Genomic DNA, 144,179 nt, shown 5'->3' on the forward strand with positions numbered 1-144,179 from the left:
AGCAAATATGCAAAGAACAACGGGCCTGCTTTTCTCAACACTGTGCACTAAGACTGTTGCAGTATAACGTGTTTATTTGTAAAAGCAGCAAACTGAGTCACAGAATAAAGAAGGATTTCATTTTTCTACTTCCTTGTAAGTCAATACCAAAGTCAGAAATGTTATATAAGATTTTCTAATCCTGCACCACACTCAAACAACTATCTTGAGATTGCACTACTTTTACAAACCAAGCACATCAATGCCTGAGAATCATTCGTTGTGTGTACAGGAGAGGCCAAATAACTGTACTTTTGCAACTAATATTGATTCTTCAGCATTCTGTCATGTTAGACATATCATTTCACTTGAACAAAGCACTTTTTTTTTCAGTATTGCAGAGGAAAAAAATAGCTATAGGACAGATTTTCCTGCCTCCTAATATATTATTTAATTAAATGAAAATTTTAGTTTTAAATTTACCAGTAACCATGTTCCTCTTGCTTCTGTCATTCTCCCTGGTAATATCTGTGCATTTAGGATTTAAAGTGGGAGAGAAATGAGGACCACATATCAAGATAAAAATGGAGCTTTTCTTTTCCAGAGTGAAGGAAGGCAGGAATTGATATGTAATGGATTTTGTAATTATCCTTTTTCTTCTAAGGATGAAAAGCTCAACTCCCCTATCCATGGGACAGTTGACCAGCTGACCAACACTGTTTACTGTTTCTAAGACAAAATAAAACTACTACAGAACCTTATTCACTTTTCTTAAAGTATTCATTTACTGGGAGCTTTATATATTCCATGCCAGGAAGTTAAGCAATGCAGAGGAGTTAACACAACTTTCTTGGGCCTCCAAAAGACTGTTTCCTATCACGAAGCTTCAAGATCATAGTCCTAGAAAGGTCCCAAAAAAGTGTCACCTGCTAATTTGTTCAATACAGAAATGGTGAAACAGACTTGGAGATAGCAATCAGAACTTCCTGTGCAGTGCCCTGAAGCAAGAGGAGAACGGCTGCTCTAAATTGCGGTGATACTATGTTCTTTCAAACACTCGATATGAATCGACTACACATGGATATATGAAAGCCAGAAACATCTGTCAATGTTGTTTCATATAATAAACTACTATATTTTTATGTGTGATCTTTGGTCAGTAATTCTAGTTCCCATCCTTATTTAGTTTGGCCACACTCACTGGAATCCTATGACAGAATTAAACCTAGACTTCCTGTACAGATGAAAATCTATATAATCTTTATCCTAGTTTATAAAGACTTTAGAAAATAGGATTATGCAATTTCTGTTCCAGAAAGTTCTTTCCCTATTTTTTTCTTTTCAGTGGTTCTCATTTCTTTAAAAGTTTTCTTTTTCATTTGTTTGTTTTTGTTTGCTTTTTAAAAAATATACATGAGGACCTTGTCTAAGTAGTTTCTTCACCAACTTTCCAGGCTGCAATAATTGTTATTGTCTTATATTTTACACAAAGATCTTATATCCCAAACTTATACAACCCCAAAGCCTTCTTTTCACTTATTCATGGAATAAATTAGTTGAGTGTCTTTCTCGGGCAAGGCCCACACTTGGGTTATATGCAGTGGACTTATATCCAGGGCTGTGCAGGACAACCCTCTGCTTGTTTCAGGGTGGCTGTCCTCCGTTGGGTTTGCTTAATCCTCACATTGTTAGCAAAGTAGAGAAAGAAAGAATGGGGGATGGGCTAGCTCTGTCTCTTTCTCTTTCTCTCTCTTTCTTTCCTTCCTTCTTTCCTCCCTCCCGCCCCCCTTCTTTCTTTCTTTCTTTTCTTTCTTCCTTTCTTTCTTTTTCTTCTTTCTCTTTCTTTCTTCAGGGAAACTCTTCCTAGAAATCCTCCAGAGCTTTCTCTTGTTTTCTCATTGAGCAGGATTTCATTCCAAGACCACTGCAAAAAACATCACTAATAAAAGATTACAATATTTGCCTTAGACTAACCCTACTCGGATGGAGTAGGTGTTGGAAAATCAACCACAATAGCTACAACAGGCATGCAAACAAATCATAAAGTGCAAGATAAGAAGTGATGAACCATAAAAAAGATATAACTAAAGTGCTTTGGGTGTTAAATCTGGAGAAATTATTTCCAGCTAGGGATAAAGAAAGAATTGACTTTTGAATTAAAGACTGGATTTCGGCACAAAAGGATGGGAAAGAACACTTTAATTTGCCAGTCAAGAAATGGTAATGGGAAAGAATGGAGCATGTGCAAGTGACATTTGGAGGAGATAAAAGGTATATGAAGGTGCATCAGTTAGCTTTTGCTGTGACAACAAATAACTACTACATCTCAGAGGCTTATAACCACAGCCATTGATGTCTTGCTCACAAGTCTGCTGGTTGTCTGCAGCTCTGGGTGACCCTGCTCCAGATGTCTTCTTCTTCTTGGAACCAGGCTGAAGGAAAGGCCCCTATCTGGTATATACTTTTCACATGGCAGAGAGTAGAAACCAAACTATGGTGGAGTTTCTAGGGGCCCAGTGGTCTGAGGTATTCCCTCTGAGATGAAGCCATATTTATGGCATCTTGAACCTCCTACCATTAAGAAGGAGGCACAACAGCTAGTGAGAGTCTTTGAGCTCTGGAGGCAGCAGATGTCATAGGTGTCCTGTTCTCATCTATGTTCCAAGATATCTTTGACCCAGATAGTTTCGCCATGGGTCAGGAACAAAAGAAGGACCTGCAACACATATCCAGGCTAGTATATAAGCTGCTATATGACTTGAGCACTTTGGTCGACCAGATCAGATGGTGGATGAAATGTCTGAGATGCTATAAAGAATCTCCAAAAGCCTCAATGGGAGAATCACTATGCAGACCTTTAGTATTTCCATGCATAGCTATGCCCTCTTCTGCCATTAACTCTTCTTGTGAGAAACAGCTGCTGGCTTGCTATTGGTAGTGAATGGATGTGTGACCATGGGAACCAAACTACCACTGCACAGACCACAACTCCTCCACAAAATAAGGTCCTTTCCTTCTCCCTTCCAAATCTTGCATATGGCTTACATTGGCAAACTCTAACCTTGGGCAAGATAGAGTAAAGGATTTGGGGAAATGCAATCCCTGACTTCTTTACAATGCACAGGAGGCTCTGGGAGGGGTAATAGTTATCAAAGGCAATCAGCACAGAAGAGGAGAGGAAAATGATATTGGAAAGACAGATTGAGACTTCATCATGGGAGGCCTTGAATGCTAAGAAAAAAGGCAATAGGAAGACTTTTAAGTTTGTATGTGGAAGAATGGCATGATCAGGGATTTACTTTGAAGCTCTTTCATACCCTCTATAGGTAGGAAGGTGACAGGTGGACCCCAAAGAGTCATAACACCCTTAACTATATTCCTTTGTGCCTTACACTGAAACATATTATATTCTAACACCTAAGTTCTTTAAACCTTTATATATTATCCTTACAAGGAAAATTTTATTATCTCTACTTTTAAGATAAGAAAACTGAGACTTGGAGAGATTAACGAACTGGCTTAACTTCTAGCTATCCAGGTGTAGGAGCAGGCATCAAAGTGGGTGTTGTGGATTCCAGCATTCGCATCTAAACTCTTTCTACTGTGTTAGATTGTCTCTCCTTGTGCACTAAGACCTAGAGATGGAGCCCTGCAGCTAGAGAAAGCCCAAGGGCAGGTAACTTGGATGGGACGAAACCTCCTTTTTGCATTCATCCTTTCATTTATTCCTCCATTGAATAAATAACTTACTTAACACATTGACTGCCATGTGAGTTGTATTTAACTCAGGTTAGTTTTGACCCTGGGGGGCCTCGTGAAGCAAAACCCTGCTGTTGGTTCTTGAAGACCTTACTCACTGATGGTCTTATTGTTACAATTAATATTGACAAATTAATTCTAAAAACGTGGACTGCATTGCATATAACTCATACACAGAAAACAATAAAAAATAACAAATTAGAAAGGATTGTGTCGTTTTAATAAAACATGATGGCCCCAGGGAAAAAAATTTTTTTTCTAGCATGGCAGTCAGTGTGTTAATACCAAGAAATGTTCTAGACCCTGGAAGGGATACTGTTATTATAAAATTAGGTAAAGGGCTAGAAGTTACACAATTCAGAGGAGATTCATACGGCACTATTTTAGCATAAACCATGGATAATTAAGTGTCATAGCTAACTTCGGTCCAGGTGAATTAAACCCTGGAAATTATAGTTGCTGATTTGTCTTCTAGCCCCCTAGAGTCTAAAGTCCAAGAGGGTAGAACTATGTCTCCTTCTTCCAAAGATACTGTTTTGTATCCCCCAGTGTCCTGCACATGGTAATTACCCAATAAAGATTTGACGAGTAAATGTTGGAGGGACTGGCTGAATGAAGGATAAGAACCATAGACAATCCACGTTGATGGTGGTGGTGAGAATCTGGTAGGCTTTCCCTTGTTGATGGGGTTGGTCCTTTAAACCTGGAGCACTCTCTCTCCCTCACACTCTCCAGCTCCAGCGATAAGAGCCTAATACCTCTCTTCCTGCCACAAGTCTCACTTCCTGCTAATCCCTCGCCACAGGGTAAAGTGTCTAAAAGAGAGACCTCATTCACCATGTTATCCTCCCAAGGACAAACCTCCAAAGGTCCCTATTTGACTCCAAGGCTTAGCCTAACATCTAAGGCCCCTTTGAGAATTTGCCATCAGCCCGTCTTTCTGGCTTTCTGTCCATCACTTACCACCAGCTCCCCAACCCAACACCCGAGACCCTGTCCTGCATCCATACGGGACCATTTGCAACTCCTCAAACCACTGGGCCCTCCTCCATTTCTTCACCTGAACTCCAAATTATCCTTCAACATACAGCTCAAAAGATGTCTTGACCATCACATCCCATTCGGAGTTAGTCGTGCCTTTTCCTGAGATCAGTAGTGCTTTATTTATAATTCTACTGTCGCTTTTCCCATCCCTCATTCTGATCATGTATTTCCAGGTCTCTCTCTCCACAGACTTAGAGCTCATCCTTGCATGGGGGTTTCTAGAGGGGTGCTAGCAGGTCAGAGGTGCTCAGCTAATGGTGGTGGGATGAATGAGCCTACAGAGTGAGTGACAGAGAGGCTTCTGCTCGGCTTTGAGAGGCTTTGATGCAGGCTTCTTTGTCTGGGTGCTCACGCTGGTTACAGACAGGCCCACGACCCACTGTCTGCACTAAAAACAAAGGGGAGAATTTCCATGAGTGCTCAGTGTAGAGGTCGAGTCTTTTCAGTCATAAAACCTCCCAGCAACGTGGGGTGGTGTGACCATGACCAGGCGAGACCTCGGTAGATCACCCTATGGAAGAGACTGAGAGATTTAAATCCAAGACGCCTGCCCTTGGATCAGCCTGAACCTGGCTCTGTTATTCTGACTAATTTGCCCTGTGGCATGGGCTAATTTGTGAAAAGAGAAAATATGCATTTGACCGTTCTGTGAAACTGGGGCTGGCACCGGGACTCACTCCGTGCCATGACATCAAGGCATGCACTCGAAAGGGGGCAGACACCATTTTTTAGAAAATGTCCAATAATGTTGAGGATATGACCAGACCTGCTCCCTTTCAGCTAAGAAAAAATTCCCTCTCCTTTGTGGCAAGTATAAGGGTGACAGCCAACTTTCATCTTCCCTGACAAGATAGCTCAGACATTTTCCTCGGGGAAAAGCGATTGATCATTTGGTTCTGCTCAAGAATAACGTGAAGTGTATGAAAGCACACACAGAGCTCCGTTCTTTATAGCTGCCTCCTTTGAAAACATGTGAGAACACACAGGATGTTCTTCATTAGACAAGGAGCCCGCTTGGGGTTTTTATTTCTGAAGCTCTTGAGTACTAAGGGTTACGACAAGAGGCCATCTCTGCTCCGCAATGTAGAGCGAGAGGGCCCTCCTCAGCCCCACAAAATGTGCCTAACCTAACTACTCTTTCTGGTCAACGTTGGTCTCTTTCCTCTTTGAACTCTTCAAAGCTCTTTCTGCCTGAAACTTACTGCAGAACATTTATCATATATATTATATTGGGACATTTGCTGTCCTCTTACGTTTCATGTCGTTTCAGGTAGATTTAAAACTTCTCAAGAACAGGGGACCTGCCATATGCTTTCTTAGGAACCCCTACAGGGCCCAGCACAAAGCTGAGCACATAAATGGTGCCCAGTAAATAATTTGGTGGATATGGTCCTAAGCTCAAGGAGTAAAAATGATGTGTGAGAGATTAATTGCATCATGCCGACTTCTTTTGGGGCAACTTTGTAAGAAGCCATCGTCAGTTTATAACGGAGCCTTATTTCTTTTTGTGACCTAGATAATAAGCAAGGCTCCAAGACCAAGGACACATACAGTTTTCTGGTAACCTGAAGCTGATTCCTTACCTTGTGCTACCAGAGTATGGTCTTTAGCAATAGGATTGAACCATCATCACACTCTGGAACCTAATGAAGGTACATCTACATGAGAAATTCTGTGTTCCATTCTGTTGTACCTTAAAAATGGTAACTGAGCGATACTGGAAGGTGGCTTATGGAGTAAAGTTGATTGGATGAGTTATTTTAGGAAAACCTATCGACATTAAAATTCTGTATTGAGACTACAGGAAGGCTAAGAGATAAAAAGTTTATAAAATCATGAAGATTAAAATAGAGTGACCCCAGAATTACCAACCAAGCACTATAATTCTCCCACTTAAAGACACTTGGCAAACAATAGGCTTGGAGAAGCCCTTATTTAATGATCACATGATTAAAGATATAAATAGTTCTTAGAAGTATTGAAATCAATTAATGGAGCAGGGAGTCACAATATATTATTAAGGAAATCAGGAACACTTGGAGTTCTTGTGCTGAAAGGCAAATTACCATACTTTCTTGCAAAAATCTTACTTGATGTCCTTCTCAGACACATAATACTGGGGGGATAAGGGTATTGGGCTTCCCTATTATTATATGTCTTCACTTCTTATTCCTAGTCTGAAATTATTTTTTCTTTCTCTGAATTCCTACAGAATTTTATCTGTATCAACAATATATTGTATATTTGTATATTGTATACTTGCTGTATACAGTACCTGTATGTTTGCTGCATTCTATTACAAATACATATCACTTATCCTACTAGATTTAGAGGTCTTTTATGACAAAAATAATGATAAGTATGATGATGATAAAAGGAGCTAACATTTAATATGCTCCTACTATGCACCATGCTCTCTGGGCTTTATTGACTCAGACTCATTTGATCACATTGCATTGATCTTGCATGTCTTTTAGGTCCACTAACACTTGGAATAAAATTGTCTGTGAAATCAACAAATGGTAAGCAAGTTCTAGGGTTTGTGGTCCCTTTGAGTAACCTGGAAACATGGGCAGGTCTGACTGAGATACAGATGCCTCAGTGGTTTTTCTCTCTCTTTATAATTTTTCAGAAGCCTGTTTTACCAGGCAGGGAGGATCACATCTTCTGATGGCATATTTCCCTTCCAGTCCCGAGTATAGTGGTATCAACCTAGTAGGTCCACAGAAAATTCCCCTTGACTTATACGTGCCACAGCGTTAATTGTGACAAGTGGCTCAGCTTAAGCAGTGATAGCTTGGGGACATCACTGAGGGTTATCTACAGTGAACGTGCTACCATTTCAGATATAGAAGGCAATCAACACATGGAATCCCACGAAGACAATGAGATGTAGAATACATACATAATTCACATGTTCCAAAGAAGCTCTGTAATGAGTTTGAGAGGTCCTTGTGTATTTCTAACTAATTTGTGTACATCTGTTGGAGGTGGGTGGTTTCTAAAATGCCTGGGTTTTGAAATCTCTGAACACCTAGTTCAGGGTGTAAAAAAGAAAATAGTAAAAAAGAAACTGTGAGTGTTATTCCAAAGCTCTAAAGGGCTTAAAAATAAATCCCAAACATCCTCAAGAAACTCCCACTCTTAGGGAAATTATTAACTTGTGAGTAATGTGAAGATATTCTCAGTACATTCCTAGTTCCATATCCCATCATCTTCATTGTTTACTCTTAGAGGGAGCCCTTCTCATATTTCTTGTAGACTCCCAAATGCATAGAATGGCCCAACAAAAATAACTGATCTTCATACTCCTTTTTCTGTAGCACCCTCAGACCCTCCTAGCCCCAGTCTGGCATTTTCCTAGGGGTGGCCTCCGCTGAGGGAACTTGCCCTGGGCCAGTGGAGGTTGGCAGGAGAGAGATGCAGGGGAGGTGAGGGCAGAAAACCATGGCAACTGGTCTTTGAACTCCCTCATTACCCTGAACGATTCTAAAATGGCCTAGCTTTGTAGCAGTCTGTGGAATTCCCTTTAAAGAGAAAGTTGGACCTTGCAGCGTTTTCTCCTTTTCCGATTAGGAGGGGACTCTTAGATCCTGGCTCTCAGAGTTTGCCTAAGTTTCTTTTCAGTGGTGGGCGGTAAGTCAAGATGGCTGAATTCCCGAGCTTTCTGGATCTATGTGAAAGTTCTCAGCCTCTACCCAAGCCTTTTTCTCTGCCAAGTGGTGCGATAAAACTTGTGAGAACAGGTTTTCCTTGTGAGGTAGCTGATGCATCTGCATCCATTTCTGGCAGAAAACCAAAGTAAAAAAGGATTTAGAGAATCGTTACAGATATTATAGGGGGCTTGGTATGAATTTGGTTTAGAAGTTTAATGATTATTCAAGGAAATGTGTTTTTTGTTTGACCTTTACCCAAGCAATTTCCCACGGCACTCACACTGACTCTACCCCAGCATAACCAGCCAAGACCCAGGCAAGCCACTTTCATGTGGATGAATTGTAAGACTTTCACCAATTCAACATGATCAGCATGGGGCCTCGGAGATCTTTTTTCAGCAGTGAAACTCCACAGCAATAGGGTCTTATATTTCAAAGGTTTTTCATATGAGTTATCACTTATAATCTTAGGAGAGAATTGCTCCATCTGTCTCATAAATTCATATATTCTAATATCTCAGTGAAAGCCACTTTTTCTATTTTCCATCTTTTCTCTTTAAGAAGAAGTAGGAGCAAAATAGAAAGATGTATCCTTAGCTTTCCTGCAGCAATGAGGAGGGAACACAGCCAGCTCTACAGGGGTCTGGGGTCTCAACCTGCCCTGGTGGCAGGCACCACAATCAGTTTTAACCTTTGCTTCCGCCTCCACGCAGGCCCAAGGAAGCAGCCCGGGAGACGGTCAGCCCTTGCGAAGCTGGGGCTCCCCGCCTTCCTCTTCTCAGTTCTGCTGGGAAAAGCCCACAGGACACCAACCGCCCAGTGCACGCTTGGTGGAGAATCCAAGCAAGCCCTCTTCTATCCACCCGCCCCCGACTCCAAAGCTTTGAGATTACCAACCAATGGAGAGCTATAAAGTGCTTTTCTGGTTATCTCATTAAACTCTTAAAACAATACTTTGACATAGATATTTTTACTCCCCATTTTATAGATGAAAAATCAGAATTTTAGTGAGAACAAAGTCCAGCAGAACTTGGATTGAACCCGTCTCTTTGGACTCACCTGCAGCAGAGTAAATTCATCACATCCTTGCTATTCAAAGCCTGTCCGGTGGACCACCAGCGTTACCTGCAAGTTTGTTAGAAATGCAGAATCTTGGGCATTCCTCAGACTGAGTCTGCATTTTTAACCAGACCCCAGTGATTTGTGTGCACTTTAACATGTCAGAAGTACTTCTCTACACTGTAACTATCTCTGGCCAAGGGGAAGTTCAGTTGAGGCTCCAAACGCAGAGTGACCTAATGAGATGGATGTGTCCCTGGTACAGGACCAAGGCACGCTCCTTCCAACTTTGTATTATTCATCTGAAGTTAATCTCTAGATTTAACACCTCCCAACTCTTCCAAGTTGAATAAAACATAATCTCAATCTCTATGGCAGACAGACATCTGCCCAGCACATCTTGGTGCGATGAGGAGCATTGTTTTTATGTGAATCTTTTTGAAGGTCCCTAAAGAAAACAGGCTCATCACTTCTGTTAAGTCTGGAGTCTTAGCTGATGTGTCTTTTGAGAAAGCCCATTTAGCTTGAATACTGGAGATATTCATAGATAAGCAATATTGATTTTTTTGTCTGAACAAAAGCTGCTTTTGATTTCCAAGATAATTTATAGTTGTAAGGGCTAAGGAAGGGCTGGAGAGGAGAAGGCTGCAAAGTCCCCAAGGGAACCAGAGAGGGAAGCTGCCTGTGACTTCATTACCTTGCCCTCTGAGCTTCCTCTGCAAGTGAGGGCTGCACAGGTACTCAAGGCCTGTCTTTAAGATGTCATTATTTAAATAAAAATATATCTGGATTCTTCTCACCTTCCAGCCTTCCCAATTTCCCATAGCAGTTGTCAGGGAACCAAATGGCATGATTTCAGAGATTGGGGAAGTCCAGTTATCCAAGGTTCACCCACCATCTGCCCTCTGGTGCGAGGAATTCCTTTAAGAACATGTTTCTGCTCAAGAAATATTCATTGATATTCTAGAAACCTCACGTGATTGATTAAAAGCCACAAGCCCTACTGCACATAGGTGATGCCTTTAGAAAAGATTCTCGTCCTCAAGCTTAACTTATTTAGTTGGGACACTGGAACTCAGAAATCCAGACTCTCCACGACAAAATGACTCCCAGAGGAGCCTGTTTCTACCTCCCATTGTGATGTGAGTCCCCAAATTTAAGTGAAATGCGGCCTAGGGCACAGATATGATTATTCTCCTCTGTGCAGGCGGCCACCTCTGGGACTCACCGGCATGGTTCAGGCTGCTCAGAAAACTCTCTACTAATAGAAGACAAGTGCATGATAATTTTTAGTGCCATTTTTGTCACACTGTAGATGTTTAATTTGATCAATCTTATACAAGTTTGAGCCCAATGTATATTATTTCACCTCTTTCTGTTCTTGAACAAATATAGTACCTCAAACAACTGTCTGTCTACAGTCTAGTCCAACTTGACCTCTTTAAGAATCCAAATCCAATGTGACCTATTCCACTGTTTATAGCTCAGTTGGATTCCCCATTATAATCTCTGGGTATTCCATGGGCACCTTCTAGTCCAAATCTCTGTTGATTTGAAGATGAACTCTCTTCAAATGTCTACAATGTGCTCGCTACTCTTGGGCGGGTTGGGACCACCAAAAGTGACCATCAAATTCAAGTAGAAAGCTTGTGTGAAAGACTCCAATTAAAGAATCAAATCTCAAGATTGTCGCAAGTCACCTAAGCCCTAGCTAGGAATCTGAAGACATTTAACATTTCCCTATTTTGAAAGAACACTCAGTATAAGATACTTACATATGTAAGTAAATACTTATTTTATTTTAAAATATGAATACAATTTGTATTACACTATTGGACAAATCACATTATTGCCCCTTACTCCAATAAAATCTGCACGTTTTGTTAGAGAGTGCCCAACTCTTCTTTTGCAGGAGTTCATTATAGTAAGCGTTCTACTTGCATTGAGTGGTCAAGCTTGGTGGTCCCAACTTGCCTGGGCGTAGCAAGCACATCATAAACATTCAGCAATTATTTGTTGAATAGATAATTACATGATTGGAAAAGACGTGACAGACAAATTTCATTGGATTTCTCAAGTCCCTCCTTCTGCCCCTGACTCCCACCCTATCATTCGAGCTGTCTTCAAGGACCCAAGAGACTATCAGCTGCTCCAGATTTGAGGAGTTTCAGACCAAAAGCTTAGTAACTATTTCCTGAATCAAAACCACACAGGCTGAGTTCATGCAGTCTACTACTTTAGAACTGTTGCTTTCCAAAGCGAAACACTCAGCAGTGGTAAGTAAGAAAGAGGCCTTGAGTGGAAAATATTTGTAAAGGGAACGAAAGCAAATGGTGTGGTGTTTGCCAACGACATCGCGGAGAACCAGTGTGTATTAGAGGGAAGACAAAGAAGCCTGATGTTATGATATGCCTTCCTTTCAAGTACACACAGACACACACCAAAATAAGGCAAGCCCCTTTTAGGAGGAAAATTTCAGGCAGAAATAATGACTCTATACTTACTGCCGCTGTATCTGTGGCCCCGCAGGGGAAAAGGAGGGACGAGGTAGAGCGCCTCGGGGGAAACCCACGGGCAGTGAGCAATTTACAAAGGGCTCAGTTTGGTCTACCTGGAGAGAGAAGTGTATATTTAAAATATCACATTTAATTAACACTCAAAGAGGGGAATGTAATGGCTCACCCCAGTGATTCCAGGCAGCTTTTGTATGAGACAGATGAAGAGGAAAAAACCTGATTAGGCACTGGCCTTAAGTACAGTTGCCTTGGGTTTCCTTTTTCCTCTTTACCATGTAATAACACAGCTTAAAATTAGTTCTGACAGCTAATCAGAATGAGTGGCTTTTTCTTTTCCTGGAGTGGTTAGCGAGTGCTGTGCATTGTGCCAACACACCATACTGCTGGATGGATCGGGAAGGAAAGGATTGATTAGTTATTCCGTCGCAGGCAGCTCTGTCCTTCCCTGCAGTTGCGTCGGAGGGATCCTGAGGTACCAGGGTCTGCCTCGTGTCTGAGGGCAGCCTGGGAGTGTTCTAATCAGCCCGGCTGATGAGGGGCTCCTCCTCCTCCCTACTAGCCCTTCCCCCCCCCCACCCCAGCCCTCTCCGATGCCTCCCACTCAGAGTTACTTCTGCTTCTGACGACACCTTGGAAATCTGTACTGTAAAAATGAAGTGTTGAACTAAATTTAGGCTGTTGAAGGATAAAGCAGGAAGTAGCTAAAGACAGAAATACACAATGAAATCAAGCTCTCTCTCTCTCTAAGAGAAGAACATGGGACCCAGGAGCCTGTCTCAGAAGAGGACACGTAATTTATGTGTCACAGGCAGATGTGAAGCGAGGTCGACCAGGTGAGCGGGCAGGTGCTTCCTCTGCCAGGGGTGTCCTTGACTTGGTTTAAGGGAGTTTGTTCGCCTCACCGAGAGTTTTGCTTTTGGGCATACTTTTGGAGTTTGGTTTGGAATGCAAGAAAATGATCATTGCTGCAAGGGATGTGATGGAAGGGAAGGGAAGGGAGGTGAAGAGCTATAAGATTTCCCAGATGAAAGCTGTGTAAAGGACTACGATGACTGCCCCATCCAATAAATATAATAGCAACAGCAAAAGTGACCACGGGGGTGGTGTCTGGGCCAGACCCAGCCCATAGGATTCCGAAACCTGCCCTAGAGCTGGGTCATGTTCAAAATCCCAAGTATCCCCGAGGCTACAGCTCCCAAGGTGTCCCCGTTTGAGAGAAGGAGCCAGGGGAAAGGGTTCTGAGCTTAACTGGGAACCATGGCAAGCTGAGGCCTGAAATGCAGGCTCAGCCCCCTAAGCTGAGAGGAGCAGTGTCCAGGCCAACGAGGTGGGGGGCCTGGCCATGCCCCAGTAGGCTCTTGGCTGAGCTCCTGGAAGTTCTCCCTTTTAAGTTGTCCTCTGAGGGAGGAGTGGGCACTCATATTCTCCAGGCCAGTTTTCTTTAGACTCACAGAGGGAAGTGAGCCCAGGAAACAAGAGTGAGACTTCTTTAGTACAAATGCCCTGGCATTTCAGAACTGTGTTTTGCTGTGTCCATGCGAGAAGGTCAAAGAAAAAAGGAAAAGTAAGCCTTTAAAATTGCTTTAAAAAATGCACAGGCTGTATTTTGGCTAGATAGATACTTGTCCTATCTTTTTAAAAAAATTATGGTAAAATACGCATAACATAAACTGTATTTTAATCATTTCAAAGTGTGCAGTTCAGAGGCATCAAGTGCACCCATAATATCATCCAAACATCACTACCATCTAGTTCCAGAATGTTTTCATTATCCCAAAAGGAAACTTGTACCCATCAGCAATCACTCCCATTCCCACCTTCCCTGAGCCCCGGCAACCACTGATCTGTTTTCTGTCTCTATGGATTTGCTCATCCTGGATATTTCATTTAAACGGAATTTACAATATGAGAACTTTTGTGTCTGGCTTCTTTCACTTAGCATGTTTCAGTACTTCATTCCTGTTTACGGCTAAATAATATTTCATTCTATGTAGATATCTCATTTAGTTTATCCAGTCATCAGTCAGTAGACATTTGGGTTGTTTCTACCGTTTGGAGATTGTGAATAGTGCTGATGTGAACATTTGTGTACAAGTTTTTGTTTGAATACCTGTTTTCAATTCCTTTGAGTAGAATAGCTAGGAGGAGAGTTGCTGGGTTGTATGATAATTCTATGTTTAGCTTATTAATGAACTGCCAAACCGTTTCGCATAGACGTCCTACCGTTTTACATTCTCATCAGCAATACACGAGGGTTCCAATTTCTCCGTATCTTTGACAATTCTTGCTATTTTTAGTATTATTACTGTTATTGCCATCCTAGTGAGTATGAAGTGGTGTCTCATGGTGGGCTTGAGTTGTGTTTTCCTAATGACTAAGATTTCCTAAGATGCAAAGCATCTTTTCATGTGCTTGTTGGCCATTTAAGGGAAATAACTTTTCAAATCCTTTGCTTATTTTTAAATTGCATAGTTTTTGGTTTTCTTGTCATTGAGTTATAAGAGTTCTTTACATATTCTGGATACTAGACCCTTACCAGATGTAAGATTGGCAGATATTCTCTCTCGTTCTGTGGGTTGTCTATTCACTGTCTTGATTGTCCTGTTTTTAATGAGAAGATACTAAACAAAGTACTTAGATGGTACTGGGAAACGGATACCAAGTAGGATGGAAACAGCCATTAAAATTTTGAGCTAAGAGAAGTCTCCTTGCTGTCATCTGTTTTCCCTCCTGGCCTCCAATAGGCAGCCCGCATCCCAAAGCCTCCTTGAAATACCCACAGCAACAGTAAGTTGTGTAAAGACTCTACATGCCAGACATGGTGTCTTTGCCTTACGTGCATTTTCTCCTGTCCTTGTAGCTACTCTGCAACATAAGTGTTATTATTACCATTTTACAGATGAGGAAACTGAGGTGCAGATATGTTAATAAATGGCCAAAGGCCTCACTGCTCACCAACAGCAGAATCAGGATCCAAACCCAGGGTCTGTCTGACTTGAAAGCCAGACCTCTTCCTACTCACTCACTGGTTTGTTAATTTTGCTCTGGGAAACTTAGGGGCCTTCGTGGGTTCCTCTGGGGCCTTCCCAGCTGTAGAGGGGAGGATTAGTAGAGGTTTTGGGTCTCTGGGGCCAACGTAGACTCCAATCAAGGCAGCTCTACTTTGATCTCTTTTATAATTTGGGGCTCTAGTGCAGGATTTTGTTTGGAGAAAAAAAGAAGCTTCCAGTGCCTTAAAAAATGTTTGAAAACCACTGCTAAATTGTGCTGCTTCACGGAAGAAAATCCCAAAGCTCTTGTAGCCTCTTGTAAAATAGAGGTTTCATTAAAGGAAAACCAGTTCTAAGCTTCATAGACAGAAACCTGGCATTGTATTTGCACAGCCCTGCACCCACACATGTGCCCGTGCACACGCACTGACACACCCTCCCTCCACCCCCCAATCCCTGCACATTCCTACTCCGGGCAGACGATGCCAGCTCTGGAGGGAGTTGCCTCTGAACGCCCACTCACCATAGAAAAAATCCAAGTGGCTGTTGCCAGCAACCGTGCCCACGCTTCCCGGCAGTGCTGGCTGCGGCCATTCATCCCCAGGTATGTTGCCGCCCGCCCACCTTTCTCACCTTTGACAGCTTGCTCGGCAGCCACTCTCAACCCAAAATGAGTTCCCGCCAACCGGGGAGGGAGACCTTAGCTCCTCATCGTCCCCAGTCATGGTGACGATATTCAGGATGAGATCCATTCTCAGGAAACCCCACAAGGTGAGGTGTCTGAGGCTCGTCTGTGTGGGAGGATGAACGGTGGCCGGGAGAGTGAGGGGTTTTGAAGCCGGCGGGCAGGGAGTGGATTTGTGTAGCTTCTCAGAACTTGGTTTTCTGAACATTTTATTCCGTGTGCCAATAAATTGTCACCAGATGTCTGCTCAAATGCAGTTCCAGTGTGAAATCATGTGAACAGGTTTCATATCATTGACTGCTTTGGTCAGAGCTGAGAAGGGGTGCTGGGGAGTCTCCCTGCCCACAGATTGCCTTTTTATCTTCCACTCGTAGTTTTCTCCAACTTAAACATATACAGGGCTTCTTGTTCCCTTTTGCTCTCAAAAGTTACCCAATTGACTGTGGGGATTTATTAACAAACTCCTAGGTGGATGTTGCTTCCTGGCCCCTTCGGCACCAGCCATGATGGATGAGGCTTCCAGACCTGCAGAAAGAACTTGCGGAGCAGGCAGGTGTCAGCGGGTTGTGTTTCCCAAAGCACTGAAAGGTGCTGCCCACCTCTAAACCCTTCCTCTAATCTAGCCTAAACTTTCAGCCATTGAAGTCACAAGAATGTTAGCCACCCAATATGGGGCTGTTGCTACCGAAGGCCTTTGGTAAAATACACATAGCATCACGGGCTCAGCTGCTGAGGGGCTCCTCTCTGGAAGACCTAGACCACAAGAATCCATGAAGCACGGACGAGAGCAAGCCCAGCTTTGAGCTGCCACTTGCTGCTTTGAGGGCCACGCCCATGCCGGCCACGCCCAGCTCACCTATCCAGATCAGTGGCCGTCCCTGGTCACCTGCCATCGGCACACACGATGAGTCAGCCACGGGATGTTGGGTGGCTTGAAGATGAGAAAATGCCCTTTTCCTCCATCTTTTTTTTCCTTTGGAAGGCTGCGAGTCCAATAGTGATTTTTTATTCTCTTCTTGACAGTCAGGAAAAGTTTTTCCTATCCCCCTGAGAAAGAACAAAACTAGGAGGAATTCAGATCAGCCTCTCTTGTGTGGTTTCCCAGCATCTCAGATATTTATCCATGCGGTGGTGCCTGGTCTTCTGACGGCATGTGACCCAGCTGGGACAGGTGGTGGGGCCAGGGGGGAGGAGGACACCCTCCCCCACACTCCCAGCTGTGTGGGAACCCACTAGTTGCTCCATTAGGCCAATCTCTAAAGCCTGGCATCTGTCTGCTACAGCCATCCCAGTTCTTCAGCCTCTCCTCCAACCAGGGATGAGACCAGATGATAGGCACCTGGCAAACACTGAAGACCAGCCCAAGGCACAAAAGAGAGGGGCAATGAGTTTTCGTGGGGGCTGCATGGTAGCCCCAGAAGGCAGGAGGTAGCAGGGGAGGTGGGAGAGGGGTCAATGGCAGCAGTACAAGGCACCAAAAGTGAACCATCTATATCGTGAGTTTTAGGGGTGCTCTTGCTGCCGGGTCCTCCCATTGAACTCAGCTAACAAATCTCAGGGATCTTGAATCAGAAATGCCATGGATTTGATTTAGAATGGTCTCCAGAATACTATTCCCTGGGAACTAGTAAGATTTCAGTGAGCAAAATTTAGTCAATTAACTCTTGAGGATATGACTTACATCAGTGGTCCCCAACATTTTTGGCACCAAGGACTGGTTTCAGAGAAGACAATTTTGCCACGAACTAGGAGGGGGTGGGGTGGGGGTAAGTTTTCAGGTTGATTCAAGCGCATTACATTTATTGTGTGGTCAAACCTCTCTGCTAATGATAATCTGTATTTGCAGCCGCTCCCTAGCACTAGCATCACCGCCTCAGCTCCACCTCAGATCATCAGGCATTAGATTCTCCTAAGGAGCACGCAACCTAGATCCCTCACAGGCATAGTTTACAGTAGGGTTCGCGCTCCTATGAGAATCTAATGCCCCCGCTGATCTGACAGGAGGCAGGACTTATGCAGTGATGCCAGCAATGAGGAGTGGTTGTAAATACAGATGAAGCTTCACTGGCTCAACTGCTGCTCACCTCCTGCTGTGTGGCCTGGTTCCTAACAGGCCACTGACAGGTACCGTCCTTGGTAGGGGTTGGGGACTGCAGACTTACATGAAATCAAAGAATAAGAAACCCTCCTTTCTCACATCATGCTAGCTTCCCTAAAACCCTGCTGCAGCTCTGAACTTTCATAACACAGGCTGAAGGCAGCATTTCAAAGTGATCACGGTGCACAATTATGTGCAATGTGTCAGACATACAAAATATGGTTAGCGCAAACATGCTCGCTAAATTAACTCTGGTTTGCCAAATTAATTCCTATAAGCAAAGAGAAATAAATTCAATTTTCTGACCAATTATCTTTATTGATTTTTTCAAACCCATGCTTCAAAACAAAGAAATAAAAATGGTGAAAGTTTAAAAACTGCAATATGACTTTATGAAGAACTGTATTTGAAATATTGCTTTATTTCTAGTTCAGCACTAACTATCATTCTCTTTCTTAATGAGTGTATCTAGGGTCCTAGCTTTGGAACAGTACCCTGTGTTCTCACACTGGAATGCAGACAGGTCTATGTATGTTTAGTATCTGGGAAGGAGGCTCATGTATTGGGGGTCTATTTGCTGGGGCTTAAGAGCTTTCTAGGAAATAAATTATCCAACCACTCCCACCACCAAAGTTAAATAACTCATCGATGGCAAGTAGCAAAATGTATATTTGGATGCCACATGATGCTTGTATTCTGTTGGTATCCAGTTATAAGTTTATCTTGGGATCAAGATTCATACCTGACCTAAGTCTCATTGTGAACCATGACCCAAGATGTCCAATTTAAACAACTCTTTTTTGAGTGGACAGAAGTGGCACATCTCTTAATGAGACATGAATTGAGAGATGATTCTTTGGAGAGGTATAAGATTTAAAAGGCATAATTTCTAAAGTGTCATTTAGTTTATTAAAAATAGATATATTCAAAACAAGCTTCCTCTTTGAAAGAGAGAAAAGGCAAACCAGTTCTAAGTATTTATCTTCACAGACAGAAACCTACTGTTGCTTTTGCACACACCCACACCCACATCCCCTCCCCGCACTGCCCTATTTCCATAAGTTCTCTGACAAAGGTCATGCATCTAAGCAGGGGGCACCGTGTAGTCAAGTCTGGATCATTTCACCCAGTGCCAAGATCGCTTTGCTGATCACCGATTCCCACGTCTCCAAAACTTCTGGGGCTTTGAGCACAGCCTGACCTTGGATTACCCATATGGGGTGGAGCTGGGGTGGGGGGTCTTATTACAAATACTGATTCTTGACCCCTCCCCAGACCTATTAAAAACAAAATCTCTTGGAGAAGGATCAGGAATCTTGTTTTTTTAACAAGATCCCCACGTAGTTCTTACGCACAAGAAAGTTTGGTAACCACTTCCAGAAGATTGCAAATAAATTGGCTCACAAAGGATCCAGACCCAAGGCCTTGACTTCAATCCCATGTTTATCTCAGCAACTGTGGCTCTAGGCTCTACCACCATCCTCCAACAGCCCAATGACAGGAAAAAGAGACACACAAAAAATGATTAAGTGGGAAGCAACAAAATGTGAGCGGTAAAAAGCTAAACAATAAATGCTAGAGTGCCAATAATGGAATGATTTTTAACTCTCCTCGGTGACTCAGAGATACCCAAGACACCATTACTTATATAGCCCTTGTGATTCAGGTGACCAGTATTATTGACATACACAGGTATCTTCATTTGGACACTGACTTAAGTCACATGAGCCAGAGAGGTGAGAACAGCAGAGCAAAGCTAAATACAATGTAACACTGGGATTCCTTTTCAAATAAATATGCTGTATTGATGCATAGATTGACAGAAATTACCAATAAATATGCATATATTGGGGACACAGCTCAAAATCTTTTTTACTGATAAGGATGCAGAATCAAATGTTTGGTGACCACTGCTCTACTCTGTTCCTTTAGGACCTTAATAGTTGTGATCAATTTGAAAAATTAAAAAAAACCACTACAATACAGTGCTAATCGATGTCATATATGACCACTCTTAGAAGATGCCTATGTTTCACTATAGAGGACAATGCTTATCCAGAAGGAATCCATCTCCGGTAGCGAGTTTCAGGCTCTCTGGTTGGCAGGTAAATGAAATGTGGGGTTTGAGGAGCCTTTTCTAGGAGAAGTATATCCGATAAGCAACCTCTAATGGTTCTTAACTACACTCTTGGCTGGGATCAGGAATTCAAGTCAGTTAGTATTTTTCAGTGAAGTCACTAATAGCCTGTCACTATCCAGTGGGATTCAAAACAGTCAAGTCACTTACTGGTGGGTTCTGCTGATATTTTAAGGAGAGTGTCTTGTGTTTTTCATATTTATATTTTTATTGAGGTTTTATATAGGCTACTTCAGTTATAAGGATCAGCCCTTTAATTTAAAATCAATCCATTAATTTAACAAGTATTTATTTGTGTTTTACTTGGGAAGAAAACCTCAGTTCCTTAACCGTCTCTGCATTTCTCTCCCTTTTAATCTACACTGTAGCTGCACATGTCTAATTCTCTCTTGCCAAACATATTTTAAAAAGGGAGGGATCTACTTTAGGTTGATCAACTGTCTTGGTTTGCCCAGGACAGTTTCAGTTTTAGCACTGAAAGTCCCCCATTCCAAGGAACCCTCAGTCCTGGGCAAACCAGGATGGTTGGGCACCTAGAGGGGCACTGCCCAATACAGTAACCAGTAGCCACATGGGACTATTTAAATCTCAAAAAATTAAAATAGGATAGAATTTAAAATCTAGTTCCTCATTTGTGCTGGCCACATTTCAAGGGCTCAGTGACTACATGTGGCTGGTGACTACCTTATTGTACAGTGCAGAGACAGAAATTTCCATCACTGCAGAAAGTTCTGTTGGATAGTGCTGAGCTAGAGGGTATTTCCTGCAACAGCCTAGAACTAACATCCTTTAAAACTGTGCCCTTAGTCAAGTGTTGAGCAACCTCATGTGATGGGGCTGCCACCTCACAGTGAACACACAGAGCATGCTGGGTCAGCAAGCCACAGTGGAAACTTTTGTTTTTCAGAGTTTGCATATCCTGATGCACCAGGCTTCTGAGACTATGCCCTCGAACTTCTTAGATCCCAGGAATTTATAAACAGTTGTTGGCATTTAGTGGAAATGGGGACGTGGCATAAGGGACATTTAACATGACAGCAAGAAAAGATGATTTGTCCCCTTTTAAATTGTGTCCATAAGGCATGAGGGTCACACTAATTTTGTTCCCATTTATAGATTTCCCTTGATGTGCAGCGTGGCAGAGAGGTAGCTGGATCTAATGGACTTACAGCTGAAGGAGCCCAGGCATGAGGAAAAGCACTTTGGAGTGAGCGACTTCTAAGTCCACTGCAGCTCTACCCCAGGGGTCAGTTGGAGGGAGCTACAAAGTGACCGAGAGTCACTGAGAGGACAGCACTTTCCCAACATCTCTCCTCCCCCAGGGCAAAGCAAATCAGAAACAGAAACAGAGAGAAACCGTCTGTCTGTTTGAAGATTCATTGCTGAAAGATCTAATTGTGAGCATAGGGATTTATGTATTTCATAAAATGTTATTCAACACCTACTTCCGTCCTTGCTCTTGAGTCATTCACAGTCTGGGGGGGAGTCTAACAATGTTTACCGATGTTAAAAGTACAATGTAGCAAATGCTGATTTATGAAGACAGTAATGGTGATAATGACACCTAATATTTATTGGGAGCTTTCCAGGTGGCAAGCTCAATTCTAAATGTGCTTTACATGAAGAAGTATAAGATCATACTTTAGGAATATAGATGCTAGAAAGATCCCCCAGTGAAAATACATGAATAACATTCTATTTTTCAAGATTTCTAAGACATTTAGTATATAAACAAAGCAAAACCCTCTTATAAGTTATTTGGAGAAATAGCATATGGAGCAATTAAGATAATGGGTTTTTTTTTTAATAAACTGTTTATTTTGGAAAATTTTTGGATTTATGGAACAGTTGCAAAGATAGTACAAAAAGTCCCCATCCGATGATGGGTTTTTGAGACAGATAGCAAGGGTTCCAAGTCCCAGGTCTGCCATTTACTCACTGTGTGTCCTTGGACCAGTTATTTAACCACTCATGTCCTCAGCTGTGACTTCCTCAATTGTACAATGGCACGATAATACTTGCTTTAGAGGGATGTAGGAAAGAAAAAATGAGAGAATGCATATAAAGTGCTTGATACATGCTTAAGTCATTGACACGTTTAATAAACATTAGTGCTTATTTCTATTTATACAGATGATATATTAGTTTTTAAAAAATAATGAAAATAATACCTTAAAATAATTTTAAGTGGTTGATGTCTACTAATTAGAGTTTTAGCTCTTCAAAAGATAAATTCCATTTCCTTCTTTATCCTGCTCCTTTTCTCAAGCTGTTGAAGGAGCTCTAGCTGTAACCTTCACCCAGGCCAAATGGATCAATCATCTTCTTTTCTCACATTGTCAACAAATGTCTTCTCACCTAAAGAAACAGAGGGAATGGAGGGAAGATGAAGTAGGTAGACCCATTATCTTAGTTAACTTGGGCTGCTACTAACAAAGATATCACAGACTGGGTGTCTTAAACAACAGAAACTTACTTCTCACTGTCCTGCAGGCTGGGATGTCCAAGATCAAGGTGCCAGGGATTCGGTTACTGGTGAGTGTTCTGCTCCTGGCCGTGGCAGAGAGAGAGGAAGCAGGCTTTCTAGTGATTCTTCTTCTAAGAGCACTAATCCCATCATGAGAGCTCCACTCTCCTGACCTAATCACCTCCCAAAGGCCCCGTCCCCAAAGACCATACTGGGGAGGAGGGCTTCAACATACGAATTTGGGTGGCACAGGTGGGGACACAAACGTTCAGGCCATAGCACCCAGCCAGGGTTGGGAACCTGAAACGTTCTGCTCCGGTCTGTTCGGGGGGAGGGGGGCCCTCACTGAGGGTTTCACATAGCCCCTCTCAGGAGCTCTGGGAACGAGTGCAGGGACCCTCTATTCTGTGGGGATGGAGAATGATCCGCAGCTCAGTCTCTTATTGTCTCCCTGCTGAGCTGGGGGCAGAGGTAAAGGGTGGAGAAATTGGGGGGCCAAGCAACTCCTGCAGCACCCCCTTTTCTGCCCTTTCCATGATCTCTGAGGTAATGGGAGCCATTTCTGTCCTCAAACAGAAGGAATCCCCAAGATTTGCAGGGCTCTGTGTGGTTCGTGTGGACCATGCACATTTTCCTCCATCATTGGGTAACAATCACTCCTACTGTCTGATTTCTTGAGAAGAAAATACTTCTACCTAGACAATATTTGGGCTATTCATTCAAAACCAGTTTTCTGAGGCTTGAAAATTTGATACACAATTGAGTACATTAAAATTTTCCATATTTCTCTCTGTTGCCCAGAGGATGCTTCTAATTATCATTTAGCCTCCTCCTTGATTAAGACAAGACACCAAGTCAACACTATTTTTCTTCTCTCCCTCCTCCCTTGCCTACATGAACCTACCCCCCAGTACACTCTCGTGTGTATACACACACACACACATTCCCTCCCTCTCTCTCTCTCTCTCTCAAAGAAAGAGGCGATGATAGTTCACAAACCTTGGACTTTAGGTCAATTTCAGTTGCTCTTTTCAATTCCTAAGAAACTTAACAGTTTCCCGGTGGGAAATTCTGAGTCATTACAATCTTAATGGAAAGCCCCAGGTCAAGAATAAAGACTTTTCCTTAGTTTAAAAGCTAATGTTTGCCTTAAGACAACTGTGAAATATGCTTGGAAATTGTTCCCACCAAATGTTTTTTTGGAAAGAATTCCAGCTGCTAGCAGTGGAGAGAGCCTAGTGCTAGATTTAGCACCTCCGCCATGCTGTTCACTGAAGACACATTGCAGAAGTTGCTCCTGCGAACACATTTTCTAGCAATGGGGTACTTGTTGTGGGCCACAGGGGCACTCTGGCCAGGTGGTGGCTGTGAGGACAGACACTCACCAAGTGTTTCCTATCACAAAACCTAATGCCTACTGAGCACTGAAGACCTTATAGTCTCTATCCTTAGTATGCCCCATGCATTGTCTCCTTCAATCCGCATAGCAATGCTATGGGTATTATTACCATGCCCATTTCACAGTTGAGGAAACTGAGACCCAGAGAGTTTCATTAACTTGCCCACCATCACATAGATGGGAAGAAGTGAAGCCAGGATTAGAAGTAGGGAACTCTGACTTAGGAGCTCACTCTTGGCCACCGTGTGAAAATATTTTGCCTCGATTCACTTTGGAGTTCACACATCTTCAGAAGCCAACATCTCACTGCAGGTGAGCAGCCTCACCAAATAACAGGAAGCAACAGGACAGCCCCTCAAGTCGTCTAGCAGCTTGCACACATTTCCTCAGTGTCCTCTGACGCTTTGCATCCTAACAATGATGTCTCTGGTGGTAGACAGTAGAACCTCAAACAATAGCAGGGCCTGGGCTGAGGGTTCAACTTTCCCATTTGGCTACTTAGTCCAGTGGCTTCTAGACTCAGCACATTCTGTCTTAGCTCTCGAGTGAGTGCTCTCGCTTTGAAAGTTACAAGCAGATTGATAGAAACAGAGATGCTCATGTTAACTCCACTAAAAAGCCAAAGACAACATTAAAAACTGTTTTGTGTTACAACAATAGTGGGAAGGGTGTTGTTAAGCAAAGGAGCCCTGAATACTGTTGCTAGATGTGGCGGAGTAATTAATGCTTTCCAGAACAGAAAAAAGTCAGCTCCCCAGCACTTCAAGCAAGTTCGTTGGCAAGAGGCCTCATGGCTGGAGGGCAGCCTTGAAGACAAATGGTTATACTTCATCTACTCCTATGCTGGCCCTTTCCAAATCATTTTGACATGACTCCCCCTGGATCCGAGAAGTTGAACAGAGAAGGGGAAAAGGCAGAACATTGTGGAAAGAAGTTTTGACAGTTTTCAAGACAAAGTATACAAGGGGTGGTTACTGGCATCTAGGGTCAGGAGACAGTTGCTCTAACCCGCTGATAATCAGCTGTACTTCTGCCCCCGGAGCTCACATCAATACAACATTCTCATCCTCAGCAGGCCACGGCTCAAAGAAATCTACCTTGGTTGAAAGTGAGAGAGCGAGACTGATTTTATTTTATGTTGGCATATGATTTATTTTGGTCACCAACAAAACAAATTAGAATCACTCTGAGTAGCCCAAAACACCGTGAACATTCTAGAGGAGATAGGTGAAAAGTGCTTAGTGACCACACACCTCACCCAACCAGATAATGCGAGGCAATCCCAGACGAATTATTAATACACAATAATTCAGATGTGTCTGGCAGGCAGAAAATGCCATGGAGGCCAACAGGTGTGACCTTCATTTCAGCCATTTTATAAACAAGTGTTCTGTGAGGTTTCATTTAATTTTCATACAGTTTGAGGACGGCTTTCAATCACAGAGCAGTAAATGCTTAACCAAAACAACTCCTTTAAACTAATGAGTGTGAGCAATCTGGCAGTTTTTTTTTCTTTTTTTCTTTTCTTTTTTTTTTTTTTTTTTTTGAGATAAGGGGATTTTTAAAAGCACATCAACCTTTTCCTTGCTTTTATGAAATACTGCCCTATGTTTCCAGGCAGAAAACCAAAAACTTTCAAAAGGTCATGTGTTGTCATTTCAGCAATGTAGAAATAAGAAAATCAACTAATAAGCAAAAAAGAATGTATCTGATAATGATCTTTGACAGCATGTCTTAAAGCAAAACATAAGTATGTACATATATATGCAATACAAAAAGGATTGCATGATAGTTGTAAGGCCATAATAAAGGCCAGTTGTTTCTCAAGGGCTAGATTAATCTTGGAGCTGGGCTATACAGGAAATCAAATCCCGTTCCACTACAGGAGCCATTATCGGCATCGTCCCTGAGTGCAGGGGTGGGCAGATGTAGAAAGAAGCAAATAAAGCCTTTTCCTCTTCCCAGGGAAAGGAGTTGGTGCATAAAAACACTGGATGAGATCCTAAAGTACTTCCATAAGGCTTTGGGGAAATATCCCTCCCTCTCTCCCGACAGGATTATTCCCTGTCCCACAGTGGGGACACTGAATTTCTCTGTTTTCTAGAGAGCAATGGTCCTCAACTGGGAGAGTTTTCTCCCCTAGCAGACTTTGGTAATGTCCAGAGACATTTTAGTCGTCACCCTGGGAGTCTCAGCATCACCAGATAAACAAAGCAGATCAAAATAGCATCACAAAGGCTCAGAAAATTAAATTGTCGTAAGAATCATAGCCTACAAGAGTCAGGCCAGGATTCATGTGCCAAACCTAAGCAGGGTGATTGACTGCTAAAATAAAAGATTTAAATAGGACTCAGAGTCTCCTAAGATAATAGCCAAAATGTAAAATGTCCAGGCAAAAAAAAAAAAAAAAAGAAAAAGACAAAAACCTGCCAGATTGCTCATTGCAGAGTTGCCCTCACATTTATTTGGTTAAAAGGAGTTATTTTGGATACAGCTGAAAAGTAACAGTTATACCAAGAGTCAGGAAAATCACAACTTTAATGAAAAAAAGACAATCAACTGACACTGACACAGAGATTAATCGAGTACTGAACTTATTCTGACAGATTTTAAGGCAGTTATAAAAATGCTCTAATGAGCAATTACAAATTTTCTTGAAACAAATGAAAATTTAAAAATATCAGCAAAGAAATGGATGTTATAAAAAAGAACCAATGGAAATTATAGAACTGAAAGATACAGTCACAAAGATAAAAACTCACTGTATGAACTCAATAGTAGAGTGGTGACAACAGAAAACAGAACCAAAGAACTTCAAGACAGAGCAGTAGAATTTATGCAATCTGAAAAACAGAGAGAAAATAGACTGAAAAAAAAAATGAACAAATCCTCAGGGATCTGGGAGACAATAACAAAAGACCAAAATTTTATATCACTAGAGTCCCAGAAGGGGGACAGAAAGGGTGGTGATGAACAAATATTTGAACAAATAATGGCTGAAAACTCCCCAAATTTGGTGAAAGTTGTAAACCTACATATTTAAGAAATTGAACAATCTCCAAATATGATAAGTCCAAAGAAATCCATGCCTTGGCACATCATAGTTAAATCCCTGAAAACTAAAGATGAAAAATAAAGAGTTTTGAAAGCATCCAGAGAATAATGACATTGACCATAGAGGAACACATTTCTCATCTAAAACCATGGAGGCCAGAGGAAGTGGCACAACATTTGTTAAGTGTTAAAAGAAGAACTGTCAACAGTGAATTCTGTCTTATAAAACTATGCTTCAGGAATAAAAGGGAAATAAAGACATTCTCAGACAAAGGAAAACATAATAGATTTATTAATAGCAGACCTACCTAAAGAAAGTAGGTAAAGAAATCAATTCAAATTGAATGACAATTAAAAAAGAGGTCTGATAACTTCATCAGACCTCACATAATTGATACACAAACTATTTAATAATTCCTGCAAGGGAAATTAACAAGAAACTTGAAGATTGAGAAAGATGAAAGAACAATGTAAAGGGCAGAAATATGATAAATACAACAGAATAACTTTTCTCATGAGTTTTATGAATCATAGTTGATAATTAGAACAAAAATAATAACACCATCTGAGAGTCAAGACTATGATATTTAAAAGTGAGAATGGTAAGTTGATTCAAATGGAAGTAAGAAGTCCATATTTCATCTGAAGTGATATTAATAAAATATCAATGCCACTAGACTATAAAAAGTCACATGTGTATATTGTCATTACCCAGGGCAAGCACTAAGAAAACTACATAAAAAGATACATTCAAAACTGCTATAAATAAATCAAGATAGAATCCTAAAAAGTGTTCAAGTAACACAGAGAAAGTCAAGAAATAAGGAGCAGAAGCACAGAAAACAGAGGAAACAAAGAGAAAACAAATGATTAAATGGAAGACTTGAGCTCTAAGATTTTAACAACTACCTTAAATGTAAATGGCCTAAATATACCAATTATAAGGCAGATATTGGCACAGTAGATAAAAAACAAAACAAAACAAAATGACTCAACTATATGCTGTATACAAGAAATTCATTTTCATTTCAATGAGATAGATTGACAGTAAAAGGAATTTTAAAAATATTGTATATAGGGGTTAATTACTTTTTTAAAAAGAAGGCTATATTAATAGCAGATAAAGTAGACTTTGAGCAAACAAACTTACTAGAGACAAAGTAGAACATTATATAATATAAGGATCAATCCTCCAGGAAGACATAGCAATCCCAAAAGTGTATATACCAAACACCAGAGCCTCAAAATACATAAAGCAAAAACCTATATAGCTGAAAGGAGAAATAGACTAATCTATAATTACGATAAGTGACTTTAGCATCCCTCTTTCAACAAATGATAGAACCGTTAGATAGAAAATTAGCAAAACAAAGTGCTGTCCATGCATATGAGTATACATGACATATATATTTCTATATAGACTGCTAAGACAGAATAACCAGAGTTTAACCGCTGTTCTCGTGATAAATTTCCCAGGAAAGCAGGAATTCACGAGAGTTTCAGAAGCTTGAAGCTGATTGGCTAGTATTGAATATGTTTCTTAATTTTGATGATTATTTCAGGATATAAAAATCCATATAAAACACCTGAGTTCTCATCTGAGAAAACTTATGCATTTCTGATTACCAGGGTGTGTGCAAACCATGCAAAATCTGTCAAAGTCTAAAAACAGCATTTCTACGCAGACAGTTTCTCTTTAATAACTTCATCAGGCCTCACATAACTGACATACAAACTAATTGATGCAGGGGAAATTCATCTGAAAATTCTAAAACTTGGGTACAAAAATGTGCAATTCAAGAAACAGTGAAAACGCGCTGGAACGTTAAGAGACCTGTTCTGGTCACTGCTCTCTCCGTAATAGCTGTGTGACTCTGGGCAAGTCCCTTAACTTCTCTGAGCCTTAATTTTTCAATCTGAAAGATGAAGAGGTTGAACTAACTGACCTCAAAGGGTTCTTTCCTGCTCTGAATTTTAAAAACAACAGGAGTCGATTTCATGCTCGTAAACAGGAAGAGTTCTTTGGCCTCCCAACTGAAAATGCACCATCAAAACTACCAACAAACAGCTCTGCTCCTCCGAGTCTGAGAAGATCACCACAGAACGACTCTACTGAGAAAGCAAGCTGGAGATCAAAGAGGAAGGCAGGTCTGAATCAGCTTTCCCATGCAACCGGCACAGTGGTGGGCCAGGAAAGTTGTCATAAACTGGAAAAAAAAAGCCAACAACAACAGCAACAATAAAATGGTTCCAGTGCCTTTCAGAGTGGGCTTGGTTTGGTGACTGGAAACCCACACAGGCCCTTACCAGACTTCAGATGGGGCCTTTCCAGAAAGTTCTAGTTTTTGAAAAGCAGGCAGTCACAGTGGCCTCTGAGTAAAACAATTGCTCTTGGCTGTGGTAAAAATAACCCGATGGTTGAAACCCTTTTCTTTAGCTCAGTTCTCAGCCACATGTACAGCAAATGGCAAGTGGACAAGGGCTTCTAGGGGTGCCAAGTTCCCTGGAAGGAAGATCCTCGTCTCCCCGGCACTGTGGCTTCAACTGGGCGTCAAATACACGTTTAATTATTTCCAGAACTATTCCCCTTTGACTGGAGAGAGGTCCTTATTGGTCCTTTATCCCCAGGCAGTGAGGGCGACAATCGGTTCAGAAGCAACAGGGGTTACGGGGAAATACAAACTGCACTGGGTAATAAGTATGGAATAATCAGGAGACTCAAGGGTAAGGAAACCCTAAATAAATATTAAAAATACCAGAATTGGCCAATGCAAACTGCAAGTCTTTAGTAGCACGTGCAATTTACCTGCTATTGCGAATGTTGCCGAGGGGACAGAGGTGTGCCAGACACGCCTGGAGGAGCTCACGGTCTGATCCGCTGCGTCACTTAGGGCTCCCGCAGGAAAAGGCGGACCCTCAGCCGGGAGTTTAACGATGGGACCGTCCACCCCCGGACAGGCAAAGGTAGGGGCGCCTGGAAGAACCGTGGGAGTGTAGATCAGCTTTAAAGAGAATGAGCCATCGCAAAGGGCCCTGTGCAGGTTAAAAAGCTTCACTCTATTGGGATCTCATGGTTAGTTGTTTAGCAACGGCAGCTAGCGGGGCTCTCTCTTGTGGCAAAATGAAACCGCGCTCCCTCAGACTTGTGCACAATAGCCTCAACGACTTCGTGCCCTGGTATCCTTGATTCCATTCCACCACTGTGCTTCCTGCAGCCCTCACTGTGGAGTGTCCACACCCCGCACTGCGGCTGGCCCCACGGTATGTGTCGGCACGTGTGTGGATCCGTGGCACTGGGGCATCCAGCCAGCCTCTGGGAGGCTTCAGCTGCTCCTTTCGTTCAGTGGATGTCCTGGCTGTGGGGAGTGAGATAGAAACTACTCCAGCCCCATTTCACACTGGAGGGAATTAACGCCCCCGTGAGGCTGAGGTTTGCAGACTCCCTGCTCTTCCTACCTCACCCCTCCATGGCTGGCCTAGGGGTTACATCTCTACCAGGCAGAACTGTTACTTATGCCGGTGGCCGTGACTACTTCACTCAGTGAGATCACTTTAATCCTTATCTTCTGCATGGTGTCTGGAGCTCCCCATGATTTAGTCGACGCGTTCATGGTTAGCTCAATCTTCCGTATATTTAGAATGACAGAATAATGTGCTGGATAATTTAGGCTCCATTAGTATTTTATGCATACCTCTATTATAGCACTTATCACATCGTGCTGTAATTTCTTGTTTACATATCTGTCTCCGCCACTTGGCTGTGAGCTCCTCCAGGGCTTCGGCTGTCTTGCTCATCTCAGTGTTCTACCTCCTCCCCGGAACCTCGCTGCTGAACACTTCGAACACAGTAGGTTTTTAATGAATGAGCCAGCTTTATAGTAAGGCTCAGTAGCCAGTTATGTCTGGTTTTCACATATTCACTTATTCAACAGATACTCTTATTATTAATTTTTTAATTGCCAAATAAAAATTGTACACGTTTATGGTGTACAAGTTTACGGTGTACAACGTGACATTTTGAAATCTGCGTACATTATGGGATGGCTAACCCTTGCCTAACTTAAGCTGATCAACATATGCCTTACCTCACATACTTATCATTTTTTTAAATGACAACAAATCCATGCAATACATTGAAATTACTTATAGTTACCATGTTGTACAATAAATCTCTTAAACTTATTCTTCCTGTCTGACTGAAATTTTGTATCCTTTGCTCAACTTGCCCCAACTCCCACTGCCCACCCTCCAGCCCTTGGTAACCACCATTCTACTCTCTGCTTCCACGAGTTCAGCTTTCCCAGATTTCCCACATTAGTGAGATCATGCAATATCCGTCTCGGTGCCTGGCTTATTTCACTTAACATAATGTCCTCCACGTTCATCCATGTTGTTGCAAATGACAGAATTTCCTTCTTTTTAAAGACTGAATAGTATTCCAGTGTGTATATGTGTATCATATTTTCTTTATCCATTCATCCATCGATGAACACTTAGGGTGTTTCCACATCTTGGCTATTGTGAATAATTCTGTGATGAACATGGGAGAGCAGATATCTCTTCAACATATTTACTTCCTTTCCTTTGGCTATATATCCAGTAGTGGGATTGCTGCATCATATGGTAATTCTATTTTTAATTTTTTGAGGAAACTTCATACCGTTTTCTATAATGGTTGTGCTAATTTAATTACCACCAATAGTATACCAGGGCCTGCTGCAGGACTTCAGCTGTGACGCACAGAAGGACACCAGATTGAAACCACTCAAGACATTCATGGTACCCTGGTCAGCGCTAGCCATGAGGAAGACTTTTACATGCACATACCACTTCCTTGTGTTGAACTGGTATATTTTCCTCAATTTTTACATCTCACAACACAGAACAAGGAGAGTTCCAGAATCTTTGCAAAAGGGGGACCGTGGAAGTATTTGACTCTCCTTAATCTGGTTAAGTCCATATGGCCATACCAGGTGCCAATCTATTTCTCTATAATATCATATCATATAATATCATATCATATCACATATCATCTTTGGATTTTGTTAAATACAAAATTCCATTATTTGTCTTCCTTCTTCACTGTTTGTGAGTTTTGGCTTTTTCTTAACAATTTGTTCTGAGAAACCCAATTTGGAAGTTATCTGTACTTACATTTTTGTGCTGGCTCATTGTTAAATGCTCTTTTGAAAAGAACCTCATCTTGGAACACTTCTCAGATGAGCCCAAATGAGGCAATGAGCTAATGGTTTCACCATGGGATTGACTACAAATGCAGGAGGGATTTTGAACTTTGCTTGGGGAAGTCTGGGAAGAGAAGGCAGAGTGGCGTATGTTGTGTAGGAAGTGTAATTTCCAATGAAGGAATAATGCCATTTTATAGCACACACAGACTAACAGATTTATCTAAGAAAAGCAAACACATTTTGCCATGTTCAGCCCCCACTTCAATTTTTTATAGGCTTCTGTCTCCATCTTAAAGGACAAATCACCCAACTGAATGGCAAATACACATTTTCAGCTATTTAAAAGCCAATCTTATGACTTAATCCCTTTTGTCTTTCTAACCTGGCTGACCACATTCTGCAGTATAAATGAATGGGAGGAGAACAGATCTAAAAAAAACTATTTGGGGAATATGTAAAAAATATTTTCCAAGTTAAAAGCTAAAAATGGAGAATCATTTGGGGATGTGAATTAAGGTTTGAGGTTTTTGACTAAAATATAGGCTGCCATATAAACAACTGATTTCAGGAATGACAATGTAGTCCAATCTTTTGGAACCATAATCCTCATATGGCAAGCAGAGAATGAGCATGGTCAGAAAAAGTGACACTCTGCGATACTTAGGGGGTAGAAATTGAGAGTTCAGAGCAAAGAGGCCTAGAGGTGCTGCTTCCTCCTCACCAGCCAGGAGCTGGCTTCTTGCTTTTGGCCTGAAAAATTTGACCCCTGCACATAGCTCTAGTGTGTTTGAAAATTTCAAGGTCACTGTTTCAATCATGGAATTTTATAAGGAAAAAGAAAACAAACAGAAAGTAAAACAAAAAATGCTTTTGTAGAACGAAGAGTACCACAGCAAAAACAGCAACAACAACAATAAAAACACTACCACCACCACCTTCAGTTTGTATCTATTGGCTTTATATTAAAAACAGACAACTAAAAGAGAGGGGTGTCTGTAGCCAGGATTGACATTCTAATCAAATCCAATTCCAGGATGGATGTCCTTCCTTACAGTAAGTTTGGCTAAAAATAGATTTATCACCACTTCCATAAACCAGCTCCCTGACTCCCTATATACATGTAAATACACACACACACACACACACACACACACACACTAAGAACCCTCATTTTCCAAGAGTGGGGAAAGATTCTTACCTTGTCAACGATACTATAATTTCCTAGTTTTAATCCCATTTTTGCTTCCCTGAATGATTGGCCACAAAATTCTATTAGCTTTGCCTTTTTCTAGGTTTATTCCTTCTTCCCCAATCTTACTGTCCCATCCACTCCAGGCTCTTACTAATTTGTACCTGGATGACCATGTCATCTCTTTTTTTTTTAAATTTCAAAATATTATAGGGATATGAAAATTTTTAGTTACATGTATCAATTTTGTTATGCTTGAGTCAGGGTTAAAAGTGTGCCCATCACCCAGGTAGTGTTCATTGTACCTGTTAGGTAGGTTTTTGCCCATCCCATCTTCCCCCTCCCCCCTGCTTGGTTTCCACCAAGTTTTACTTCCCTCTATGCACATGTGCTCATCGGTTAGTTCCAGTTTAGTAGCCAGTGTGTGTGTGGTTTGTTTTTTTCATTATTTAGGTACTTCACTTAGGATAATAGTCTCCAGTACCATCCAAATTGTTGCAAAAGGAATTAATTCATCCTTCTTAATGGGTGAGTAGTATTCCATAGTATACATATACATTTGGTTAATACATTCATGAGTGGATGGGCACTTGGGTTGATTCCACATCTTTGCATTGTACAACTGTTGATTGTGCTGCAATAAACATTTGAGTGCAGCTGTCTTTTTGATAAAATGACTTCTTTTCCTTTGGATAAATCACCAGTAGCGGGATTGCTGAATCAATTGGTATATCTACTTTTAGTTCGTTGAGGAATCTCCATACTGTTTTCCATAGAGGGTGTACTAATTTTCAGTCCCACCAACAGTGTATAAGTATTCCTTTCTCTCTGCATCCATGCCAGCATCTACTGTTTTTGGATTTTTTAACAAAAGCCATTCTAACTGGGGTAGGGTGATATCCCATTGTGGTTTTAATTTGTATGTTCCTGACAATTAGTGATGTTGAGCATTTTTTCTTATTTTTTTTTAGACATTTATCTATCTTCTTTTGAAAAGCTTCTCTTCATGTCTTTTCCCCACTTTTTAATGGGGTTGTTTGTTCTTTTCCTTGCTGGCTTTCTTCAGTTGTCTGTAGATTCTGATTATTAGCCCTTTATTAGATGTATAGCTTGTGAATATTTTCTCCCATTCTGTAGATTGTCTGTTTGCTCTGTTGATTATTTCCTTAGCTGTGTAGAAGATTTTTTAATTTAATCAGGTCCCATTTATTTATTTTTGTTGTTGCTGTAATTGTCATAAGGGTCTTCTTCATAAATTCTTTGCCTAGGCTGATACCTAGAAGAGTTTTTCCAACATGTTTTCCTAGAATTCTTACAGTTTCATGCCTTGCATTTAAGTCTTTTATCCATATTGAATTAATTTTTGTGAGTGGTGAGAGATACGAATCCTGTTTCATTCTTCTGCATGTGGCTACCAATTTTCCCAGCACCATTTATTGAATAGGGCTTATTTTCCCCAGTGTATATTTTTGTCTGTTTTGTCAAAGATTTGTTGGTTGTATGTGGATGGTTTTGTATCTGGGTTCTCTGTTCTGTTCCATTGGTCTATGTGTCTATATTTGTACCAATACCATGCTGCTTTGGTTACTATAGCCTTGTATAATAGTATGATTTGAATTCAGGTAATGTGATGCCTCCAGATTTGTTCTTTTTTCTTAAGATTGCTTTGGCTATTCAGGCTCTTTTCTGGTTCCAAATGAAGCATAGCATTATTTTTCTAGGTCTGTGAAATATGATGTTGGTCTTTTGATGGGGATTGCGTTCAATCCGTAAATCATTTTGGGTAGTATGGACATTTTAACAATGCTGATTTTACCAATCCATGAGCATGATATGTTTTTCCATTTGTTTGCATCATCTGCGATTTCTTTGCTCAGTGTTTCATAATTCCCCTTTTGTAGAGGCCTTTTACCTCCTTGGTTAAATATATTCCTAGGTATTTTATTTTCTTTGTAGCTATTATGAAAGGTATTAAGTCTTTGATTTGATTCTCAGCTTGACTGTTATTGGTGTATAGGAATGCTACTGATTTGTGTACATCAATTTTGTAACCTGAGACTTTGCTGAATTTTATTTATCATTTTCCAGAAGTCTTTTGTTGGATTCTTTGGGGTTTTCTAGATATAAGATCATATCATCAGCAAAAAGCGACAGTTTGACTTTTCTGATTTGGATGCCTTTGATTTCCTTCTCTTGTCTGATTGTTCTGGCTAGGACTTCCAGTACTATGTTGAATAGAAGTGTTGACAGTGGGCACCCTTGTCTTGTTTCAGTTCTTAGTGGGAATGCTTTCGACTTTTCCTCATTGGTTTCGATGTTGGCTGTGGGTTTGTCATATGTGGCTTTTATAATCTTGAGATATGTTCCTTCTATGCATGCCTAGTTTGTTGAGCTTTTTTATCATGAAAGGGTGCTGGATTTTGTCAAATGCTTTTTCTGCATCTATACTGATGATCACATGGTCTTTGTTTTTGCTTCTTTTTATGTGGTGAATCACATTTATTGATTTATATATGTTGAAACATCCTTGCATCTCTGGGATGAAGCCCACTTAGTTACGGTGGATTATTTTTTTGATGTGCTGTTGAATTTGATTTGCTAGTATTTTACTGAGGATTTTTGCTTCTATATTCATAATGGATATTGGCCTGTATTTTTCTTTTTTTGTTGTGTCCTTTTCTGGGTTTGGGATCAAGATGATACTTGCTTTGTAGAATGAGTTGGGGAGGATTCCCTCCTTCTCAATGTTATGGAATAATTTCTGCAGTATGGGTACCAGCTCTTCTTTGTAGGTCTGGTAAAATTTAGCTGTGAATCCATCTGATCTGGGGCATTTTTTGCTGGAAGATTTTTTTATTACTGTTTCAATCTCGTTGTTCATCACCGGTCTGTTCAGGAGTTGTATTTTTTCAGATTGAGTCCTGGGAGGTTGTGTGTTTCCAGGAATTTGTCAGTTCCTCTATGATTTTGGGTTTATGTGTGTAGAAATTTTCATAGTATTCACTGATGATATTCTGCATTTCTGTGGTATCAGTTGTAATATTTCCTTTTTCATTTCTGATTGAGCTTATTTAATTCCTTTCTATTTCTGGTTAATCTATCAAGACGTCTATCAATTTTGTTTATCTTTTCAAAGAACCAATTTTTTTCATTGATCCTTTGTATTTTTGTTTATTTATTTTCCATTTCATTTAGTTCTGCCCTGACCTTAGTTATTTCTTTTCTTCTGCTGGCTTTGGGTTTGGTTTGCTCTTCCTTTTCTAGTTCCTTGAGACATGTCATTAGATTGTTAATTTGTGATCTGTCTGCCTTTTTCATGTAGACATTTAAGGCTATGAATTTCCCCCCTAGGACTGCTTTTGCCAAAGCCATAGATTTTGGTAGTTTTTGTGTCCTTTGTCATTCAGTTCAAGGAATCTTTTTATTTGCATCTTAATTTCATTAGTGACTCAATCATTGTTTAGGAGTGGGTTGTTTAATTTCCATGACTTTGTATAGAATTGAGTGTTTCTCTTGGAATTTATTTCTACTTTTATTCCACTATGGTCTGAGAAGATACATGGTATGATTTCTATTTTTTTGAATTCTTTGAGACATGTTTTGTGGCCTAAGATGATCAATCATGGAGAATGTTCCATGTGCTGATAAGAAGAATGTATATTCAGTAGTTTTTGGGTCAAATGTTCTATAAATGTCTCTTAGGCCCACTTTTTTTCTACAGTCCCATTTAAGTCCAGTCTTTCTTTGTTTATTTTCTGCTTGGATGATCTGTCCAGTTCTGTCAGTGGGGTGTTGATGTCCCCAACAATTATGATGCTGCTGCTTATCTCTTTGCATACATCTAGTGGGGTTTGCTTTATGAATCTGGGCACTCTTGTGTTAGGTACATAAATATTTAGGATTGTTATGTCCTGTTATTGAATTGTTCCCTTTACCATTATCTAATAACCATCTTTGTCTTTCTTCACTATTTTTGATTTAAAGTCAATTTTATCTGATACGTGAAGGGCTATTCCTCCTTTCTTTTGGTTCCCATTTGTATGGAATGTTTTTTTTCCATCCCTTCACCTTGAATCCGTATGAGTCCTTGTGGGTTAGATGTGTTTCCTGGAGACATCAAATATTTGGGTTGTATTTTTTCACCCATTCAACCAGGCTGTGTCTCTTGAGTGTGGCATTCAGGCCATCCTTGTTGATTGATAGAATTGATATGTCCCAAGCTGTTCTGTTCATCCTGTTGAGTTGTACCTTATTGCTTTGTTTTACCTCTTGTACTATTGTTTCATATGAACTCTGAGCTTTAGCTTTTGGGTGGTTTCACTCTGTTGGGTATCTATTGTGCTGATGCATGTATCATGCAGTTCTGAGTATTTTCTACAGGGCAGGTCTGGTCTTGATAAATTCCTCAGTGTTTGCTTGTCTGAAAAAGTCTTCATTTCTCTCACATATATGAAACTTAGTTTTCCAGGATACAAAATTCTAGGCTGGCAGTTGTTCTGTTTAAGCATATTGAAGATGGGGCCCCAATCCCTTCTGCCTTTTCTGTTGAAAAGTCTGCAATTAGCCTGATGGGTTTTCCTTTGTAAGTTAATTGATATTTTCATCTCATGGCTTGCAGGAGGTCCTCCTTTGTGTTTACTTTGGCAAGTCTCATAACTATATGTCTTGATGATTGCCTCTTTGCAATGACTCTCCCAAGTGTTCCTTGAGCTTCTTGTACATGGATGTTTAAATCTCTAGCAAGACCAGGGAATTTTTCCTCAATTATTCCCTCAAATAGGTTTTCTAGCCCTCATGTGTTTTCTTCTTCACCCTCCCTCAGTGATGCCTATGATTCTTATATTTGGCCATTTTACATTATCCCATATATCTTGTAGGCTTTGTGAATTTCTCTTAGTTCTTTATTTTTCACTGAGTTAATTTGAAAGTGTTGTCTTCAAGCTCTGAGATTCTTTCTTCTGCCTAGTCTAGTCTATTTTTAAAACTTTCCACTGTGTTTTGTGTTTTCTTAAATGAATCTTTCATTTCCAGAAGTTCTATTTTCTTTTATGTATTGATCTCTTTAGTGAATTTTTCATTCATTTCCTGAATTGTTTTTCTGGTTTCTTTGAGTTGGTTTTCCATTTTTTCTTGGATTTCATTGAGCTTCCTTATAATCCAAATTTGGAATTCTTTATCTATCATTTCAATATTTTCAGTTTGGTTGGTATCCATTACTAGAGAGCTGGTATTCCCCTTTTAGGGCTGTCTTTTAGCTCTGACTTTTCATACTTCCAGGGTTCTTTCTCTGATTCCTTCTCTTCTGGAGCAGCTGTGACTCCTTATTTTTGGATTGTCATTTGTTTAGGTGAGGCTTTTTTTTTCCTACCCTCTCACTCATAAGGGAGTATCTGTAGCATATGCTGGGTAAGAACCTTTGGCTTTGCTTGTGGGTGCTTTGATGGGGGGGGGGTGTCTAGTTTCTGAAAAGATGCCTTGTTATGACTATTCTTAGTGTGGTGGTTTTCTCAGTTGCTAGTTGTTTGTAGGCTATAGCAATGGTGAGCTATGTATGTGGGCCGATTCCCTGGCTCTCTTTGATGAGGGACAATGGAGGTCTTTGAGATCATTTCTCTTCCCCCAGCCCTATGGTCTTCTTAACATTGTCAATTGTATTTGCATACCAGTTTAATCTTTGAAATGGTAGCTGGTACTTGTGGGCAAAAATCAGCTGCACCCTGTATGATTGTGTCAGTAAACACTGTAAAAGGCTGTGCAAATTGACCTCCCTGTCAGTAGGTGGCACTTGCCAGAAGGAACAAGCTGCAGTTTTGTTTCGGGGACCTGTGATAAGCTCTAGCCTCTCAGGAGAAGCACTCAAATGCCCCAGGTGGTGGGTGGGGCTCTGGAACTTCAAGGTGAGTCTTTATTGTCCACCATAGCAAAGGAGGGTGGGGGAGTGAGGCTGGGAAGGCCTGGGTTGGATGAGCCTGCCCTTTGGCTCCACAAAACCTAGTAAGGTAACTCTTTTAGCAGCGGTCAAAGGTCTGCTCCCAGCCTTCTGGGGAAAGCCACCAGAGGGGGGCTGATGTGGCCCCACCCAGCTAGAATGTCTGCTAGTGGAGGTGGGGCCATCTGAGATTCACAATCTGGCCGTTGGGAGCACATATCACTCTTCTCCTCCCTCCCCTGCTCCATGGTCTCTCTCTGGCATCTGCCAGCAGGCAGGAGCTCAGACTAGCTGAGCCCCGCTACAATGGTGCTATGGGCTGGGAGCTTCCCTGTCCAGGATCCCACCCTGGGCTGAGAGCACAGCCTTCTTGTGGGGGGAGGGGTGCTCCACGGGTGTGCCATCGTTGGGACCCATACTGTGCTCTCTTTTCAGTTCTGCCCATGTAGGCTCCCTCACCTCCTGAGATTAGTTCACCAATCTCCCCTCTGTACCCCAAAGCAAAACAATTGAGTCCTGGGAGTATGGGATCTGGCCTGTAGGCCTGTCCCTGGTTCCCCAAAGATCAATCCCTGACCATGCCTGGGAGAAGCATGCTTGTCCTGAGTTGTCTATGGGGTACTCAAGAAAGTTTGATGTCCCTCCACTTTGGGGCTGTGCCCTGCTCTCATGGAGCAGCTGGGCGAGCAGCACTGGGCAGGGGGGCTGGTGGGCAGCGGGGCTGGTGAGCAGGGAGCTCACCGTCTGAGCACTCCTGAGTCCTCTGCAGGTCTTTAAAAGAAAGGTTTGCACCTCATTGTCTATGGAATCCCCCAGCAGAGGGGAAGCAGCAGCTCCTGAGAGCCCTGGCTCAAGTGTTTCTCTCTCTCTGAAGCCATGGGCAGGGGAGGGGAACAGGAGGAAAAGAGCCTGAATGGACGAAAGCTAGCACATTGGTCATCTTTGTCCCTCTGTCCAGAAGGTAGCCCACCCAGAATGTCCAGGCTCTGGGGTCATGCAGATACTAGGGATCCTCTGGCCCTTTGTGGTTCCCCCAGTCTGGGCCAAAGTTGGGAAATGTTTGTGTGAGAATGAGCAAGATGAAACCTGAGGGGCTGGATCCCCGTGGGGAGGACAAAGGCACACCATGGGTAGAGAAGAAATATGGTGCCTGCTATCTCTGCTCAGGTCAGTGTGACTGGAAGCACATCAAGGGGGCTGGCAACCTGGTGCTTTGTCCTCAAGATGCTCCCAGTTTACTGGCAGCAGCAGCTTAAGGGCTCACGAGGGTAGCGAAGCTCTCCAGCAGCTCCGGAGCCTGCTGACTGCCAGAGATGGGAGGGAGGGAGGAACACACTGCTCCACCTACCCTTTGCGCTGCTCTCCAAGCCTCTCGTGGGTTGACCTCTGCCAATATCTTGCTCCTTCTTGTTCTGCTCTGCAACTTCTTCCCATGGTATCTCTTGTACATTCTGGCACTTTCCCTTGGAATTACACCCAGTTGACGATTGTTTGTTTTTCTTTTTCATCTGAAACTTTTCCTTCTGTCTGAGATGATCTGGCAGCTGGTGTCTCTGGTCAGCCATCTTCCCTTGGCTCCACGTCATCTTTTTACTGTCCTCTTCCTACCCAATCCAGCCTCCTACCACTCGGATTCCAGATTAATCTTCTCAAAGCATTGCTTTTTTATTTTTATTTATTTATTTATTTTTAATATCATGACCTGGCTTGAAAAGTGTTGTCTGCTGCTCAAGAAACCACAGTGGCTCCCTCCTGCCTTCTGGCACCAATCCCAAAGTCCTGATTCAAGAGCTGACCTGATGCCCCAGCCTGCAGGCCCCTTCTCCCTAGAAAGGCTGGTCTCTTCAGCAGAAAGGCCTGTGTCTCACCAGTATTGGTCCCTGGGCTTCTTGCTCTTGCTTCTTCGCCCATATTCTCTCTACCCTTGAAAGAAAGGCCTCCTTACCTCTCTCCACCACACTGCTCCTTTCACAGACCACTGGAAATCCCCTGTTCTTAAAGTCTTTGCTGAATAATTCCAGCCCAAATTTGTTTTTTTCTTTCTCTGACTTTTGCAGCATCTCAGTCTGTGCTTGTTTATGTATAGTAATTGTTTTCTCATTTCCTCTCTCCCCCATATGCGAGTCTTAACATTGCAAACAAACTCTAACCGGCTGAAAAACCGGAGTTTTGTCTTCCAGGTCCGTGCCAACCCTATCAGGCTACGTTCTAAGTTGTGCTCTCCACAGTGGTAGGCACAGGGTGCCCGCATAATCACACTCTGCAGCTTGGAATGGGGACTTGGCTGGACGCTGGCTTTTTCTGCATTTCTGAGCAATATGTCTCCTCTGAGATCTTCTGGCCTTTGTAAATAAGCCGAGAGGGGCTTTCCTGTGGTGATTTCCTTTCTGCGTTCTGTCAGATGTCATCTTGAAAGCGTGATTTAATGAAATGTTTCCCAACCAGCAAAAAGATGGGTTGAGTGTATTTCAGAGGATTGATTTGAGGGTAGATTTCAAATACATTGCTTAAGGTGAAACATTGGGCCTTAAAATTTCTAGCTCTTGAGGTCCCATGGGCTGATGAATGGTTGTGTTTCCTAATGACTAATGAGCATTAAGTCATGATTAATTAGTTGATGGTTGCGTTTTTAAGTCAGAGAAGTCTCACAACTTGCTCTAACACTCTTATATTTATTTTAACTCAGCTTGGAAAAGTTAGTATCCAGCCTTGCTTACCAGGAAATTTACATCCCCTCCTCAAAAACAGCTTGCATTTCTAATTGGCTTAGTATCAGCTGTGTCCCCTTGGTCAGAGCAAAGCCCACCCTAGTGCAAGTCAGCACTCTGAGCATTGTCCATTCCCCCTGCAGCTATCCCAGGAGATTCAAAGGGGAGACAGACAGCAGACAGGACCTGCATGGGCAGCTTTCCTGGGGTTGGCATCCGTGGTTGGGGTGCCATTGAGAATTGGTCAGGGTGGCCAATTTCTGACTAAGAAGAGTAAAAGTAGGAGAGGGGAGATAGAAGTCTCTGCCTAATGTGGGAGTGTACTCGGCAACGAGGCAGCTGATCCCCTGCTGGGAGGAAAGGCAGTGTAGCACACTGGTTACCATTGTGAGCTGGGGCTGGGCTCTCTGGGATGTACCTTGTCCCACTGCTTACTGCCTCTGGGACCCTGGGCTAGGCACTTCATTGTGTCTTCCATTTTCACATCTGCTAAATAGAAATAAAAATAATACCTAATCACAGGGTGGCCAGAGGGATAAATGATCCAGCAGGTGGGAAGCGCTCAGAGTGGTGTCAGCACAGTGTAAGCAGTGGTTGAGGGAGAGAAGACGGGAGGGTGATGGTGAACTTCGAGTCATCTCATCTCCAAGCAGAGCTGGTACAGGGGGAGGGTGGCTTTGTGGAACATTGGTCTCCTTGCTGAGCACTGAGGTTGGTGGCGGACGGACACCGGCAAGGGCCAGCCACCCACCTCACAGCTCTGGCCTCTTCCTCCCCGAGCTGCATGCCCCATCTTCCCAGCTGGAGGTCCACAGCTCTCCTACAGGGACTGGGGCAGTCCTGGAGGCAGAGTTTGCAGGCTCAAGCAGAGAACAGCAAGCAGTACTGAGTGGGGAACCCCAGGAACTGGGTGTGGAGTCCAAGGCAAACTGCTCATATTGGCTCATAAATGTTGTATCCCCTCCTGTCCATCCACTCCATTTCCATCCAGAAACTGTCCCTGACCCCAGGGAATATGAGCAGGAGGTGGGGGTCTATAGGACGTGCAGCCACAACAACTTGGCTTGCAGAGTTCATTCGGTTTGCTGGGGTTTCCTCTTTTTAAAGAGAAACTTCCTTCTGAAACATGGTTAGAGGTGGTGCCACATAACTGGGATCTCCAGGGGGGATTCTGACTGGTCCCCTCCCTCCCATATCCCCCACCCCTACTTGGCCAACAGAGGCATGGCCTTCCCCTCCCCCTTCATAAAGCTGCCTAAGCCTTGGGCAGCTCCGACCTCATCATCCTCCAGCTCTCATGATGACAACAGTGGTGATATCATCACATAGGCCCTGCGGGATGGTGACCCAGGACCAGGGGAAGAGAGGTCCTGAGAGACCCTTCATTGATTTAAACTCCAAGGCAGCCTGTGAACAGTGAAAAGTCGGGGTTCAATTTGTATTATGGCACCCACTTCAATAACTGGGACGACCCTTAGTCAATCTGCAGAGCTCTTCAGCTCACCAGAGTCAGAAACACACTTGACTGTTTCTGCCTCACAAAGATGCTCTCAGATAGCTGGAGGGATAAGGGTTGATATAAGGAATAGTCGCCACCAGCACCCAAAATAAAATATCTATAATCATTGAGCAACTATGACAGCATTTTGGTAGGTCCTTTACACACAGTATGGAGATGAGCGAAAGAAGGCCTGGCTTCTGAGGACAGAACACTGGCTGTGCTCACTGGCTGTGTGATCTTGAGTGAGTTACCTAAATTCTCTGTGCCTCAGTTTCTTCATGTGTATGGATACTGCAGTGAGGCAGCTCGATCCTCCCACTTCCCTAGCTGCCTTTGCCAGGGCGTAGGGCTCTCCCTGGGGCTGCTGCGTCCAGTGACTGGCCGATGTGGGGTACAAGGGTCTTGCTGCAGGACAGCTCTGATGGGCCAGCTCTGCTCCTGCGCTGCTCACGGGATCAGCTGACTCCATACAGCTGCGCTGGCCGCCCCACTTCAGTCCTGCTCCCCCTCCCTCCCCTGGATGTTCTGAGAGCATGCCTCAGCCAACACCTGGCAGCACACCTCGCATCTCAGATTCTGTTTCCCAAGGAAACTGACCTACCTGTGAAATAGTAAATATATGGAAAAGGTTCCTCCTCCTCCTCCTCCTCCTCCTCCTCCTCCTCCTCCTCCTCCTCCTCCTCTTCTACTTCTTTTCATTATTCCTAACAAAGACATATTAACATAGAGCCTGTCCTGGCCTGATTATGTCTAATACAATTTCTGGTACCTAACCAACAATCTATGAATGTTGGTTGAGTGAATAAATGACCAGAACATGATCCTAGCCGGCATGAGCCACTTTTGAGGGAAGCCCATCCCACCTGTAAGGTACTTTTATCCCACACCTGTCCTGCTGCTGTCCTGCAGCCAGCTGTCACCAGCTCTGCCACATTGGCCAAGCATTCTTGTACTTCTTTCCAACCCGTCCCGTGATGTTCCTGGTCTCATGTTTTATCCTCATTATTCCCAGTTGGGTTCTCCACGCTATTTCCTCTCCTGTGTTCTTTATTTCATTCTTTAATCTCAGTTTCTTATGGAAGTTAAATGCACGTGAATGATGGTTGAAGTGGTGCATTACATATGAATACAGATACACACTTGGCAAAGGCTCCCTTCCACCTGCCCCGAACACAGCCACCACCATTATCTAAAGCATTCATGGCAGTTAGTTCCCATTCGCTGCTTCATTCCAGAATCATCTTCCACAGCAAGTATTGCATCATTTCCAAGGAGAGGAGTAAGAGTTCCAGCCTGGCTGAGTCAGGCACCCAGTCCTGAGTTGGGCGTCGGATTACTTGACTCACCCAGGAAGAGTTGTAATGTTTTGCTCAGGAAACTTGTGGAATCTCCCTCTCTGGAATTATTTTTTAAATAGAAGAAATTCTCATTTCCTGGAGTAGTTTAAGAGGGTTCTGGCTTAACAACAAGAAAATAAACTTGATGACTTAGAAAGGCTAAGTTTCCACAAGTTGAAGATTTTTGTGGATTTGTGAAGACACATGAACATAAAAACTAAATATCCTTTTAGCTACAGTTTCTTAAATTGCATTAGTTATTAAAAAATGTCAATTCAGCTCTGTCGCAGGTGGTAAATTTGTCAGCTAGCAACAGAAATGAAAGACAGCTAAGGAATTTAGAATAGCAACATTTCGGGAAAAGACACAGAGCACTCAACTAGAGGAGGATTAGGGCAGAGCCAGTAGACAAGACAAACCCGGGAGCAGAAGCTCTGAAATAAACTCTGAACAAGAAGATGCCACGAAGTCTGCTTTCCTGGGCTGCCAAAATAGTTGAAAAATGTAAATGACAGTAATTTTGTTGTAAGACTCTTCAAAGAAGACCAGTTGTTGTTATCATATTTTACTGCAACTGTGCAGTTTTCCAGGGCGGCCTTAACAAAGAATCACAGACTAGGTTTAGACAACAGGAATTTATTTGCTCACAGTTCTGGAGGCTGGAAGTCTGAGATCAAGGTGTGGGCAGGGTTGAGTCCTTCTGCATCCTCTCCCCCTGGCTTGTAGATGGCAGTCTTCTCCCTGCGTCTTCACACAGTCGTCCCTCTGTGTGCGTCTGTGTCCTCATCTCTTCTGAGAAGGACACCAATCAGATTGGATTAGGGCCCACCGAATTAACCTCATTTTTACTTAATTATCTCTTTAAAGACCCTTCAACATATACATTTTTCTGGGGGACACAGTGCAGCCCATAGCAGCTGACATTGTCTCCCTTGATTGTTCTTTCTGTGCATGTTTTATAAACACTGCATTGCATTGTCCTTGGAGAATGAGCAGACTGTGGTTTCAGTGAGCTGATCCAAACGTGTCCTCAACGCCCTCCTGGAAGCTTCCCCAGAGCGCCCCTCCTAGTGCTCCAGCTCAGCCCACACGGCTCCCACGTCCATCAGCTCTGGCCTGCTTCTTTCTCTGGGCAAGTCCCTGCCACCTCCCCCCTGAGCGGCTAGCTGGGGGCTCCACAAATACCCCTCCTTGATATAGACAGTGATCCCTCAGTGTTGAGCATACTCAACGACAGGGCCACCTCTCAGACACGGTGATGCCAGTGTGACACATGCCTGAGAGCTGGGGCAAAGAAGAGGTGACTGGCAAGTTTGCAGTGCGGAGCAGGTTTGTACTGATGGAGAAGCCTGGAGGATCTGAATAACGTGTTCTTTCCCTCCAGTCCGATCTGCACACTGTGAGACTGGGCAAGGCAAGAGAAAGGAAGGGCTTGACTCCTGACTACTCTCGAAGGCTCTCGCCTGAGGAAAGCGGGTCACACGGGCTCCTCATGCTGGGTGGAGGAGGCCTCTCCCCAAAGAGGGAAGACCTGGCAGACGCGCAGGGCGGATTAATCGCCGTGTTGATAGGACAGTGCAGGCCTCGCACCGGCCCCTGGCCCCTGGCCCGCTCTTCCTGACGACAGCAGCAGCCCGCGGTGGCCTGGGCAGCCGGAAGTGAAACCAGGGCTGAGGGGAGGCCGCTGCTGGGGGAGGAGGAGGAGGAGGCAACTGCTTCTAACCCCTAGTGCAGATGATGAGTATTGGGGCAGCACCCCCTTCCTGTGGCATTTAAAACTGTTGCCCCACCCCTCCCTGAAACGCCCTCTTCCGATTTGAAGCTTCCTCCTTCCTCAGGGCCCGTGGGGTTCTTGACCTCCCTGGTTTTTTACCACCAGATCATTCTTTGCCTCTTTTGCTGCCCTCTTTCCCCTCCTGTCCCTAGAGGAGGGCGTTTCTCCCACGCCCGCTTCCTGCTTCTGCCCTCTGCCCTCTCTCCTCTGTCTTTCCAGCAATCTCGTCCCACCACGCGGGTCCAACTGCGTGGATCTCCCAGCCCCACCTCTCTGGGCACCGCTGGGTCTGAAATGCCAAGCGGAAGTTCCTCTAGGCAGGTGGTCTGAACCTCGACTGCTCCGGATGGATTAGCGTCACCCAGGAGGACTGAAAAACCGCCCATGCCTAGGCCACACCCACACCTATAAAATGAGAATCTAGGGGTGGGAATCAGGCATTGATATTTTTTGAGGTTGTTTTTAAGTCTCCCGCCTGGAGAGAATTGTCTCTCTCCTGACCTCCCCCTGTCCTTTATCGGAACTATTCTTAGAAACCTGATAATTTTTTTTTTTTTTTTTAAGTTTTTTCAAGTCTAGCTCAAGAACAAAACTCTGGGTTTCAAATTCTGGCTTTGGCCTTTACCTCTCATGGAATTTTGGCGAGTGTATTAATCTCTCTGTGTCTCAGTTTCCTCATCTGTGATATAGTGGTGGTTGGAGCTTAATAATGAAGTTGTTATGAGAATTAAAAGCTTCACTCAGTGCCTGGTACATACCAAGTGTTGAATAAAAATCAGCTATTATAGTTTTGAGTAGTCAGTAAGATTTCTGAATGCTAAATTTACATCTAATCTACTGGTTCTAGAACTTTAGCCTATGTAAAGATCACCTGGAGAGCTTGTTAGAAAACCATCTCTGGACCTTAATTCCAAAGATTCTGATTCCATGGTCTGGGATGAGGCTGAGGTCCCCCATTTCTCACAAGCTCCTGGGCAGTGGGTGCCACTGGTCTGATCCAGCCCTGTGTCCTCTCCTGCCCACCCTCCCAGCCCAGAGGCACAAGGCCAGCTCTGCTAGATCCTTCCATGAGTCCAGACCTCAGAGATTGTTCCCCAACAGCCAACTTGCTCAATCACCGGCCCAGCTCCCCCAGGTTCCAGAACTTGCCTGACTCACACCCTAAAAGCAGAGTCTAGACTCCCCTCTTGCACCAGTCCCGAGCTTTCAAGGATTAGCATGGATTCTGGTGTGAGCATAACTCAAAACCAACCCAGCAGGCCTTAAATGAGAAGCCATGGGAGTGTGCAGAACAGGAAAAATGGGCAACGTTTGTTTGCCTGTGGTCGTATTACTTCCTTGAAAAAGACTCTGCTTCTCTTTCACCCGGCTTCAGGGATCTCACAGGACTTACTTAGTAACCCACCAGAACCCACGGTCTGGTTTTTCCTTGTGGATTCAAATCACTCCACCAGCCAGGTCCTCTCTGTAAGGCCTTCAGGCACTCCCTGGAAGGAAGGAAATACATCAACTCCTCCCTCAGGAGAGCACACTCATGTGTCTTTCTCGGAAGAGTGCAGAGCTTCAGCATGGTGCTCGTGAACCTGTTCTGGCTTCTCTATTGAGCTTTCAGCTCGAGGCATTCTTCTCAATGGTCCCCCCCTGGAGGATGCCCGACGGTGCCCACCGCTGCATCTGGCTCTTTGTCCTGGTGCTATTTATTTAGTTCTTCTCACCTCTGTGCCACCAACATATCTATCTCATTCCATTCTCCTTTTAAGCTGACTCTTTATTTTGTTTCCATTTTAGCTCAAGTCCATTACACTAAACACTGTACGCGTTATTATCCCCCAAACGAATTTACTCAATCAGTTTTTGCAAGCAAGGTCAGGACCCAATGAGCTAGAAGCCCAGCCCAGGAATTGGCTCTCAACCAAAACAGCCCAGCAGCCCCCTCCCTCTCGTGTCAACATTGCTCCCAGAGGGATAGAGTTTTCCATCAGTGAAGAAGGTATTAATTAAAGCAAATGAAAATGCCCTCATTTGTTGTAATGAATTTAGCTCGTACAGGCTGTTTTCTACGGGGTCGCCTGCTTGGATGATGCGCTGAAAAGAATCAAAGGGAGAAAAAGCATTAAGTTCCTAACGGCGTTCAGAGACCTGCTTTTCACCACACTGGCTTTTCCTGTATCCGCAGTAAGTCACAAAGATGCATTTGCAATACAGCAGACATGTGCATGTGAACAGACTCTTCTCCTGGGCAGCAAGGCTGTTTGGGAGCCCATTAGTGGGACCCAGAGCAACTGTATTTGCATCAATGTCCTGTCTGACTGCACCACATTGCCCAGTGTCTTTAGGAAATAGGGCACATGACTGATCAGCTTTATCATTAGCTTTTGTCCCTTTGTGAAGGCTTACTAGAAGATCCTTGTCGCTATCTGATAGGGAAGTTTGAAGGAGCCTTCTTAATCACAATACAGCTGACACAGCCTTGGCTCTGTCAGAATGATAGGAACGGAGAACCTGGGGATGGAGATGACTTACTATCCCTTTTATACATTGTGTTTCACTTGCTACAATCGGCATATGTTACTTCTGCAAATGGAAAACCATCAAATTAAAAATGTGTTTTACAAAAGATATGCGACCTTCAAAGTTGGCCCATGGAAAAGACAATTGAGGAGAGAAAGGCAGCCTAGTGTGGGGTACACAGTAGGCACCCCATTCCTGTTGTTGAATGAATGCACATCAAGAAGAAGCAAGACATATGCAAGGAACAGTAAGCTGGTGTGCCTATGCTGTCCACGTTTCTGGGACATTGCTCACATTTCCATTCATTAGCGAGAACAGAAACAAACTGAGATCAAGCTTGCCGGCTGCCCAGCAGGGCCTGTAATTAGAAATGACTACCTTCTTCACCTGTCATTGTCCTGCTTCCTATAGCACTGGGACTTCAAACTTGAATGCAAAATGAAACTCTGCAAACACTACTGAGTTCTCAGATAACAGAGCAGTACTGGCATTCCAGTTTTACCTGGCAGGACACCTCCACCTCCACCCCCATAGAACTTCTTCAGGCCAAGAGTTTTGTTTTTCTTTGTTTGTTTGTTTGTTTTTAATTAACAATGAAGTCTGTTCATTTTTTAAGCCTTAGAAATTGAGCCTATGAAATTTCAGAAGATAGGAAGATCTGAAGATTAGTAGGATTTTCCCCCCATCTCTGCATTGACTTTGTAACACAGAGGACAGATGCTGTGATGAGACAGCCAAGGAGCCCAAGAGGAGGGAGATCAGTTCAAAGTCCTGAGCAGGGGAGACCCACCTCTCAATTAACCAGCTCATGCATTGTCCTGGGGACATGACACTTCCCATCATCACTTCCAGCCTGCCTGCTTCCTCTTGCCACACCTACTTAGAGGGTGGGCAAAGGACATGTAAGACCCAACACACTCCATGTACCCGCTTTCAGCATCCCTGGTGAAAGTTTAGAGAAAGAAGTCATTGGTTAAAGTAAATGACTAATGGTCTGTGAATGCTGTTTGTCCATATCTTCTCTGCCTACCACGGTGACAAATAATTGATCCCCAACTTACTAGCACACTGAGGGATCCCCAGAGAGCACAGATACAGAAATTCTACAATAATCAATTTTTCCTTCATTTTACATTCCTATAATGTAATGTTTTATATATGTGTGTAAATGTAGATATATGATAGCTTTAAAATAGGTATTTTTATTTAGCTATGTTTCCTTGTTTATCTTAGAAAGCTCTGATTAAAAACAAACTTAGTGACGCCATTCTTGTGTTTTATTTTCCAGTTTGTATTTTTGGTATTCTGTACCCTCTTTCTCTACAATCGAGAACTCATTACCCCAAGATCCTAGATGGTGTCTTTCCAGTGTGGCTGAATCATGCAAGGGCGAGTGAGGGGGAAATTCAGTGAACACCAATAGCCTCTGTACTGAAAAGCCCAAAGTGTCTTATTTATGTTTCCAAACTTCTCATCAACTCCCCAAATCCAATCTACTCCTCCCTCTCCATCCCATCACTGTTTATTTAAAGAGCACCTTGAGGGAACAGAATGAACAAAAACTAGTCCTGTCGTTGCAGAGAGTGCACAGAGAGCAGAGGAGAAACCCAGGCCATGAGTCTCTGCCACGTTGCTTAGGAAGTCATTGAAAAGACGCTCAACCAGAGGGCAACTTTTTGGTGGCTGCAGTCCTAAAAGAGGAGTGACCTCTGCAAATAACACGTCATGAAATTCCAATCTGGGAATGAAATAAAGGAAGCTCAAAAAAACAAAAGTCCACCCCAACATCCAAAGAATATGTCACAGCTCAGCAGCAGCTACTTAAGCAATTCCCATCAGGGCTTCGCATTGCAAATGGAATTATCATTCACCTATTTCCATGGATACATTTCCATTTGGTTTTTCACTCACTCTCGTGTTTTTGAGTGGCTAAACAGTAAATAGACCTGTTCTGAGATATTTAGATCACTGGAACCTGAACACCAGTAACAGTGACCCAGACAAACAGGGCTGCCATGAGGTTGCCCAGGTCCCCGCAGGAGGAGTGAGACGGAGTCCTTGGTGCCACACACACAAAGTACCCATGCAAAGTCCCAACTCAGCTTCTTGGTACTTACACGTGGATTTCCATGTTAGGAGTTTATAAGGAGGTGTCAGATTCTGTGAAGCAAATGACATTTAAAAAAAAAAACAAAAAAAAACACAGGGTCCAAGCACCAGGGAGCAGCATGTTAGGACTCCTTGGGTTCATTCATAGACTTTCTGCTACCCACCAGCTCTTCCACTGTCATAAAACTCACCTGCTTACCAACTTGGAACAGCAACTCGGTCCAGCAACTCTTCCCCTGCCACATGCCCCACTTCCCAGGAAAAAACCCTAATTTCAGTTTAAATATTGTGCTCAGTGAGTTACTGATTGTTGACTGACTAATAGACTCTGGTTCTGATCTAATTTAGAGTTCAGGACCAAAAATCTATATAAGTCTATCTCTAGGAACCTCCCCCCCCCCCCCCCCCCCCGCCGCCGCTTACCACCTTCTTCTTGTCCAACAAACTCCTCACCTGCCAAATTTCCCATGAATATTAGTCTGAGACACTACGTAGGGAATATTCCTGCTTTTTTATGGAACTTTACACCGTATAAAGTATGTTCCTCAGGTATAAGCTCTTTTAATTCACACAACCTTCTTTAGAAAACTACTGTAATCTTGATTTTTACAAATGAAAAAAACAAAAACAGCTCAGAGAGGCCAGGTGATTTTCCTGGAGGCCACCAAGCTCGTATGTGGCACAGCTAGGACTGAAATTCAAGGTTAATTCACTCCTTGCTGCCTTTTGCTACAGTAAGTCCAGAATGTGTGGTTCAATCTGGTTTTATTTCATAATTCACCAGGCAATCAAAAGAATGTCACTTTACTGGATCAATATACCAAAGTGAGAATTCTTACTTAAAAAAAAAAAAATTCCAGAATTGTCATCTGTATGCTAATAGACCAGAACTCATAGACGTGATTTGAAACAACTGGCTGAGCTAGATGCTACTAAAATAATAAAAGAGGCAGTCTTGTAAGTGTCCTTCACTTGGGGCCCGACACATTTATCAAACACCTTCTCCAGGCTTTGGGAGCTCATCTTGTAGCAAGCTCCCTCTCTCTTTGGGGTTCCATTTCCTATGTTGATATAAGGTTGGATTGCTTCCAAATAGTTATGATGGTGATGCCCAATATTTGTGACCTTGCTAAATAAACAGCCATATGGATTTTTGATAATTTTGGAAGCAGAGAGCTGGATAATGTACATGACGTCCGTGAGCTAATTAGCAAGGCAGGCATGTACAACAGAGATCCCTAAATATTTTGGGGCCTTTGTGAGCTGCTCCTTGCCACTGCTCCTTGCCCTTTGGTCATTCAAGTAACCTGAATCCCTTGGAGAGAAGGGGCAGGGATCAAAGGACGTGGGACAATGGTGACAGGAGAGACAAGGAGGGGGCCGCCTGCCCTGGGTCAGACACAGATGTTTCTGTGATTCTCTCAGTTTAATTGGAGAAACTCCCAACAGAGCCATACCTAGGAAAAATGTTGCTATCAGCAAAACTGGCTTTGGGTGTCCCTAATGTGAACATCCCCAAACTTCCTGCTTCCTTTTGTTGTCTGCTCCAAATTGAGTGTCCTTATGACTGTATCTCATCCCTCTCTTCCAGACTGTGTCCCCTACTCCGGACATTTTCTGTCCTCACTATTAAATCGTCCTGGCCTATTGCTTTGAGGAATGCTGTCTGCCAACCTCTTAAATCCTAGTGTGAACTGACATGCCAATGGCTGCTACTGGGTCGATTTGTTTACACTTTCCACATTTTACCAAGTACCCATACATGACAAGCTGAAGGAGCAAATATAATGGTGGGAAACCACCACTGAGGCAGCCAGAGTGATACTGGGCAGTCCACTGGATATTTGCTATGTGACTCTGCCATGTGGGGCTGACCCTGGTCCCTGGACAGCTGCTTTTTCCTTCCCACAATGTAAAACTATTGTCATGCACTACCAGTGCCATGCTGTCCTGAGAGTTTCTTTCATTTCCCAGAACCCCTTATTCTAGCCTTAGCTTTGCACTATTTTCTCTGTTACCATTTGTGATGCTGCCCCGAGTTTTATGATAGTGTTTGTCAAAGTTAAGAAATACCACTCTCCCCATGGACAGAGTGTGGTTCTAGAAACTTCATGAATAATCAAGCCTTTAGAATCCTCCCAGTCCAACCCCTGTGGCTCATTGGAAACTTGTCATTGCAGTGAGACCATTCTAAGCTGACAGTCATCTGTCTCTCATGGACCTTTTTTCACCCTTGTTATGTATTCAGACCAAATAGTAACATCAGTGAGATGTGTGCATCCTCCGTGGACAGGGCGCCTTGTCGAAAGCAGATCAGCCTGACTGTTTTATTGCTAAGCAGATCTCCACTCTTCATAAAAGAAGGGAGAGAACAGAAAAGTATTCCTCCAGGTTTTGCCAGGAAAACATTAACTCCTCAGGTCTTATCTAAATGCCTACTAAAGATAGAATCAGAGCAGACAGATTTAAATAGCAGGAAGAGGACTCTCAGTAACTGAGAAAGCTATCAGATCCTAACCAGAAGAGAGCTGGCGAGCTTATTTCTCTGGAAATCAACCTAAATTGTTTAGGTTGCCCCAAAGGAGAGGTGAAATAGATCAAGGAACCCCCTTTGAGCCCTGTCTATGTTTGAGAAATAGTGCCTGACTATTGAGAATGTGTGCAGACACTTTATCAGCCGTCCAGGACTGCATGAGGCTAAGTTATTATCACGTAAAACTTAAGAATTACTGGCCAGGATGCATTGCCTTAGCTCTTAATCCGTGATCACAGAGTTTTAGAACCAAAAAAGCTTCATTGATATTAATGTAAGTTCCAAAACCATCTGCTCTTAAGAAGCAGGCCTTTCCCTGGCTCTTTAAATTGAAGAAGTACCAAATACAGCTACTTAGTTATTTACTATTATATATTGTCATTTACTCACTTGAAAACCAATTGTTAAGTACGACTGTGGGTGATACCATGATGGCTATTTGGCAAGGGTTTTGACATCTGGTTGAGTCTAGAATACTCACACAAAGTTGAAATAATAAAATAACAGTTAATGCCAATACAAGGCAGTGGCATAGGTAGTGTCATGCGTGGGACATGATTACTGCCAAAGAAGGACAGGGACAGGAAGGCTTCTGTGCCCCATCCGTCCTGGCCTGGCTGTGACCCACATGCAGGGCATGGCTGGGCAACCCGGACGGCCTTTGAGCCCTCTCCCAGGGGTGTGCTGAGGAGTCAGAACGCCCAGGGAGTGAAACAAATCATCCGGTTTCTTCCTCAGTCATAGCACCCGAGATGTTGTCTATCACCAGAATTCAGATCCAGTCTCGGATTTTTCTCTTTCACTCACGAGCTTGGTGTGAAATTGTAGGACTGCTAAGTAGGGGTGCCTGAGTCCTGAGGAGTCAGGAAGGTCGCCACCCTTCGTCCCAAGCGTCCCGAACTCCTTCCACCTCTTCCTGATTCCTCACCTTAGCCAGGCCCCGCCCCTGAGCAGGCATCACCCACAGTCTAGATATCGCTGGGCAGCTTGGTGGTTCTCAACCTTTAGGGAAGAGAGTTCCTATAAATCTGAGGAAATCTATGGACATTTTCCCCAGGAAAACACAAATACCTATTAAATTTTGTGCACAATTTTAGGAGGCTCACAAACCGTCTAAATTCTATTTATGGGCCTCAAGATAAGAACGCCTGACGTATCTGAGCATTCGCTTGAAAAGAAGGCCCCCAGATGGTTCCCAATGGTGAGTTCAAATCAAAAGACAAAATCAAGAATTATATACATAGAAAAAGTCATTATTATGTGCTTGATGCTGTTTTTGTCTCTATGGAGGTGACGAGAAAGATGAGATTTATTTCCTAACCTTAAGAAATTTAAAATATAGATATTATATACCCAATCTAAGATTTATATAGAATCTAGCTAATGTGTGCAATAATTAAGAATCAAGATGTTTGACTTCAACATAAGGAGGTGCTAAAAAGTATGTATTGAGTGCCTGCCGTATACCAGGCCCTATTCTAAGAGCTGAGGATGCAGCGATGAACAAGACCATCAAAAAAAGTCTGCGTTGTGGAGTATACACATACATAAGCAATAAACTACCAATAAGTGAATCATACCATGCCCGGTAGGGAAAGTGCTACCACTGATAATAAAACAGGGTGAGAGGGCAGAGTGGTGTGCTTGTGTGTGCATGTGTGTGTGGAAAGGAGGCAGGTTTTACAGGTGGCAGGGCCATTAGGGTGGTCAAGGAATATCTCTGTGATGAGCTGATATTTAACAGAAATTTGGACAGAGTGAGGGAAACACCCATGGCAGTTCTGACCAGACAGACAGAACGGCAAGTACAAAATCCCTGTGAGGAAATACTGGCTCTTTAGGAAACAGGAAGAAGGCCAGTGTGGCTGGTTCGAAGTGAGTAGAGAGGAGATGACAGGCTGTGTAGCCAGGGTTCAGATCAGGCCTCGCAGGATTTGTAAGCAGTTAGGATTTTGTTCTGAGTATGATGGAGAAAGGCACCTTTTCACGGAGGCCTACTGTGTGCCCCCAACATACACTTATATGCTTGATATATATGGCCAAAAAAAAGAAAAAAGAATAGTAAATAAGATTTTTAGCCTAAGCTCCAGGAAAGGGGTATAGATAGAGATGCTACAGAGGTACAAGGATTATGGATGATAAAATCAATTGTCCTATTTGGATATTGGTTTGAGATGCCTATTCACAATGATGTCAAGATGTGGAATAGTCAGGTTAACATAATGCCCTAGGTTGGATACACCTCGGGGAGATTTCTGGGCTGGTGACATAAATTTGGTTGTTTTCATCCTAAAGATTGGTTTTAAGGTTAAATTGAATAAGATCACCTAGGGAAAGGGGTGGTTAAACAAGCTATTCCAGGACTAAGCCTTAGAATACTCCAATCTTCTATGGTTGGAAGGAAGAGAAGAAGGACCCGACAAAGTAGTCAGGTGACGGTGAGCTCGAGGGAAACTCAGGGCAGATTAGTCTCCTGGAAGTCAGTGTAAAAATGTTTCCAGAAGGAAGAAGTCTTCTATGTCCAAAGCTGCTGAGACGTTAAGTGAGATGACCTTGTAAGAGGACTGGAGTCAGACCTTCCCACTGGCCTTGGCAATGTGGAACCCATGAGCGACTTGTGCAAGGGCAGTCTGGAGGGTGTGGAAACTGTGTATCAGTTTCTTGTTGCTGCTGTAACAAATTAACGCAAACTTAGTGGCTAAAAACATTGCGAATTTATTATCTTATGGTTCGGAAGTCAGAAGTTCACAATGAGGGTTAAGGGATAAAGTCCGGGTATGAGCAGGGCTGCATTCCTTCTGGGGTCTCTAGAGGAGAGTCTGTTTCCTTGCCTCTTCCGTCTGCAGTCCACCCACCTTGCTGGCTCGTGCCCCTGCCTCTGTCTTCACAGCACATGGCTCCAACCTCTGCCTCTGCCATCACATCTCCTCTCTCTCTGCGTCTGTCTTCACAGCGTCTTTCCTCTGCCTCTGCCCTTCCTGCCTCCCTCCTAGAAGGACCTCTGGGATTACACTGGGCCATCCAGATAATCCAGGATAGCTGCTTGCTCTCAAGATCCCTAATTTAATTACATCTTCCAAGTCCCATTTGCCATGGAGGTGACATGTTCATGGGTTCTAGGGATTAGGATGTGGACATCTTTGGGGACCATTATTCAGCCTACCATGCTGCACGACAACACCATCTAATGCAAACCTAGTCTCTGCATTTTATTTCCTCCATTTCGATAAGCTTGTCTGACACTCCATACAACAAGGGATTCCATTTGTTTCATTGTATAAAAGTGGCAGTAAGTTATTTAAGTTCATGTAATAAGGAGCTGTATTCTAAGTATTTCCTTTGTAAAAAGTTTTGCAGTTTCCATCAATAGACAGTAAGGGACTACATATATACACTACATGTGTAACACATATAACTTGATAAATAATATATAAAATATGAAATAATAAATACATATGATATGATAGTGATTGTATGATACAGATGAAAAGTGTGGTAATGGTAGAAAAGGGAAAGTGCAGAATGGCTAGTCAGAGAAAGAGATACCAGATCATGAAGGATATTGATAAAGATTGATAAGGGTGAGAGCACATTCCCAAATGTTGATGATGTCAGCTCTTAATTTAGGTTTTTCCAGAAACTTCTACTCTCCTCTCTCCTTCTGTCCTTCTACTTCCCTTCCCTCCCCTGATCCCTTAAAGGGAATAGTGTCAGCCTTCCAAAGGGCCCAACAAATAGATTCCGCTTGGCATCTAGAGAGTGAGCAATAGGCCTCCCTTTACAAATGTCACTTGACGTGAGTCACTACACCTGGCCCACCTCATGCCCTGCTGCTGAGCAGGGTTGCCCCTTGTCCATACTGTCTTAAGGCATATTGGCCTCAGTTTTGTCCTGTGTGACGCTGACTTGAAGCATGAGCAGGGGAAAGAGATCAGAAAAAGAGAAGCAAGAGAGGGAAGGCTTTCCCCAGACGTGGGCGAGCACACCCTCCGAACCACCACAGAGCAGACTGACGGACGGATGGGTTGTGACCACGTTACTCTTTACGGCCAAACCTAATTCTCCCCCATGCCCTCAGCTCTCCCACACTCCACCCCGATGTGCTTCTGTGGGTATGAAAAAGCCACTTTCTTCAGAGACCGTGGAGGAAAACAGGAGGCTGTGCGTTTTATGCAGCCACACCTACGGGGCTCTTCTCTTAAAGGGTACTGGGTCTCCGCTGCTAACAAATCAGCCCAACAACCAGTGTTCATTAAAATCTGACAATGTGCTAGTCACAGCCCAGGCACCATGTGGGCTAGCGGAGGATAAGAGACAGGATTCCCATCATGAAAACAGTAAAAAGTCAAGGAATAAGCCACAAGATGCCACCAACGAGTACAGGATAAGGCCCAACAAGCGGTATGAGCTTACTTTTAGAGGGAAAGATCCCCTGCCACAGCACGGACTGGGAAAGGGTGGTGAATGAGGTGGAGACGTGAATGGACTTTCAAAGGATGGATAAAAAAGACAGCAAGTGATGTCCAAGCAGGAGGAACAATGAGCCCAGGCAGAGAAGTGGCCCAAGGCAGGCTCAGGGTACCATGAGGAAGCAGGTCAGTGTATTGGTGCCTAGGGTGCCGTGACAAAGTACCATGACCGGGGGCTTAAATCCACAGAAATGTTGATTCTCTCACAGTTCCAGAAACCAGACATCTGAAATCTCTGAAATCAAGGTGTTAGTAGACACTCTCAGAAGGCTCCACGGAGAATCTGTTCCGTGCCTTTCTCTTAGCTTCTGGTGTTGCCACAATCCTTGGCTGATAGACACACCACTCCAGTCTCTGCCTCCGTCATCACATGGTGTTGTCTCTGTGTGTTGTGTCTGTCTTCACGTCATCTTCCCTGTGTGCATGTGCCTCTGTGTCTCTTCTCCTTTCTCACAAGGACACCAGTCAGGTTGGCTTAAGGCCCCCTACTCCAGTGGGACTTCATTTTAATTAATCACATCTGCATCTATTTCCAAATAAGCTCACATTCTGAGATTCCAGGAAGGATGTGAATTTTGAGGAGGACACTATTCAAGCCAGAACAGTTAGTTTGGCAAGAGCAGAGGTATCAAAGAGAGAAAAAGCAGGAGATATGTGTGGAGAGCCATGTGGGGTCAAATGTTGAAGACATGAATGCCAATGATTTGGTTTTTATCTATAGGCAAAGGAGATGGATGGAAGGTTTTGAACTTGGAATAGTCCCTACCTTTAAGTGCTGATAATCAGACTGGAGAGTAAAAGATGCCAAGGTTGGGGGTGAGGATCGGGGGAGATGCCATCATACAGGTAGAATCACTTAAAATCAGAAGCTCTCCCTGAATTTCAGACTCTATATTTCTTTTTTATGGGAACTCTGGAAAGATACATACATTTATTTTTCCTCTATTAAGTCCTGCTTTACAGGCAAAAGGAGTCGAGAGTAAAAATCTATTTCCAATACATACTTAAAGTATCCATTTGGGTTCAATAAATATTGTATTGGCAGATTGTTTCTTTTCTGTGTTGGCAGTGATCTCAGTCGACGTTAGCTCTAATTCATCAACAGCTTGCCCTAATTTGCCTTCCTTTGTGTTGCTTCCTGGAGACATAAATATCCACTTGGAATCACAGAGCTAAAGTGCTGCAGGCTCTACAAACTGCCCACCTTGCAGAAGAGGAAACTGAGGTTCAAGTAGTTTATTCAACTTACTCAAGACCGCAGGACTGGTTAGTGACAAAACTGAGTCTAGTATATGATCCTAAGTCATAAACCTGTGTTTTCTCTAATACTCATATGCTTTTAAAACATCTTTTACTCAAGGCAAGCTCAGTCCCATAGTCAGAAAGAAAGTGAGAACACATATCCAGCATAGTTCTTCTTTTGCTCTATTCTTTAACTCATTTTTAATTAAGCTTTTTATTTTCAGATAATTATCGATTTGCATGAAGGTGTAAGAACTAATAGAGTCCTGTGTACTCCTTGCCCAGTTTCCCCCACTGGTAACATCTCAATGCATTTTTAAGGTGACGCCCCTCGCTGGACATGTGAAATATTTTTGAAGCCCCAATCTCAGAAACAACCACTTCACAGCAAGTCACTGAACTCTGATCCCATCTGCTGTACCACGACATTCTAAAATCTGCTGTGACCGTATTCTGTTCCAGACCAGATCTACGTTAGACAGAGAAAATATGACTGGCAAACAGTGACCAGAATGTGGTGCTGGGAAATAACGTCTCATGTGACTCCAATAGAGTCACATTAATGAAGCCAATGAACGGACGCTTCCACGGCACACAGAGGGAAAGAGCCTTGTTCAGAGCGTCGCTGAACACGCACTATAGCTCCTGAGAGGGAAGGAAAATGCAATGATTCACCACGCCCTGATGAATAGTACTTGGCTATCATTTCAGCGTTATTCATGGCTTCTCTCATTGTTTCGAAACACTTTCTAGACACACTTTTTATGTTCTATCCCATTCACTTCGTATCCCAAGGTGGGTTGGAATCCCTTCCAGCATGTACCTGGGACACAGGGAGAGGTTTCCCCACAGTAAACTCCACGGTCAAACCAGAAGCTAACCTGGGATTAGGAAGCAGAGTTACCTGAAAAATGACCCTGAAGCCTCCTTGCCCCTCAGGAAATCTTAAGGTAAACAGAAGGGAGTCTAAGAATAAGCTGCCACAAGATTACAGTCCACTTAAGGTTTTACGTAACCCAAACCCAGCGCGCATGTGCTTGCTTTCTTCATCTCTGGAATGCGGGGACCAGGAAGACAAAAGTATGCCTTTTTTTCCTCTTCTTTTAATCCCAATTCAAAGAACTTCCAATTGTGCTCGCGAGTAGCCTTCTTTTCTATTATCCCTTGGAAAATTCCATGATCCAGTGGTTCTCTGTTGTTTACCGATGGGCTGCTTTTTAAACAGAATAGCAATAGAAAATACATCCCAATTTCTACGTCGAGGTCAAAGGTTTTTGGTGATCAAAAAAAAGGATAGCTGCCTTCTGAGAAATTACCAGGAATTTTAGTAATTGAAATTATTCAGTGCCCTTGAGGGTTTGCGAGTGGGTCCCCCTCCTGTGTGAATCACCCGGCCCTCACTTCCATGGCAACCGTGTGAAACGCCCCGGCGGGAAGGCTGACCTGACACTGGAGAGTAACCAGGGTGGAGAAACTCATAACAGAAGATCCTAAATCACTCCGAGATACGAAGAGAAAAAAAAATTAAAATCTAAGTGGATAGGAAATACCTAAAGTCCCAGGATCTCAAGACAGATGTGAGGATGCCCAAGAGCAGCCTGGTGGGCGGGTGGGGAGCCTTCTCTGCCAAGGTCAAACCGACACTCCTCTTCCTGATGAAACTGCCAGCACAGAAAAGCTCCCACCGTGCTTCTAGTTGCTTAAATACCCCAGAGGCAGACACTCTGATGGCTGCAGAATCCCAGCCTTGCCTTGGACGAGGAGCAGCCGACAGGCTCTCGACCAGCCCCCACATCTCCTGGTCCTGGTCTGGGCCGTCATCTTCGCTGCCTACCAAGCAGCCACTGGTACCTAAGTGGGAATCTGAGTTTGTCCAGCTCCTCTGTATCCCGCCCACCTCCAGGTCCCTAAATGACCAGCCAGTGGAATAATTCTGCAGGGCATTGCCCAGTAGTCTTTTTGATGGTGGAATTACACTTGCCCACGTGTTACACATTCCTCACATGGATTCTTAGCCCCCAGAGGCTTCATGTCTTGAGTTTTTAAATTCTCTGCTCTGCCCTTCGTAGCCAAGTCCGTTTACACAGAAGGGCCACGCTTTGCCATCTCCTTCCTGAATCTCACCAACTCTTCCAACCTACCTCCAGCCTTGCTCACCCGGGTTTCATTCCCTTCCACCACTTCCATGTATCACTGGATGCATCCATTCCTCTAAAATTTTACACTGCACAAAGCTAAAGAAGAGGAAACAGGGGCAGAAGAGAACTCTTTCCCTATGTAGCTCGTGCGTGTTAACCCGTGTGAGAGACAGAGCCATCTGCCAGAGTCTACCCAAGTGTGAGCAAAAGATCTGCTCAAAGTTGGGATTATTCTGGGGATTATCAATTCTCACTTGGATCACTGATCTCAGTGATTCTACCCTGAGTGCCGAGTGTATACCTGCAAACTTTAAACTGTGGCTGACAACTTAAAAGGCCCCAGGTGCAATTTGAAAGTACCTCCATGAGCATAAAAATCTCCAGGTCTATTGGCACACACTCCCCCTCCCCACTCAAAGAACCAGCTATCTAATTATGATGGTATGAAACCGAATGAAACCCTGATGGGAACAGGCCCACTGATTAGGAACAGTAAGCTGTGGCCATGGTTTGCAAATGCTGTTTTTGCTATTCTATCATCTCAGGATGTGTGACTCTAACAGACAATAACACGATGAGATTTCCTTTTTTACCTGTTTCATGCTCGACAATGAATATTCTTTTGTAGCAATGATTGGCAGAAATATTAAAATACTTAACCTATCAAATAGTATTTAATAAAGGTCTTTTGTCTCCAATTGGCACAGGGAGTTTAGTTTAAGACTTATATATGGGAACATTTTAATTAATATGCATACTTTCACTGACATATTTTAAAATAATACTTCACTAACCTAATGTCAAAGTCAGTAACATTAAATTATGATCACAGAAATTATAAGCCTGGCAAAAAAGGTGCCTAAGAAATATTTGTTGAATGATATTTGACAACTATTATAGAATATTGAGTTGCATGTCCAATGGGAATGACACTTAGTGTTTTGTTTTGTTTTGTTTTTTGAGGTAGTGACTTTTAGGGCATGATGCAGATAATTCGGTCATTTCCAGGTACAGGTCATCAGGAAATGGACCATCCAGGGAATGAAATTCTGTCTTCAGAATTCACGTCTGTTAAATGTCTACTTGAGCTAAAAAGTTGGAAGGGATAAATGACTAGGAATAAAGATGTTGACACTGGATCCTAAAAAGTCAGATTGGGGTGAGGGGGGAACAAAATTTCTTAGCTGTATGTCCGAGTTGCAAAAATGATTGATCTCAGATATTTTCTACAAAGTTGTCTTCGATTTCATGAAAAGAATTGGCTTAAGTACCAGAAAACCTCAACTCTGGTACCATTTCTGCCATTGTCTTGCTGTGTGGTTTTGGAAAAATTAATAAACCTCTCTGTGTATTTGGTTCCTTAAATTAGGCAAAGGCATGTTTACCATCCTTAATTCTCAATGTTGTTCTTAGGAACAAATAAAATATTATGTGTGCAACATGAAGTGCTATCGGTGATACGTAATGACCTATGCCAAATCGTTACCAACTTGGAATCACATCGCACATCACCTCTTCTCCATTCTCCTCTGCATCGAAGGGGCTAAACCTGGAGCCACATACAGTTCCTAGAATCCCTTTCTCCATGGGGTTCCAGGCAAGAGTGAACCAGTGCGAGGCGTTTGCTGAGATGTGGAGGAGCAGAAGCCATTATTCTCTAATGTCAGTTTCAATCAGATGTGTGGGGAATTTGTAGACAAGAGGTTAGTGTAGCTTCTGTACAAGCACCTGGGAATCACATGTTTCATCCTACAGCAGCTGAAATTAATAGTGGCGATTCATGGAGACTTTTGACATTTGCAAGCTCCCATCAAGTTTCCTTGATTTCCACTGCCCTACCCTTCTCTCCAGCTGCCTAAGCCTCAAGAGCCTTCCTGTTGGAACCCTTGGATGGGCTTCTACTTCCTAGAGTGAACCTGATGTTACATGACCATGACATTCATGCTTCCTTCCAACTCACATCCACAACCTCTAACATGAGGAGAAAGCCATCCATTCTGAGGGAGCAAGGTCCTGAGTAACTTCTGTTTCTGGCCATATGCTGGAATAGAAGCCCAAAGAAAATCTTTCATGACAAGACACCTAAAACGGTGAATGAAATATTTTTTAAAAATCTTTTTAAATGCTTGGCTCACAGCAAGAAATTAATAGAAATTTCCCAAAGCTAAAATAAAAGGAGAGGTAACAAAAAGAGTGAGGTAAAGTCAATATTTGAAGAGATAAGCACTGAGTATTTCCCAGAATTTATGCAAAAGTAATTCAAGAAGTGCAAAATAAATCCCACATACAACGAAGGATGGACAAAAGCCTCTCTCACTGAGCCACTTTGTGACGCTGCAGAAACCTCAGACAAAAAAGAACATCCCAAAAGCAGCCAGATTAATAGGATGGATTTCCTAAAAAGAAGCTAAGGTTAGACTCACAGCTAATTTCTCAATAGCAACAAAGAAGCCAGTGGATGGAATAACAGCTTCAAAGTGTGGGAAAAAAAAAAACAAAAAACCGTCAACCTATTTACTCACTGAAAGCATCTTTTAAAACAGGGCAGAATAAAGACATTTTCACACACGTGAGAACAGACTTGCCTACCCACAGACCCTCTCTGATTGAAATGCTAAAGATTATACTTCAGAAAGAAGAACTAGGATCTCAGAAGGGAGGTTTGGATGCCAAAAACAATGGCAAAGTGATTTGTCCAACTTGTGGAAACAAAAACAAAAATAGTGTAAATTGGGAGAGGGGTGATGGGAATTGAAGCATTCTAAGGCCCCCTGGGGCTGTTGGTAGGGAGGCGCTAGAGGCAATGACTTATGTTAGCCATTACCAAGTTAAATGAGCATGTCATAATTTCTAAAATAACCATTATCATAATAAACACGGAGTGTATGACTTCCATATCTGTAGAAGATGAAATATTGAATAGAAAAAAAATCTGACCGGAATTTGAATCCATGCTCAGAGAGTATTTTGACCTATAGGAATCATTGGAACTGGAATGGTGTGGGGTAGATTCGAACCAGTTAACATGGGAAGTGGCTTATACTGAAAGGCCTTTCACGCAGTCTTACGTTGTCTCCCTGCTGCAGGCATCTCTGCTGTTCTTGAAGGCACAAATCTCTACACTATGCAAGGAACCCCTGATTGAGCTATTCTAGTTAATAACGTCGTCAGACTTGGGGAGGGTATTGTGGTGAGTGGTCAGAGTGCATTTCAGAAGAAAATGCCAAGTTTCTAAAATATTCATTTTAAAAGGACAGGCATAAGCAAAGAAAGAGAACGAATGATTAAGTAATCCATTTTGTTGTATCCATTTATTAGGGACAGAAGCCCAGTTCCCTAAGTCTTATTCTACAGGCTTCTATGTAATAATACTATTAAATAAATTGTGATCATAGATGAATTTGGTAGAGTGTTCTCCTTTCTGATGCCGGGAGCTGTCCCTGGAGGAGAGGCCCGTGGGGTTTCTGGCAATTAAGAAAAGGCTCGTGATCATAATGTGATCTCTTGAGGTGTTCAAATTGCGTGTCTTCAGTGCTAGGCAGTGTAACAATTAAGCACAAGTTTGTATTTCTCTGTATTCCTGTGCATGCTGTTTATGTAGCATATATATTTCTAAGGTTTCAGGGTTGGGCTTTAACACACCCAGGACTGCTTGGTTGACTTTGCTGTTGGGGGTTATGCACACAAACCTACAGCACCACCTGGGCCCACTCCTGAGGAGAGGGGGAAATGCGAGTCCTATTTGTTAATTGGGATTTTCCCACACTCAGGTGTTTAAGCACAAACCAAACCCCGGGTCTCCCCCAGGCCTGTGCTAGCTGCCTAAGGCCCGGACGTGGAGACTCTGCCAACGTCAGGGCTGCGTTTTTCTTTTCCCCAATTTCCCAATCCCTTCTATGCTTGTGAACTAGATTGGGTCCTCTTGCCCCTTGGCTGCGACCTTACTGGAAGCAGAAGAGCAGTCACCTGCTAGGGCACTTTCCTGAGCCTATTCCGTGGCAAGCAGTCTTTGGAAGCAGCCACTGTATGAGAAGATGAAAGGAAAGATGTGGACCGTATAACCCTCCTTCCTAGCACCCAAAGCAGGGGCCAACCTCGAGTCATAAGTTCATTTTTCTGATCCCTGCCCCGATCCTCACAAGGACTTTTGAGGGTGAGAGTCGAGTTGGCTAATGAGGAGTTTCGTTCAGGGCAGACACTGCTATTCAAGCCTTATGGGAAAGAACCAAGCCTGCCTCTCAGAGTGGAACAGAGCCCCGGGCACTGCCCCAGACCTGAACATCTCTCCGTTCTCTGCTCATTTCTCATAGTCTTGTCACCAGCTGTCCCCACATGGCCAAATTCAGGGCTCTTGATTTTGCCCCTTCTTACTCACCTCTCAGCAGCACTGGGTACATTGGATTCTCCTGCCCTGGAACTCTGCTTCCTTGATTCCTATGCTACTACACTCCCCTGGTTCTCCTCCTATCTCAGTCTCTGCCTGGCGCTTCTCCCTGCCCTCTAAACAATGGCATTCTTCCTGGGCCCTCTTCTCTGCCCATGTTCTTTCCCCATTAATGCCCATCCATTCATTCCTGTGGTTTTTGCTCTCTCCATGCGCTGAATCTCCAGCTCAGATCTCCTTTGAGTTCCAGATTTGCATCTCAAACTGCCTACCTAAGCTATATCCACGTCTATAGACACATCACAGACATCTCCAAGTCAACGTGTGCAGAGCTGAACATACTATACTCTCACTGCTAAACCTGTCCTGGGCTTCTCCATCTTGGGACACGGAACCACCAACCTACCATCTTTCCAGTTACTCAAGACAGAAACCAGCATTGGCCTTGCCGTCTCCCTCCATTCCACCATTCTCATGTCCATTCGTTAGCTACTCTTGTCCACTCCACCTCTGAATTACGCTGCAAATCTGATCACTTTCTAGTTCCACTGCCAACACTCTGGTGGCTACAGTCACTTCTCATCTGAACCATGTGATACCTCCAAACTGGTCTTCCTGATTCCGTTCTCAATCTTCTTCACACAGCAGCAAAATAGATCAAAGAATATTATTCCCCTTTCTAATACCTAGCAGTGGCTTCCCATTTCACTTAGAATAAACCTGAGTTCTTTCCTATGGCCAAGCAAACCCAGCAAACCTGGCCCCTGCTTAACAATGCAGACTCAGATGGAGCCTCTCTCCTCCGGGCACGCCGTCTTCTATCCATTCCAGATTTTCCTCTGCTCCTGCAACTCTTGAAGCTCTTTCCCACAACAGGACCTTTGCACGTGCTGCCCCACTTGCCCAGAATGCTCCACATCTGCTCTTCCATGGCTCTTTCTTATCCTTTAGGACTCAGCTTAGACGTGGCCTTCTCAGAATGGCCTTCCTTGACTGTCTTCCATGAATTAAGTCCCTCCCTTGCATGCTGACACAGAGATTCCTGTTTTCCTTCATAGCAGATATCAGGATTATCTGTATGTTTCCAAAACGTCCACCGTTAGACTGGAAGGTCTATATGGGCAGGGGCCACACTTTTTTTACCTTTTAATCCTCAGCACCTAATACAACTGCTGGCACGTGGTGGGCAGTTAATGATTATTGCATGAGAGAATGAATGAAGGCTTCACCTCTAACTCTAGTAGCCTCTCCATGACCTTGACTGACCCAAGCGTTCCTCTTCCTTTGAGGCAGAGTGGGGTGTGCTGGGGCTGAGGGACATTGGAGGCAGAAAGAAAGCCTTCAGCAACTCTGCCTAGCGTCTGTGGAAGACACTATTTGTTTTGACACTTTGGAGTGTTCTTTCGTACAGAAAGCTCTAATGAGGACTATTCTAGAGAGTTTGCTGGTACCTTGAAATATCTATGGAACTTTTGGTTGTTACATCCAAGATATGTGGTCTAATAATGCCTGAGTTATGTTCAAAGAGATGCACAGAGTCGTAGTCATTACACAAATCTTGTTTAAGGAGAGTAACGTTTGTTCTGATGTGTGCTGTGGCTCAGAGGATATGCCCTCAGGCTCACACTTTCCTCTGTCACCACCGTTGTCAGATGTTAATTAGGAAACTGTGTATTCACATAGCCAAAGAGAGTTCAAAAAGCCATTGACTCAGAGAAGAAAGGTGGCAGAGTCTGAGACTGAGAAGAGAATTGAAAAAATGACCATGGAGGGAGCCAATGAAAGAGGGGTGATTGAAAGAAAAAAGAGGAGAAATGGTTGAAAAAAGAACAGCCTCTTTCTAGCTCTGTGAAAGTCTATGAAGGGCCAATGTCCCTCCTCCTCATTACTGCAGGGCCAGTGCTGGCCCTGGGGGAGGCGCTTGATACCACCCAAGCAGGGGTTCCCAGCGGTGAGCACAGAGGCCAGTAGTGGGGTTCATCAGTTGTGCACGTGAAAAGTACATCTGTTCATGTGGAACCCCATAAGTAGAAATAGAACAAGTTCTTTGGTGGCTGCCATGAAATCTAAAGTGTTAATAGTCCAATAGTAATCAAGGGGCTTCTTATTTTGAGGGCAAAATAAAAAAAATATAAGCTTCATAAAGGCAGGGGAGATTTCAGCATTTCGCTTCCCTTAGCAGGAACTGATTTTACCCATGAAAATTCAGATTTGAAAACTAAAGCACACAGGCGCACACACACACAAAGCAAAACAAAACAAAAAACTCTGGTGCTTTTTTTTCTCCTGAGTTTGGAAGCCAAAATATGCACAGTTATTTCAGAGAAGTGTTCTGGAGAACTCTCCTGGTACAAATTGGTTAGGAATAAAAGCTTGTGTGTTTTTGGCGTCTCTCTCCAAACACATCTAGAAACTCCTAAAAGCCACACTATATTATACTGTGGTGAGAAGGAATTTTGTGACCTTTTGAGAAATTTTTTTTTAATTTTTCCAAAGAAAACCGTGATAAGGAAGTGAGCCAAGTTCCTTAGCCATGGGAATTGTCCCAATGCCCCAGGCTGCATTCTCGTCAGCATAGAGGTCCAGAGCAAGCGGACTTGTCACCAACTTGTCCTGCATGTAGGTGCCCAGATTTTACACTGGCAAACTTGTTAAGATCTCTGCCCACCCTTGGGGGTGCGGAACAGATGGCAGTGGCCTCTGGGGAGCATCTCCATGCTGACCTTCCCCTGTGCTCAGCTCCAGGGTCCACGTCCAAGAACACCTTGAAGAGGAGGTTGAACCGCAAAGGTCCCTGGGGCTGGACAGAGAATGTAAGACTCAGCCTGCAAGGAAGGATGGGCAATTTGGGAACACAAGGAGCAAGCTCGTGTGTGCCCACTACCAATGTTTCTGTCATGTCTTAATATTCTCTGCAACCCTGGACCACATCTTTCTTGAAATATCTCTTCCCTCCTTCCCTTCCCTCCAGACTTTCTGACCACTCCTGTCCAATTGCCTTTGCAAAATGCTCTTCTGTTATGTATCATTTAAACCAGAAATTCTCAACTGGGACTGACTGTGCTCTCCAGGGGACATTTGGCCATGTCTAGAGACAGTTTTGATTGTCACAACTGGCAGTGGGGGTGGGGCCCGCTCCTGGGTAGAAGCCAAGGATGCTGCTAAACATTACAATGCACAGGACAGGACCCAGCACAAAGAATTTTCCATCTATTCTAAAATGTCAGTGGTGCAGAGGTTTAGAAACTCTGACTTAACTGCTGTGGTTCTACAGTGTTTACTCCCAGATCCTTTAATATTCTTCTCACTCACACACTGTCTGTGGGTCATCTCAGCTACTGCCACTTAACAATATATAGACACTCTGATGGCTCCCAAACCTCTGTCTGCAGCTACGTTTTTCTCTGAGTGCCAAACTCATACATCCGCCGTCCTACTGGACAGCTTCAGCTTAATGCCCTATGGGCAGCCCTTTTGTTTTTGTTCTGTTTTGGTCTTGGCTTCTCAGCAAGAAAAAACAATGCGCATAATTGAAAAAGTAATCTGTAGTTATCTGCTTTTAATAAAAGGGAATTAAAATTTACTTTTAGTTTGAAATAACAAAACACAATTTAGTGGCACGCTCTGAGAAAATCAGACACCGCTTGAAGTGCCACGGAAGCTGTTTAAGAGAAACCCGTGAGTCTTTTAGGACAGAAAGATTTTGATGGAGTGAGCCTTGCAAAAGGAAAGTAGCCCTTTGAGTTAAACAAGGACTTATTCTCTTTCCCTGTGGACCCCAAGGGCTCGACTGAGTGGTCTAACATTTGCAGATAATGTGCTGCCCTAGGGTGACACTGTAGGGTAACAGTAAGTTGAAATTTATTAATATTTCTTTGAGTTCAGAGATTGTATCTTCTATACCTTTCAATTGCCTAGAATGCTCCAACAGAACTGCCTCTCCTGAGATAGTTGATGGATATTGAATAGAGGCATTTCCTAGGAAAATTTCATCTTTTACCTTTAGGTCCTACCCTTAGCCATTCCCTTCTCCACTGGCAAGACCCCCACAGTGAGCAATATGCCCCCCAACATACACACACTCACCCTAAATCAGCTGATGACATGCATTTAGGAAAACCACCAGTGAGCAACTGTCATTCTCATGGGACAGAATCCCTTCAGAATCCCCTGCAGGTCAGCAAGGGAAGGCCAGAGGCAGGAAGGAGAAGGTGTGGAAAGTGCTCCCTTATGGGACCGGTCACGCAGAGGGATTGGAAATGTGCCCCATTTCATGCTTACAGGGTGCTGTCCAGAATCACTGTTACCTCCCAGGGGCAGCAGCTGCTTACACACTCGGAGCCCTTCACCGACAGCCGTGCCACCTTGGGAAGGAGGGGCAGGTGCCCTGAGACAGGTGCCTCCAAAGCAGGAGTAGAGCCTCATGCTTCCGAGCCTTCCTCTCTCTTAAAAAGAACAATCTCCTTCCTCCAACTTGGAGCAGCTTTCTAGAGAGCTGCCCATCTGTCTGTGTCTTTAAAACAAGTCTCCTTGTGCACCACGTGGAGCCAGGCAGGAAGCCTGGAGGAAGGGTGGGTTAGAGATTGGGGAAGGGGAGGACATATAGAGAAGATAGCAAGCAAAACCCGGGGGCAGGGGGCTTTCCACCTGGCCCAATCTCAGAGTGGAGGGCCGCAGAGCAGAGAGTCCCAGGATGAACCAAGGACAGCCCCTGCTGGCTACATACCTTCCACCTTCCTGCAGGGCCGCCAACTCCACATGGTGGTGCCCCTTATGGAGCCTACACTTTGCTTGCCATGGTGTGGGCACCCATTGGCTGTTTCCAGGAGTCACACTTGCTCACAGGCTTTCCTGTAACCCTCAACACCCATTTCCAGGATTTGGGGTGCCATCCGCAGCTTTGAGACAAGGTAAAGGTGACCAGCCGGAAGTGGGGTTGATTCTGCAGCCCTAACATCTTAGATGCAGCCTGACATGTGGCTGCTGGTGCCCACTGGAGCTTCCAAGGCTATGCAGAAGTCCTCTGCTTTCTCTTCGGCTCCACTTTATTGTTTCACTGGCTCATTCACTACAGCCACCGATAGTAAGTGGCCAGAGTAGGTTAAGCACTGTGGGAGGCACTGGAGAGAAAATGGTGACAGCCCTAAGCCTTGAGCTACTTCTGTCTCTGGAAGACTTTGGTCAGTATTAGGCAAGTGCAGTCGTGTGATGTCATGATGGAAGTGAGTTCAGGGGCCTCCGCCCGCACCAAGAATGGGCACCTTCCCAAGCCTCGGGATTCAGCACTGAGCCTCGTAAAGTGAGATGAAGGCTGAAGGGGACACATGAGCGACATATTGGCTGTGACAGAGGGAACATGGTCTGCAGGTGAGAGTGCAGAGTAACTAGGGGGTGGGCACAGACATCAGACAGGACGGGTACCCAGATCACCAGGGCTTCTATAGACCATATCAAGAACTCAATCCTCCTTTGTAACAAGAAAATCAGTCAAAACATTCGTTAAGCAGAGGCTGGAGGGCAGTCCTGAAAAAATAGGAGATGAGAGCTTTGCCCTCAAAGGGTTTGTAATCTCATTGAGAATGAAAGGGAAAAAAAATACATGAAATTGATGGTGTAAAAAAACCTAAATATCATTAAGCACCGAAGAGTCTAGTGCAGAACAAAGGAACTACCAGATGACAGGAGAGTGAGCATCTCACGAGAAGGCAGGTGGCACGTGGCTTCCAGGGATGCAGGAAGACAGCCTCGTGGGGTTGAGAGGAGGGTTTCCTTGGTGAGGCTTCTTATTTGCAATAAAAGGGTGTCAACCTTACCATGAACTCTTTTAATTTCTCCAAGTGTTTAGATCTCTGTGCCATCAACAGCAGGTAATGCCTGCACGCCAGGCTTTAAACAAAGAATAAAATCCTGGCTGGTGTCCGATTCACAAATGGAACAAAAACAAACAAAAACACCCGTGGGGAAAATGGTACTTCTGGGGTCCATCCACTGCTCTGACCACCAAAGGCTACATAATCACATAATGTTCCCTCCGTACAGGCAAAACCGCCTTCACTGGATTGCGTTTTATTATTTTGCCTTCAGATGTTACCAGGTTGTGGAATCTAGAACTCTGAGCGGTTTGCTATGTGGATGCTGCTGAGACCACTGCACTGATGATGCTCGGCGCCCCGGTATGAAATGCAATGGCTGAAATTTCTTTCAGGCCTAGTTGCTAGGGGGAAACTTTATTTTCTCAAAAAATAAATGTGTACATTCCATCTCTCTCTTTTTACTTTCCCTATCTGGACACATGTTGGTTGAGAAACTTGATTCTCAACCACAGCAGCCCAGTAAGTCTTCTGGCTGGTGTATTTGTGTTTCCCTGTTCTCCCGAGTCCTAATTTTCTTTTATATCTTCTTATGTTGATGAACAGGCCTCTGGTAAGGTATCTCAAAGGTGTGTGGGGCTGGCTGGAAGAGAAAAAAATTAAAGAACAGTTAAGAAAATTAAAAAAGGGAAGGACACAGATTGAAACAAAAGGATAACGAGAAGACTGGTTGAGTAGAAGGGAGGAAGCCTGTTGAGATGCTCTGGGAAATAAGAGATGAGATTAGAGAAGGAGTATAGATCGTAGACAGAGGCAATAGGGAGCCACAAAAGGTTTTTGAGCAGGGGAGTAGCAACATGAAACTTGTTTTAGCAGGTTTGCCTGATTGCAATAACCAAAATATGCACCTGACTGGATCTACCAAAATAGAGAAAAGTTAGGGAGGTGTTGCTTGAGAAGAGGGAAGAATAAGCAGCTATGGGAAGCATGTGGGGGGGACAAGTGACTGAAGTTTGGATGTGAGGAGTAAAGGAATGAGTCTGAGTTTATGGCAGATGTCTAGGATGTTACTTTTGCTGGACAGAGCTCAGTAAGAGGAAGGGATTTGGGTCCTTTGGAGGGGTGAAGGGAGAGAGCTCTGAAGAGGTCAAGAAGAGGCAGATATATTCTTGATTGTAGGGTTCTAAGATCCCATATCTTTCTTTTATCTTACGCTTCAGTGGATAGAGTCCAAATTGTCACTTCTTCCCCAGGCTGGATTCCTTCAAACCTAACCAGCTTCAATGGTTGGAGAAGAACCAGAAGAACGATGCTTTGAGATGTTGGTCAAACTGCCTATTAACCCAAAGCACAGCAGTGTAGCAGATAAAAGATCAGTTACAAATCCTCTTCAGAAGATTTAGAAAGTTACCATTTACCCATCTGTCCAATTCACAGAAGAGTTCAGCATCAACACTACGCTTCTCTTCCTTGGCCCCATGGAGCATTCATTTCTCTTTCCGGTTCAGTAAAGACTATTCACTTTCCCCCCAATGTTTTATTATGAAAATTTTCAAACACAAAGCAAGGTTGAAAGAATTTTATGGTCAACACATGGGTCACCCACTACCTAACTATTAATAGTTTACCGTTTTTGCTTCCTCATAAATCTATCCATCTTTCCATCCATTAATTCATCTTGTTTTTGGTGTGTTTCAGAGTAAATTGCAAACATTACTCCTCTTTGCCATGAGTAAGACTTGGTTTTTGACTTCTGTTTGCAGGCTGGGCAACCTGCGTGAGCCCACCTGGGCAGACAGTGGGGATCACAGAGAAGCCTGTGGATCTTTCTGTGGGTGGGTTATCTTCCCAATCCCCTCCTCCCCGGGCGCTTTAACACTGACTCTTTAATTACAGTGGTGTCTGGCCTGTGCACTTGAGTTCCTAGAAAGTGGAAAAGGGAATTTTAACAAATCCAATTCTCTTTAAAGACTTTAGTGTTTGAGACTGAAAAGACTCCTGTTAGCAGCATAGGTGGAAGAGTTTTTAAGAAAGAAAAGTCTCAGAGAGATGGAAGCTCTATACTGTAAGTACATTTCTGGATTTCCGTACTGGATTTACTTAGAGCAAAACTGTATCTTTAATAGTGTAAGGGACATAGAGAATACAGATGGTCTCTGCTTTTGCATATAAATTGTTCCCCCAAATGTGTCAAAGACCATCATCATTGTCCTTCCCTGCAGTGAGTCAGAGGCAGAAACTGCAGTGGACGGTTAGAGAGAAGTGAGATAAACAGTTTTTAGCTGGAAAATGGATGGTATTATCAAGGCCAGAGATCACCTTACTGGACTTTTCAAAACAACTATTACTGTGAATCTTCACTGCATATAGTCTTGAGGCCTAAGGAACACGATCCAGCAGTATAATAACAGGCCTGGCTACAATGCCATTCTATTAAGTGTTGTTTTGCCTCGATTTCCATGTCTGTTCTATTTATGTTTAAGTTTTAATTGAAGTTTTGACCATATTTGTCCCTGAGGAGACTTTGTGAAGCCTTCCATTTAAAAAAAAAAAATGAAAAATGATATATTTAATATATCCTAAGCAAAAAATCCTCCTTAATGTACCCAGAAATGAAATCTTGTTAGCACACTAAAACTTCATTCAAAGATATCTCTCCATCAGTACCACAAACAAACCAGAGGCATCATCTTAGAGACCTGGGGAAAGGATCTCAGTTTGGGAAGAGCCAATATCAGGAACTCGGATCCCATGTTGCCTGAACAGAAGGAAGGAGAGTGCTGAGGCACGTCTGAAGTGGGCAATATCAAGCAAGCTCATTATTAGAAACGACATCTGAAAGAGAAAGCTTCTTGGTAGCGGATCTGAGAGGGTAGGAGCTGCTTGTTTATCTTGGTCAACTCAACACAAAGATAAATAGCAGGGACATAAAATAAAGGAAAGAAGCAGAGATCATACACTGTAAATATTATCACCTCATTTTTAAAATGTGTGGGCTCTCTGAACTTCTTTTACAGGAGAAAATGAAGTGCTCACAGCCCCCCAGGAAACGTGGGGTAAGAGTGTGACCAACCAAGCCTCGTGGACTCAGGGTTGGGAGCATCACCGCAGTGATGAAGACCTGTCAGCTCACCGTTATCTCAGTGGTTGAGGCTTGCCTTTCTCTCCGAAGTCAAGCAAAATGCAGCCCATTGTAAATTTAGCCTCATATGCAAGGAAATTGTTTATAGCAACCACTTATCTACCGGTATGGGGTGAGTACAAACAAGTGCTCAAGTCATTATCATTGTTTTCCATGTTGTCATTCACGCAACCTTGCAAAAATTTGCTATGGGTAAATTTTAGTATTAATACTTATCTACAAGGCTCTTTTGCAACCAGAGATGCTAAAGTGCAATCATTAAACTAATACTTAAATCAATATTTTGTGCTTATCATTCTGTCTCCAAGATATTCAGATGAAAGTCGGCATTACATGGAGGACAGGAGGGGAAGGTATAATTGAGTAGAAAAAGATGGGAGAAGAACAATGGTGTCCATATCACCAGTGCATTTGGAAAGAGACATTGAAAGGAGAATCTACCAAAACGATGACTTTAGTGACAAGAGAAGACAGCTTCACTACATCCCTTCTGTTTACACATGCTATTGTTTCAGTCCATGATGTTTTGTTTACTTTGGAAGGAAATATTTTACCCCCTCTGAGATAATTAATTTTTGTCAGCTTCACTGTTTATAAGGGAAACTGAGAAACTGTTAATTGAAATACAGAATGAGTCACTGTTTTCAGTAATTTTTGGCAGCATTCTAATTTGTGTCAATCCCAGCCTAATTATTAGATTTTTTTGGAAGCAGAAAGCATATTTGACTTTTACTGAATTTTTTTCTTTCTTTTCTTTTTTTTCTTTTTTTCTTTCTTTGGAAATATGTGCTGTCTGACAAAGGTTATATGATTTATGTCAACATGAGGTGAAAGACCAGTACATTTGAAATACCAGGAGGGTTATTGCGTCACGCTTGGCTCTTTGGACTAGCTCAGTATTTAAAAGGCTCACAGTATGCAGGTTTTCCCCTCTCCTCGTTCCCACCCCCAGCCCCGACCGGAAAATGTGCTTCTTGCAAAGACCTTTCAGCTGGCATGAAGCCGCAGTACGTGGCCCATCACTAATGACATCACTGAAGTACCTTTCCCAGAAGCCATCGGGGAGAATTCATTTGGAAATCCAATTGAATGTCACTTGCAAAGGGCAAGCTCCTCCAGGAGGTGAGCAGTCATGCATTCCCGAGTTATTTGTTGTAAAAGCATTAATCACCGCAGACTCATTTACTCCTAACGCGAACACACTGCATTATTCCACAGGAATCCCAAACGATCATTAGTGTAGAGGACAGGAGCTGCTGATCGTGGGCAGGGTTAATAAAATCTGTCAGATCAATGGCCAGGATAATGGGCCTGGTGACGGTTTTGAGCAGAAGTTGGATCTTTCTGGCTGCGGCAGAGTGAAGGCGGGCAGAGGCGGGCGGCTGCAGGGGGCAGACAGCTCCACCTCCTGCCTGTAGAGGTGGCCTCTGGACGGAGAGAACAGCCCTGGCAGTCACCGAGCGTCACCAGGGCCTTAGCTGGGCACGTGGGCATCAGCGGTGGGCTGGGGAGGGAGCCACGGCGCAGCCTCTTGCGGACCACAGGCCAGAGTCCACCCAAGACTTAAGGCTGTGGGTACCCCAGCCTCGTGCCCTCACTGCACCATGGGTACACCAATGAGATGAAGGATGGCAGTCACACTGTTCATAATGACAACCGCAGCTAATGCTCACCGGACACTCTCCTGGGCCAAGGACTAAGCGTGTTACGTGTACTTCCTCCATCCCACTGCAGCACCCCCAGGGGGTATGTGCTATTCACTGTCCCCCTTTTATACCTGGGCAAACTGAAGTTCAGAGAGACCCAGTGACCAGCCCGAGATTAGAGTCAACGCTGTGTGCCTTTAAACACCATGCTCCATTATTAGAGGGAGAGACACAGAAGCTGCAGCCTAAAATCAGACCAAAGACAGATGCAAGGTGTGATGGTGGGCCTGGAAGTCCTTCCATGTGTCTGTCTAGCGAGTCCATATGGTCAGGGCCAACCTCAACCAAATTATGTAAAAGCTACAGTTTGTCTGCTATGCTGTTCCTCCACATTTTGTTACTAAAATGTGGGACACCCATGGCCCTTAAGATACTCAGTTGCTCTGTGCCACCCTGCTGTGGCCTTGACCAGGGTGCCCCGGGAGGCCCTGTCCACCCAGCGATGCCTTATACACAAGGCTTGGTCCTTCTCATCCCGCCCTTGCCTGCTGGAGACTTGTCACATTTCTCTCCTCTGAGGGTGGTCATCATCTCCTGGCTGAGCCCTGGCTAGCCCAGCTGGGGTAGGAGGAAGCCTCTGCCTCCTGAGCACGGGACTTATGTGACTGACAGCCAGTGCCCAGGGTTCCAGCCCCGTTGCTAGGCATGGGCACAGTGACATCCCTAAGCTCCAGAGACTGCTGTACCTGAGGTGCTGACACAGCTGCCTTGGGGCTCGGGAACAGGAGACTGAGGGTGGAAGAGGCAGCCAGGACCTGAGGGGTGAAGGAGGAATGATGACTGTAACCATAAAAAATACAAAACTCTATAATAACACTGTTAGACGTTACCGATAAGCACAGAGGATCGCAGAAGGGCTTTATAAATGTTCTCAATCAATGAAGGGACTTTGCACGCAGATACCAGGGGCCCTTCCCAGGTCAGCTTCCATAATGAGAGGGGAGGTGGCCCCAGCAGTCTTTGCTTCTGAAAATGCCACTATTCCTAAGGGTTTATTTCCTTGATTATGTCATTTTTAAAATCTAGTTTGGAGGGTTTGGAAGACGTGAGAAAACAGATGGTTCTAAGGAGGGGGCGACGCAGGGAAGGAGGGGGAGGACATGGGGGTTTCAGAGGGAGGCTCGCGCACGCCCCTCACACCCGCTGCCCTCGGCAGGACCAAGCCCGGTTACGTGGCGCTAAGTGCAGAGACAAGGTGGGACGTGTTCTGTGGCCCCCCAGAGCTTATGAATATGCACCGTAGGTGCTAGACTACACGGCCCTGGATATAAATGCACTAGAATAGAGTGAGAGAAATTAGCAAGAGGAAAATTCAGAGACAGCGTCGTCATGGAGGATTGCACGGGCTACACAGAACACAGGGGTTTGAACACAGGGAGAGAAGGCAGTGCCCATGGGGAGAGGACTCATGGACAAGAGTGTGGCAGTGGGAGCACACACACTGAGTACAAAGGACAGCGAAGGAACAGCCTTGTTCTAGGGGAAGGGGAGGGTGTGTGCGTGTGTGTGTGCGTGTGTGTGTGCGTGTGTGTTTTAGGGGAGAGGAGCAGCGGGCAATAGGCAGGACCAGAGACAGCACATTGCAAAGAGCTTCAGTAGCCAAAGGAGTTGGGGCCCGCATGGCAGGCAATAGGGAGCCACCGTAGGTCCTTGGGCATCCAAAGAGCATGATCCAAGGCAAGCTTTGGGAAGTTTCACCTGGCAGTGTGTAAGGAGGAGGATTGGAGGGGGAGGGGACTCTGCAGCTAGGACTTGCCGTCTTTTCTCCAGCGCACCTCCATATTGCCTCTGTCACTGGTTGAAGTCATCCTCAGGCCACTTCACTATCCATCAAAGAAGACAGGACTCTCCTTGTTGACTGGGGCAGCCTTGCTTCCATCAGCAGGTAAGAACTGCCCAGAGAAAGTCAACCTAGGCTTGTCACTCAGGGCCCAGAAAAGTGCATAATAATATACTCCAGGAAAGTGTACTGTTCTGTCAGAGTCCCTTTATCTTGGTTTAATGGGGATTTAACTATCTTTACATCTCCAGGTAAGAAGCATTTCTATTGTTTGATTTGAACACTCGTGGAAACCTCGCGTGCACAGGGACACGTAGTTGTGCCCGCACACACACACAGCGAGGCAAGCTCCTTTCTCCCTCTCATGTAGGATTAGTCATCGCGAAGCTACACATCTTGCTTTCCCAAGAAAGTGTTGCTCTTTGGTTCCATTTGCAATTAAAATGTTTGAATGGCTGAATGGTCTAAATACATCCCATCGAAAAAGGCATCTGGCGAGCGCAGCGTGCTAGGTTAGTCCACTCCCGCTGCCGGTGTCATTATGAGCTTATTTGCATCAACATCTGGCATCAGAGGCATTTGGCCAATTGCATGAGTGATGATTTCAGTGGCCGGTCTAGATTTCATCATTCAGCCACCTGGCGACATTCACTCTCAGAAATGCCACCCAGTGGTCTATAATCAAGGGAACGTGCTTGACCTTTTACCTGGTGACTCGGAAACCTCGTTTCTACTCTGCAGCCTTCTCACCCAGCACCATGGTTTTTCTCCTACTGAAAGAGGCGTGCTGAGCACAGAGCCTGCGGGCTGGAAGCTAATCAGTGCTCCTCTGGATCACATAAGCTATTCTTGTGTGGTGGTCTGTGGAATCCCCCCAGGCCCCATTATGTGGGGGCAGGGAGTTTAATTCAGTAACAGTGCTCTGTCAGGCGTGGGGGCCAAGAAAAAGGACCATTCCAAAGGACTTGGGCTCCAGCAGTGCCTGTTTCATGGACTCCACCAGTGTTTGTCTTAGAGCAAATAAACGTGGTGCCCAGAACTTTGGTGCTGGTTCCTCCCTAGCCCTTCCTTCCTTTTGCAGTGTCTGCTCCCATCCTTCCGCACCCCTCTGTCGCCGAGTGCCCAAAGTCTTTCCTGCTTCTCCTGTCTTGAAGAAAGTGCTTACCCAGTAATTCTACCGAAGACTTCAGGCTCCACACTGTTCTCCAGCCTGTGGGGCCTCTTCTGCATTTTAACAAAGGACACTTTTAGAGAACAAGGTTTAAGCTGGAGATCTACTGGTAGTTGATGTCTGGAGCACTGTGTTGAGAAGGATCCTGAGGCCTTACCAGGAAAATGTGGTGTGATTATTAAGCAACATCTTTCAATGCATGAGTAGGATAGATACCATGTATTTGCTATATCTGGCTTAACCTTAAGGAGTAAATCTCTAGAGACAGAGTATCTGAGACCTGGTTGGGGTCAGAGTATAGACACATAAAGGTATTTTTTCTGCTGTATGTGTTGAAGAGAAGCAAAGAAGAAGCTGGCTGATGATACACATGAATTCGTATGCTCTGTTTTTTGGTTGGCTTTAATTTATACTTTCCTGCCAAGTGTAATTTCTGGAGTTCATTTATAAGTTAGTACCTTTGGCATATTAATGCTTTCTACCTAAGGACTTGAAAGTTGATTTTCAGTTCGCATATCTGACTCTGGTTCTTTTCCTCATTGGGGACCCAGAGGATAAAGAGCACCTAAAGCCACTGCTATTATTAGGAGTGGGTAGAAGGATGAGAAGCAGTGGCCAGGTGCTTGGCTGGTCAGTACCCGGGTTTGTGCTCCAATGGTGCAGGGAACTGTGGGGCTGGAGAAGGCACAGCCAGGAGGGAATGGGTACAGGTGCATCCCGCGTACATTCGGTTATTTACCAGCGCCAGGCCAGGCACTGGGCTGTGATACTGAGGGTACAGTGATGTTCAAGAAACCTGCTGCCCCAGGGCTGTCTGGGAAAGAGAAGTGCACACAGACCGTGGGAGGCAGGTGCTGAGCCTGGGTGCTGCGGACACACACAGGGATGTTCAGGGCTGGCTTCGTAAAGGGAAGAGTTGTCTAAGCTGAGACCCAAAGCACGAGTAGGAACAAATCAAGGGAGACATGGAAAAGCCCTCCAGGCAGAGGGAAGAGCATCTGCAAAGGGCTGGCGGCACTAAGGCTATGGCTGAACTGGGGGACAGGGGAAAGCCAGGTCATAAATCCACTCCATGAGCTCAGTCTTTTAAACCAAGTGCTTCTCTGTGTAAATGTCAGAAGCAGAGGGATGATATGATGTGGCTGATGTAAGAAATGTAATTAGAAAGATGATTCTGGCCGGAGTGTGGGAATTAGACTGAAGAGGAACAAGACAAATAGGCCAGTTGGTGGCATTTGTGGTAACTCGGGTGAGTCGACGTTAGGCAACTGATGACAATCAATCAACCCACAAATAAAACCAGAGGGTGTGACCAGTGGGAAGTCACTTAGAGATCACCCAGCATTGGAAAACTGAAACTCCTCGGAGTAGATGACGTGCCCAAGGTCACATGGTGGAGGTGGGGAAACAAAATGGGACTTAAACCAACTCAAAACAAAGTCTTCTATTTCCAAATCCAGTTTTCTTTCCACTGTGTTCACAGGGCCAGGTGTTAGTTCAGCTCCCAGTGTGTGCAAAACCGCTGGGCTCAATGCAGGGTAGGTGGGCATGCAAGAACGCTCCACCCAGCCTCTGCACGCTACGATCCTGCCCGATGTGCTGTTCCCAGCAACAGCGTGAAAGTCATGGTAAGGGAGGGAGTGGAAGAAAAGGACAGAGACTTGTCACCACCAGGAATGTGACCCGGCGGGCCCCAGTGCCCATTGGAGAGCTGCGGTGGGTTGGGGTCTGGTTCTTGTTATCAATAATGATCAGTACCAAGTCAGCATTTGATTTAATAAACCCGATGTTTGCTAGAACAAATCCAGTGCATACCCTTACATGAGGGCAGCATTTTATGTTGTCACATTGACGGAAGCCGCCCTATCTCTGGCCGTTCCCTGGTTAGGGCATCTCTGAGGCTTTGCTACCTGCTGCCTCCACCCTCACAGTGCTCTCTCGGGCCCATGGGCGTCACGGCCACAGAAGGCCATCAACAAATTCCACACACTGTGGATATCCATGGAGATGTCTTGGGGCAGTGGCTCTGGGTCAGCTGCTAAGTGTGCCAATTTGGATGGTCACATGGGGAAATGGCATAGTAGGAATGAGGTAAAGAACGTGGGCTCAGGCCAGAGGGAGCGTGAGAAACAAACATGAGTCAGAAGCAAAGGCAATAGCTCTGAGCTAGAGAAGCATTTCACTGCCGAAACCATGTTACAATGACCTAAAAATAGTCACTGAGGCCGTGGGGACTGCCTTACATGTGGTGCCTGCTTTTAGTTATTTTTCAGATTGCAAAATTGAAGGGCTGGCCCCTAAGTAGGAAAATAAAGCTTTGCAAAGTAGTAATGACTGCAAATCTTTCATTTCCTTTGGAAAGCATTAGTCACCTATAAATATGGTAGCTCTCTCACTCCTCCCTTCTCTCTCGCCCCAAAACACTCACCTAGCTCTCTCTGAGGCAGTGGTGAGGAGCAAAAAAACAGAAAAGTGCCTTCTGCTGGGTTTTTATTCGTTCTTTTATTGAACAAACATTTCCCCTAACACAAGGGTGGCCCTTCTCTGAAAAGCAAAGTTGTATATGGCCAAGCGCCAGGCTGCAGGGGGTTTATACTTAATAAGCAGAGATGGGCCATGCATACAAATTATGAGAACATAAGATAGAAAGTGATGAGATGTCATAAAATGTACGAGGGGTCACAGGAGCAGAGAGGAGGAAGAGGGTGCATCAGTCGCGTGGTGCAGGAAGGGTGTCATGGAAGGCCTGCACGGGATCTGGGCCCTGAAGCAATGGCAGGATGGGAGCTGCAAAAATGGGGAGAAAGCGAACCACAGGTGCACAGTGCTAAGGCCGGGAGAGTGCAGGACGTGTGAGAGCAGTGGTCAGGAGCTCTCTGTAGCGGGACCTGTCAGGGAGAGACTAACAGGAACAGCCCTGGAGCCATCCTCGTGGAGGCTTGCGGGGGCCACGCCAGAAGGGGTGGCGTAGCGTACCACGGTGCAGACAATGGGGGCGTTCGCTGTTGCTGTTGTTTGTGTGTTTCTGTGGGGTGGCGGTGAGAGTGAGAAGGGTTAGGAACTTGGCCAGAGAAGTATGCTTTAAAAATCTGGTCTTGACAATGGCACTTAAAATGGATTGGAGTGACAAGAGATGGGAAACAAAATAAAACAATATAAAAATAAAAATTAGCCAGAGTACTAAGTTATCTAGTTTAATCATAGTCTTATTCTTCATCCATGGTTATTTTTTAGTTCTAGTGATATTCCACGTTAGGGTGCTTGGAGCACCCTTCTACCTGGCTGTAGGTGATCCAGTCTTCCAAGAAGAATTCCCTAAAGAATTCCAGTCATCCACTGTGTACTCATACCTTCCCCTGTCGTACACTGCACGACTCATGTTGCATGCCGTTCTGAACATTGCTCTCCCACACAGACGGCACAGCCACGATTCCTAGCCTCCCTGGCCCAGCATCTCCTCTTGGCACTGTGCTAAGGTTGAGCGTGCCGTACCCACTGCTGGTGCCAACACCGCCGTTACCCATTAGCCACCTCCATTGGTAGAAATAGAACAATGCTACCAGCCACAGTGAGGGCCCCAGCTGGCCCGCAGCGCTCCATCACCCGGCTTTCCGTAGACCAGACACCTGCTGATGCTGTGAGTGTCTCTGCTAGTGCGTCAGGTATCGCAGATCCAGGACAAATTTTCACGGATAGGCAGCTCTCACCCAGCCTTGGGGGAGATGTTCGTGAAGTTACTTCCCAACAGCAGTTTCTATGAGGCAAGAAAGAGAATTTTTCTTCTGTACTATACACGTTCAGGTGAGGCCTTTCAGCAAAGCTTCCTGAGTTCCCAGGTGTAACAATTCCTTTCAATTCAGGCCCCAGTTACACACCCACATTCACAGATCTTACCCCGGGAATACACCAAATGCCAAGGACTGGCTGAAGCTGAGCTGCAGGACCAGGCACCTCGCCCTCCCCAGCATCCGTGCTGCTTCCCACCCCCACCAGTGTACTGCGGTGACCTTCCCCCCAGAGCACCATGGCCTTTCCTAAAACATGACCTTCATTTGGGACCATCCAGGTCAACCAGCATTTTATAACCTTTGAATGTCAGTGGAAATGGCTTCTTAGCCCCATTTTCTACAGAAAGATTCCCTAGCCCTCATGTCCATTAATATAGGAAAATAAATATACGGATGCCATGCTGCATCCTGTCATCAATGCTTGTCCAGCCCAGCCAGTGTACAATTGAAGAGGGATGGAGTTGCGGGGCCGGGAGTGGGAAGGGTTATCTACACTTCTCATCCATCCTGTCCAAACCCCAGCTCCTGTTCAACCAAAATGCCTCTCACATAAATTAGAAGTAATGACAGTCTGAAGACAGTAACAGCTATATAATCAGAAATGAGAGACATTCCTGAGACGTATTGTTGAAGTGGCAGAATAGATTTGTGGATTAGTTGACACATACCGGACAAATGAAAATGCAAACTTAAGGACAATTCTAAGAATTTTAAGTTAGTGGACTGAAAAGATGATGATCCCATTTGTAGATGGAGATGTATTATGAAAGAAATTGTTTGGGGCATAAGAAAAAACAAAAGTCAGTTTCAAATCCCATACCTAGTTCTCACTCCAAAAATATTCTGGTTTCATTGGTTCAGGACATGTTTGGGGCATCAGAATTTCAAGGCAATTTTAATCTTCAGCCAAGGTTGAGAACCGCCTGCCTGGAAGAACTTCCGTTTGGCAATTCAGACCCGGCTGTCTCCAGAAAGGCGGGGCTGGGGGACCCAGGCAGTTGGACCCTTGTGGTGGGTGGGCAGAGATTGCTGGAAAGAGAGAGGAACATGGAAGAAGGCAGAAGTGGGAAGCGGGTGCTGGGGAAGCCCCTCCTCTAGAGGACAGGAAGGGAAATAGGGCAGCAGAAATGGCAAGGAATGATGGGGTGGTAGGAAACCAGGGAGGTCAAGAACCCCACGGGCCCTAACGGAGGAGGAAGCTTCAAACCGGAAGAGGGGAGTTCAGGGAGGGGTCGGGCAGTAGTTTTAAATGCCATGAAGGGGTTGCTGCCCCAACGACTCTCATCATTGCTGACATTTCAACACCCAGGGAAACCCTCTGTGTAACACTCCAGCTTCACAATTTCTCCTCACTCTTTATTTGATTTATTCTGCTGGGTGAGAAGGATGTCATGTGAGGGCTAACATTTTAGAAGCCCAAAGCCCACAAAACCCTGTTATCTGCTTATCACTAAGCCACAGACTCCCACATTTCCCTACTGATAAGATACAGAAGATATGAATTTCCTGATAGCCATTTTGATGCTACAAGATTTGAGATGAGGAGACTCTAAAAGACTAACTTTCGGCTGCCCGGCCAGCCTGACCCACATAGAGCGAACGGCTCAAGGCAGCAGACAATTGTTCTTGGAACTGAGGGGCAGTGTCATTGGCCTCTTCCAGGTATTAATAAAGTGAGCATTAGATTAATCATAACTTGGAAGGCTACTGGGTACATTTCTGGTTTAATTGCTTCAGGATATGCCCTGGGTATTGGAATTTCAAGGCAATTCTATTCTTCAGCCAAGGTTGAGAACCACCCGCCTGGAAGAACTTCCGATTGGCGATTCAGACCTGGCAGTCCCCAGGAAGGTGGGGCTGGGGAGGTCCAGGGAGTTGAACGCTTGTGGTGGGACAAGATTGGTGGAAAAAGAGAGAGAAAGGAGAAGCTGTGGTGGTCCTGGAGGGTCAGGCAACTGTAGCCAGCAGTGTCCTACAGAGCCACCCCGTTCACTTAAAAACGTAAAGAACTGATCGTGCTCTGAGCACTGGGGAAACTGATGTGCATTGACAGACACAGTCCCTGCCCTTGTGCAGCTTCCAGGCTAATGAGAAAAACAATCAGATAAGTAACAAAGGCATATTCCAGGGCAAGGGACACCTGACACAGCACCTGACACAATGGGGCTGGAGGAAAGATGTTCAGGAAACCTTATGTATGATAGAAAATGGACTTGTAAGCTGAGACTCAACGCATGAGTAAGATTCAGCAGGAACAGAGCAAAGAGGAGCGTGTTCCAGGAAACAGAAAGATCAGAGGTGTTCCAACCAGAGGCAACAGCAGGGGTGAAGGCTCAGAAACTGCAGAGCTTGGTTCATTCCAGGAACAAAGGGGTCCAATGCAGACGGACTACAGGGCTGTGGCTGGTCGGGTGAGCAGAGTAGGGCAGGGTAGCGGGGTGAGCAGCTGAGATATTTTCCTAAAGCCGTGGGAACAGGCTGGAAGCAGGGACCATGATCAGTTTTGGAAAGATTACTGGGTTGCTAGTGGCTGGCAGTCTGGAAGGTGGGTTGAAGGGAGCAAGAAAGCACAGCCAGCAGACAATGACAGAAACCTAGATGACATGAAGGAGTCTGCGCTGGAGAAACATTTGAAAGGAAGTCCAGTAAAGATATGATTTCATGGGATCAAACATGGGGGCGAGAGTGAGTGGAGAACTGACGGTGACTGAGACGAAGGACACGTTGAGTGCAAAGTGCCCGCCCTCCTCCGCCCCACTGTCCCTGTCTGCCTCCTTCCCTCCCTGCCTCCCTCTCTCCTTCCTTCCTCTTTCTCTTCCTTCCTCCTGCCCTTCCTCTTTCCTTTCTCTTTCTCTCTTTCTTCCATCATTGTCTCCCTCCCTCTCTCTCTCTCTCTCTCTTCAGGCAGGCCATAAAGAAGTCATAGCAACCGGCAGTGTGGCTCTCCCCTTGCTCACACCTCTCTGCTGAGAGCCCTTCATTAAATTGCTATCATGTCGCCTCGTATCTCCGTTTCTCTTCCCATCACCAGTGACTACACCCAGAACTTTCTTTGCACTTTCTCTGTGAAAATATGTGATTCATTAACTTACCTTGGGAACTTTCCTTTATGAGCCTTATGCTGAAGGAAACAAAAATGAAGTAAATAGGAACTTTCCAGGGCTCTAGGGGGATGTCCTTATTTGCAGACTATTTTACATAAATGTGCATGGGAATTAGGAAGGCCTAATTTCAAGCGTATAAAGTAAACACAGTGAACCAAGTAATGCAACTGGCTTGGTGTGTATTCAGATCTCCTTGCTGACCCCAAACCCCTAGTCCTCGCTCCTTGGAGATATTTATTTTCTGCCCCTTATACCTTCTCTGTCCTGCCACTCGGACCAAGCATGCAGGCAGGAGGCACTGTGGCCATCCTCACAGAGTGCATCCTTGAGATGCACAGCCCAAAGAATTCCAATATTAGCAATAATGGTGATAATTATTGCGTGTTCCAGCCACCTCATTGGTAGTCTGGGAGGAGCATCAAGACAGGTTTGGGAGAGCGGTGTGATAGCAGCAGGCCACGACTGGGAACCATAGGGCCGACCCTATACTTGTACAACCCTGTGACTGGCACCTCCTTAGATTCTTTTACATTGAGGTAAAATACACATAACATAAAATTTAATCATGTCTAAGTGTACAGTTCAGTGGCATTAAGTACATTCACATGGCTGTGTAACCATCACCACCATCTGTCCCCAGAACTTTTTCATCTTCACCAACCAAAACTCTGTACCTATTAAACACTAACTCCCTGAGTCCATTTTGTGTTGCTATAAAAAAATACCTGAGAATGGGTAATTTATAAAGAAAAGAGGTTTATTTAGCTCCTGGTTCTGCAGGCTAAGAAGTTCAAGGGCATGGTGCTGGCCTCTGGCCAGGGCTTTCATGCTGCATCATAACATAGCAGAGAAGGTCAAAGGGGAAGTGGACACATGGAAAGAGGGGAAAACTTGAGGGGTGTCCTGGGTTTATAACAACCCACTCTCATGGAAAGTATTCCATTCCCAGGAGAACTCACTGCCATAAGAACAGCACCAAACCATCGATGAGGGATCCATCCTCATAACTCAAAATCCCCCACGAGGCCCCATCGCCCAACATAGCCACAACAGGCATCAAATTTCAACATGAGTTTTGGTGGGGACAAACAAACCATATCCAAGCCCTAGCACTCCCCATTGCCACCAATACCCAGCAACCACCATTCTGCTTTCTGTCTCTATATATCTGATACCTGAAGTTTCTCATATAAGTAGAATCATATATAGCATTTGTCCTTTTGTAATTGGCTTATTTCACTTAGTATAATGTTCTTAAGTTTGATTCATGCATATTGTAGCATGAGTCAGAATTTTCTTACTTTTTAATGTATATATACATGGCACATTTTATTTATCTGTGCATCCATCAATGGACATTTGGTTTGCTTCCACCTTTTGGAATATTGTGAATAATGCTGCTATGAACATGGGTGTACAAATATCTCTTCAAGTCCCTCTTTTTAATTCTTTTTGGTGTATACCCAGAAGTGAAATTGCTGGATCATATGGTAATTCTATTTTAATTTTTTGAGGAACTGCCATACAGTTTTCCGTAGCAGATGCACCATTTCACATTCCCACCAAAAGTGCACAGGGTTTCAATTTCTCCTTATCCTTGCTAACACTTGTTATTTTCTGTTTTATTTTTTTTTTATAGTATTCCTTATCATGGGTTGAGGCAATATCTCTTTATGGTTTTGATTTGCATTTCCCTAGTTATTAATGATATTGAGCATCCTTTTATGTGTTTGTTGGCCATTTATATATCTTCTCTATAGAATATTAATATAAGTGTTTGTCCATTTTAATTGGGTTGTTCGGGTTTTGCTGTTTTTATTGGTGACTTATAGGAGTTATTTTAATGTACTCTGGATATTAACCTTTTATTAGATATATGTTAACAAATATTGTTTCTCATTCCATGCATTGCCTTTTCATGCTGCTGATTGTGTCCTTTGATGTACAGAGATGACAGCTTAACTTGGGCAGCCTGGGTGCCTCACCCTACTCCTGGCTCTGAATATTAGTTCTTGTCTCTTCCACAAAACATTTAACAAACTTAGTATTTGAAATGACAGAGATCACATTTGGGTTTCTGAAAGTTTAGTGAAGCACAGAATTTCATTTTTCCATCTCAATTCCTTTGACAACCTGGTATATTCAAGTTTAGATGTCGTTTCTGAAGCATAACCTAGCCTATCCTAATTGTTACAAGAGATCACCAGCTTCAAAGAAGGCTTTCTGAAAACACTCCCATGTGCCTTCCCCCAGTAAAGAGAGAAGCTTTTGAACTCTTGTCAAATAATCACAACATGCCAGGCACTGTTCTGTGTAATTTACACGTGTTAACTACCTTAATCCTTATCACAGCCTTAGAAGGTGCAAACTGTTTGGGTCCTACCTTACACATGAGGGGAGGGGGACAGAAAAATTGAATACATTGCTGAAGGTAACATAGCTAATAGGTGGCAGAGCTAGGACTTGAAGCACAGAAGCCTGGTTCCAGATTCTGTACTGTTACTGAATTATGAACTATAGCTGATGCATCATCTTCCCCATATTTAATTTTTAAAAGTTATTTCAGACTTTGGCACCTTCCAGTGAGTGCAGTTGGTTTCCAGCAAACTGCATTTTTAGGCTTCACTTGGACATCATGCCTTCTCTCTAAGCATTTCTTTTCCTTCTCTGGGCTTACAGAAATGACTTATATTCTAGCCTCCCATGAGCAAGATCTGAGCCTCCCTGTAAATCCATCCATTCCAGCTTAACATTCTTTTCATGGCTATATGCATGAGTGAAAATCAAGGCCAACAATTAAATCCCAGGCATATTGTATTAGAGCAATAATGCTCCATCTCTGCCCCTCGTATCCCAGCAGATTTGAAGAGCTAATAGAAGACTGCACCTGATTCTTACGTGTAAAAAAAAAAAAAAAAAAGCAAACCCCACTTCTCTGGCTGACAGCCAGCAAATGGATGCCATCTTAGCAGGTTCAATGTCTCAGCAGGCTACACCTCTCCGGGAAAGGGAAATTCATGTTCTTACATACTCCCCTTGGCTAATGTGTTCTATGTTCTCCCATATTCTTTCACCAACATTGAATTTTAATGGATTAGGTAAAATAGGCCAGCCCAGCCCATAAAACAGCATGTCTTATTGAATCAAGTCAATTTATCCAGAAAAGATTCACTTCTGTAGGTTTGTGGGAATAACTCAGCTATTGACAAATGTCCCCAATGGTTTCTTGTCACCTGCCTGGGCTCTGGTACTCCACTGATCCTGCTAAGAAAATGGCTTGTTTTTCTCCTCCTGTCTTAATCAGTGTGACTTGTTGTTTTCTGCAAGATTCTATGGATCTACTCTGAGATGGGTGCCTGGGGGTATCTTGTGCATGCCAAACTCAGCCCTCTGGGTCTGGCAGCCTTCTTCATTCTCAGCTACATCCTTAGTGCCAGCCTCTACCTACTTGGAGAGAAGATCAACCACTGGAAATGAGGTCAGTGTATTTTTCTCTTATCTACAAATGCATTTTTTCTTTGCCCTTTCTATACTCCTCCTGGAAACAGAAGGAAAAGCTAGTTGAAAACAGAAGGCAATGATGCTTGATGCCTTTGTCCAAAAGACTCAGACAGGTCCTACCAAAGCAGGCAAGGGAAAAGCCTGAGGGAAGTTGACACTTTTTCAAAGGAAATTATGTCCCCTTCTCCCCCCCCAAAAATAGCTCATTTAACTCTAAAGATAAAAATAATCTTATTTAAAAAGTACAAGACCCAGAGACAAAAGTACTGCCATCCCTAGCATGAAAAAGTAAGATCAAGGTCTTCCCCCTACCCAAGTGAGGGCTCCAGGGACACAAGCTGTGACAATGCCAAGGTTTCCTTTTGGAAGGAAATGAGTCCAGGGGACCCTCTTAGTTCTTCCAACCTCGGAAGTGCATTCCCGATGAGTTCCCCTGCCTCCTTCATTAAGCTGCTTCTCAACCTTTAGCAAAGTGTTTCCCAGACAAAATCACATCCTATATTGCGATTGGATTTCTCATTCAGAGTCTTGGGCAATGAGAATATGTCAGTAAGCTAAGCTTTCTAATTATAGGTGGGTAGAGCCATGTTGCTTCTTCATAAGAAAAAAAAAATCATCATAACTTCAGTTGATTTTAAAATGGAAGGTTTTATTCTCTCCCCACTTCCTCTCTCCCCACCCCACCCCCAGAATATATATATGTTTTTATTGTTAGAAAAGTAACTACCGGAAAGTCAGGGTGCAAAATACCCGTGACTTTTTTCCCTCCCAAGGAGAAGTGCGGGAACTCTCTCCTGATTTTGCATGTAAGGAAGGCAAGGAGTCACATACAGCCCCCGACATCACTCGCCCACAGACCGTTCTGTTCTATCAAAATAGAGACAGCAGAAGTGCCATCTTCCGCCCAATCTATGAACTGGTGTGAAAACATAAGTCCGTGTATCCAAAAAACCCGACAGTTTCAGAAGGTTCAGTACCAGAGTGTGTATTTCTGAGAGGAAGCTGAGACTCTGGAGAAATAAGCATGCAACTTGGATTTGTCACGTGTTTTCTACTCTTGGAGGAGTTGACTGGTTAAGAAAGTCTCAAAGGCAAAATCCTTTCTGAAAGCAAACACTTATAAAATGGAGTACTAAAAATTACTTCCCACATCAGGGTTCCAAATCACAGGAAATTATCCAGGAAAAAAAAAAAAAAGTGTTGACATTTCCTATGTGTTGACATCTAATTCTAACTAGTTTTGGCTCCTTGAAGTTCTGGGTGAAGATTTTTGATGCATTCCCCAGATGTATATTTTGAAAAGAAAGAAAAGAAAAGAAAAAAAGAAGGAAGGAAGAAATCTATTTGAAATTTGACAGATATAAGTACAGAGAACAACTTGATTATTCAGAGCATAGAGAACAATAACTTTTTAAGTCAATTGTACTGAGTTCAATAATGCATTAATTTTAAAATTGCTACTCTACAGTGAATTTTAAACATCCACTGAATTAAAAAATAAAAATTTCACTGTTTTTATTATTACTGAAATCACTATTTTCAACACAGAGCTCTTCTTACAAGCCTCGTTGTTTAAGTACTATATCCAGTATTTCACCACAGTTAGGTCCCAATGAGTAAATAAGCCGGCATCAACACAATTACGCTCACTAACGTCGTGCATATGCTAATGTTCATGCGAGTGACAGAGACTGTCCTCAGTGACTGTGTGTGCAAATTGACAGAGATAACGCATCACTTCAAGAACTTACAGTGAAATAGGAGGTCAGGAAATCGAGGCTGGAATTTGTTAGAATCTCTGCTTCTGAATGCCTGAGACACAGTGCGGCCTGGCTGGAGTCGCCAGCCAGGCACTGAGTGGTCAAGAACATCAGACGAAATATCAGTTAAGATCCACTAAACGTGCTAGATCTCTCCAGCAGTGGTTTCGCATCGTAGAAACACCAGGGAGTTTTAAAAATACTAATTCCCAGACTCACCCCCAGACCAATTAAATCTGTATCTCTGGATGCTGTGACTTGACGTGGGTATTTTTTAAAGCTCCCAATAATTTAAACTCGCAGCCAGGGTGAAGAGCCACCGCACGAAGCAGTGCATCTCAAACCTGCACAGGCCTCTGAATTTTGTTAAAATGCGAATCTTGGAGAATGTGGGGAGCTTGTTAAAATGTAGATTCTCATTCAGTGGATCTGGGGCGCAGCTTGGGATTCTGCCCTTCTGACAGGCGCCCCAGGGATACTGATGCTGGTGGGCTGAGGACAAGCCGTCTACACCACAGGACTCTGGACGCCTCCCGGTGTGGATAATTGTCCCTACAGGCACCGTCGTGCAATGTGGTGTTCTTCCAAGTTGGCTGCTGGGCTGACAAGGGTGTTGGTGGTGAAGGCTACGGTTGCTGAAAGTCCACTTACTTTCCCCCTCCTCGTGTGTCATGCCAACCGGTGAACAGGAGAGGACAGCCAGAAGGACAGTCGTAAGAAATGACACCAGGCATCTGAGGTAAACCTGGAAAGTATGTGATGATGTCCTCCCAGGGCACATCGCTGCAGACAACTGGCTTTGAACATCAGGGAGACAAATGCTGTCATGGCCCTTGGGAAGGTCCTTCAGGAAGATGCTGAGGCTCAAACAGCTCTCAAGAGGGTCCACAGGGCTACCCTGTCTGGCCTGGCACTGTCTCACTCCCTGCCCTGTGCTGGCTGTTGTGTGTCATGGAACAGAGGGTTAAACAAGCATGGAGTCAGCTATTGGGACCAGTTACCCAACCAAAAAGATTGAATTTCTACGTTTTGGGGCAGAGTTAGGTGGAACATTGGTTTCAAACAATGACAGAAGTGGGCAGGGGAGACCAGTTGCTAGCAGATGCTTGCAAGCTTGGCCCAGCATGTCCGAATTTCTAGGCATGGCCCTGGGAGATTCAACTCCACCCCAGCTGGAGGAAAGGGGCAGTCAGGGCCTCCCATCAGAGGCCCCCTTCTCTGCCATGTAAGTGCTTACTTTGCTTTTCTTTTCCTTCAGTGATAGGACACAAGGATGCTGATGCCAGGGCACAAGTTCTTCAAGAAGAGAAGGCCAACCCACAGGAGATATCAGGCACGGAAAGGGAGTGAGCATTTCCAAGCCTGCAGAGACAGTGGCTGACCCCAGGCCCATGACCCCCTCTCCCTCTGTTCCTGAGGGCCACATGGCGGGATCAGGCTAGCCTTTGTCAGGGCCCAAGACCATAGATCCTTTTGCTCCTAAGGACAGTTTACAAGCTGAAAATTCCAGTGTGGCCAAGTACCTTTGTGATGGTGTCTTGGATAGAATGACATTAAAATCTTCTTTTAATATTATTTGCCACAGACCAGGTTTTTAAAAAGATGACTTTGTTGTTTAAAGCCGCCTAGAGGCCCTCTAGTCCTGCTGTCCCCAACCCCCAGTCTGCAGAGCGGTACTAGTTTGAGGCCTGTTCAGAACCGGGCCGCACAGCAGGAGGTGAGCGGTGGCCAGGGAGTGAAGCTTCATTTGTATTTATGGCCACATGGCCCACGATCACCCCACCCCCACCCCGGTCTGTGGGAAAATTGGCTTCCATGAAACCAGTCCCTGGTGCCAAAAAAGTTGGGGGCTGCTCTAGTCTACCTCCGTGGTTTTATCCATAAAGAAATTAGATAATTTCTAATGTCTGTCTCGCATATTATCCCTGATCATTTCATTACAAAAGAACTTTATCATGAGCTGACTCCACGGGTACTTCTAAAGCATGGTCCCATTGGGACAGCATTTAGTCAATAACAAAAACACATCTCCTTTTTGCATTTTCTGTCCTAACTTCATCTCCAGGAGCTCAAAGAGAGTGTGCTCTGGATTATTCTTTCTTTCTCTTCCTTAGCCTCTTTCCCTGCAAAAGTTTCTCCAGCCAGCCCTCAGCTTCATCCCTTCTCTGGACTTCTGCAATGTGGACTCATGCTTACTGATGCTCAGACCCCATTGCTCTAGCACCTCACACCCCCCCAGCCACTGGCCTTCTTGCCCTTCTCCAAGGCAGCCTGCTGAAACTAGGCCAACGTTCTCCAAATTTTCAATTCAAAGTCTAGCAGTAGTTTTTGTGGTTGTAGATGCATAGGTGTGAACCTTTGGGAAGACCATGTTTTTATTTATCCTGTGTTCTAACTATTGGAATAATAAGGTAAATAATTATAAATGGTGTGCAGAGTGATGTTGATTGAAACAATGGTTTCTTTGCCTTGCCAGCAGAAAAGGTTTGGATCTGGCACAGATGAACATTAAATGCTTGGCCTAAAATATCTCTAGCCTTCAGCACTCTCTGACAGAGGGTAAGAAAAGGACTAAAATAAGTCAGGGGTGCACCTAACTCCCTGGCCTCCAAGTAGGAGATTTTCTACTGGGAAAAATTCACCTCAATCAAGAAAAGAGTTATAACAAACAATATTATTTACCAATCAGAGTTTAAAATGTATTGTGTGAATTTGGTTTGGGTGAGACACGTGATCTATTACTAGATCAATGGCTCCCCTATCTCCAGCTATGCGCCCTGTGGTCAGACAGACATTCTGAAGAGTCAAAGGAGCTTGGAAACAGCTCAGCTCTGTAAGAATTCAAGACTAAGAACCCGCCCCTTGTCCCCACCTGATAGAACCAAAAATAACAGCATGATTTCTGAGGTATTCACACCATGTGAGAATAAAATGGCATACTCAATCGAGTCAAATGACTGTGGGAGGTTCACATGGAGACCCACTTGGGAACGGTGCCTTCTCTAGCATGCTGGTGGGTATGTGGGAATTTCTGAGTGTCACCTACCACTTGGCTTTAGAAAGGAGACTCTGACCCAGTAGAAGCAGCCACCTACTCTCCCCCTCCACAGAACTTCACACCACCACTTCTGCTCCTGGGCTGCTTCTCTGTCAGCCTTCATGTTCTGCTGCATTTCTTAAAAGGAGAGAAGAGCCTCCAATCCTTGGCTCTCGTGGTTGAAGGATTACAGGTAGACTCCAGGGGCTGGGCGATTGGTAAACGACATGGATAAAAAATTTTAGGAGCCCTCAGAGTGACTGCAGAGGCAACAAATTTGAGAAGTTTATATCAGCCAAGCTCTTAGACATGAGGGAATTAGCTGGTTATTTAGTTGAGAAATAATTCATTAAAGGTCCAAAGTACACACTGCAGAAAAGAGAAAGCACGGTGATTGTAATTATACACCTAACGTAGGGAAGACTTCACTGGGGAGGAGAAGATTCACATAAGAAATGGGAAATAGATGGACACATCAATGAAAACAACAGGAAGCCCATAAAGCTGTGTAAATAAATAGTAAGGCTTTGCTGGACAGACTGGGGTAGTCTGGACTGATGAGGAGTAGAAGAAGGGAGAGGTCTGGCCTTAAAAATGTTGAGAGACATCAATACAAGGATGGCCACGAGGACTGTATGAGCAAGAGATGGCTGCCCGAGAAAATCAGCGTGGTAAAGGGGCCGCCAGTAGGACTTGAAGTCCCCTGTCACTACAGCCTCTGAGAAGGGGAGTTCCAGCAAAATGAAATCAGTAGAAGATATTTAATGTTTACTGTTAAGGATCAAATTGATGGAGGTGGCAGGGTTTGAAGCATGAACCGTGGCATTAGGGGTATGGGTTTGCTGTGGCAATACCAAATCAGAACACCCAGGGCTCTCACTTCTGGAGTAGAGGAGAAGGAGCTGAGTTGAGAAAAGTTTTCAGAGTAGGATTGATAGTATTTGGCCAACAGGCACAACAGATAATGAGCTAATCAAATTTTATAAATTTCAAAGCTTACACAAAGATTTATGACCATTAAATATGGAGGTACCAACTTGTTGGCTGAATGGAAGTCATTCTAGAGATCGAAGGCTATAATTTCAATGAATAATGCCCTTCTAATGAGCTTACTAAAAACTAATCCATATACCAGTGCTTTTCCACCCAGCTGATAAATTGATTTGGTGAGAGGTCATAGAATGACCCCAATTAGGTGAACACCGACTCTTCTGTTTCCTCTCTAATTTGATGTGGTCTCTGCCTCTCCATCTGCAAAGCCTCAACGTTTGCTGATGGATTGAGTGCAGCCTGCAAACACTCACCCAGAGCCCAGAGCTACAGCTAGGTGCCTCCTGTTCAACATGCAGAGCTGCGTGAGGGCAAATGGCATCTCTGGGTACGTGGCTAGCTGTGAGCCACGCATGGTGGGAGGGCAGCAGAGTTGTTTCTTGCCCGTGCATGAGTGGTGGCTGTTTTTCGATGCTCCTTAAAATGCATCTTCTCACCTGGGGAAAATTGTGCTTGACTTTCCACTGCTCCAAGTCAGGGTGAATCTCTAGCTAAACAAAAATACCCAATAGGGAAACCCTGAAGCCTGAGGTCTCTCTCTGCTCTTGTTTGTACAGGTGACATGATGCAGCCACAGAAAAAGAGGAAGTGATTTCACGCCATTTTCCAAGAACCAAGAAGGAAGAAAACACGAGAGCTTTTTCTCATTTTTTTTTTTTTAACCCCTGAATCAGGGAGGTGGTAGAGCAATATAGGAAGGTAGATAAGACAGGGAGTGGTATTCAAGTTTAATAAGAGTACAACAAAGGTAGCGTGAGAATTCTTGGGGTTTTGAAAGGTTGACCGCACACACCAAAAACAACTCCTGCTGTCTCAGAATTTGTCTGACCTTCACGGAAGATGGTCTCTGGTTAAAATCTGGCCAAAGGCTAAAGAAACTCACATGAACTTGGTGTTAGGGAATATTTAGAGAGAGAGAGAGAAAAGAACTTAGGGACATTCAAACCTTCAATTTACAGTGGAGGATGCTGAGGACCTACATGAGAAGTTACCTGCATAAGGCAAAAGGGTTAATTGGTGTCAGAGCCGAGACAATAGCTTTTGTTGCCTGGATTTCCTAACTCCCAGTCCTGGGCCACTTTTAATAATTTCAACTTCTCTTAAAAAAAAAAATCAAGCATTTTAGTAAGCTAGTTATTTTCACGGATTGCTTATTCATTTTTTTTCATCAATCTGGAAATATAGGGAGATGGCTGCTACTGAAGTTGTCTGTCTACCTGGAAATTATATGGGTCAATGAGAAAGTAAGTTATACAAAATATTGGAAAATCTGCCCCTCTTGAGAGCAAACATTCAAGCAGGTAGAAACATTGAACATAGTGACATTGCCAAATTCTTCCATTCAAACTGATAGATTCATCAAATAAATGTAGTGCATTTTACTTGGAGAAGACCCTGGTTGAGAAGTGCCATGATTACGAAGGCTGCCGAGACAGACCGCTTTGGCACCAGGCACGTGGCAGAGCTAGTGTATATTTTAACAAAGATGATGAACAACAATTCCAAAAAGCTGTTTTGATTTTCCTAGTGGTTTTTTCCTGACCTTTATTTTGCTCGCACATTTTTAAAAGAACACAAATGACAAATGTCTAGGGGTGGGTAAATGTGTTTGGGTCTACTAGGATGCCACCAGGCTCCTATGGGTTGGGGTGTGGACCCTGGAGTGAATTGTACCTGGGCTTCCCAACCTAACATTATGCAGGAGAGATTTGGTAAAAACCAACACCAAGAGCAGTCTTGAAGGGCTGGAGAGGAGGGCAGGATATCTCACTAGGGAAGGCAGTCCAAGGGAAGACCAGGGCAGGTGCCAAAAAACCCTACTCCTTTTCCACTATTCTATTAATATGAGCCTCAAGTCTTTTTCACACTGAGCTGGGAACACCACTTCTTGGCCCACACCTGCTGCTGCCTCTTAACTGCTCAGAGCACCTGGTCCCAGCAGGCGCCCAGAAGCAGTTGTCACAGTGGAAATACCCAAAACGGGAAGCCTGCAGGGGATCACCCAAGTTTTCCAGCCCGAAGATGACTCGGGCTACATACTTCTCAGAGCCATAGTAAGCTCTTGGCTGGGATGAGCCTGCAGATTTCTATTTGTGGCTTTACTGTCCCTAAGACCAAATTAAACCTTGATTGCAGCATGCCTGGCCACGGTGCAGTATCTATTCCAACAGTAGAAATATCTCAGGACCATTCCCATTAAGCACAAACCTAAGCACGCAAGTGCATTCTCAGTGCCGCTGTAGCGTAAGAAAGGAAAAGCAACCAAACACCTGTGATGAATACTGATTAAACACCCATTAAGAGGTAGAGAGTATTTGCTGCCTATGTAGGGCTGTGTTAGGCCCTTAACAGTTAGAAAATGACAAATATAGAAACCAAATGATGATACCAGCAAGAGTATTTGTATAGTGTCATGTAATTCATAATCACTCTCACCCATTTTAGCCTCACAGGTTCTTTGTAAGTAGGAAATGGATTATGCCTTCATTTTACAAATAAGCAAACTGAGTTTCTGACGGTGCTATGCTGGGAAATGTTTACCAGCCAACTCTCTAGAGAAAAAAAATATTAAAGCCCTGACTGATAGTGTTTGCCTGTTTCCATGGTGTAAACACTCTCACCAGGTTGGTACCAACACATTGCTGAAGGCAGAGTTGGGAAGAGACGTACACGACCACTTGGTCCCCAAGAGCCTGGATGAGCTGGCTCCAGCACACCTCTGGGTTCACAGCAGAGAAATGACAGGTCCAAGGTCACGCAAATAGTTATTCTAGAGCTCACTTTCCTTCCTCTTTATTATAGAGCAAAGCAGTAACTGGTCATCCAAAAGCCTTTATTTAAAAAAAGAAAGAAAGAAAGAAAGAAGAGAAAACCAAAAATGTATTCACATCTTGCAAAGCTGGACAAAAGAAGGTGGTGAGGGAACCCCAACTTGGTGGAAATTATCCTCACACAGGCAGCAGGAGGAGCAGCTCCACCAGTGCCCCGCAGGCTGGCCTGTCCCCGCGCTTATGTGCCGGTGTCGCTATCTCACATGTGAAACCAATTTTGAATTTGGGTAGAAGACTTGTTGCCTAAACAACACATTAACCCCGTCCTCCCCCCAAAAGGGTCCTGCACTTCCCCAGCTATTTTCAGCTCCTCTGCACCTCCCTGCTTGCAATACTTGTCATAACAGGAAGCCAGTTTCACATACTGTGATCCCCAAACACGTTGCGCCCACACGTGGGGAGCATGCGGGGGCCGAGCTGGGCCCCTCCCAAGGCGGGGCGTCCTCCCTCCCCGGCCTGGACTCAGCAGCCAGGATCTACTTCCAGACAGCCTTGTTTTCCTTTCTCATGCAGTTGCTGCTGTCTTTTTTTTTTTTTTTTTTTTTAATAAAGCATTTGAGTAGGCAGCAAAGCCAGTCAGAACTGTTTATTTATAGCTGTGGATTTTCAATGCTGTATAAATTAGAAATCGTTGCTGAATGAGGCCCGCGCCCACTCATACACGCAGGGCCGCTATCTGCGAGTCCTTTCACACGGTTTGACTGTACACAGTCTAAAATGGGAGAAAATGACATGCTCCGAGTCAAATGACGGAGTCACAGCTAAGCGGCAAAGCAGAAAACCAGCAATTATTTTTCCTCAGCACAATATGGGGAGTACGACAGGTGCAATTATCCAATATTATTTAACAGCACCGGTTTGTGGTGTAGGGAGAAAATAAAGGTTTCCGTGTCTTAGAGAGGGGGAAAAAAAGAGAAGAGAAAGAACCTGCCTTGCGGCTCCTGTTTCTGTGGATTAAGCTGTGTTATGTAAATGGAAACTGGCCAGGATTCCAAAACGGGAGACCCTTGCTCCCTGCAAGGGCCCTTGGTGCTGTGGCCTGAGCCCCGTCCCCCCAGGCAGGGCTCCCGGTGCCACACGGGGAAGGCCGGGCCTGCTGGGCTGTCCCCCTAGAGGGACACCCCCTCCTGCTTCGGGCTCTCCCGTCCTCAGCTAGACGATGAGGTCAGAGCGAAGGTGGCCCACAAGGAACAGCTTCCATTCCTTGAACAAGCTCTCCCCATCGCTGGCTTCCGGCACATTTTTATTTCTACTCCCAAGCCTTTGCTTAAACCGGTCGCCCCACCTGGAAAGACCCCTCTTCTTCCACCTACTGTGGAATAGATAAGTCGTCCTCTGTGGCTTCAGACCTCACTGGAATGCCACTTCCCAGCTCTCCCCAAAAGCTCTGTCTTGCCCCCTCCCAGGGCGTGTGGCCCGCTGCCTCCTCTAAAGTCCCCTGGCAGGCTGTCCCCACCAGCTGCACGGTGTTCCCTCCTCTCCCCTCCACACATGCCCCGGGCTTCTGCTTCTGTGACGGTATGGAATGCAGGGTCGCCTGAACAAGAGAGTCAGCCTTTCAAAGAATTGCAATTAGTTGTATTCAGAAGTCTTACTGAGGGCCATAGGCCGAGAGCTCCAGCCCAGGAGCAGTTCCGTCCGACCGCTCCAGCCCAGTTGTTCGGCCCGCTGCTTGTAGATGGGTGGCGGGGTTCAGTCCGTGCAAAATCACATCCAGCTTGCTCGGGAGTTGCATCGAAGCAGAATCGCATCAAGGTTTGGGTGCAAGAGCACATCTGGTCGTAGATTACAGAGGCATAATCCCTAACCCTGCTAGATGTTATCTTACCTATAGGAAAAGGGGAGGACCGGGGTCATTTATCTTTTAAAGACTACAGTGACTCAGGCAGGAGACTTGGGGGACCGTGCGCTCTATCCTGTTTTGTTTTCAAAGCATCTTTCCGAGAGCTGCCTGTCACCGAGGCAGAGGCTTTGTGAAAATCTGCTGGCACATAGGAATGAGCAAACGGGGCTTCTTACATGTGCAACTTTGTCTCACAGCTGGAAAGAACAGCAACTTCAGAACCAGACCAGATCTGAGTTCAAGTTCAGACTCCACAGCCCACTATTTGCACTGAACCTGGGGAAAATAGTTTACTTATTTGAACCTTGTTCCTTATCTGTAAAGTTAAAGGATGATACCAACCATACTTAAATGAGATGATTCAAAGTGCTGGGTGCGAGTGCCCAGCATCCAAGGCCCCGGTCCCACCCTGCTTGGTTGCAAACTCCTGAAGCCGGGGCCACGTCTGCTGTCTGCGACCCCAGCAAAGCCTGACTCTGCACCACTGGACAGTACTGAACACAGAGACTGACTTGCGGATTCCTTATAGCTTCTTAATCTTACAGGCTTCATCACCAAGCATCTTCCACCCTAGCCTTCCCCAAAAGCTGAGATTCCCAACATTACAGTGGTCATTTAAGATGCTCTCTCTGTCTTACATACCAGGGCCCTATTACAGTGACAGTGATGGGACTCAGGGTGAATTCTGATGAAAAGGAGAAGGAGACGAGGAATGGCCTGGGGATGAACGGCTGCATGCAGGTGGAGTTCTGGAACGGATGATCAGATGGCCTTGATGGCCCAAAGCAGGGCCCATGGGGTACGAGGGTCCAAGCCAGGGAAATCGATCCTTAAACAGGAAGGGGGACAAATTTTACTGACATCAGAATTTATTCTACCTTAGGTTCCTGCTCACCCTTCCTGACAGATGGTAAGTGCTGTCATCAGGGCCTGGTCTAGCCTGACTGTACAACATCATCATCCCCACGACCCATGGCATGGTCACCCCCTCACCTGCTGTGATCTTCGGGGGCAGTGGAAAGGGCCTCTGCTCTTACTGCCATCCCAAATGTCTCGCTACTTCATACAAAAATGTTTTGCCAAAGATAAAGCCTCCCATTTTATATGGAGAAGTAAATCTAACATATAAATATTTCTGAGAGAAGTGACTTATTAAACTCATGTGGGTTCAATTATCAAAGAAGGATATTCGATGATTTGAAAGCAAGTCTCAATATGGGAGGGCCATGTTTGGTGACGTAAAGATGGGGATATTGTGAGAGAAGGAACAGGTACAGAAAGGGCCAGCTGCAGACTCCAGGGACGAATCATGTGGGTTGCCAAGAGATGGCTGGGTATGTCTTGGCTGTGCCCACCGCTCCCAGAGAGAGCCGATCGGTGGATAGAAAACACCAGAATGGGGCCAGTGGTCTCTGCAGACGATAGGCCAACTGAATTCTCCATGCCCTCGGGGTTAGGGGTGGACAGAGAAGACACAGCTGCAACATGCCACTCTGTCCCCCAGTCCTGATTACCTGGTGGGCACTGTGAGAATTTAAACTTGCTCTATGTCTTGAGAGAGAAGTTAGTGTTGGGTTGTCACCATTCTTAAGAAGAGAGGACACAGAGCAAAGAAAAACACTTGGATCCAACTGGCTTCTGAAGAGCCCCAGGCTCTGAGCTTCCCCAAGATCCCTTCTTATCCAAACATCTGTCTCATCCACCAGTCACAGAAAGCCTAAAGTATTGAAGAGAGATGGACACTTATTAAGGGCATATTGTGTGTTTCCTTGAGGGTGAGGAGTATGTCTTAGCCACCATGTATCCTCACACACAAAGCACAGTGCATGATATCTGCCGGACTTTAAATGCATATTTGATGCTCAGACGATTTAAGTAACATGTTCAGTGTCTCAAGGTGGCTTTGGAATTCAAATGCTGATCTGTCTAACCCAAGTGCCCCAAATTGTTTCCACTTCATCAATGGCTTTCAACCCTTCTTGACTCTGTGTGTTTCTATCAGGCATTTTACATCATGGCCCAATAGAAACACACACACACACACACACACACACACACGCACACACACACACTTCTGTGAAAAGTTTCATTAAATCATACTCACTTTTAGTCTATGCAATACACCCCTTCCTTTTCTATCATATGGTTTCCTATTTCATTATTTAAAATATGTCATGATTATTAAATTGATTTCTTAATCCAATAATAGTGATATTAAGAAATAATGGATCTCTTAATCCGATAATAATAATAGGGTTCAACTTAATTCAGTAAGTTGAACAACACTGCACTCCACCACACTATAGAATCCATTAATTCATTCAACAAATGAACATAAAGAGCATCCTGTGTGTACATCCCGGCCATGTGCATGCCGTAGCCTGAGGGTGGGGGTGCGGTGTCCCTCTGCCTGGCCATTTGCGTTAGGCCTGGAGATTTGCTCTTTCATCCTGCAGTACCTTTGGGAAGGCAGAACAAGCCTGGTTTTCCCAGCTTACTCTGTTAGCAGCTGCTCTGCTAGACTCAGTTCCTCTGAGATGCTAACAGGAAGAAGAGAAAAATCCCTTCCACTACATGAGCTTACAAAACCTTCCGCTGAGGCTTAAGTCTGGCCTGAGCAAATATATTTGGTTACACTTTAGGGATTTGTTTTCACTCAACACTAAATTTTATTAAGATTCTAATGATGAAGTTAGATGACGTAGAGTTAGGAAAACATGTAATGTATGACTTTTACCTTGCCAGGAGTCTGGTGCGTGATTCTGAAGACTTTCAATCTAGACATGTTTTATTCCGTATGAAAATTTTTCTAACTACATTATAGAATGCACTTACGTTGTCATTTTATGTGCATGCATTAACTCAACTTGGCCAGTTTTAAAAATCACATGGTTTCTCTTTCTTGTACAATAGATTGCGTCTACACTGCCAGTACTTTCCTCTGCCAGACTCTTCCTGTCATCGTTGACCTTTTATTGCCCTCACATATCACCAAACTGAGAGGAAGAGGCCAAAAGAACTGTTGGCCCTCAATTCAGGCATAGTTTCCCCACTTAGCAGAGTGGATTTCTGTGTAATCCTCAAATCAAGGGAAAGAAAGAACTGTTGAAAAATGTCCTTCCAACTCATAGATGAACATCTCTAAATTCACTTGGGAACCCCCATTTTAGACCCTGGGCATGAGTAAGACAGGGACTGTTTGCATGACTGTATTAACAATGATAAAGGGAAACTTACCTGTTCATTCTAGGGGGCTTAATGAAATCACCAGGAACATGTAAATCTTGGCTCTGTGATTGCTTATTGGGGATGGGAATGAAAGCACAACTTCAAGGGGGATCTCCAAGATGAGAGCCAATGAAACACCAAGCTATTTGGGTGCAAATATTATGCTTGTGATCTGGAGATCAAAGTGAAGCCAGCCCTGCCCCTGGTTGGTGGGTGGAGGTGCCCAAGGTGGGTGCTCTCTGATGTTGACTTACTGCCTCTCATCTTGCCTCCTTCTGCACTCAACACCTGCCATTTAACTTTATCCCTTACCTAGGCATTCTTGAAAGACCCTCCAAATGCCAATGGCCTTGGTTCCTAGCACAGACAATGATGGCACTAGACTGCTTGCCCAACACCTAAACAATGTCAATTAACGTTTAGCTAAAACTTTACTGTTAATTTAATTATATTTACAATTTGTAAATTTAATTATATTTGCAATATAAATTCAATGTAGTTGCAATAACTCAGAAGTAATATAGCTACTATTATTATCTGTGTCAATTTCCTAGAGCTACTGTAACGAAGTAATGCAAACCAGGTGACTTAAAAACAACAGAAATGTATCCTCTCACAGTTCTGGAGGCTGGTAATCTAAAATCAAGGTGTCAGCAGCACTCTACTTCCTCTAAAGGCTCTAGGGAAGCATTCTTTCTTCTGTTGGCCCCCAGTAATCCTTGGCGTGTGGCTACATCACTCCAGTGTCTGCCTCTGTCGTCACACAGCATTCTTCCCTGCCCGTCTCTCACCTTACAGAGACTCTGAAATCTGTGTCGAAATCTCCCTCTCCTTTCTGTTATAAATCCATCAGTCATTGGAGTTAGCGTCCATCCTAAGTCCATGATTCACTTCAGGATCCTTAACTAATCACATCCACAAAGACCCTATTTCCAAATGAATATTGGAAGGTGTGGGGACGGCTATTCAACCCAACACATTATCCCTATTTAACACATGAGGGCACTGAGGGTCAGAGGTCATCGGATGCCAAATTCCAGCTTTTGACTTTTCTCATGCATCTGTCCTAGTTCGCCAATAATTGATACCATCTATTGACTGCCCACTACAGCACAGGCATTTGCTGTTCATTTTCCCTAGGTCTCACCGCAGCGTGGAAGGATAGATAGAGATCATTATCCTAATGTTAGGGATAAAAAAATAGTCTGAGGCTTAGTGAAGTTAATGGATTTTCCCAATGAAGAATTACCCAAGAAGATGGGATGGGAGCGGGGAGGATGATGGGAGGTTGCTTGGTGAGTACAAGGTGCATCGCTGTGACGTGAAGGCCCTGAATTCACCACAATGTAATACATCAATGTAGCAAAATTGTACTTGTACCCCATGAATATATACAAATAAAAATAAATAAATAAGAATTACCCAAGAAGAACAGAGCCCAAAGCTTGTTTTGGCTGGCTCTGATGCCAGTCCCCCCCCCCCCTTTTTTTTAAATACCACACAATTTTTACCAAATCTTGCTTCTGTTTCCTTCATGATGTCTGGAAGATCAACCCAACCTTCTATCTCCTCAAGGTCAAAACGTTACACATTTTCATGTCCAATCTTCCGAGGCAACATGGGAAGGGTGCAGGCTGAGGGAAAACCTTATTATTGTGGAAACACCCTCTTTCCCGAGCCCATGCAACTTTAACAGGCATGAAATCCAGTGAAATAGACACCAAGGGGGGCCTCAAAGGGAAAAAAAGAAACACAAATTGCTGCTGTGGGGTATGTGGCAGAGCCATTCAGCGTGGCCTGCACGTTTGGAGTCACCTGGGGGCTTATCAGAGTCCTTGTTCCCGCATCCCTCCTTCAGAGATTCTGAGTCTGTCTGAGCTACAGATTAGGCGTAGGAAGTTTTAAAAGCACGTCCAGGTCCCCCCAGTGGGCAGCCAAGGTTGGAAGCCACCTGGAGCCTGCTGAATGGGAATTCTCCCTTAATCTTCCTTGGATGTGGCAGCAGCTGAGGTCTTCAGCCTGTTTTGACCATCACCCGGGACAGCCACTGCCTTCTGGCCTGGCTGTATTCAGGAGCCTCCTCCCAGCCCTGCAAATGCCCAGATTTGGTGGCATGAGGGACTTCCTGGTTCATTTGGGTGCAGCAGCAGAGGTGACTTTGCGGCAGAGTGTGTGGCTCTGGGAATGGTTCAGAGGGCTCTGCAGAACTTTCTGGTCATGCTGCCTCATGTATACGTATGACCGCAGTGCACTTCCCTAGTGGGAAGAGCCCAGCCTGCTGGAGCAGGGCGGGGGCTCCTGGGGGAAACTGCTCCAGCAGGAGGCCTCTGGACTTGAACTGCAGCATGAGCCCTTCCCTGGGTCTCCAGCCTCCCCGCCTACCCCAGTGATCCGGGACTTGCCAGCCTCCATAAATACATGAGCCGAGTCCTTAAAATAAATCTCTTTCCGTGTATGTGCACATCCTACCAGTCCTGTTTCTTTGGACGTCGCTGACTGATAGACTCCTCTCCCTTTGCTCCCCTGGCCTCACCCCCTTTCCCTGGGCTTGCTCTCCAGCCCTGCACTGCGCCCGCCTGTCCCTCACCAGGTTGTCTGCCTGCAGTCCCTGTGACTCATAGGACTATAATAATCCTTTCGCTTCTGCCTGCCAAACTCCTCTCCTTTCTTCATTCAAGAGACTCCCCAAATCCTGCTTCATCCAATCAAGGAAACAGCAGTCTGTCCTCCCTAGGATGAATCCATTCACTGAAGCAGATTTCAGAAAGGAAACCCTAATGTGTGAGTGTTACTTTGAAAATTAACTTTTGAGGCAGCTCCACTCATGACAGTAAGGGGACTTAGTGTTTTAAAATGCTCTGCCTCAGGGGCCAGGCTTCAAGGTCTGCACTGCACAGGTTTGTGCTGGACACATCTTCACCTGGGCCTCGAGATGCTCCCAAGGCTGTGGTCTTGGGTGTGGCTTCCTGAACGAGCTGCTAAAGTCCACTGCCCTTCACAGCTACGGATTTTACAGCCAACCTCACACTCCATCCTGCCCACATGACATTGCTTAAGGTGTCAGAGAACATCCATAAGCATGTGTCTTCTTGGGTGTGGGCCACTGTGCTTTCCTCCTGGGAGCAAGGCCATTATTACACAAGCTCCACATGAGTGATCAATATCAAAAGCCCACAGCAAGGAGCACCATCAGTGGTCCGGTGGCCCATAAACCCCACCTGTGTTCACCTGCATTCCAGGTTCAGAGGCCATTGGTAGCTGGAATGAGAAGAGTAGCCATGGCCAAATCATGGCCGTTACTGCAAAAGACCTGCAAGAGTCTCACCACTCCCGACACTGTGGATGATGAAGGGTTGAGGAGGCGTATCACCCTTGCGATGTTGCTGCTCCACCCTTAAACCACACCCCACTAGACACTGCAGGGCCATAGGACATGCTGCCTCAGAACTCCTCCAAAGAGCTACTGCCCCAGAGACCCCTGAATGGCTTAGAGAGAGGATGGTATCAAAGACATAGAAAGCCCAGGGTATATGCTCACATCATGGGGGCTACTAAAATGTCAAAGACACAAGCTTTGTAGGCACTCTGAGTTCAGTTAGTCCCATTGCCACAGTAGTTTCCATCTTGGGTGACTCATTCAACCTTTCAGCGCTTGGTTTCCTGATATAATATAAATGGGGAGTGCCATACTTACTTTGTGTTAGAGCCCCTGTGAGGATGGATAATAATAATACTGAACCAAGAACATTTAGCCAGTGTCAGCCTCCAGTAAACCTCCGTGTCCTTCTCTGCTCTCTTAATTCAAAGGCTCGAATAATCGATCCAATGAGGGATATTTATAGGTTATAATTTGTGAGCCTGGTAGATTTAGTGTTAAATCACAGAGCACAAAAGCTGATAATGGCATTGGAAGGTGGCAGCTGTTCATGGGAGGGAACCACCTTGATTGCATGACTTCATAAAATCAACAAGAGGGTCCCAAATCCCTGACTTGAAGTTCAAACAGAATAAAAATAAAGGAATACAATGAAACACTGTCAATTCTATAGACTCTAACAATCTAGATTTCAGAATCTTCCAGGTCATAAAGTGCTAAAGTTTCTACAAATAGCACAACTTCGGCAGGCTTACCTAAAGGGAAGCCGTTCATGGAGGCATCCTCCTTCCCACCCGACACATGGGAATATCTCCCAAGCACCATTTGCATTAGAGCGCACTAGAGATAAATTCATTTTGCAGTTAACAGAGGACAGGGAGGCCCTCCTTGACATTCAAAGTTGGAGTATTTAAAGCACATTTGCTGACTTTCAATCCCCTTATCTTGTAATAAGATCACTTGGCAGGATGTCCTTACCATGGTGGTATAAATTTAATGGGGGAGAAGGGGAAATAATGCATATATAAACACATATATTTATTAAATGTATTTAATATTAATTAATTTATTAAATATTAATATTATTCAATATATTAAAAATACAGATTTATATATTCCCTTCTGGCCTTCAACTGCATTATTCATTACCTCATGTTTGGGACTAGGCCTAATGCTAAATGGGAAGATGAGAGCCCTCTGGTGGCTAAATTGACTCTTCCTTTTTTTTTTTTTTTTGAGATACTAAAACAAATTATCTTGTGTTTTGAAAGTCCTGTGCCTTGTTCCAATTAGCAATTTGCTGCATGAACTTCATCTTTTCTCCGCCTGTGCCCCTCACTCTTGAATAAAGAGGAGATATATTTTCAATCTCTTGGATGCTTACACTCTGCCTTTAGGCACATCTTGAATCCACCTTCTGGAAAGATGAAACACTATTTTAGAAATTTGATTTTCAGATATTTATCTAGCAAATATTTATTGGGGATCTATAACAAGTCAGACATCATACTAGCTATTGGAAGAGCTACAAGAAAATTTAAAATATAATCTCTAATTGCAAGAAGAATAGCCTTGACTTTTTATTTTGTTTTATTAATTTCATTTATTTATTTTTTTGAGACAGAGTCTTGCTATGTTGCTCAGGCTGATCTCAAACTCCCAGGCTCAAGCGATCTTTCTGCCTCAACCTCCTGAGTAGCTAGTATTACAGGTGCATGCCACTGTGCCTGGCTTTGACTTTTTAAAAATGTGGCTTTTCTATAAAATGTAATCACATTATCAAATACATAAATTTTCTTGTCAGAGGCTCCTAGGCTCCCTGTCTTCCATCTACTCACGTGCCTATAGTGAGAACCTGAACGTCATTCTGAACTCTTCCTTCTCCCATTGTCCAATCCAATTATTCACCATGTCCTGTCAATTCTACTTCTCTTTATTTCTATTGACATCTACTTAGCTTAAGGCACCCTCATTTCAGGTTATTACAATATCCTTTTTAAAAATATATTTTTAAAATTATTTTTGAGTGGTTAATACATGCTGATACTATAGAATTCAAAATGTACAATAATGAAGGCATAACAAGAAAGTCTCTCCCACACCCCTCTACCCTGGCCACTCAGTTCCCCTCTACAAAATCAGCTACAAGGCCCAATCTCCTGGATGAACTTCTAAAGATATTCTGCTCTTGTACAAGCATATTCATATTTCTTTTCACAAATGATGACATGCAGTTTGGTGCCTTGCTTTCACATCTTCCAGTACATGTTGGAGAAAATTCCAAATCAGTGTAAAGAGAGCTGTTTCATTCTTTGTAAAGAGATGCATAGAATTCTATTATATGTATATTACCATAATTTATTTAATCAGTTCTCTATTGATGGAAATTCAGATGGGTTCCAATCATTTGCTATTGCAAGTCAACACTGCAATAAATATCTTTATACAGACATCATTTTGCACATGTGCCAGAATATACTTAGAATAAATTCCTAGAAGTGAGATTATTGGATGAAAGGATATGTGTATTTTTAGTTTTGATAGTTATTGCCAAATTACTCTTCATAGAGGTTTTATCAAAGTCTACATTCACTGATAAAATATGAGGCTATGCTTCCCCAAATCCTCAGCTATACAGTGAGTTATCAGTTTGTGTTTTATCTTCACCAATCATGGGTAGAAAAATGATATTGCAACACAGTTTTAAATTACTCTTTTCTCTTCCCTTCCTCTCTCTTCCTCTCCCTTCCTCTCCCTTCCTCTCCCTTCCCGTCCTTCCCTCCCTTCCCTCCTCTCCTCTCCTCTCCTCTCCTCTCCTCTCTTTTCTTTTCTTTTCTTTTCTTTTCTTCTCTTTTGACAGAGTCTTGCTCTCTCACCCTTGCTAGAGTTCAGTGTGTCATCATAGATCACTGCAGCCTTGAACTTTTGGGCTTAAGCCATCCTCCTGCCTCAGCCTCCCAGATAGCTGGGACTAACATGTTCACACCACCACACCTGACTAATTTTTCTCTTTGTAAAGATGGAGTCTCGCTGTTGCTCAGGCTGGTCTTGAACTCCTGGCCTCATGTGATCCTCCCACCTCAGCCTAACAAAGTGCTAGGATTACATTATTCTTATTTTGAGTGATGTTGAGCATCTTTTTATGTTTAAGATGTATCTTAATGTATATTGATTTATGTGTACTTTCTATGAGCATACTTTTTATATCTTTTGTCCCTTTTGATGCTTTGGGTGTGTTTTGATTTTTTTTTCTTTTCCTTATTGAACTGTAGGAGGTTGTGGCAGGCAGAGCCTCCAAGATGATCCAAGACAGCCCCCACCTCCTGGTAGTCAAACCCTTACGTAGTCCCCTCCTGCATTGTGCCACAGTGGGTCTGTGTGACCAATAAAGTATGGCGGAAGTGATGGTCTGTCATCTCCAAGATTTGCTTATAAAAGATACTCTGCTTCTGTCTTGGTGGCTCTCTAGAGCACTTGCCCTGGGGGAAGCCAGCTACCACGTCATAAGCAGCCCGATAGAGAAGGCCAAGGGGTGAGGAGCAGAGGCCTCCTGCCAAATGTGGCAGAAATGATCTCAGAAGGGGTCCTCCAGCCTCAGGTGAGCCTAGAATGGCTACAGCCCTGGATGATGTCTCCATTGCAACTTCATGAGAGACCTTGAGCCACAACCACCCAGTTAAGCTGCTCCCAGATTGTGACCCACAGAAACTTTGAGATTATAAATATTCATTGCTCTAAGCTGCTAAATTTAGGGGCAATTTTTTAGACATCAATCAATAATAATATAGAGTTCTTAACATATTAAGAAAACCACTCCTTTCTCTTCAGTTTGAGCTTCTTGATAGGAATTTCGAATATTCCCATTTGTTGAATGTCTATTGGTCTTCTTTGTGATTTCTTGTCTTTCTTTTTCTTTCTTCTTTACTTCCTTTCATGCCATGAAGATTTTGTTTTTAATTTTTACATAGTGAAACTTATCAATTTGGAGGTTTGCTTTTATACTTAGGCATTATGAAAAAGAGACTATGAAAAAATATTCTAAATTTTATTTTCCTCTGTTTCTAATCATAAAGGAGTAGGTCATTTGGGTGAACATGCGTGCTAAAATTACCTAAAAATGATGGATAAAATAATTTTCTAATCCCCTTAAAAGCATCAAAGAAATGACAAGATTGTAAAGAACTACCAGACCAAGGTCTAAGAGACTCCAGGAATGCAGAAAGGCAAGAAAAGCAACCAAAGGCTTTTGCCCTGAGGACATATGCTGGGAGAATTATCACAGTTTTGAAGGCCTCACAGAGTTAGAGGGACAGAAGTCAAAGCTCAGAGTCCAACCAGGTTGGAAGGTTGATATTAGATTCCTCCTTCATTACCCTAGAATTCCAAAGGGAGAACCCTTAAGAAGTAAAAACCATCCACTCACTCTCTCCAAAAACAGTCCCAAGATAGCGGGACTTAATGCTCAGTGAAAAAGAAACAAACACACACATCTGTCTTTGAGTAGTTTTATCCAGAGACCAGCCTCCTGAGAACTTATAGCTTAAATTCAAAACCCGGGGCTGGTTCATAAAACTTCAAGCCATGAATTTAATTTTAGCTAGTTGCAGAGAGGTAGTGCCACTAAATGCCTAACAGAGGCAAAGGCAAAACTGTATGGAGAAAGGCACCTTCAACCAAGTCAGAGAAATCAACAGAAATATTGTCTCCTGGACAATGATCAATGCATAGTTAATGGTAACTAAGCCACAAGAAAGTAAGTTATAATGGGAAAGAAACAGTAGCAATAATAGACTATATAAACAGACCCTGAAAGACTTCAAGTATGAGAATAATCAGATGCAAGACACAAAATAGCAATGCTTAAAAAGATAAAGATTGAAAATATCTTCAGCAAACAGGAAATTGAAAAAAAAAAGTAATCTAACAGATATGAAAAAGAAATAAGTAAAACTTCTAGAAATATAAAAACAAAAATTAAAGAAACTAAGATGAGTTTTAGAGCAGAATGGACAAAAGTAGAGAGAACTATAAGATTGATCAAAAGAGATTATTTTAACAAAATAGAGACAAAAGATGGGAAACATAAGAGAATAGTTTGGAGAAATGGAAGATTGAAAGATGTCTACCATGTAGAATCCAAAGAAAGTTATATGTGAAAAAACCCATGTCAGAAGATATAAGATCAATATTAAAAATCAATTGTATTGCTTCATATTAATAGCAAAAATTTGGACAATCAAGTGTTCAAAAATATTATTTCTTATAATAGAAACACACAAAATACTTAGGGATTTTTTAAATTAAGGTAGAATATATATATTATATACACAGTGAGTTTTGACCCACATCCCTTTCTCCTCGTCAAGGTAAAAAATATTTCCATCACTCCAAACATCTCCCTCATGCCCCTTCCAAGTCAATCCCTGTTCCACCTCCAACCCAAGGCAACCCCTGTTTTGATTTCTTTCACCATAGATTAATATTGTCTGTTATAGAATTTCCCATAAATTCCATAGGATGTGCATAGACTGCCTAGTTTATTTAACCTTGGCATAGGCGTGATGTTTTTGAGGCTTGTCCATATTTTGCACCCATGTTTCATCATTTTTATTGCTTTCAGTATGTATGGCTATAGTACAATCTGTTTATTCATTTTCTTGTTGCTAGACATTTTAGTCAATTTAAGTTTGAGCCATTATAAATTAAGCTGCTATGGACATTCTTATACAAGTCCTTTGGAGGATATATGTTTTCTCTCCTCTTGGAAAAATACTTAGAAATGGAACAGCTGGACCAAAATGCACTCATTGCAGTGTATTGGCATTATCCACATAAACGGCTGTCCCATTGAACTGAAAGATCTTTGAAAATAGGGACCAGGTTTGGTTCTTTGGTTTATCTCCAGTGTCTTGTACAATAAAGGGCACACGGGGCATTAACTATGTATTTCTTAAGTCAATATACTGAAAAGAAAATAAATATTCTTTTCAGAAAAGACATAAGCAAATAATACATCTTCAATCCAGTTTGTCCTTGGTTATACTATGATATTATTTCAAGGATAAGATCACCTTTCTATAAAGTTTTTTGGATAGTTTGTAAAATAAGTCCCATGAAAAAGCCCAAGGAAATGTGAAACTCTAATAATAATATTGAAATGCCTAATATTAATTGAACCCTAATAATCCTAAACAATTTAAGATGATCATTGCATTCATTCCTTGTACTCTGAGTAGTCAGTACAAGGAAACAAGGCTTACAAAAATTAAGTAACTTGCTTAATGCTACACAGCTAAAAGTTGAATACAAAGAAGAAATTTTGGCTTACTATTTTGATGTGTTATTTTTGAAAGCAGTTTTTAGTCCAAGTTTTCCCGTACACAGAATGAAAATGATAATAGCAATACCTACAGCACCTACATACTATAAGGACCAAATACAATCATTTATTTTAACTCATTCTGTAAACAGAAAAAGTATGATGCCTGGTGAGATCTCATGATTGCCATCACCATCATCATCATCATCATCATCATCATCAGTTGACCACTTACTAACTTAACTATATGGCCTTAGGTAGGTTACTGTTAAGTTGTAAAATGAGGCTAATAACACCAACCATCTTTTTGTGATAAAAGATATAATGTATATAAAAACGAGCATAGTAGTTGGAGATGAATATGTACTCAATAGAAAGCTGCTACTGCTGTTGCTCTTGGCTTGTTCACATTATGGTTTTGCTTATATTTTCATTCTTCGCCAACTCATCACTCTCTCATAGGTAGGAGGGCTCCTAATCAGTCTTCGTGATCCTCCTTCTCTTGGCCACACCAAAACTTTGACCAAAGCAATCAACTAGAATATCCATTAGAGAAGTCCCTGGTATTAATCACATCAGGTTCCAGTAATAAGTCAAAGAAATTGCAAGTATCAGTGTCCCTTGTTCTCTCATAAAACTTTAAGACTTTAATTTAAAAGTCGCAGCTCTGACTTTACAGTAACTTAAATAAAGTGAACCATGCGTATAAATTAGTAATCAATTTTTCTAAACATGAAGTGCTTAGCTTATAGCCATATTTATAAATTGAAAATTCATATTCATTTTATATAAACAAGGGAATATAAATTAAGCTTTGTTTTGTTACCTTATTGAGCCTTGAAATACTGAAATTATATTAGCCTTCACTTGAGGCATCACTTTTGCAGGAAATTCAAAAGTTCTAAAGTCTCACTAAATCACAGCCTACATTCATAAATGCAAACTGAAGGGACAAAGGCACAGATTTTCTGACTTCATATCGACCAAAAAGGGCTGACTGTCAGGTTGATTCTGCTGCATCTGGTGGTACACAGCCCTCATTTCCAGCCAAGCCTGTGCCTCTGAAATAAAAGGTTCAAAGGACCACGTATGACATAGGACTGCAATACTCCCAAGTGCCCTGGCCACACTCTACCTTCTCCTGTGCTAAGTGATTTACCATTAAAACTGAATCAGTGTAGGGCAGTAGGTTTCACCAAGATAGATATGGCCCTGCCCGTGGGGTAGCTCCCCAGACTGGGCCTCTCTAGGCGTGCCCCTCCCCAGTCTGGGTCTGATGCCAGGGAGTTTGGTGGGCAGGCTTCCTGCGGCAGCTGCTTTTACTACTGATGCACTTGACCTCTCTCGCTGCCATGTGGCAGCTGATTTTCTGGTGTGTTCACCATTTCTGTTCCAAGTACTACAGATGAACTGCTACCCAAGTTTGCTATTTACAGCTATTTCTGCTGAGGTCATGTTGACAGTATTTTCTCTGTTTAGGAACTTAAACTAAGTCTTCATGTCATTATCCCAGGGAAGCTATTTAGCAAAGCACCACACAGCATCCTAACTCAGGGCTGGGGAAACTTTTCATGCTCGAAGTCCACATTAATTTAGCTGTAATCAAATAAGGCTGCATTCAAGAAACTTCAATTAGATAGACTGTAATAAAATGTACATTACTTTGTAAAAATCTAGCTACTATGTACTTAATAATTTCAAAAAATGAAAACTAACTTATTAATTTTAAAGTCGACTAACTTTTTAATGACTTTGTTGGGTCTGCTTTTTGTTGGACAGCATTTGAATATTTGGTTGCAGCATGGAGGTCCACAATTTCAGTTGCTCCTCTAGATGGGTGTCAGTCATTTGTGACCTTAAGGGCATCTTGACTTGGGTTAGATAGGAGAATATAGATTCACAGCAATAAGTGGGTGAAAAGCAAGAAAGCATTTTTCAGGCATGGGTATCCTACTGCATTTTGCCGTATTTCAATCGGATCTTTCTTAGCATCAAACAATGACTTTAAAATATCATCTATTGAGAGCTCAATCAATTCCATCTGTAGATCTTTAGGTGCCTTGGTAATATCAACTAGGTGAGGCTGAAATGCTAATTTGAGTGTGATGTCATGATTCTCAAAGTCAGTGAACCTTTCATTGTATTCTCCAATTAATAGGTCTATATAACAGCTGGGTATTCTTCAAATGATTTGCATATGTCATCCTGCTCATCAGTGACATTTGCTAACTGGGGAAAATGTTTATCTGAAATTTTCTTTTGTAGAAGAGGTGTTTTGAAAAAAGATAGATAGCTTTTTTTCAAAATGGTTTTTTTTTTTTTGCCACATATGATATATAGACTTAGTTTTACCTTGCAAAGAAATATTCAAGTCATTTTGATTTGACATGATATCAGACAGAAATGATGTATTCCTATAGAAATCTTCCTTCAATAATTCACATTGCTGATTCTGTTCTTCATAAAATGTAACTATCTGTTCTCACAGAGATAAAATTTTGGCAAACACCTGTCCCTGTGATAGCCAACGCACTTTAGAATGATACGGCAAATGCACACTGAATATTTCATTCTTCAACTTTAGCATGTTACAAAACTGACAATGCTGTGTTGTATTTGCATGAATATAGTTGCAATACTTATAACTTGTTGCAAAGTTATAGCTTCAGAGCTACAGGAATATCTCTCTGGTTTCATCTCTTCCTTCAGGTAAGCTCCAGTTCCTCTTTAAATGTTCACTTGGTCAGGTCTAGCCCACCCAGAATTATCTCCCTCTTGCTTAACTTATAGTCAACTGATTACTAACCTAATTGTAGGAGTGAAATCCCCTCATATTCACTTGCAGTCTCACCCACACTCCAAGGGGGGAGATTATACAGGGTATGTATACCACGGGATGGAAATCTGGGGGCCCATCTTTGATTTCTGCCAACCACACTTACTGAAGAATGACTAGCACCTCCCATTTTAGCTCATTAGAGGAGCAGCTCAGGTATATATCTTCCCGTTTTGCAGAGAAAGAAATTAAGTTTCTGAAAAGTCACATGATTTGGTCGTAGTCATACAGTTAAGAAGTGACCACATAGGAACTTGAAATCAGGACTTTCGGTGGTGCTCTTTTCAAAGATAAGTGGAAATAAATAGTAACAAATATACACAAATAAGTGATTTGACAATTGATGGTGCAGGTTCTGGTGGAAAATAAGAAAGGCAGAGTGGAGATGGGAAATTACGACAATGAGCCCATGCCTGCTACTGGAGGCTGTTCTCGAGCTGTGGGAAACAAGCCAACAAAGAACACGAGCTGTGTGCTGTCGGAGAGAATTACATGCTTCTGCAACACTACTGCTCTTTTTAAAACAGGCACTTCAGAGAAAGTTTCAAAGGTAAACATGCAAGGTAGCAAAGGTCTCCAAAAGAGAGCAAGCAGGAGCTAGAGATCATGGCCAAGGCCCTGCAGTTTCCTCTTGCCACCTCTACCCTGTTTCCACGTGTATTTTTTGCTTCCTGTTGCTCTCCTCCCAGTTCAGAGTCTGCCCTGTCTCCTGAGGGGCCTTCCCTTAGACAGGGTATCAAAGGGAACTTAAGCATGTGTCAAGCTAACCGTATTATTTCCTTCATCATTATCCTGAAAAGTTCCTAGAGCAGCTTTTGAGAAGCAGGATATAGAAAGATGAAACGGGTGAGGTTATTAAGGGTACAGTTTGATATTCAACAAATAACGAAGTTTTTTGTCTAAGAACATAAGAGTAAAAGCTTATAGATCTTTGAACCTATGTCTGTGCATGAAAAAAAATAAGTGTGGCATAGAGAGAGCAGATTTTTTAAAAATATCATATTCAAATGTATCTGAACACATACATAATGTATCTACCTTCTTCTAGGTGTATGTGTGTCATATGTAATGAGCAATAATACAGTTACTGGGAAACTTTGTTTCCCAATCCAGCCCTGCTACTGTCCAGTTAGCTAACCTTAGAAACATAAATCAGCCTATCTCAGCCTCGGTTTTCTCATCTGTGAAAATAAAGACTTAGAAAATTTGATTTCTAAGAACACTTAAAATTTGGTAATTCTTTGATAGGCTGGATAATAAGCAATTATGAATATTAAGGTAACACAATCCTCCTGTCTCATCTTTTGGTGAGATAAGGGTTAGTTCACATTAATCACAGAAAACCATGAACTTGATTGCATTTTGGAGCACATTCAACTAAGAACATTATCTAGCTTTTTTGGTTATTTTGGGATATTTGCCTACTGTAGAACTATTTACTATAGCCATATATACATCTACCTAGAAGCATGCACACACATACACACACGCACGCATGTGTAGGTGTGTGTATATGCACACACACATACATACATACACACAGCAGAACCACAAAGACAGCATTAGTAACCAGGTTAACAAAGAGGAGTAGCTGACATAGCAGAGCCCCGTAGGAAGGGAGAGTAGAAGAAATACTCCACCCTCACAGCTCTCACAAACTGGCATGATCCACACGCAACACCACTAATTACAATAATCGTCTCTGTCTACAGGGAGAGTACTGCTGGCCCCTGTGCCCATGGTTTATGTTTTATTTATATATGTTTTAAAGCATTTGTCCTTTTCCTTATTTTCTCCCTTAGGCTGTTAATTAACCACAGTGAAGGATAAAAGATGGCCCCATCACAGGGTCCATTTGCACCTTACTATTTTTTTTATTTTTTTGCGACAGGGTTTCACTCTGACACCCCAGCTACAGTGCAGTGGCATCATCACAGTTCACTTCAGCATCGAACTTTTGGGCTCAAGTGATCCCCCTGCCTCAGCCTCCCAAGTAGCTGGGACTACAGGTTAGCGCCATCATGCCTGGCTAATTTTTCTATTTTTTTGTAGAGATGGGGTCTCGCTCTTGCTCAGCCTGGTCTTGAACTCCTGGCCTCAAGTGATCCTCCTGCCTCGGCCTCCCAAAGTGCTATGAATACAGGCATGAGCCACCGTGCCTGGCCCCTGCTGCCTACTATCTTAAAACACTCCCAACACTGAAAAGCAGCCGTGCATTCCAGCATGACCAAGAAAGAGCCAGGTCTCTTCCCTTCTCTCAGTCCCTCACTTTCAATTTTTATTGCGGAAGAAACGTGAGCAGGTATCAAGCTAACCATATTGTTTCTTTCATCATTATCCTGAAAAGTTCCCAAAGAAACTTCTGAAAGGCAAAATTCTATTCTAAGCTACACCCTACTCTGTGTGCTGAGCTAGATGCAAATAGACTTAAGTGAGGCAGAAAAATGACTGCCAAGCAGTGAGATGGGTTCCAGACACCATGCGGGAAAATTAATCTCACCTTATATAATCAGTGCCTAAAGAGAGGACTCAAACTTCCTTCTCTCTCCTTAAATCCCAGGGAGATCGTGAAAGTGCATTAAGTAGCAAGAATGAGGTGTTTTTAGATTTTTAAATTTATGCCTCCTTCCTCTTTCTTTTTCTCTCTTTCGCCTTTCTCTCTCTAACACAGGCTTCTGGTGATGTAGAATGGGCCGTGGTAAAAGAAAATTGCCTGGGACCCTGGCTGGCTTCAAACAAATTGGCTACCGGCACAGTGCAAAACTCAACCTAGCTTCAAATGAGGCTCTTTTCCATCTTCAGAATCTCCAGGCAGCAAGCACCATAAACCTAGCAGGTACATCTTGACATGTGTTTCACAAATGCAGGAGCTGACAAATAATGCTCGTAGAATAAATGAGTAACTCCATGGAGGCTGCTTTAAAAAGAAATATCTTCATAGGGAAACCAATAATATTTTTTCTTTCCTAGGGAAAATATATGTCCTTCTCTACATCCTTAATTACCGTCGTGACTCTGACCATGCCTTATAAGTGTACTAAATTAAAAGTGGCTAAGACCTCATCCTAGTGCACGTTATTAGTGAGCCAGTTATTAAGCTATTCTCTCAGCTTCAGACTCATGCTTCTGTACTCAGCTTTGTGATTCTGGGGCTGACTCTGCAAATCCCACTTCTGCTTTGCCAGCTCCTTGCAAGTGTGCCTCTTCCCATAGTGGATGATGAGGAAGACTGGAAGGCTGGAGAGCAAGAAGGGACTTGCTCTTCTTGTTTGCTTACCATTGCTGTCAGCCTCACCCAGCCTCGCTTCCTCACCTTGGCAGTGATAGTTAATGAAGCAGCAGAAGTTGATTCCAGTTTGTAGTTTTCCAACACACTTATGCCCCCTCAGAAACACTAGCAGGCTGGTGCCCTGTCCTTGGGGGTCCAGGACTCGGATTGCTGGGACCCTTCCTCCAAGCTCCAAGACAACAGCTCTAGCTAAAAGATGCCAACAGCTACTTCTGAGCCGGGTGTGGTGGTGTGCACCTGTAGTCCCAGCTACTCAGGAGGCTGAGGCAGGAGGATGGCTTGAGCCCAGGAGTTCCAGGCCACAGTGAGCTATGGTGATGCCATTACACTCTACCCAGGATGACAGAGTGAGACTCTGTCTCAAAAAAAAAAAAAAAAAGAAGAAGAAGCTACCTCTGGGATTCCATAGTATTCTCTAGTTAGTATAATTTATATTGAATTTCTCTGTGAAAAGAATGAGAATGTCTTCTGTCTTCCTACTGGAACCTCACTTATACAGAAATTTGTAACAGAAATGGTCTCAGGAAACAGACCATTAAAGATGGAATTTTGGGATTGCTTCAGTTGTGTCCTTGATCTTGAATGTAGTGCTGAGCTCCCTGACCCTGACAATGGTAAATAGAATTCTAGTAACCCATGTCAGGCACTGACATCGCAGTTAATTAAATTTTGAAGGGCTTACTAAAGCGAGAGACTTAGGAGAACCAAGTGACTGCTACACTTGACTACTATGGCAGTGACAAAGCCTACATCACTGTAGCGTGGGATGGCTTCTTCTGAATGTCCTGGAGGACTTACAGAAAGAAAAAACAAGCTTGCATCTTTTCATTCTTAACTCAAGTTATAGTTAAATAATCAGGATGCTTCCAGGACAGTCCTGAAAGTTCATTTCTTTTCCTTGCTTGCTAAAAATAAGACACAAAAGTTAGTCATGGAGATTTAAGAGTTACAATTGAAGTTGAATTCACAGATTCTCAAGTTTCTCAAGTAAAGCTGAGAGTATCCATTGGGAAAGATGAGGAACCTGAGACTTGGAATAGGGACATCTGGGTACACTCACATGAAGCTCGGAATCCTGAACCCCTGAGTCACGTGAGCCTCCCTTGCCAGCAGACGCTCACCCTCAAATATCTAGAAAGACTGGCCCTCTCTCTTGTGGATAAACTTTAAAAAAGGAGCAGCTGCCTTGAAAGGAAATAACTTTTCTTCGCAAGACCCATCCCAACCATTCCTTTTGCCGCCATACCCGTAGCTAGGACCAGGTCTCCCCAGACTCCCCGAGGGCAAGTACAAAGTCCAATGCAGGAGGAAACAGCTTACACATTAAAATAGTTGGGAAATTATGCTGATTTATAATGACAAAAACCTGAAAAATATGTGTGGGCATGAATTTCAAGGGTGTTAAATGAAAAAGAATAGACTAGAACAGTGGACTGGATTTTATGAAACTTACTGATATGGATGCACTTACCAGAGATCCTAGATTTAATATTTTATCTCAAGCAGCTAGATGTGGCTTTAGCAGTTTGCTTGGCTGATAGATTGACTCAACTGTGGCTTATGTTGAGTGAGATTGGCATGTCTGGACGTCCTTGGTGAAATGTGACAGAATCCAAAGTCTCCAGGAATACATGAATGTTAAAGAATATTTACAATGTGCCACCTGGACACCCTGCCCCCACTCCATACATCCCAACATGGCCCAAAGACACTTTCTTCATGAAGTGTTGAGAAATTCATTGGTGAGGGAAGTACCAATATTCTTGAATGGATAGTTATAAGTTGTATGGTGGCTGTCCTCTGTAGGCCTCATATGATGGTGAGGAGCTGCCATTGAGATTTCAGTGGGAATATGAGATCTTTGAGTGGCATAGTGTTCACCACCAAAGACAAGATGAAATGCATTTACAGAAAAATGCCACAGAGATAAAGTGGTAATTAGAAAGTTTTTGACTCACAGTGATCTTTGGTGATCACAGTGTCCCTAGGAATAAAATGGATAGGCTACCTATGAAAATGTTACTTGATCTATGTCAGGACTTACCAAACTTTTCCTGTAAAGGTCCAAATTTTAGGTTTTGTAGGCCAAGAGGCAAAATTGAAGATATTATGTAGGTATCTATAGGACAAAAGAAAAAACAAATTTCCACAAAATTTTTCTTGATGAAATTTAAAATATAGTACTACTAACTGAGTACAAATTTTTTTGTAATACAGGTCTACTAATAAGGAAAAAGGATTTTGGGGGGGAAATGGGAATAGCATTTCACTTAATTTGGGTTCAAACTTATAGTTTTCTATCATCAAAATTGTTTGTCATTATTATCCGTGAATGCTGATCTTTAATGAACTTTTATGCATTTAATCTAATACTTGAAACCATCTTTTTATACAGATGTTATTGCCAAATATTAACATCAAATTTGGAGCCTAGAATTTTATTTGAGCATATTCATTGCTTACAAGGAATTTATGGAATTTTATTAAATTCTTCTCTTATACTTGCTTTTTAGCAGGTCATTACATTGCATGTTAATCACTTTCAGTGGAAGGACTGCAGAAGTTCCTCAGTTGCACAGCTAAATCAATTTGGAAATATGGAAATCTCCCTCGCACTTGCATTATGGTCTGATGAACATTGCTGCAACTATAGTTTGAACTTGGGAATATATCCACTACAAATTTATGTGGGAATGGAGAGCTTGCATCCTATTTTAACCATTGACAGCTCAGAAACTGTGTATAAAACAGCTTGACTTTAATTGTAATGCAAATATTAGTTGCCGTTAAAATAACTTTACTGTAGTTAAACTTCACATATATGTGCCATTTGCCTTGTAATTATAGGTTGAATTCACTCATCCACATCATTTAAGCCATTCTGTATTTGAGAATAGCGGTTTAAGACAGTTCTTCTCTTTCAGAAAAACTTTAATCTCGGCCCTCCACTTAAAATATTTATTACAATAAAACTTAACCACTGTTAAACCATAAAACTGCCATGTGATATGGAAAGTTATATTTAGCTTCTATTTCTGAGAAAAAAATTCATGAAACTGGCGATAGTTAAATCTGCAATAGTAAATTAAGTTCACCATTGACACTATTGGTTTAATAACACATGATAGATTCACATATTTTTCATAAGATACTTACAAATAAACTTTTTACGTTTTCCATAAGCTTTGTAAATTTGTCTAAGCCTTTTCTGCTCCACATATATTTTTACTACCCTCAATTGTTAACACATCATAGCAGATTCCACTTCAGATTATACTGGATTAGTGTTTTCTCAACTTCTTTGAAAATATGCTCACCTGAATTTGTTCCACCCAGACTATTCATAGAGGCTAATTCTTTAGTCACTTCAAACTAGTCAAGCATTGATTCCTTGAATAGACAATCGAACAGTATTATAAACATCTGTCAATTCATAAAGAGCCAAAGAAAGCCACTCAAAATCATCTGTCACGTTTTTAATTTGACTATTGATGTTACTTTGAATATCCTGAACTCTTCAAGCAACTGTTCTTGCTGAAATGCTAATAGTTCTAAACAAGTTTATTTTCTCTGGACTCATTTCTTTGGCTGCTATGATCAAGCATGGTTTAATTAACTCACCATTAGTTAATGGCTTTCTTTGCTTACTTGGCTAACATATGAGCCACTTGGAAACCATAGTATCATTGCATAATAAGTACAATGCTTTGCTATTTAATTTGGTAACAAAATAACTCACCCTTCACTGTGCTTTAAGAACACACATATGAAGTCCATTTTCTCTTATTTTTTTCCTTGTCATAACATGATTGTATGAATTGGTAATAAAAAATATTTCACAATATAGTGATACATATGGCTCTCAAAATGCTGTTGAGTCATAACTGCATCACCTTAATTTGTAGTGTGCTGAGTGTCACCTTATAAGCCATGAAAGCACATGTGGTCTCTGTTGTGTCTACTTAACTCCATCATAGGAGTATAAAATCATTCACAGATCACAAGTAACCAAGTGAGTGTGGCTATGCTCCAATAAAATTTCATTTATGGACATTGTTTATAAAATTTTCATTTGCCACCAAATATATTTTCCTTTGGATTTATTCCACCCATTTAAAGATGTAAAAGCCATCCTTAGTTCACAAGGCATATGAACACAGGTGGCAGGCCAGATCTGTGCATGGACCGTAATTTGCCCAACCTCTAATCAGTATAATGAAACTCCAAGCTGGAGAACTGAAAACTTGACTTGAGTCACCACACGATGTAAAATCATGGCCACTCACCCAGCCTCTAGATCCAAGCCAGTTCACAGATCCAGATCCTCTTGACTGAAGGGAGGGCCAGGTCCCCTTGAGGAAGGCACTTGCAACATAGTACATACTGTGCATCTTCCTATAAGCCTTTTCCAGAGGGATCTGCAGCCATTTGTTAGAGCGGCTTTGTCCTGGGGAACAAGTAATATTTAGATCTTTCAGGGCTTCACTGAAAGCATCATGCAGAAAACTAAGCCCCCAGTTGGTAAAAACATTAGGGTAACTTTTGTGTATTTTTATAGTGCATAATTTTAAAGAAGAACCTCACTATTCTCCTGCAAATGGCAAAGAGCCCATCCCACAAGCCAGGGTTTTCATTGAGTTTGCTTCTGCTCACTTCCCTGCACCCTCTGCCTGCTAAGAGCTCCCAGGGCAGACTCCCTGCCTGTCTTCAGTCATGTCATTGTCAGGCTCGTCTCTGCCCTCTCTCCACTCCCTTTCCCAGCACCTGTGAGATCACAGCACTGTCCATTTATAGGACAATTGCTAAAATAGCAACTGAGGTGAGACAGAAAACTAGCAGCCAAGAAATAAATATTTGTGCTCATGTGCTTAAAAATAACCAAGCTGGAATGACGTCATAGGAAAAATCCAGATAAAACAACTAACTCTTGCCCTGGTATGAAGTCACAAGCGATTTCACTGCTGGATGCACTTTGCCTCTTTTGTACCACAAATGTTTAAAAATAAAAGTAATCTCTGGCATTGTGTAATCCTTCTGCCCTCCAAAACATACCAAGGAATTAAAATTTTTCCTTTAGTGTCCAGCCTTACTGTTTCCATTTTAAAGAGGAATAAATTGCGGTGCCAGCAGTTTAAGTGGTATCTTGTCATTTTAAGCAGCTCCACTAAAATGTTAACGCTTCATTCATTTCTTGGAGAGATTATTCAGCTTTTATTAGGGGGAAGGGGATGAAGAAGGAAAAGAACAGAAGCGGTCACTGCGGCTGCTGCCGCTCATGCCCGTCCTCGCTGTCGGAGTTGCTTACTGTGATCCCTCCCCCACCCACCCTCACCACCCCTCTATGTTCCGGAGCAGATGGGGAACTGGAGGAACAATCTTCAGAATGCTGATAAGTGGGCCTGGTTGCTGCCCATAGAGTTGTCTGCAAAATCTATCCTAGGGTTCATCAATTTGGGGAAGGTCAATGGCTTGAATAATAACATCAATAACATGTAAATGGCATGATGGCTAAAGCTTTCCATGGGCAAACCGGAGTCCAAAAAAGTAGACCAGGGAATTAGGTAGGACGCTTAGGTCCAAACTAATGAATAAGATGAGGGAAAGTAGGTGCATGTGAGAATGATTTGGCAGTTTTGTTGACTGAAGATTCAACCTAAATCATTCCCATGATGTGGTTATCTATATCATCACACATAACTGCATGCTTGGGAGCCTTCCTGTGTGTTCTCATAGCATCCTTTGGTAAATCCCGTTGTTAATATAATGCTCATCACACCGTTTTGCAATTGTTTATCTTCCCTCCTACTTTGTAAGCTCCTTGAGGACAGAGACTGTGTCTTTTTCTTTTTCTCTCTCTTTATTTTTAATCCACAAGTCTAGCATAATGTATGACCTGTAGTGGGAACTTAATTATCCAAGGGTAATGGACTTTAGCTTTTAGCTATAAAACTCAATACCATTTACACAAAACCAAAGTGAAGTTATTTGAAGATCGTAACACTATTTATATTGTATGAACACGAAGTTATATCAGACAGTACAGTGATTAAGGATGAGTGCTCTGAAATTAGAGTGTCTAGGTTCAAACCTTGCCTCTGCCACTTACTGGCTGAACAATCTAAATCAATTTCCTTCCTTAGGCCTTTATACACCTCAGTTTCCTCATCTATAAAATGGGGATATAATAAATGCCTATTTCATAAAGCTGTTGTGAAAATTAAATGAGACAACACATGTAAGATACTTAAAACACACCTAACACAATGTAAGCACTTGATATGTTTTAAATATACCGTTATTAGTAGTAGTATTAAAATAATGACAAAATGATGGTGATGAAGATAATGAGACATGATAATGATGATGATGATGACAATGCCATAATTGAAGTTATAAGACAGTGACAGATTGGGAGATATTCTTTGCAGCATATAAAACAGAAAAATGATTAACATATAGAATATATAAAGAACGTCAAAATTTAATTTAAAAAAATACCAAAAATGAGGAAAATATATAAAAGGCAATTCACTGCAGTAGAAACTCAAATAGCCAACAGACATGTAAGCCTAAACCCATTAATAATCTGAAAAATATACTTCACTTAGTAGAATGGGTTCCAACTCTATCCAGGAGAACATAAGAGATTCTATATCACTGTTATTTCTTATAGCTGAGTAATACTCCATGGTATACATATACCGCATTTTATTAATCCACTCATGTATTGATGGGCATTTGGGTTGTTTCCACATCTTTGCGATTGTGAATTGTGCTGCTATAAACATTCGGGTGCAGATGTCTTTTTTATAGAATGTCTTTTGTTCTTTTGGGTAGATGCCCAGTAATGGGATTGCTGGATCGAATGGTAGGTCTACTTGTATCTGTTTAAGGTATCTCCATATTGCTTTCCACAGGGGTTGCACTAGAAATAAGCACCACACGTACTCACCAGCAAATTGGTTTCCCTGATCATCACCTAAGTGCACATTTGGGAATAACACCAACTGGGTGTCGGGCAGATGTGGGGGAGAGGGGATGGGTGTATACCTACATAATGAGTACAATGCGCACCGTCTGAGGAATGGACACACTTGAAGCTCTGACTCGGTGGGGGGGGGGGGGGGAAGGGGGGTCGGGGATGGGCAATATACATAACCTAAACTTTTGTACCCCCATAATATGCTGAAATAAAATAAATAAATAAATAAAATAAAAAAATTAAAAAAAGTAAGATTTAGGATGAACTAGAAAAGAGGATAAATCAAAATAAGAAGAAAGGCAACTGATGACATCATAGATTATCACTGACTGAAGGAATCAATAATAATTTAGTTCAATTCTCTCCTATAAATGAGGAAACTGAGGTCTCAAATGAAGATATTTGACAAAACTCAGGCAAATCTGGCCTTTTAAACTCTTAGAATGTGCGTGCTTTTTTTATTTTTTTAGACTGGTCAAGTGCAGTAGTGAGAAGTGGGGAGGGTGACAGAACAAGGAGTTCAATCTGTAAAAAAAAAAATCTGAAAAATATAAAGTAAAATCTATGAAATAATATTTCCCACCTACTAAATTGGCAAAAATTTCCAAGTCTGATGATATCAATGTTGGCAAGGATCTAGAGTGAGGGGAATTCTTATACACAAGTGGTGGAAGTACAAGTTAGCACAACCACTTTGGAGAGCAAGTAGACAATATTTAATAAAACTGAACAAGCGCATATATAAGAACCTGTTGGTCTCACAGCTGGGCTATCCAAGGGGCTCCTAAACATGGAGAATTTCACTGAATTTGCCTAAAAGACCTCCTATGCTCACACCCATCCCAATCTTACTTTGGTATATTGCTCCTGAGTTCAAAAACCTTTGAGTAACCTCAAAAAGAGAAGCCTCCTTTAATGATTACTTACGGCACTGCAAAGTTCTAGTGTTTCTTATATTATACACATTTCTGAAGAGTGAAGAGTAAAGCTCTGTGTTAAAAAGGGATATTCAGTTACCTGGCAGAGAGAGGCAGAAGTGATGACAATCTACTGTCAAAAACTGAACTCTGTTGATTGTGGTAGTGGGGGAGTCCATTAAAGCAAATCATGAGTAGAATATTATGGATAATTTTATGGCTTTTTTTCAGGTATTTAAGTGTAGGCAATTCCATTTGGCTATCCTCAGTATTTATACCGCAAACGTATTTTTAGCTGCAAAGACTAGCCAAAGGAGTATATATTAGTGACTCTGATTCTTTTAAACATTACTGAAGTGTTTTCTGGAACTACCAAATTTCCCAGAGTAAGTTGGATAAAATCCACAAATAAAATGCTTTCATAATTTCTTTCTGATTCCGGGTATGCTCTTTGATAAGGCAGTTAAAATGCACTTTATGAAAGCGTATCATTAAACATCTATTCATATTGAAGTTAATCTTCATCTAATTTTATTTATAAAATGCTTAATGCTTTCTACTCCTGTGAACAAATACATAAATAAAATTACATGCTTGCTTCCAGACTGATGAGTTTTAACATTAGGTAGCTTTCTCTTCCTATAAATACTAGGGAAAGTTTTATCCTAAGGTCTAGAAATTAATATTATTTATTATTTATGATATTTATACTAGGTTTTAATTTAATTATTCACCAAATTGGAACACCAACAATAAATATATACACACATATTTACCAAAGAAATACCAATGCTTTTTATCATATACCTCACTTCAAGTATAACTTACCATTTTAGCCAAGCAGGATGTTATTATAAATTAAATAATGAGATTTATAATGAAATCAAGTATCTCAATTCATTTTTTGTTTTTATAACTTATTAAAAAGTGGGTAAATAAATTTTATTATATCTATATCATTTTAATCTTTTTACAATATGCATCCTGAAATTTATTTCTCAGTTGTGTTAGCAATATTTAATATTTACTTAACAGTAAATGTAAATTAAATTCAGGAAATACTTGATGACATTTTAAAATTTTATATTAACATTTATTTGAATTGTAAATGAAGTCAGACTATTTCTGTCAGAAAAAAAGGTCATATTTTGCTGATAAGTTTGACAGAAGGTACTGGCTTTGTCAATACATAGAGAATTTTTTTTATAAATTAAATGAGGTAAATCCACAGTTTCAAAGTTTTGTGAAAATATATTTTACAATATGCGATAACATGTGATTTGACAAAAATGTTTATCTGACAGTAATAAAATGAACAATATCTCCATTTTCCAGCTGTTACAGACATTACTATGTCCTGCTGCATATCCTAGTGACCTGCCTCTGATTCACTGTACCTTCCAATCTTAGGCACCCAAGGCTTTCTGCTTCTCGGTTTAAGAAGGAGTCACTCTCTCTCTGGTCCTCAGCCTTGTACAGGGCAACCCAGAAGTGAGAGGGGCTAGTAATGAAAGACGGAAGTCAATTTCCAACTTCTCTGTTCTTTGGTGGGACAGTTCTGAGGTACATTCTACAGGATACTCGGAAAGTGGGATTGGGCTCAGTTGCCAACAGTAAGAACTCAGTCACTAACTCACTTTTACTGTGTTCTCTTCTCTGTCTCACTTTCCTCACTGCCTCAGTTGTACTTTCTGGGATCACTTCTTAGATAAATTTCTTGAACCCAAGACCTCATCTCAGGATCTGCTTTTGTGGGAACACAAATTGGGATAACAACTCATCCTAGGTAAACAGGTGCCTCTAAGTGAAAAAACAACAGGTATAATTAAGAGCTATTTGGTAAGTCTTGGGAAACCTTTTTTGGTGTACCTCCCGGAATTCAAGACTGCGAATAACTCTTATAATGGGGTAATCGACATTCTGAGTGTCAGATGGTTTTCAACACTTTCAGGAATTTGAAGACGAACTTAATAGAGTTTTTCGCAGAGACAGCACTAAAAATATTTTTTGACAATAAATTACTAGGGCTTGGTTGGCATGTAACTTGGATGGAATTCAGAGAATTGGATGAAATTGCTGTAACAAATGTCTTTTGTTCCTATTTATTTATTACCATAAATAAGTTTTCCCAGCAGTTGCTTCTATAAAGCTGGGGTAGGGATAAACTCTATGCAGAAGTCTGTATTTTTCTAGCATTAATTTTCATCAATAGATACATGAACTAACTAGGGGAAGAAGCACCATTTGTATCATTAAGAGAAGCATTTTCAATGAAATTTTACTTTTTTCTGTTTAATAAGCTATAAAATAATTGTTGTTTTGTAGTACAGTTTGCTATCTTGATCAATGGAGTAACAATAATTATAATAACTCAACCCAGAAGAAAGTTTTTAACACAGCCTTATGGAAGAAATAAAGCATTTTAAAAATTCAATTTCAAAAAAAAATTCAGTTTCTAACATAATTTTGTCATCAAAAAAGAGACTTTCTGGCACAAAAATATATTACAATAAGATAAAACTCAGTGAGGGAATTGGAATGAAAATGAGAAAAAAGAAAGGTATAAAATTTCCACAGGAAATTATGCAATGCATTTTTAATAATGAATTATGATTATTGAATCAAATTGTTATGGTATTTAGATTCTTTTGGATACATTTAAAAGAGTGATGTAACCATTTTATTTCAAGGCAATATAATTACAAAAATGCCAGAAATTTTATCCTTTGGAACTGCCTAAACCTAAGATTCAAATTGTTAAATGCCAATATTAAAATGTGCTAGGGGTACATTATAGCTCCAAATTCTTTTAAAGATTATTCAAGAAATAAATGGGGTGAATTGTGTCCCCTGAAAAATTTATATGTTGATGTCCTGACACCCTGTACCTCAGAATGTGGCCTTATTTGGAGATAGGATCTTTACAGAGAACATCAATCCAGTTAAAACAAGGTCATCAGGGTGGGCCCCAGTCCAATAGGACCGGTGTCCACAGGAGGGAAGAAGATGTGAAGAGGCATACGGAGAAGATGGCCACCTACAAGCCAAGTAGAAAGGCCTGGAATAAATCTTTCCCTGACAGTCCTCAGAAGGAATCAAATGCCAACACCTTGATCTCAGACTTCTGGCTTCCAGAACTGTAGGACAATAAATTTTTGTTGTTTTAAGCCACCCACTTTGTGGTAATTTGTTATGGCAGCCCTAAGAAATTTATACAAAGACCATTCTCGTGGAGAAGCTCTCATACTTGCAGATAAGGAAAGTGTAAGAGGACATTCATTACAGAGCTCTTTGCATTAGGGGAATGAATAAACAAAACGCAGTCTCCCAGCAATCCCTATTTAGTGCTGGGGATGGGTTCTTGGAAATAGGAATGTAATTCTGGGCCTTTCTGACATAATCCTTTTGGAGACATGTTCCTGGCACCCCAATCTGGCAAATGCTCTTTCATTCCCTTCAAATCCCCTGAAGTCACGCACGCCTTGCCCATGGCTTCCTCTAGCTATCCTTTGTGCAGCTGTTTGGCAGTTTTCAGGGTTGCAGTGATATATTAGACATATGACATAATATCAAAGGATTTCCACCAGTTCCTAAATGGCAGGCTAGTTTTTACCCTCCAATACTTTCTTAAATGTGCCCCTGCCCGCATATCTATAAAACTTGAACTCTACAATTCAGCCTGATGCTCTTCCTCTGTTTCTTTGCAGCAAGTCCAGTTCTACTTTCTCTTCTGTTACAGAACAAAATTGTCAGTATCCAAAACAAATGACAGAATCAAAAAAAATATATATGTATTGATGGGATGGATGGTAAAATGGATAGACACTTACATGTTAAAGTGTGTACAGTAGAAGACCAATTGTAGGATCTATGTTGGGGGCACATGTAAAACATTATTTAAAAAACTTAAACTTTGCTAAACTTTCATAATAAAATATTACAAAGAAAATGAAAAAATAATCGGCATAGAGTGGCAACAGCAGAGTAAACATAACGCATTATAGAGCACATCTAACTTGGGGATGGGGCAAGATCAACATTCATAGTGATAAGTCATGTTTGATGACATGTATTCTCAATATGTTATGATGAGAATGGCACTTCTTCCTGTGACTTTCCTTCCCAAAGCCCATAACCCCATCATGAGAAAAACATCTGATAAATCACAATCAAGGGACTGTTTACAAAATACTTGACTAGTAAACTTTAAAATTGTCAAGGTCATCAGTATCAAGGAAAGTCTGAGAAACCATCACGGCCAAGAGAAGCCTAAGGAGACACAACTAAGTGTATTGTGGTATCCAGGATGGGATTCTGGAACAGAAAGAGACATTAGGTGAAAACTTAAAAACCTTGACTGAAGTATGGAACTTAGTTAAAAATAATGTATCTATACTGGTTCATTAATTTTGACAAACATACCATGGTAAGGTAAGATGTTAACAATAAGAGAAACTAGGTGTGGAGTATTTACTCTGTTCAATCTTCACAATTTTTCCATAATTCTGAAATTGTTCTAGAATTAAAAGTTTACTTTAAAAAACACATAGCAAGTAATTACCTAAAGTAATTAATATTATTTTGTAATTATGTTACAGATGTTATTAGATATATAGTCATGCACATTTACGATGGTGGTCCCATAAGATTATGTTGTATTTTTAATACCTTTTCTACATTCAGATACATGAATATTTACTATCATGCTACAATTGCCTATAGTCTTCAGTACAGTAACATGCTGTACATGTTTGTAACCTAGGAGCAATAGGCTAGACCATATAGCATAGGTGTGGAGTAGGCTATATCATGGAGGTTTGTATAAGCACCCCCCATGATGTTTACAAAATGCTGAAATACATATTCCTGTTGTTAAGTGATGCATGACTGTGTGGTCTTCTAAATGCAACTGTAAGGTCTTTATCTGTGTGTCCCTACAGAATAAATGCTTTCATTTTCAATATGGGTCATTATAGCATAAAAAATGACTAACAAGTGAAGGAAAAAGACAGAAATTATATGTGGATTTAAAGTATCTAATCAGTTCAATTTGACTAATCAAATTTTGTGCTTTTTGGTTTGGTTTTATTTTTGTTGTTTGAGGATGGGGAAGCAAGATGATGCAGTAGAATGATGAAGAACAAGCAATTAAATTAGGCTGGAAGCAATAGCATTTTCCCCAGATTTGAATTGATAATATGTGTCATACAGATGCAAACAGATAATAAAAAATACTTTATGACAACTGTAAGAGTATCCTTGTTCAACTTATTTGTAATAGACACAATAGTACAAGATGTATAAATGTATTAACTGTTATGCTTTTGCTAAGGCGCCAGTCCTAATTGTATTTTAAAGCTACAGGAATAGCTAGAGAAAGAATATTCTTGAGGGTGTCACTTACCCATCCTTTCTCTCCTCGCTGGTTGCATCACAACCTGGTATCTGGTATCAAGGCCTTTTCTCTGCCTCCTTGAATCTCCTACCATTTGTTCAGTGGGTTGACTTCTCCCTCAGCTGTTAAACTCCTGCTTATTCTACTAAGGCTTATGTTCACCATAAAAAACTTTAGTTCCAGAGTTTTATGGATTTTAAGAATAACATTTTACATTTATGCTGAAAAATGCACAGTCTTTCAGTGCAGGTTTTGCTGAGCTTCTTGGATGTGTGGGTTTATGGTTTCCATTATATTTGGGAAATTTTCAGCCACTGTGTCTTCAAATGTTTTTTTCTGTTCCCCTTCTTTCTCCTCTCCTTCAGGGACTCCAAGTACATATATATTCTGTTGCTTGAAACTTCCCCCTAAATCAGTGATATTCCGTTCATTTTATTTTTAGTCTTTTATTATCTCTGAGTTTCATTTGGATACTTTCTATTGATGTGTCTTCCAACTCACTAATCTTTTTCTTCTGCAATATCTAATCTGCCATTAAACCCATACCCACAGATTCTGTATCAATGGGTTCAACCAATCACAAATTGAAACTATTTTTAAAAAAATAAGTTTTCTTACCCATGTGTGCTGTTCAGTACTCAGATGAATACTCAAGGGGGACCCCATATAGATCTTTAGAGTTATCACTCTGTGTAACTCTTTCATCTCTGGTACTATACTCTGAAAACTCAAACAACCTTGAACCCCCTGGGAGCTCCATTTCTTCAACTTGGTGTGTCCAGCAGGTTCCTCCTGGGTTCACCCTCCTTGCACTGCAAACTAGAAATTCTCTCATTGTGGTAAGCTGGGGATTTGCTCATTTTTCCCCATCTCTTAAGAATAGCCATCCTTCATTGCCTAATGTCCAATGTCTTGAATTCTGTTGTTTCATGTATTATGTCCAATTTTTTAGTTGTTTCAGGCAGGAGGGGAAATCTGTTCCCCATTACTCCATTTTGGCAGGAAGTGGAAACTCTGTCTGCCAATTTCTTTCTTGAGAATTTCTTTCAACTTAAATAATAGAGTCAGTATCACTTGCAAATAAGATGTCTGACAGAAACACATCTACCTCTCCCTTACCTTAGCTCTCCCAATCCTTTCAGTTTTATTCCTTAAATATCTTCATTGTAATCATATAAGCTTATGTGTATGTGTGTATGTACACATATATACATATATATATATTTAATATGTAGCACATGTGATTATTATGTACCAGGTACTTTTCCAACTATTTTACTTCTATTACCTCAATTTAATTTTCTCAACAATGCTATAAAATAGGAACCATTATTATATCCCATTATACAGATGAGGAAATTGAGGCACAGAGAGGTAAAGTAGGTTTTCAAGTTCATAGGGTAAGTGGTTGAAAACTGGCAGGCTGAACAAGATCCCACAGAAGCACCACTACCTTTCTTCAAATACATCTACTTCCTTATGTCTCTACAACCACCACCCTCATTCAAGCTATTATCATGTGTAAGGCTTACCTCATTTTCCTCCCATCTCTTAAGAATAACTATCCTTCATTGCCTGAGCTACCATGTAACTGGTGTGTCTACTTCCAAGCTCTTCTCTTCATGGTAGGTTGAGTGATCTTTCAAAACCCAGATCTGATTCTATCATTGCATTGCTTAACATGCATCAGTGGCTTTCCTCATTCGATTAGGATGAGTCAAAACTGCTTAACATGCTTATGATGCTCTCCTTGGTCTCACCCTTGCCCACCCCACAGCTTCAGCTTCTATTCTGCTTGTGCTTTTTTCTGCCATCTGGCCACAGTGGTCTTTTTTCAGAACCCTTGCTCCTTTCTGTTAAACGGCTCTTGTTCACACTTTTCCTCCCCACCTAGAACACTATTCCTTACCTCTTTTGGCAAATAAATTCCTTATCTATTTTGACTCACTGTAAGATGTCTAGTGCCTTGCATAGTTACACACATAGAACACAGTCCATAATTTGTTAGCATGAATGAATGAGTGCATGAAAAATGGGGTAAGTTCCTTGACTATAGTGACATAGTAACAACTTGGGACATGGGAATCATGCTCTGATTCTTGGCCCAGTTATAGTTTTCATGTGGAATTTGAATTAAAAGCTCAAAAGAACCTTTTGACTGCTGTCAAATTCTTCTCATATTCATTTTGGGGATGTTAGGGATGATCCTCAGCCTGCAGATCTCTTGGGGAGCTGGTCCCTCACTGGTGTCCCACAACTGGTTACTGCTACATGTGGCCTATGGAGCAGTTATGCTATGAAGTTATTGATGGGTGACTCTAGTCTGTAGGAATTTTGGTTGATCCAGTACATGTTCTAAGCATTAGTTTTTGGTGATTAACTGTGTTCCTAGTGAATTAGTGGTGACTTATGATAGGGATTTAGAACAGACACCCCCAGGTACTCAGCTGTTTTAAATAGCACATTAAACAATATAACACTTAAAGTTCATCGTGCCTTCAAAGCTATTCTATGAACACCCTGGAGGTGAACCGTAAGTGTTGTATTAGTTACCTAAAGGGCTATGTTATAGCTCTGAATGTGGAACCAGAAGCAAATTCTTTTTTCTCTAAGTGAATGTGCTTTTCACAAAAAACCAGGGATCATGACAAATGGGTAGTACACTAATACCAGCTCCCAAACTCCCAAGACCCAGTGCTTAAAAGGGAAAAGCATGTATAACCTGAATTTAACCATAAAGAAACTCAATTTGAGACAAACTCAGATTGAAAAGCAGTTCTCAAAAGTTTCAAGGTCATGACACTTTTGGAGCCATGAAAACTCCCCTATTGGAGCCATGAAAACTAACTGCAATTTGGGTATGCTAGTTTGGATGCTAAATCACAGTAAAAACATTAGTGTGGCAACTGGCAAAACTTGAATAAGGTCTGTCGATTACACTATGGTTCCATTTGTGGAAGAACTGGGGGAAGAGTACACGAAAGCTCTTGGGGCTATTTTTTTTTACAACTTGGTTATAAATCTGAAGTTATTCCACAAAATATGTTGGAAACATCCCAAAAAAAATAAACAAAAAACCAGGCTGGGCACGGTGGCTCACACCTGTAATCCTAGCACTTTGGGAGGCTGAGGCAGGAGGCTCACTTGAACCCAGGAGTTAGAGATCAGCCTGAACAACATAGTGAGACCTCATCTCTACAAAAAATTAAAAAATTAGTCAAGTGTGGTGCTGCACACCGATAATCCCAGCTACTCGGGAGGCTGAGGCAGGAGGATCACTTCAGCCCAGGAGTTTAACACTGTAGTGAGCTATGATGACGCCACTGAACTCTAGCTCAGGCAACAGAGCAAGACCCTGTTTCAAAGAAAAAAAAAAAAAAGAGAGAGAGATAAATAAATAAAAAGGAGGAAAACATTTTTTATGCAAAGATAATAGAGAATATTTAAAATTTCAGGCAAGGTTCAAAGCACAAAGAAGAGGGTGAGGGGAAGACAGTTAGTTCACTCGCCTATAGATGCTCAGGAAAACTGAGTTCTTTGTCATCTAAGAAGAGAAGAACAGAACCACCACCACTGGTCCCAGCAGATGTAACAGCAGCAAGCACAGAACAGGTGCCTGTCCTGCAGAGGAATCTAGAGGCCCTAATTCTCGTGGGGCCAGTTGGGTGAGGACCTACGTCTTAGCAAAAGTGCTGGGCATCAGGGCTTGTCCACCCAAGTAAAAGAGAGCTACCAATCCTTTCCAAATAGACACTTAAAAACCAGTCACATGCTCAACGTTCACATAGAGCATTGGGGCTTTAACTGCTGTACTGTAATCAAGTTGCTTGACTGGTTTTACCTTTAAGGCTTATGAGCTTCAAACAGAAAGGCTGGGGACTAGAGAAATAAAGTCTTTCTTCAAAGTAGTATCAACAAAAAGTAAATTGTTTCTTTCCAAAACAATGGTGGTCCATGTTTTTCATGAACAAATCTAGGCTCAAAGAAGCTAACCGACCTGTGGAAGATGCTGGAAGATGAAAGGGGTCCCAGTGACTGACACCCAAGGCCAACACATGGCTGGAAGGAGAGACCATTCCCATCTTCTCCAAGCCCCAGTTTTCTGATTTGTAAAAGTAGGTAGCTGAGTGAGGTAATTTCTAATACATCTTCTAACTTTAATAAACTATAATGTAATGAATGACTATTCATTCAAATGAATACAGGCTAAAAGCAATTGCCACAATATCCATTGCAACCAAAATCTTGGCATTGCTGGCAAAGAGGTCTCTCTCTCTCTCTTTCTCTCTCTCTCAGTGGGAAGAATAACCTGCCACGTCTCTGCCTGTGTGCTCTGGACCTGTGGCCTCTTAGCCCATGGGACACTGGCTCACAGCCTTTCACTTCTATATTTTCAATCCTCTTCCACTGGCATTTATGCATTTTTAAGTCTCTTTTCTTCTAGCTTGAAACAAACAAATGAGAAACAAATAAAAGCCTTCCTTCATAGCTCTCTGTATCCCTTCACAGGCAAACTTCAGGAAAAATTAAATATATTTGCTATATTCATTGTTTCCCCTTCCACTGGCTCCTTAATCTTCTCTACCACTGCAGGGGAGGTGGGGAGACACCCAGTAAGGCCACCAATACCCTCTGCACCATGCAACCCCAGAGCCATTTTCAGTTCTAATCTAACTGGGCTGCTCAGACCGTTGGGTGCTATGAGTTGCACTCTCTTTGAAATACGGTCTTTCCTCAGCTTCCCTGATAATATCTGCTTCCGGCTTTTCTCCTATTTCTCTGACAGCTCCTTCTCAATATCCTTTGTCTGCTTGTTCTTCTCTGCCCAGCTACTAAATGTTGGCATTTATTAAGACTACACCCTAGGACCTCAATTCTTCTACTCATCACTCTTTCTCTAGGCAGTCTCATCCAATGGCTTTACATATCATTTCTATGTTCTGGACTTCCAAATACTTAGCCCTGAGTTCCAGGCTATCAACTCAACAGGTCTATTTGGCTGTCTCAAAAGCACCCAAAATTCAATGTGTGTAAAATCAGTCCACCCTCCATAACCAAGGCCCTACACCTATCTTGTTCTTTTCCCTGTTCTCTGGCCCACTGGCCCACCATGCTTGTACTTGTGCCATCCAGAAACCCAGGAGTTATTGCTGACAACTTATTCTCCTTCATCCTAAATCCAACCATCACCAAGGAAATACTCTCCCTGTTACTATCTAAATATCTCTCACATTCACTCACTTTTCTCCATTTCTACCACTACTCGCTGGTTAGAGTGAATGACTGTCAGAAACTTCCTAATTGGTCTCATATCACCTTCCTGGCACCTGCACCATTCCACCTTTTTCCCTTTCAGTCTCTTCTGGGTACCACATGCAAAGTTGCCTTTTAAAATACTTTTTAAGATAGTACAGAGAGGACCCATATACTCTGTACTCGGCTTCCCCAGAGGATACATCTTACATTACTATAGCACAATATCAAAACCAGATATTTGACATTGGTACCATTTTCCATTTCCATAATTTTGTTTTTTCAAGAATGTTATATACATAAAAATCATAGACTCTGTGACTTTTTCAGATTGGCTTTTTTCACTTAATATGATGTCCTTGAGATCCATCTAAGTTGTTGCATCTACCCGTGGTTTGACCTTTTTATTATTGAGTAGTATTCCATGATATAGCTGTGCCGTAGTCCCATGCTGAATAGCAGTGTGAGAGTTGATACGCTTGCCTTGTTCTTGATCTTAGGGGAAAGCATTCAGCCTTTCACCATTAGGCCCAATGTTAGTGGTGGTTTTTTTTTTTTTAATGAACTTTCCTTTTTAGATTGAGGAAATTTTCCTCCACTCCTATTTTGCTGAGAGTTTTTATCTGAACAGGTATTGGATATTGTCAAGTGCTTTTCCCACATTGACTGATACAATCATGTGATTTTTCTTGTTTAACCTATTAATATTGTGGATTACATTGACTGATTTTCAAATATTGAACCAACCTTGAATCCTTGGAATAAATCTCAGCAGATCATGGTATATAATTCTTTTTATATATTGCTAAATTCAACTTGCTAATATTTTACTTCAAAATTTTTGTATCTATGTTCATGAAGATATTGGTCTGCAGTTTTCTTTATTGTACTGTCTTTGTCTGGTTTTTGTATGGAATTAATACTGACTTCATAGAATGAGTTGGGAAAATGTTCTCTCCCTCTGCTTTTGGGAAGATATTGTCTAAAATTGGTATTAATTGTCATTTAAATGTTTGGTACAATTTTTTAGTGAAACCATCTAGCCCTAGAGATTTCTTCTTTGTTAAGTTTTTAAATTATGAATTATTTCCCTAATAGTTATAGGGCTATTCAAATTACTTATTTCATACTGAGTGAGTTGTGCTAGTTTGTACTTTTTGAGAAATTAATCATTTCATCTAAGTTGGCAAATGTGCAGCTCAATGTAAATAACCACCTACAAAACAAACACCCACCTAACTGCCATCTAGGTGCAAAGAACATTGCCAGCACCCCCTGAGCCTCCCTGGTGCCCTGTCCCCAACATCACCAACTTCTCCTTCCTCTTAGAAGTAACCACTATCTTGATTATTAGGGAAATCACTTAATTATTTTTCTTTCTACCTTTACCATCTAAGTACATATTCATAAGCACTATAGCTTAGTTTTGCCTGTGTTTTGGACTTTATAGAGATGGAATCATACAATATAATGTGGCTTCTTTTACTTAACACTGTTTTGGTGAGAATCACCCAGGTTGGTCACTCATATTCATAGCAGTGGTGAATTCCACTGTAGGAACACATCACATTTCAGTGCAGAGAAATGTTCCACTCTACTGTTCATGACCATTTAGACTATATCTGATTTGGAGTTATCACTAAGAATCTGCTGTAAATATTCATGTAAATCATTTTTGATACACATATGCCCCTATTTCTTAGAAAATATACCTATGATTGTAATTTAGAGGTTATGAGGTATGCATATTTTCAACCTCAGTAGATAATGCCAAACTTTTCCAAAACTGTTTCACTAATGCTTACTCCCACCCATAGTACAAGAGCTTTCCTCCAGCTTCACTAGCACTTATTTTTGTTGCTGTAAGTTTTGGCCATCCTGGCATGTGTTGGTTTAGGTTCTCCCAAAGTAGATCCCGAAACAAAGACTTGGACAGGTGACCCTGGGAATAACAAGTGAGGGAGTGGGGACAGTGAGTCAGGGCAGGAAGACAAGTGAGTGGTCTGCCTTAAAGAGCAGATTAATACTGGAGACAGTTGGTGCTCCAACTTGAGGAACACACCTCCGAACTTTTCTATCACCGGAAGGGAAGATGAGGCATTTATCCATAGCCTCCTGCCCAGTGTTGATTGAGAATTGCCCCTGGGGTGTTGGCTTCTCCATACTCCCAGGCTGTGAAGGGCCACCCCGTGGTGCTTGGGAAGGCCCCCTAGGGGAGCAGTCAGGACTTGCAGGCACTTGGCCAGGAAGCTGCAGCACCCACGGTCTACCGCACTTCCCACTTCCGGTGAGCTCAGAGGTGGACCAGAGGGCTGGCGTGGCATCAGGAGTAACACTGCACGGGCGTGTGTATGTATCTCCGTGTGGTTCTAATTTGCATTTCCTGCAATGCTCATGAGCCTGAGCACCTTTCTATAGGTTTACTGGTCATTTCGATACCTTTTGGTGTGAAGTGATGGGGATTCCATCAAATCTGTATGTTAGTTTGGGGAAATTTGCCATCTTTACAATAGTGAGCTTTCCAATCTATAAACGTGTATTGAGACTTAAAAATGTCTATCACCAGTGCTTTACAGCTTTCTACAGACTGGTTTTATACATATTTTGTCTTATTGTTTCCAGATATTTAATACTTTTTGGTGCTATATTTTTAAAAATTATATTTACTGTTGTCACATAAAAATATTCTTTATTTATGAATATTGCCCCAAAACAATCTTTTAAAACATAAATCTAACTGTGGCATTCCCCTTCAGTTGCTTTTGATTACCTGTAGGTCAAAGCCTTATTCCGGCCCAGGCCCTGGTGTGATCAGCCCTGTCCTCCCTCACCGTCTCTTCCTGGGCTGCTCTGTCCTTATTTTCTGTGCCCCAGGCTCCCTCCAGACTCTTTATACTGTTCTCTGCCTCTGACACTTCCCTCACCTTTTACCAAATTAAATCTTGCACACCATTCAGATCTTGATTTAGGGACTCCTCCTCTAACCTCCCAATCTCGGTCCAGCCCTTTTCAGGTAACCTTCATATTTTTATATCAATTTTCTCTGCACACAGTCTATAGTTACATGATTATATATGTTATTATTTAATGTCGTCTTCTCCCACAGATGTTAAGGTGCACTTGAACAGGGACTATAGCCATCTTAGTTTCCATAGCAACCCCCATACCTGGTAAACAGAAGGCATTTAAATACCTGTTGAGTGAATGCATCAAAGAAAGTATAAGCAGAGGGATAAGCCAGGGCATGCAGATAGGAGGAATGGGTGCACTCAGGGTGGATGCCCAGTTTGGGACACAAAGCTCCACGGGCAGGGCTCTCGTTCCCAGAGTGCTTGACTTTGTAGACAAAGGGGAGTCATTGGCTCCTGGACAGAGAAGCCATCTGATTTTGATGTTACTAATTGTTATAAACTTGTACATGCCTTAATAGTTAATCCATATTCTGCCTATGTTTATATCCATAAGACAATCATTAAGTAATAAATATGTTCATATTCACATGTATTTGTATGTAGTATATAAATTAATTTGACCTTCAGTAACAGCTTCCAGAAATTAAAAAAAGACAGCTAACAAAACACCACGTTAATCTCCAAAAGTTAATATCAGAAACTATATTCTGAAATTTTACTAATGACTTTAAAATGTCAAAGCCAATACTTTTTAAAACGTATTTGGTTCATTCTCTTACCTGTATCTGATTCTGATGAAATCTCTTTTCCTTGGCTTCTATGATTCAGTGATAAGCTCTTGGACAAGGTCCTATACAGAGCTCATGTTTTCTTGAAAAAGACAAATTATCAAACCTCACTCAAGAATAATTAATTATTATATCCTTATATCTATTAAAGAAATTGAATTTGTAGTTTAAAAAACTTTCCACATAGAAATATTTCAGAAAATAAAGAGGAAATATTTCCCAACTCATTTTGTGAGGCCACCATTATCCTGATTCCAAAATCAGAGGAAAAAAACACAGGAAATTAAAACTACAGGTCAACATCCTCCATAATATAGAATAAAAAATTCTTAACTAATAGCAAATCAAGTCAAGTTATACATAAAAAGAAATACGACAGGACCAAGTGGGGTTTACCCTGAAAATGAAAAGGTGATTTAACACTCAAAATTTATTAACAAACTTGCCATATTAACAGACTAAAAGAAAAACCCATATCATTATTTCAATAGATGCAGGAAAAATTTGTGGCAAAACTCACATCCTTTCTTGATAAAAGCTAGCAATGACCTAGAAAACAACCAACGACTACCTCAATCTGATAAAGGGTATCCATGAAAAATCTATACCTGACATCATCACACATAATGATGAAAGACTGAAGAATTTCTCCCCAAGATCAAGAACAAGGCAGAAAAAATCTCTCATTACCTCTATTCAATAGTGTATTAGAGGTTGTAGCCAGTAAAATAAGGCAAGACTAATAAATGAAAGGCACACACACTGGAAAAAAGATATAAAACCATCTTTATTCATAGATGACATGATTAAATATGCAGAAAATCCTACATATGGAATCTATAAAAAAGCTAATAAAATAAATAAGCGAGGTCTCAGAATATAAGGTAAATATAAAAAATCAGTTGTATACATACTAGCAATGAACAATCAAAATTGTAATTTTAAAAGTTATGCCATTTAATAAAAATATTCAAAAACATAAAATACTTAGGGGTAAATGTAACAACACAATTCCAATCAAAATCCTAATATGATTTTTTTAATAAATTGACAAGCTGATTCTTGTCATTTATGTAAAAATGCAAAGGTCACATAATAACCACATCAATTTTTTTTCACATCAACTTTGAAAAAAAGAACAAAGTTGAAGGACTTATATTTCCTTATTTTAAGACTTAATATAAAGCTATAACGATCAACCCCCTGTGATACTGTAAGGAAAGACAAAAATAAATGAAACAAAATAAAGTTTGAAATTATACCCACAAATACATAGGAAATTGATTTTCAACAAAGGTAATAATGTAATTCAATGGAGGAAAAATAGCTTTTTCAACAACTGGAACTAAAACTGGATATTCACACGGAAAAAAAAATTAACCTCAACCTTACCTTACATCATGCAAAAAATTTACTTGAAATGCACAATAGAACCATTTTAAAACTTCCAGAATAAAATACAGGAAAGAATCATCATAACTTTTGGGATAGGCAAAAATTTGTTAGGCAAGACACAAAAAGCACTAACTGTAAAACAACAAAATTAAGAAATTAGATTTTTCTCAAAATTTAAAATTTCAACTACTTGAAAAAACATCTAGTTAGATAAATGTTTGCATGTTATATATCTGACAAAGGACTTATGTCCAGAATATATAAAGAACTCTTACAGCTAAATGATAAGAAAACAACCCAATTTTTAAATGGTCAAAATATATGAACAGATGTGTCAAGAAAGAAAATACATTCAGCTCTCAGTATCCATGGACTCCTCATCCATGGATCAAGTCAACTGCAAATGGAAAGAAAAATTGAGTCTGTACCAAACATGTGAAGATTTTTTTTTCTTGTAATTAGTCCCTAAACAATGCAGTATGACAACTATTTACACAACATTTACATTGTATCAGGTATTATAAGTAATCTAGAGATTATCTAAAGTATACAGGAGTATATGTGTGGATTATATCAAATGCTATGCCATTTTATATCAGGGATTCTCATATCCATGGGGATTCTGGGACTGATCCACCACAGAAACTGAGGAACAACTGTATACAAATGATTCAACAGCACATGAAAAGACAGTGCTAGTCACTGGGACTATTAAAATTAAAACCATAATGGGATACCACTTTACATGCACTAAAATGGCTACAATTTTAAAAATTGACAATAACCAGTGTTGACCAGGATATAGGGCAACTAGATGCTCATATACAATGGTACATTTGGGGAAAGTCTGGTAGTTTCTTATAAGTTTAAATATATATTTACCATACGACCCAGCATTTCCTCTCCTAGGTTTTTGCCCAAGAGAAATGAACACAAAGACTGTTAGGCTCACAATGGTTTTATTTATAGGAGACAAACACCAAATGCCCATCAATAAGTGAGTGGAGTTTAACAGCACAGCCATATAACAAAATACTACATAATAATAAAAAGGCATGAGCAAGAGGAAGAACTACTGATACATACAACAGCATGGATTAATTTCAAAAAGAT

General features: G+C 42.5%; 1 protein-coding gene across 1 annotated transcript; it reads left to right on the plus strand.

Moving 5' to 3' along the window:
- Positions 1-31,643: 31,643 nt before the first annotated feature.
- On the plus strand, positions 31,644-96,294 carry ADTRP (androgen dependent TFPI regulating protein). The gene is given in 9 exon segments (XM_069493469.1): positions 31,644-31,719; positions 31,722-31,792; positions 48,508-48,642; positions 50,267-50,312; positions 50,315-50,367; positions 78,282-78,382; positions 82,165-82,180; positions 89,682-89,832; positions 96,260-96,294. Coding segments are annotated over 9 exon segments (684 nt in total).
- The last annotated feature ends 47,885 nt before the right edge of the window (positions 96,295-144,179 follow it).

This window comes from Eulemur rufifrons, chromosome 18, assembly GCF_041146395.1.
Source record: "Eulemur rufifrons isolate Redbay chromosome 18, OSU_ERuf_1, whole genome shotgun sequence".
In the NCBI taxonomy this organism is placed as follows: Eukaryota; Metazoa; Chordata; class Mammalia; order Primates; family Lemuridae; genus Eulemur; species Eulemur rufifrons.